Raw genomic sequence first — 144,179 nt, 5'->3', positions numbered from 1 at the left:
CCGATACCATGTCAAGAATCGCGTGGTGGGGAGAGTTGTTCAAGATGCTGTGCCGATCACACACAGAATGCACAAGGAATAGCTCACTCAAGAGACAAGAAGAGAGATGGATGCCAAAACGTTTTCTTGCTGATTTCTTCTTCTTCTTCCACACACTTTACAATGTACACAAAGTATAGATAAGATACAACATAAAGGAAAGTGGCCTACTAAGTCAAACAATGCATAACCGACTACACTAGTCGACTGGCGCTATAACTATGCCAGCTGTAAATAGGTGTAACAACCTGAATATAATAAGTAATGAGTCAGTGGCCATGTGTGAGTCATAATGACCACCGACGTGCTAAGTGTAGACGTGTGGACTCATCTAACCAGGCGGTCCATCATCAATGTCCGCATATGTTGAGCTTGTCATCTCAACACTAGCTAGTGTTTGTATAATCAAATATTGATGATTTGGACCCTTCTTATGGAATGCAGCATGAACAGTTACTTTTTCAATATCTTCTTCCATAGTAGGGTCTTCCTCCTTATTAATCTCTTTAAGGGTAATATTTGACATTCTTTCTCTTGCCATAGCTACCTGGCCATGGCCTTGGGCAGCTCTATCTTGACTTCAAAATTGGCCTTGGTGATGGTTTCCACCAAGCTTTGGACAATCTCTCCTGAAATGTCCTGGCTCATTACAATGAAAGAACCTAAGACCATCCTTGTTTCCTTGGGTAGGAACAAAATTTCCAACTACATTGGATTTTGCATTTTTCTTCTAACCTTGGTGAAATTGGCCTTGGGTTCTTTTTGCTTGACCTTTGAATCCACCTTTGTTTTGGTTATTGTAGCTCCAAAACTTTTTATTTTTAGGCTTTGATTGTACTTCCCACACAATAGGAGTAGCTCGAATCAAAGCATCTTGGAGGTCTTTTGGGCGCATTGATTCCAAACGAGTGTTCAGAGGAGAATTTAGCCAAATGTAGAACTTGGACACTTGTTGAGTAGTATCCATGGAGGGTGCATATTTAAGAAGTGAAACAAACTTGGAGTAATACACCTCTGGGTAGTCCCATTTGCTTCAAATTAAAGAACTCATTCATCTTTTGGGTGTGATAAGCTGGAGGTAAATATCTTCCTCTTACAACTTCTTTCAGCAAATCCCAAGTAATGATATTTTTAGGGACACGTGATCTCGATACCATTGCTTTCACCAAAGTCGAGCTTCGCTAATTAATTTTAGCTTAACTATCATGGCTTGGTTGGTTGGGATAGTTGTAGTAGCAGTAAAATAATCTTCCATGGATTTGATCCAAATTTTTGCATTAGCTTCCACATTCTTGCCTTTCCCGTCAAATTTTGGAGGTTTGAGTTGCTTTAAAAGATTCATTTTCTCTTGGAAATTATTGTAGGTGCAAAATTCTAAGAAATTTTCAACAATTTCCAAGTTAAACTTTACGAAATTTATGTAGCGTTAATATTAGAGTTTGATACTCAAATTATTTCTCCCTTAATTTATTGAAACAATTTCAACTAAAACTATTTTCCCATTGCTAAGTTAAACTGTAGTTTCAGAGGTTTCAAGGGAAAATAAGGTTCCATTATTTCTCTGATTGATAAAGTATCAATCAATCTTTATTAGAACGGATATACAAGGTAATCAAATGGGAAAAAAACATTATTCAAATAGCTCACAGGCTCATCTTATTTTTTTCCAGAAAAGGATTCCCTACTATAATCTAAGCATGACACTTTGATACATCATTTATGAAGTAACTTGGATTCTGAGAGTAGATATCTAGGAATCTATATTTTTGAGGAAGTTCAGGAAATCCATCCTTTTTGTAGTTGTGGCAGCTAGAGTGACCTACGACTTTTGCTTTGTCCCAACGGCAGCTGGAAGGATATTCATAACTTCCTTATAGATGTACTGGTTTAGTTTGATCTTCTTGCTCCTAGTTTATAGGGTGGAGTTTACATTGGCTTCACAAAATAGATAGATCTTGACAACTTTAAGATCTTCCATCCATTTTACTCCTTTCAGATTATTCTAAAGATAAGCTAGATGGCTTGCATCGATATAGTAGTATCCTCCACTAATCATCCACCGTCTTTCACGATATAGAGGCAAGGGGTTGTATAACTGATCTAGTATCTGCATCATTTGATTTCTCTAGGCAAGAATGAATGAATGCATAGCTGACACAAACATTACTTGGAAGATCAAGACTTGTTTCCAAGATTCGTTATTCTGCCATAATTAAAAAACATACATTAACAAAGAGAAGAAAACATGTCTTAGGCTATATTTACTATCCAAGAATTTTTTTTCTTAAGCTTATGTCATATTCTATTCTAATGAGCGCTCTAATAACGATTGTGAGGTGTCCGTTGGTCTCAATCCAAGGCATATCTTTTAGTAGTCCATTAGTAGGTTTTCCAAAATGATGCCGCCCAACGCTCCCTTGGAGTATCATCGGGTTTGTCATTTAGGCCCATGAGTCTACATCCAAGCAAAAGAGTTCCAGACAAACCCACTAGGATCGACTTGAATTTTCAGGTTTCTAAAAAGAGAATGGAAAATGGAGGGCAGTGCAGTACGTTAACCCTCCTGCCTCTATAAGGCAAAATCCCATTCCGGCCCCCTAAAACAATGCAAGTTAGTTCTACCTAACAACTAGTTGGTCAATTTATAATCTTCCTATTTCTATCACTGATTTAGAAAATCTCCCAAGCTAATCGGGACCACCCTACCATTGGATGGGGACCCGTCGCGGGTCATGCCCACTCACTTTCCCTTGATGATGGTATCATCTTTAGTTTTTTAATTACCTATAGCACATTTATTGAAACATATACAACTAACTTCCTTAATTAGTTCATTAAATCACAGATTCCTTCACGTAATTTATTTCACAGACACACATACGCTTCAAAAAACCCTTGAGTAAAAAAAATAAATTCCTAAATTATACTGAAAGTTTATTACAATTTCCATCTTTTCCATCCTGCGAAAGATATACAAAATTCTATGAGGATATTTTGTCCACAAAGATTTCTCCCTTGTAACTAGTATTAGGGTTCCATGATCCCATCCTGGATTGTGAAGGGGCTCGTTAGATTCTAGGAGTAATGTGGAATTTACAGCCAGAGCCCCTATGGCATCCACATTTCCTACTACTTTGAGACTATCTGTACGGACAGACCTTTCCGCTACGGAGCCGGTCTAAGCCTCTCGAAACGATAATCATGACCCCCTTAGAGTAGGGTCTCGCAGTAGCAAGCTTGGGGGTAGCCTAGCACGATCTTTCCTTTTATCTTGTTTGCCAAATTTTTTAATCAAAGATCTAGTTTCTGGCAAATACAAACAATCCTTTCAAATAATGAAAATCACACCATCATGCAATTCATAGCTTTACATAGCCAAGGTAGATCCTTAACCCAAGGTAACTTTACATTCTAACAAGGATTCTTCTTCCCATACATAACTGCTGAGTACAAATCTTTCAATGTTGTTAAGCAAAACAAAAATTTCCCATTTAGGGCTAGCTTACCCAACATAAATGTATTTCTTTTAGTTGGTACTTAGAAAAATATTGCAACAATAATTTAAGAAGATGATTTACAAGATTCTTCAAATAGACTTTCACTTTTTAATTGTTAATCAACTCCTAACCATTGTCGCATTTGGCAATAAATTTATCGAGTTATTTTACTAATCTCAAGTGCGCATAACATCCTTTACTCATTTTGTGTAATAATCTCCTGCAACTATTTCCATCATGATTCAACAAATTATAATCTCAATTAATCTATCTACAAATCATAGGTAGCACTTAACCGTTTGTGTGTGTATTAATACACTCTCTAGATGAAACTAACATCTTGTGTAAGTGTAAATGCAAAAGCTAACACTTTACGTACATAGTTTTGGAAAAAAACTTATTATTTTATGTGGTGATATGAAAATAATAGCCTATTTTTGAGTTGCGAACAACCTAGTTTGGAACAACGTCATTGGGAATTTTGTCTTTGCTTGCATTTTCATTCACCACCACACCCGATGTTCCGTTGTGGTAGGTTAATTCCGGCAACCTCAGGCATTCTCGTATCTCTGGCAATACCCATTCTTTGACTGATTGCGGTGAATTTCATGGTCTTTCTGTCTTGTTGCTTTGGAGTCATAGTTCGTGAGCGGGTTTGAGAGAGAGAGAAGGTGGAATGGATTCAGGATGGGAGAGCGTGAGAGAAGCTTGTGGAGTTGAAGACCGAGACAGAGAAGGTTGAGTTAATTCATTTCCTCTCTAACCCCCTCTCTAGTTTCCTCTCTCACAGCCTCTTGGGATTTTCTTCCCTCTCTCTCCCTTTCTAATTCTCCCCCTCTCTAGCTTCCTCTTGCAGCCTCTCGGGGTATCCTTCTATCTCCCTCTCTTTTCCTCCCTCTTGCTCTTTAATCCTGAGAAGGGCCTCTCCCCTCTTGCTTGGACCTCTCTCAACTGCTCCCCATGCCCCTTATTTATAGCTAAATTAGAGAAGAAGGGTTGTGGCTAAGAAGAAGAGCTCTTTATGGAGGGGATCTTGGGAAAATTAGCAATTTGAAGCTTCTAAGATGCAAGGTTCAGTTGGCTCCGAAAGGGGGGTAAAATCTCAGGACACCTCCTTGAAATATTCCAGATCACTCCTTCTTGTCCCCGTTTGGAGTGCTATTTGCTACTTGTAAACTGCAATGGCCGGGTCGACACATAAGAATTCACCAATCCTTCTTTTTGTATTAAATCTCCAAAATTGATTGAAAAATCCACTTACTTTTTTTTACATGACACTCTCTTTTAGAAGTTTCCATCACTTTGTAAGGATATTTACAATAATAAATAATATCCAAAATATAAAAAATATGTTAGTTTTATCAAAAAATCCAAAATTTTTGGACCATCCATACTATAGACACTGACACTAATGACTAATATTGCTCATAACTCTCGTTCACGTGGTAACTTCGTGACAGGTGGCTACAGTTTGCCAATTTGAAAAAAATGTCAGGTTATGATTCTCACGTTTTTTTGCTCGAGATCTTCTCTATTTAATGATTTTAGAGTTCTTCAAGTCCATTTTGAAAGAGGTCTAAATTAAAATCATGATATCACAATGGCTCAGCTCCCTTCTATGCTCTCTTAGCTTCTCTTCACTTTTGGTTAGCTCATGAGCTCAGTTTCCACCTCTATCTCCACTTGACCTTCCATGGTAGCCATAGCTAGTAGGACATAGCTCAGTTGGAGCTTCTAGATCTCTCTCTGTATGCTATATCTTTTGGTGCTTCCTTCTAGAAAAGTGTTTCCTAACTCCCAAAGCTTCTCTATGGCACATCAAACACCAACATTGTTCTAGTCAAAGCTCAGTATTTCAGAAATTTGTGGTCACTTTCCTGTTTTATGCTTGCATGCTATTTATGTCTCTATCCGCGTCTGCATGTTGTGATTCACTCTATGCCTATAGGGCATTTGAAGCCCATCACATGATGTTCTTTGTAGAGGTGACAAGCTCAAGCACCGCCAAGACCCATGTGGCACTGCTTATTCTTTCAAGCATTTCAAGCTGAGCACTAATGGTTAGCTCTCACATAGTCGACACTCTATCTCTCTCTATGAGTGGAGTGAGCTTACCTCCATGCACGATCAAGTTGTGTCCTCTACTGAGCACTCTGGTAGCTCCACGATCCAAGTGCAAGCTTCAAGTGAGCTTGATCCTCAAACTCCACGCTCCAAGCTCCGTTGCTGTGAGCAAGAGAAGAGAAGAGAAGAGAAGAGAAGAGAAGAGAAGAGAAGAGAAGAAAAAAAAAGAAAAAAAAAGAAAAGAAAAGAAGAGAGGAGAAGATGGAGAGCTTCTCCACCACGGTCCCTCACCCTCACATGCTCACTCCCTCACACTCTCACACTCCATCTCTCAAGAACAAGCTCAAGCAAGCAAGCAAGAAGAAGAAGAAGAAGAAGAAGAAGAAGAAGAAGAAGAAGAAGAAGAAGAAGAAGAGGAGAGTTACTTTTGGCAACACACAAGAATGAGCTTCTCATTCACTTTTCAACTTTATATACAAAACCCTAAATCCCTTTTTGGTGGTCATCTCCTTATCCCCTTTTTTACATGGCCGGCCCTTTTTCCCATTGTCCTCCTATCTTCTTAGCTTTCTTCCTATTGCCTATCTACCTTTACATATTGCACATGCGCTCTTAAAATAAATCATGGTGCACCTTGTGCTCTTTTACAAAAGTATTGACTTACACTTTTTGTTGTGCGTCTCTCTCCTTGATTTAGGACATTTTTACACTTCTTATGTTTCTAGGTTTTTCTTGGTGTGCCTTTGTCTTCCATTTCACTTTTGCCTTGGCTTTATCTTCTGCTTTAGATTTTCTGGAGGGTTAACATTTCCCCCCTTCTAGGCGAGTGCCAGTCCCATGGCACTCGCCATCATAGGTAGCAGACTTTGGCATGCACTGAAGACATGGGTGGAAGGGACTCTTCTGGTTTGCCTTGGAGGAGTTTTGGTGGTGGTGCGGATGAAGGTCATTGGGGGCATGTTGTTGGCCTGATTGGCTGGTGATAGGGTTGTTGGAGTTGGTGATAGGGCTGTTCTTTGTTGGGAATGGCACTCATGGCTGGCACGTGTTGGTTTTTGGGGATTCTGCACGTGAAAATTCTTTGGTGGGCTTGCATGATGATACATGACTTTATTTTCGTTGGAGTCTCCAATACCTGTAATTGAAAACCTCTCACATGGTCTCTCCCTAGGAGTTAGTGATGCTAGTCTTCTTATCATGCATAAGACGTAGTTTGATTAGTTTGGGAGATAGGTCGAGAGTATTGACCTGCACTTGAGGACACAAACTGTATATAGATTGTAGTGTAGATATTATGTGAGTGCACATGTATACTTAGATAGTAAATAGTTAGGAGGCTCCTAGTCTAGTTCCTCGTAGCAATCTGTGGATGAGCGAGGGTTCAATGGGGTGGAAAAAATTATCGATGTTGAGGAGAAGTACAATTGAAGGCTTCTTGAGACATTATTTGTGATTTTATCAACACGATGTAGGATAATTGACCTCATTGATGCTGTGATTAGATTGCAGAGGTCCAGATTAGATTTGATGCGGTGGTGGGGGCCTTCAATGTCAATGGTTGATCACCATTGTTGAGTATACCTGAAAAAAGAAAAAGAAAGTGCACTACCTGGGGGTGCAACTACCTCACTGTGGAGTGTTGCATGGTGTCCATGCTAGTGAAATTGGGAGTTGGGTCAAGGGGAAGCCTGCGGTGTCCATGCTAGTGAAATTGGGAGTTGGGTCAAACCTTAAGGAAACCTGTGTTGTTGTCCCACACTTGAGGACCTAGTTTGTGTATAGGGGAGGTGCTGTGGATGTCAGTTAGGGAGACATATCTAACCATTGTCAAGATTGTGGGAGAGAAGGAAGGAGTCTCACTTGTAGCTTTCTTGCTTGCACAATGGGGGAATACACACAAAGGTGGAGGCTGAAAACTATTTTCCTCTTCTTAGTTGTGTAAGCCAAAAAGAACTCTCATACAAAGAAATAGAAGAACCCTATATATGGGTCTCAAACCAAACTCAACTAACTAAGGTGGCATACTAACTGAGCCACGAACTAGAGTAGATAAGGATAGCTGTCATCTAGCTATTATTCATGGGCGGTGTACCAACCGCATCTGCAACTGAGACGTCGGTGACATAAATGCACAATGGTCACCCTGGCATATCACGAGTGGAGCTCGATATCTCAACACTCCCCCTCAAGCTCAATCCCAATTCCTGCACACCAAGCAGGTCTCTGAACTTGTGCAACTTCTCTGCGCCCAATGCCTTCGTAAATATGTCAGCAACTACTTGATCCTCTGTGCTGACATAAACTAGATCAATAAGACCTAGTAAAACCCTCTCCCGCACATAGTGATAATGCACCTCAATGTGCTTTGTTCTAGCATGATAGACTGGGTTATTTGCCAAGTGTATACTGCTCATGTTGTCACAATAAATGACAACTGGCCCATTTGTAGGCTGATGCATATCATAAAGTAGCTTATGCAACCAAGCTACCTCACATGTAGCCATTGCTGCACCCCTGTACTCGGCCTTTGTGCTCGACAAGGCAACTGTAGGCTGTTTCTTGCTACTCCAAGTGACTGCAGCACTCCCAAAAGAGAACACATATCCACTGGTAGATCGTCTATCAGAAATACTACCAGCCCAATCAGCATCAGTGTATCCATGCAGCTGTATCTGAACCCCAGTCTCATAAAATAGTCCATACTGCAATGTGGACTTCACATACCTGAGTATGCGTCTAGCCGCATCCAAATGCGGTTTCCTTGGAGCCTGCATAAACTGACTTACCAGTCCAACAGCATAGCTCAAATCTGGCCTGGTAATAGTCATATAAATCAAGCTTCCTACTATGCGTCTGTACATAGTAGGGTCTTCCAGAAGCTCACCTGCATCTGTGCTCAGCTTCACATTCTGCTCCAAAGGAACTGAAATAGGCTTACAGCCTGTCATCCCATATTTGGACAGCATGTCCAATCCATACTGCCTCTGCAAGAGCTGTATCCCACTTGGTGATTTAATCACCTCAATGCCCAAGAAATAACGCAGCTCTCCCAAATCCTTCATCTCAAACATCTACTTCAATAGCATTTTCACATGAAGGATATCTTCATCACTGTCACTTGTCATAATCAAATCATCAACATAAATGACAAGTAGCATAATACATTTCTCTGTTTTTCTCACATAAAGTGAGAAATCTGCCTTGGAAATCTGAAAGCCAATAGTGACAAGATACTGTCCTATCTTGTCAGACCATGCTCTAGGTGCTTGGTTCAAGCCATACAAGCTTTCTTCAACCTGCAAACAAACTCAGGATGAACAGCATGCACATAACCTGGTGGCTACTCCATATAGACCTCTTCTTGCAAATCACCATGCAAGAAGGCATTCTTTACATCCATCTGATGTAAAGACCATCCCTTTGATGCAGCCATAGCAATGATTGCTCTTACGGTTGCCATCCTTGTAACTGGACTGAATGTTTCTTCATAGTCAATGCCATATGTTTGTGCATACCCCTTGACTACTAATCTTGCCTTATATCTGTTCACAGAACCATCTGCATTGTGCTTCACCTTATAAACCCACTTACAGCCAATTGCATTCTTACCTTTATGCAAAGGTACCAATTCCCATGTAGCATTCCAAGGCATCCATTTCTTCATCCATGGCTTTCTCCCATTTTTCTTTTCCCATGGCTTGCTCAAAAGAAGTGGGTTCTGGTTCCTGTATCACCTTGACCATATATGCATAGTGAATGGCTGTAAATCCATCATATTTCAGCCTATCCATAGGATACCTAACTTTGGTAGACCTGCACAAAGTGGGTTCACTCCCAGGTGCTCTCAAAACATCCATGGTCTTCCTTACTCCAGGTGTAACAATAGAAGGAATACCCAACTCATTATCAATGCTCTGTTCTGAGCCAGTGGATTCACCATCCACATAAGAGTGACCTGCATTCACATCAAACATGGGCTGATCTACCTTCTCTTTTCCTTTTCGTGATACCTGCATACCACTATCTGCATTGCTTTGAGAAGATTCTGATGATCTCAATCTGCCTGTCCATGGAGAAGAATGTGAACCACTGCTAGAGGATGCTCCAGGTCCACTAATATCTTGTGACTGCTGCTGAGAATTCTGTGCAACATTACCATTTTGTGCATCTACATTATGAATCACATTTACTGGTTTATACCAGCTACTCATCTCATCAAAAACAACATCTCTGCTCACTGTGAACTTACGAGTAGAAGGGTTATAGCATCTATACCCTTTTTGCTGCAGAGAGTAATGAATAAAGATGCACTTCTCAGCTTTTGGATCCAACTTGGATCTCAACTCATCTGGCACATGTACATAGGCAATGCAACCAAACATTTTCAAATGAGAAATATCTGGTTTCCTACCAGTATATCTCTCCTCTGGAGTCATCCCATGTATTGCTGTAGTGGGAGTCCTGTTCATTATATAGACTGCTGTAGCAACTGCTTCAGCCCAGTAAAAATCTGGCAAGTCTTTTTCGTCGATCATGGCACGAGATACCTCTCCAATATGCCTATTTTTCCTTTCTGCAATTCCATTTTGTTGTGGGGTATGACTGCATGAATATTGCTGCTTTATGCCATGCTCGTGCAGGAACCTTGCAAACTCATTTGAGAGGTACTCTCCCCCTCCATCTGACCTTAGGCATTTTATTTGTAGGCATGTTTCTTTTTCAACCATAGCTTTAAGAGTTTTGAAATGCCCAAAAACTTCACTTTTCTTTTTCATAAAATACACCCAAACTTTTCTGCTATAGTCATCAATAAAAGTGACAAAATAATGACAGCCTCCAAGAGATGCAGCTTTAGTAGTCCACACATCAGAGTGGATTAATTCCAATGGCTTCTTACTTTCTTGAACATGTCTAGGAAATGGTTTCCTTGCCTGTTTTCCAAACTGACAGGCTTCACATACCTTATGCATTTTTGTAACCTTGAATTTTGGCAATCCTGCAACAATATTTTGGGCCTGCATTGATTTAAGTCACTGTACATTAACATGACCAATGCGTTTATGCCAGATATCAATATTTGCAACTACACCGGTCCCATATGCAAACATTGCTGCACTCAATTCAGACATGTCTGCATCCAACGTAAACATTCTGCCCTTCTTCTTTCCTTTTGCTATCAAGCGACCTTTATTTTTCATATCCTCAACAAAGCATCCATGAGGATTAAATCTGACCTGCAAGCCCTGCTCAACCATTTGACCAACAGAAACCAGATTCTTGGTGATATTCGAGACATGAAATACATCGGATAGGTATTTCTTTTTCCCATCCTGCATAGACAAAGAAAATTTTCCAATATGTGCAATAGGATGTGCAGTATCATCACCAGTCTCCACAAATCCTGGTTTTTCCATTTTTCTTGCATCCTCCATCCATTCTGCATGACCTGTCATGTGGTTTGATGCACCTGAGTCAACATACCATACATTGTTGCTTTCTTCTGCACTTGTCACAGAATTATTCATGTGCTGCACCATAAACAAATGCTCATTTCTATCATTACCCTGTCTACTAGAAGATGCATAATTCCCTTGTTGCAATTTTCCATTCATGATGTCATTCTGCTTTTTATAGCAGTCTTTAGCCATATGATCCATTTTACCACAGTAGTAGCATTCAACATTACTCTTTGCATTTTGGCCTCTTTGCCATCCACCACGACCTCTTTGGCTCCCCCTGCCTCTAGAGTTACCACGTCCTCCTCCATAGGACTGGTTTTCTTGAGTTTGCTGCATATTCTGATTTCTACCACGGCCTCCAAATCGGCCTCCTCTACCTCTGCCTCTACCTCTTCCAGCATTTGAGTAGAAGACAGTTTCTTTTGAAGTTCCTCCTGAAGAAGATGCACCACCATTTCTTTGATCCTCAGAAATTAGAAGAGCAATCAACTCCTCAAAATCAGGAAATCTTTCACGAACTGAAATGGATGTCCGAAACTGTGCATAATCCTTTCCTAGACCATTCAAGGTCACAGAAACTAAATCATCATCTTCCACTAGCGACCCAATGGAAGCAAGTGCATCTGCAATCTTCTTCACCTTCATGTGGTAGTCATTGATGGTCATATTTTCTCTTTGCACATTATGCAACTCTTGCTTGAGCTGCATTTTCCTGGCTTGCGTATTTGTGCTATACATTTTTGACAAAGTATCCCATGCCTCCTTTGGCGTACTTGCATCCTGAATATGCATAATCATAGAGTCTGAAATACTAATAGACAGCCAGTACATAACTTTCCTGGCTCTCTCATGCCATGCTTTGAATGCCTGCATTTGCTGTTGATTGGGAACATCGGGAAGAACTGGTTCTTCTTCATTTCCTGCAACAAATTCCCAATATCCTTTTCCCATAAGGAAATTCGTCATTCTAAACTTCCATGCTTGGAAGTTGTTCTTGTCAAGCTTTTCAGTGACAATCTGTGAAAGAGAATCAGACGCCATTACAGAACACTGCAAAAAATTCTGTCACTGCAAAGAACACAACTTCAGCCTCACAGGGGCTAATCTGCAAAACTGACGAAAATGGTATTTGACCACACAGTCACTTCCTAGTGACGATTTTGCATCAACAGGGAACGGGGATGATTCTGTAACTCCCAATGTCTCTGTGCACAGGTATATGATGCAATTTCTATAGTAACTTTTCACAGACCTGTAGAACAGTGGCTGCACAGCATAAAACTGGGCCTTTTCCTGAGTGCGTGCAGAAAACTTCCGCCTCCAAAACAGGCCCCGAAATGGCCTCAAATAAAAAAAACAGGGTCGCCGAGGGCTAAAGCCCCTTCCCGCAGCATATACTGCCCTCTTGCTTCACCGCGAAGGGTATCTCAACCTGAGAGAATGCACTCTTGCAATTTCCGGCTGTGCTACCTGCAGAGATCTGCTCCCAAAACAGAAAATGAAAGCAACACTGCTCCTCTTACCAGAACACCGCGAGCTTGGCTTGCTTTCTTGAGCTCCTTACTACCAATAAGGCTCTGATACCATGTCAAGATTTTGGGAGAGAAGGAAGGAGTCTCACTTGTAGCTTTCTTGCTTGCACAATGGGGGAATACACACAAAGGTGGAGGCTGAAAACTGTTTTCCTCTTCTTAGTTGTGTAAGCCAAAAATAACTCTCATACAAAGAAATAGAAGAACCTTGTATATGGGTCTCAAACCAAACTCAACTAACTAAGGTGGCATACTAAGTGAGCCACGAACTAGAGTAGATAAGGATAGCTGTCATCTAGCTATTATTTATGGGCGGTGTACCAACCGCATCTGCAACTGACACGTCGGTGACATAAATGCACAACGGTCACCCTGGCATATCACGAGTGGAGCTCGATATCTCAACAACCATAGGTGAGCACAAACTCCCTAGGTGTGTCCTACCCTTGATGTGCCCTAAGTGTGAAGTGGGGGGACAGGAAGGGCTAGGGGGTTAGGCATAGAGTCGGTTGACCAAGGCCACTAGACATGCCTAACCTAAGGACCCTTAGGTGCAGTGTTTGTAGCACTCTGATATACATGGAAAAGCTCATTTTTCCTTTCTTTTTTCTTTGTGTGGGTCTTTGTTTGTTTTGTCTTTTCCTTTTCTTTCTCCTTTTTTGTTTGTTTTGGAGATGCATTGGGAGGGGGCATGCTAGATATCATCCTGATGCTCTACAATAGTTACATTCCGAGGGGGTCTAAGAGATTTACCAGGAATGAATGGCTTGGCATGGAGCCCTTTTTTCTTCTGACTGTACTTGTTGTGGCCATGGAGGGGGACTTGGCTCCTGCACTCATTCTTTCTTTCGTTGATTTGATTTAGAGTCACGCCCTTCTTCGTGGACCAACTCTAGTGGCTCCTTTTGAGGCGGCTACATTTGTTGTTTTGGCTCCCTAAGCCCTTAACAAGGAGAGTTCATGTGAGGTTCAGTCAGTTGAGATTAGGGGAGCACATTGCTCCTCTACTCCTAAGCCAGTGCTAGGCTTAGATGTCATGACATGGAGTCCATGTTGCAACAATGTGCCAGCTTGTAGGCTAAATATTTGATTCCATCTTCATTAGAGTAATCTCCTCCTCCCTTTTGCCTTAGTTGTTCTTCCTCCTCTTCTGGCATTTGCTTGCACTCTTCTTCTAATCTCTTCGATTCCTTCTCCACCCTTTGCAGCTTTATGTTTTCTTTGGAGGTGGATCGAGTTGATCTTATGGGGATTTTGAGAGTGTGATCTTTCCTTTCTGCTTGACTTGACAAACTTTTAGCCTTGCTACTCACGGATTGTCCTCTCGGTCTCTTGCTATTGAGATGGTTGGTCATTCTCCTTTTTGTTGAGATGACAAGCTCAACACATGTGGACATTGATGATGGACCGCTTGGTTAGATGGGTCCACACGTCTACACTTAGCACGTTGATGGTCATTATGACTCTCACATGGCCATTGACTCATTACTTATTATATTCAGGTTGTTACACCTATTTACAGCTGGCATAGCTATAGCGCCAGTCGACCAGTGTAGTCGGTTATGCATTGTTTGACTTAGTAGGCCACTTTCCTTTATGTTGTATCTTATCTATACTTTGTGTACATTGTAAAGTATGTAGAAGAAGAAGAAAAAAACCAACAAGAAAACGTTTTGGCCTTCATCTCTCTTCTTGTCTCTTGAGTGAGCTTCTCCTTGTGCATTTTGTGTGTGTTTAGCGTAGCATCTTGAGCAAGTCCCCCCACCACACAATTCTTGACATGGTATCGGAGCCACGCCACTGAGAGAGGCTGATTTCAAATGCTGAAGTGAAGGAGAAGAAGCAAGGTTCGAGCAAGCAAGCCACGTGTAAGAAGCTCTCCCATCCTTCTACTCTCTTTCTTGGATAGTACCTGTGGAGGCACTGGAAGCAGGACAAAGCAAAAATCTCAAATTGCAGTGAGATTTGGTGTGCGCGAAGAGCGCTTTCTATTCTGCAAATAAGCCCTTAAGGCTTGCCCGCAGTTATTTTGGGCATCAGAGGCCGTTTCAGGCCCCGTTTTAGAGCCGCAAGGTTGCGGACAGTAGTTCGAGATACCCTGTAATTTCAGGTGTGTCTGCCGTATACAGGTGCACAGGTTATAGATTTTAGATCTGTAAGTTCAAAGGTGTTTACAGCGAATAAACATAAGGTTTATTAGCAAACTGGTTGCAGATTGCATGTATTGTTGAGCAGAGAGTGAAAAATGCTATCTAGTGTATTGCTGTGCACTACAGGTCAAGGGTTACAGAAGATTTGCTTGCTGTTTGGTATTAGTTTTGTGATAATGGAAGAGAACAGTGGAAACCCCATCATTGAGAAGCTCAACAAGAACAACTATCCTTTATGGAAGTTCCGTGTTATCAACTTTCTTATTGGAAAAGGCCTCTACGAGTTTGTGTCAGGTGAAGAAAAGGAGCCGGAGGTGAGTGATCCTCCAACTGTAGAAGAGACAAAGGCACGGAAGGAATGGAATGCAAAAGACAAAAAGGTCATGTATTGGCTGTCTGCAGTAATTGACAATAATATGTTGGGACATATCAGAAATGCAGAGAATTCATATGCAGCTTGGACCATACTTGAAAGTATATTTTTTGTAAATACAAAGGCACGAAAGATTCAACTCAAGCAAGAGTTGAATACATTGAAGAAAGGGAAGATGTCTATCAATGAGTATGCACTGAAGGTAAGGAGCATTGCAGATGCCTTGGCAGCGATTGATGTAATGCCCGATGATGATGATTTGGTGTCGTCTACCTTAGGTGGACTTAACAATGAAAAGGCTTGGAAGTCTTTTGTAACTTCTGTATATGTCAGAAAGCCATTTTCAGATTTCGATGAGTTGGTCTCCCTTATGATGACTGAAGAGATCAACATGCAGAATGAGACATCTAAAAGAAGTGGTAAACAGGTCCAAGCTTTCTACTCCAGTTCAGGAAGGGGACCTAGCAGGTTCTCTTCAAGAGGCCGTGGTACAGGATATGGTAGTGACAACCAGCAAAACAGATTGAATTAGCAATTTGGCGATATGCAGGTTTTAGGAGGTCGTGGTAACTTTAGAGGCAAGGGGAGCTTTAGAGGAAGAGGTGGATGGCAGAACAGAGGTTCTAACAACTCTAGTATTGTGTGTCACTACTGTGGCAAAATAGGTCATATTGCAGCCCAATGTTATGCTAAGAAAGATGATATTTGTAGTGATAAGTTGCAGCAAGGAAACTATGCATCGTCTTCATGACAGAATGAAGACAAAAATGAACGTCTGTTTGTTATGCATCATATGTTGAATGCTGTTACAGGAAAGGGAACACATGATGATGTTTGGTATGTTGATTCAGGTGCATCCAATCATATGACTAGCCATGTAGAATGGTTTGGAGAGATGCAGGATTTGCAAAATGCAGGTTATGTGCAGATGGGTGATGATTCATGCCACCCAATTTCACACATTGGAAAAGTTTCCTTGTTATTGCATGATGGTAAGACAAAGAGTCTTTTAGATGTATTACATGTGCCATCTATTACAAAGAACTTGGTGTCAGTCGGTCAAATGGTAGAGCAAGGGCTGCAAGTTAGATTTAATGTAAAGGGCTGCTTTGTAGAAGATGTAGGATGGTAGCAAAGGGAAGTAGAGTTGGATGTATGTTTACTCTGGATGGTGGAATTCCTACTATGAATGCTGCTATGTATGCTAAAGGAAAATATGTTGTTGCAGATATTGAAATTTGCCACAAACGCATTGGACATGCAAATGTACAAAGGCTGAAATTAATGCAATCCAAAGGGTTGGTTACAGGTTTGCCTACATTTAGAGTTGCAGAATTTCATAAGGTATGCAAAGCATGTCAGTTTGGTAAGCAGGCAAGACAACCCTTTTCACATGACAAAGATGTAAGCAGAAATATCCTTGATGTTATGCATACAGATATTTGGGGGCCTACACAAAATGTATCTCTTGGAGGTAGTTCATACTTTGTCACATTCATTGATGATTGTTCTAGAAAGTTGTGGGTATATTTTTTGAAAGAAAAGAGTGAAGCATTTGAGCACTTTAGAACTTTCAAGGCTGTAGTTGAAAGAGAAACATCCTTGAAAGTAAAGTGCTTGAGGTCATATGGAGGGGGAGAGTACCTCTCGAATGAGTTCAGTGATTTTCTGAGGTCTCATGGGATAAAGAGACAGTTCACATGCAAGTATACCCCACAAGAAAATGGGGTTGCAGAAAGGAAAAACAGGCATATTGTAGAAGTTGCACGCGCCTTGATGGCTGAAAAGAATATGCCTAAGCATTTTTGGTCTGAGGCTGTTCATACTGCTGTTTATATTATGAACAGAACTCCCACAGCTGCAGTTCATGGGATGACTCCTGAAGAATGCTTTACTGGCAAGAAGCCTGATGTATCGCACTTGAAGGTATTTGGCTGTGTTGCATATGTTCATGTGCCAGATGATCTACGGAAGAAGTTTGATCCAAAGGCAAAAAAATTTGTCTTTATTGGATACTCTTTAGAGCAGAAATGGTATCGCTGTTATAACCCTGTCACATGTAAGTTCAGAGTGAGCAGGGATGTTATCTTTGATGAAATGAGCAGTTGGTATGCATCTAGTGGTGATGCATTGGATAATGATGATGATCATGACACTCATGTGCAGGCTAAAAAGCAAGAATCACAGACTCTTAGTGGACTAGAGACATTATCTGGTAGTCCTTGGTTTGGGAGACTAAGGAGTAGCTCTACATCTTCAGGTGCATCTAGTAGCACTACAGGTAAAGACAAAGGAAAGAATAAAGTGTCAGATGGCATTGATGCAGTTCTTGATGGAAACTCCAGTGGCTTAGAGAATTTGGATGATGAGCTTGGTATTCCTTTTGTCAGGACACCAGGTGTACAGAGAGTTCATAATCATGTAAAGGCTCCATTGAGTGATCCGGTGGTACGCAGATCTAGTAGGGTCAGATACCTTGTTAAAAGATTTGGATTTGAAGGTTAATGCAGCTCACCATTATGCTTATATGGTGAAACTAGTTGAGGATATTGAGCCCACTTGTTTTGAGGATGTTGTTGGTCATACTCATTGGGATGCAACAATGGATGAGGAGATGGCTGCATTAGAGGCCAATAAGACTTGGGATCTAGGATCATTGCCCAAGGGCAAGAAATCTATTGGATGTAAGTGGGTTTAGAAGATTAAGCACAATGCAGATGGTTCTATTAGTAGGTACAAAGCTAGGCTGGTTGCAAAAGGCTATGCCCAGACATATGGCATAGATTATGATGAAACCTTCAGTCCAATTGCTAGGATGGCAACTGTCAGATGTGTGATTGCTTTGGCAGTAGCAGCCAAAGGTTGGAGGTTGCAGCAAATGGATGTGAAGAATACCTTCTTGCATGGTGATTTGCAGGAAGAAGTGTATATGGATCAGCCAGCAGGTTATGAAGATTTAGAGCATCCCACGTATGTGTGCAGGTTGAAGAAGGCGCTGTATGGGCTCAAGCAAGCACCTAGAGCATGGTCTGACAAGATCAAAGAGTATCTTGTCAATATTGGCTTTTATGTTTCTGATGCTGATCACTCACTTTATGTAAGAAAGGGAGATGCAGGTCTGGTCATCATAGTCATCTATGTGGATGACTTGATTATTACAGGTGATAGTGATAGTGGGATTGCTGAAGTCAAGGAATTTTTGAAGAAGAAGTTTGAGATGAAGGATTTAGGTGAGCTAAGGTACTTTCTTAGCATTGAGGTGATCAGATATGATGATGGTATATGACTGTCCCAAAGACAATATGGCTTGTATATGTTGTCCAAGTATGGTATGACAGCATACAAACCACTTTCAGTCCCATTGGAGCAGAATGTAAAGTTGAGTGCTGATGTTGGGGATGAGATAGAAGGCCCTACTATGTTCAGGAGGATAGTGGGGAGTTTGATTTACATGACCATTACAAGGCCAGACTTGAGCTACACTGTTGGTCTTGTGAGTCAGTTTATGCAAGTACCTAGAAAGCCACATTTGGATGCAGTCAGACGCATATTGAGATATGTGAAGTCCACATTACATTATGGACTTTTCTATGAGGCAGGTATAGATGTACAGGTGTTTGGATACACAGATGCAGATTGGGCTGGCAATATGTCTGATAGAAGATCTACCAACAGATACATGTTCTCTCTTGGTAGTGCAGCAGTTACTTGGAGAAGCAAAAAGCAACCTATAGTTGCTTTGTCGAGTATAGAGGTTGAGTATAGAGGTGCTGCTGTAGCAACATGTGAGGTAGTATGGCTACAAAAGTTATTGGCTGATTTAGATGTGTATGTGGAAGGTCTATTTGTCATTTATTGTGACAACATGAGCAGTATACAATTGGCTAGGAACCCTGTGTTCCATGCTAGGACAAAACATATTGAGGTACACTACCACTTTGTGAGAGAGAAGGTATTAGCAGGTGAGATTGACTTGGTATATGTCAGCACACAGAATCAGATAGCTGACATCTTCACGAAGGCATTGGGTACAGAGAAGCTTCAAAAGTTTCAAAGCTTACTTGGAGTTGCAGAGATGCAGTTGAGTTGGAGGGGGAGTGTTGAGATGACAAACTCAACAATGCGGACATTGATGATGGACCGCCTGGTTAGATGGGTCCACATGTCTACACTTAGAACGTCAGTGGTCATTATGACTCTCACATGGCCACTGACTCATTACTTATTATATTCAGGTTGTTACACCTATTTACAGTTGGCATAGTTATAGCGCCAGTCAACTAGTGTAGTCGGTTATGCATTGTTTGACTTAGTAGGCCACTTTCCTTTGTACATTGTAAAGTGTGTGGAAGAAGAAGAAAAAAACCAGCAAGAAAACATTTTCGCCTCCATCTCTCTTCTTGTCTCTTGAGTGAGCTTCTCCTTGTGCATTTTGAGTGTGTTTGGTGCAGCATCTTGAGCAAGTCCCCCCACCATGCGATTTTTGACACTTTTTATAGTAACTCTCTCCATGTTGTCTTGTTTTTCCTTGTGGACTTTGTCTCCCTCTTATTCCCGAATTGGTGACGGCTCAACCCTAGCATGTTATACACATCCCTCCTTAGGCGTTTCTCAGTCCTGCTACTGCTGGCTAAACCCAAGGCCTCCTCTACCATCGTAGGGCTCAACTCCACCTCTACTTGGAGAGCTTCTTCTCCTCTTCTTACCATTACCATACCATAGTTTCTTTTGGCATTGAAGCTTCTCAAAAATTTTGTGCACTTGCTATAATCGATAGCCTACCCACAACCTTCTCTACATAGTTCTGTAGACTACATTGGTCCAGGAGTTGTTTTACGGTTGGCTCCTCCATGATGGCGTCTTCTAGGTTTAGGGTAAGCTTAAATGTGAACTAGCTAAAATCCCTCATTTCTACCATCAAGCAGTACTTTGCTTGCTCTTTTGTAGCGTGAATAGGAGCTTGCCACCTTAATCTGGCCCCGGATCTAGAGTCTGGCCAAGAAAGAGAGTGTAGCCACTAATGACTATGATTTTGGCCATGCTCAAATGCAATGTGTGCTTTCTGCAGGGGTGATTTTCTCTTCCAGTAAGTGGAGTTTCCACCATGGCTCTTTGTTCTTGGTATTTTTGTTGCTTTCTCCGTAATGGCGCTCTTTGTGGGGTTGGTGGTCTTGTGGTGACTTGGACATTGAACACTTTTGTACAGAGACCTATGTCATCGTGTATTCACTTGGCAACTTGTGAGAGTAGATGCAAGTCATATGCTTCAATCATAATGGACAGGTGCAACTCAAAAAGACTGTATTGATGGGAAGCATAGAGATCTAGTATTGCAAGGTCTTGAGTGAGGTAGAAGACATATGCTCTAACATCAAGTACCATGCTCCCTACTCCTAGTCTGCTAGCCACATGTAGATCTTCTTCTAGAAATAATTTATCGTACAAGGGATGTTTTTGGACAGTGGTAGAAAGCTGGACCTCATGGACCATTGCCAACACTCTTAATGAGGTTGGGTCACGGTACGTGGGATCATGTATTGATGTCCAAAGGGCTTTCCTTTGCTTAGCAAGTGTCATTAGTTGGTGGCCAATTTTTGCTGCCAAACTTTGGTGTGAAGTACCATTTCTGCACAAAGTTACCTTGTCCTTTTTCTTTTTGTTTAATTTCTTTGAGCTTTTTCTTATTTGTCTGACATTGAGGAGTATAGAGTGAGGGTATCAAGCACAATTCTCTAGCTGTAGCCTTTGGGATGTCCTTTATGAATTTCTCAGCAGCAATAGCTACATAGCGGGAGCAAACATGTTGTTGCCCATCCCAAGTCAGGGGTTCGGCTATGAGCTTTGTGTGCTTTGGTGGTGGCCTTCCAATGTCCACATGGAGGTATGCACGTGTGATGAATGTCAACTTGTGATCAAGCCTCATCATGCACTTAATCTCTGGTTCATTGGTCAGATGTGCCATCTCCTTGGCCAAATCTTCTAGAGATTTCTCCTCAAGCCTAGGCTTTAGGTGCTTCAGAAGTGCTGGAGCTGTCAAGGATATTGGTTATGACATCTCTTCCACAGGTGAATTATTAAGGACGCATTCCACAAGGCGCATTGTCACGGCCAAAGGCTGTGATTGTTGATTGGAAGTAGTAGCAGCTAGTTCAGTGGACTGGCTACTATTGGCAGACTGCGGTGTCAAGTCCTTAGGCATATGTGGTTGTGTCTTTTATTGCCCTTTGCACATTCACTTGTACAGATGTTGAGCTAGTCACAATGGATTGCACATGCATTTCCTTAGGTTGAAAACTAAGGGTGGTGTCATGTCTCGCATCTTGGACATTTGAAAGCTCAGATGGAGATAGAGATTGTAATTGCGGAGTTGCACTTGATGACTGCTATTGTGTTTCCTGTGTCCATTTAGGAAAAGAGGGTGTAGGAGATTTGGGACTCCTAGGTTGTCTTGGCATGCAGAAAGATTTGCTCTTGGCTATTAGACGAATTTGCCATTTGCTCTGTTGAGCAATTAGCCTTATCATGAGCAACATTATGCTTGTGGTGCTCATTATCCTTTTGGGAAGTCAGAGGCTCCTTGGGCACTAGTGGTCTTTGTGCACACTCGATGATTACATGTGACATCCGCTTGTTAAGCATGCTAGGCTGAGGATGTTCCTTTTGAATAGTCATGTTTGTTTTCTTGATTTCAATCGTGAGGGGCTCAGTCACTCCAATGTTGTTGACTCGAGATTTAGATTTTTGTTTAGATTTCCTCCTACGCTTCTTTGCTTTTGATACGATCTGGCCTTCAACTGATAGAGGTGGTTTAGCAGGGGGCTTTGGTATCCAAATCCATCGGTTACCTACGTAATACCCTTGAGCACGTAGCAACACTTTGGATATCTTGTTGGGGTAAAAGGCCTTTGGGCCTACCCGTGTATATTGTGACTGCCCATTCTTTATTCATATATAATATGATAGTGCAATAAGGCTGTTAGTTCGGTTGGACAACACCTACATTGTGTGTGCTCTTCTCTCCTACATCTTCCTCTTCTCCTTCTCCACTGCCATTGCATCCCCTTCAACTGGTATCAAAGCGGGATCTTTGGAGCACTTCTTGACCATGCACGTGAGCTTTTGAGATCTTCCTTCACATGTATTCTTAGACATTCACAGGAACATCAGGGTTTCTTGAAGTGTGGCCACCATTGGAGCTTCACCTTGAAGCTTGGCTACTCCCCCCTACCTTTAGGTTGTTTGAGGCCTTCCTTGGCTTTAATCGGACCCCTCCGAAGCTTGGCCACCATTTTTTGCAGACCCAGGGACATCATTTATAGTTGGCGCAATCATGCAGCCCTCCCATATGTGTCTTCAGCATTGACAGTCACAACAGCAGCTCTCCCTCTCCTTTGGCACTTGATTTTGACTCATTTGGAGCCCTCGAGCACTTGGCATTGAGCATTGACACTTGCATTTGACTTGGGTGATATTTTGGGTCTGATTTGCATAGTCCCAGGACTGTTTACACTAGCTCAAAGACATTACACAACAGTGTAACATTGGCATTTGTTGCTTGGGCTTAGTGGCATTGGCATTTGATGCCTGAATGGTCCCGTTTGGTGCCCAGATACTCAGAGATGATGTGCCTATGGTTTGACTTGGGTTTGAGCTTCGATTGAGCACTGTTTTGATTGGTTTTAATAGGTTATATGCTACTGTTATGAACAGGGCTGAAGCACAATTGCTTATGGTTGATGGTCATTGGATGCCAATGTATGCCTGGTTGGTAACCCCCATGCTTGGGAATGTTGTGCCCATGTTATGACTTGGTTTTGGTGCTGAGTTTGGCCCTAGATTACCTCTGTTTAGCAGTCATTTTACTGCTGTTATGAGCAGGGATGAAGCTATTTAATGCTATACTTGGCTATGCCTATTGGTCTATGAGGGGTGCTCCCGGCTACTTGGGATGATGTATTCATGTATTTGGATGATGCCACATTGATGTTTTATGCTCCGAAATCACTTTCAGCTGAGATTTAGAGCTCGATTTATGGTTTCACTATCATTTTTTATTTGCAAATGGCAATCACTTGAAATAGTTCACTAGTACCTATCACTTGAGTGATGCTTCTACGACCCATTAGGGAATGATGTCTATAGTGGATGCTTTTGGGTTTGGTTGTAGGATGGTAGATGTTTCGACTTCGTGTAACTTGCCCGCCCCTCAAATTGCAGGACACGTCTTAGCAGCCCATCGAGAGATCAATCTAGAAGATGCCGCTCGGCATTCCCAAGGAATGACACAGGGTTTTCCAACTAGGGTCTCTCAAGTCTGCCTCGCAATGGAACTTATCCGGTCATACCCACTAGGATCGACTTGAAGTTCGGGTTCCTAGTAGTCAAGTCTTCCTAACAACCTTCTAGTGTCGATCGACAGCCGCTCCACTTGTGTAGATACAACTGGACCAAAGCAGGCTCATACCGCACCTTGTTCGAAGAGAATGGGAAATGGGAGGGATGCATCGCTCGACCTCTCTGCCCGTAGGGCATAGTCCCATTCCGGTCCCCTAAAACAGTATGAATCAGGGTTCTAACCAACATTGTCTAAGGTCATCGTCTGACTTTCCCTAACATTCTTTGTTAACATTTCTTTTGAGGAAAGCTCTCGGCTAACCGAGACCACCCTTCCATAGGATAGACCCATTGGTCACATCCACCACGCTTCCCTCGGGGGTTGTTTTAGTTATCTAATTACCTATCATGTTATGTTTGACACATAAAAGCAGTCTTCCTTAATTAACCCGTTAGTCACTGGTTCCTTTACGTAATTTAGGGCACCAACACGAAGACAAGATAAAATAAGATCAAAGAATTCCTTAACTTATCTTAAGATTAATGTTTGTCTCCTGCCCATACAGGAGAATTAAGTGTTCCTTTTTGCCTTCGCAGAAAAATCCTTCCATCTTTCGGCAATAAAACCTGAAGGTTTATCCTTCCAAGATTCTGCCTTGTAACTAGTATGAAGGCCTTGAGATCCCATCTCGAGTCACGTAGAACACTTGTGTAGGGCCCAGAGGCATTGGGATTTACGGCCAGAGCCCCCACTGGCACCCAAGCGTTCTCCTATGCCAAGTAATTTCCACGTAGAGACCTCTCGTGGCGGGTTCGGTCCACATTCCCAACACGGATTCACAACCCCCTGGTTAGGGTTTGGCGGTTCGCAGGGGGGTAGCTAGCACCATCCTTCCTTAATTATTCCTTTAGGAAATCAACCACAGCTGAAGCAACCAGCATAATAACAATTTCTAGAGAAAACGTCCCTTTCATTTCCAATCAAGAAAATATCATTTTCTACATCAAGCAATCACTTTGCTTATAAACCACTTGTCCTTAGTAGGATCTCCTCTTATCAAGGCAACCAGTCAATTCATTTAGCAATATCCTTTTCAAAACAACCAAGCATAAGCCTTGATTAACATTCCATTTAGAGTCAGCTTACTAGCCTAGCTTAAACTAGGAGGATATCCACTTCTAATAATTTAAGACAAGATTATTAAAACAACTCACAAGCTCGTGTGTTTAATCACTCAATTTCTTTTGAATCTCTCTTCCCCTTGGGTTTTATCCTAGGGTTCCAAATTGTGAATCCTCGATTCCTTGCATGTCTTTTAACATACTTGGTAATCTTTAAAACACATTAAATATATTGCAAGACTTTTCATACATTCTTTCCACCCTTTCTTAGCGCGATGCTATGCAGAATTTTGCCATCAAACTCATCTCCCGTGCACAAGGATCAATTAATAAACTGACACAATCTATGAACCTTAACTCCCTTCACATTTAGTCGATGACTTTTTAATCCTAATATGCATGTATTTGTGTGGCTTAAGTACATGAAAGCCTAAATTTCCATGCATTTGTGTATTTGCATGCTATGAACGGGAGCTATCATTTCATGTGTGTAAACCTGGGCTTGATTCGTGTGTGCTGCATTGGTCGTTCAGTTCATCCCTCCAGCATTACCGGTGGCTTGGACGCTTATGTTTCCCATGTCTTTCTTCTTGGGAGCCATTCGCCTTGTGGGGATTGGGCAGGCCAGGTTTCAGGCGGGTTTCGGGTTGACAGGTTTGGCCGCTGGATGGGGTCCTTTTCCGAGAGAGGGGTTTGGATGTGGCTTCCAACTCTCACTTCTTTCTTTCTCCCTCCCTCTCTTTTTCTTCTTTTCACTTAATCTCCTACTCTCTCACTCTCTCTCCTTCTCTTCTTTCTCCACTTATTCTCCTACTTTCTCTCTCTCTCTCTCCCCTACTCTCTCACTCTCTCTCCTTCTCTTCTTTCTCCACTTATTCTCCTACTTTCTCTCTCTCTATCTCTCTCCTTCTCTTCATCTCCTCTTACTAACTCTTCTCCTTCTTCTTCTTCTTCTCCTGATCCTCTTCTCTCCCTCTTCTCCCTCTTCCCTCTTCTTCCCCTTCCTCTTCTTCTCCTTCTCTCTTCTCTCCCTCTTCTCTCTTTCCTCCCTCTTCTCTTCCCCTTCTTTTATTCTCCTTCCCTTCTTCTCTCCCTCTTCTCTCTCTTTCCTCTTCTTCCCCTTCCTCTTCTTCTCCTTCCCTCTTCTCTCTCTTCTCTCTCTCCCTTCTTCTTTCCCTTCTCTCCTCCTTCTCTCCCTCTTCTTCCCTTCTCTTCCTTCTCTCTCTCTTCTATTTCTCCCTTCTTCTTCCCCTTCTCTCCTTCTCCTTCTCCTTCTCTCCCTCTCCTTCCCTTCTCTTCCTTCTCTTCTCCTCCTCTTCTCTCTCTTCTCTCTCTCTCCCTTCTTATTCCCCTTCTCTCCTTCTCCTTCTCTTCTCCTCTCTCTCTTCCTCCTTCTTCTCTCTCTTATCTCTCTCCTTCCTCTTCTCTCTCTTCCCTCTTCTCCACGGCCGGTCAAGGTGGCAAGAGAGGGCTTCCACATCAGCAGGGGGCTATTACGTTCATCGGAAGACCGTGAATGGAGGGGGGATTGTTGCCATTGGGGCCCAGGGCCGCTGCTATTGCTGCAAGGAGGAGGATGACGCAGAGGGGGGCGTTTTGACAGTTCTAGTGGAGGGGGACGCTGTCTCTGAAGGGGGGAGTATTATATAGTTGGGGGGGTTCCTCTCCCCATGCTCTCGACGTGTGGTGCAGGCATTCAGGCCTGTAGTCATGCCCTATTGCATGGTGGCCACATCGAGTTGATGATGAGGGCAGAATGAGAGCGAGACATTACACTTCGTCTTGACTTTCATCGAGTATTCCATTGAGCAGTTTGACATTTGATTGGCTTATTCCGTATGCAGTTTTGATGCTATTTCTGGCCTTGGTTCTTCAATGTATGTATCCTAATGTTTGGGTGATGCAGACTTATGTATGAGCAGTGATTGCTCTACTCTTTCGTAGTTAGATACTTGAGCTTTGATTACTCCCTGGTGTTTGGATTTTTTGCGAGTTCTTTGGTTGACTAGTGGACTTATTGACAGTGCTTGGGCTTCGCAATCATTATGGCTTTTATGCTTCTCTGTTGCCTAGCCTCTATGCTAGTTGGGTTGCTTTTGCCCATGCAGATCAGGGAGCAGATGCTATGTATGCTTGCCTATCTATGCACATGGTCTACTGTCATATACCTTACAGAGCCACTTATATGGATGTTGTTGTACATGTACTTGGGCTTCTCTTGGAGCTTGACCATTGCAGGATCTTATGCCACTTATCAGTCTTGCATTGACTTGGATACTACTATGTGGTTTGATCTACTGTAGAGTCATGCTTACAGATATGGTTATGGGCTAATTTCTTGGCTGAAATCGATATGCTCTTATGACAGATGTCTTAGCTTTTACACTGTTGTGGTTGGCTATGTCATGTAGTTACCTACGAGGCTTGTTCATGTGGAAAATTCTGCATCTTTTCTTGATGCCTCTATGTTTTCTTTTCCGTTATGGATGGATGAGTCCTTGCAGCAGCATGCTTCTACCACTGATGTACTTGCAGAGGGTTGTCTTGATGAGCAGGTTCCCTCTGTTGGGGCAGCTCTACACTCCTTGAGCTCTTCAGATGCTTCGGATAGTCCTATTGATGAGGCTTCAGTTGCTTCATCATCATCATCATCTTCTTCTATAGATGTATGCTTCCATTGTGGGAAGCTTGGGCATGTTAAAAGGAAATGTTTCAGATGGATTAGAGAGTAGCAGAGACAGAGACGGATTCGACATGAGTAGAGAGTCAGAAATACAATGGATGTAGCATGTGATACCACTGCTACTAGTAGTGAGGCACATGTTACCCATGATGATGTAGTTGAGCATGTACTCCTGTCATCTAGTTTCCCTACATCTTACTTGCTTAGTGATCAAGCCTACGCCTATGCTTGGCTTTTGGATTTTTTAGCATCTCGTCATGTTACCCCTCATAGAGCATGGTTCTCTTCTTACAGAGAGGTTGATGGATGTATTGATCTAGGCCTTGAGCATACTTATGCTATTGTTGGTACAGGGAACATACACCTAGCTTTGCCTAATGGGACTTCTCTTATGCTCAGGGATGTTCTACATGTTCCCATGCTCAGTAAGAGCCTGATTTCTGTCAGTCAGTTGCATGATGCAAGTTACTCTGTTTCTCTTCAGGATAGGTCATGGAAGATCTGTCATGGTTGCTTGGTTTTGGCCAGAGGTTCTCGAGTTGGTTCTCATTACCCAGTGCATGTCTCTCATGTGGGAGATTCTATGGTTGCAGTTATCCGGATACCACATGCATTGTTATGGCATTATCGCCTAGGCCATATGCACTACAGAGAGATGGAGATCTTGTCTCGTTCAGACTCATTGCTGCCTCCTATGTCACTTATGAATCTTGATGCTTGCCTTGATTGTACTCTTGGTCCTTGTAGAGCCCCCTTGGCTTATGGCGATCGTATGAGGCATGCTCCTCTAGATCTTGTCGATTGTGCAGTATATGGATCTATGCCTTCCCAGTCACTTGGTGGAGCATCATACTTTGTAACCTTTGTTGATCATGCTACCCATCGTGTTTGGGCTTTTCCCTTGGTGCAGATTGAGGATGTTGCAGTTATGCTTGACAGGTTTATGGATTCTGCTAGTAGCAGGCCTAGGTGCTTGTAGATGGATTATGAGAGTCATGCTCTCTCTCCCAGCTTTCGGACCTCTTGTCAGCAGTATGGCATTGATTTCTTGTGTCCATGGTATTATGGAATTGCTCATGGCACGTGTTTGGCCTTACAGGCAAAGGTTGCTTCTATGCTTACCACAGTTGGGTTGTCTTATGGCTTTTGGGCTGAGGCCCTTATGACAACAGTCTATTTGGTTAACAGGACGTCGTGCTTGACCTTGGGTGGTATTACACCCCATGAGGCATGGAGTGGCATGCAACCCTCCTATGATTACTTGAGGATGTTTGGCTGCCAAGCATCTGTACGTATGCCACATGAGCCTATGTCACGTAGATGTATCCTCCTTGGTTATGGAGATGGTGACTTTAAGGCCTACAGATTATGGGATTTGGATGCCCAGTAGGTCATACATAGCCGTCATGCTGTCTTCTATGAGATGCAGACACCTCTTAGCCCTCTTGATGAGTGTTCAGTACGCTTTATGGCTGATTTTACAGCAGCTACAATGCCATTACATCAAGCTCTTTATGCTGAAAATGAGGCACTTATTGGCCTAGATGACTTAGCTATGCATAGCAGTCAGGGTCAAGATGTTGGTGGTCAGTTGCTAGACCCCTTGCAGGCTCATGAGAGCCATTTTCTTGTAGTTTTGTAGGCTAGACAGCTAGCCATATGTCAGTCTTCCGCTTCGCTGAGGCCACATGTAGTCTTGAGACCCTGTTGGACGAGTGTCCGGGATGTTGGCCCTCTTTCAATGATTGACTCTGAGAGTTTGACTACTCTCTGCTGTCTTATATATGCCACGCTGATGCTATGCACGACTTGATGCTTTACAACCGTGCATTGATGAGTTTTGCTTGCTTCATGAGAAGCATTCTTGGATTGCTCCGTTGTATGGAGTTGCCAGATTGCTTATCTCTTGGATGTCATGGACTCGGGGATGCTTGACTCTTCTTTTGGAGAGGTTCGTGACACTACTTGCACAGCTCGCTTTTCGATTGGGCGTTGGGTAAGATGTTATGATTCCACACCTTGTCTTTTTTTCTCTTTTCTTTGTTTTCACTCCCTAGCCACATTGGCCTTTTAGTGGGAGGTTGTTGGGGTAAAAGGCCTCTGGGCCTACGTGTGTATACTATGACCGCCCATTCTTTATTCATATATAATATGATAGTGCAATAAGGCTGTCAGTTCAGTTGGACAGCACCTACATTGTGTGTGCTCTTCTCTCCTGCATCGTCCTCTTCTCTTTCTCCACTGCCATTGCATCCCCTTCATATCCATCGCGGCATTGTGCTAGCTCTCCATCGATACCTTTGTCTATAAGGCTTGGGCTTCTTTTGTGGTCTTCTATGATATTTGGAGGATATTTGTAAGTCCAAAGCCTATCCTTGGCATTGTCTCCTAACCTTCTTGTTTCAAGGATGGCCTCACTCATTAGTTCTCCCTGTTCAACATGTGCTTGTATCAACTCTTTCAACAAGTCCTTGCTCTCGTTACAAGGCTTGCTTGGTACGTCAGAATGTTCCTTGTCTTTCCCTTGAGGTTTGATGAGGTCATCCTTACTAAAGGTTGTGATTATCCTCATACCTGGTAGGTGTATCCTCCTGTGTGCTACATAATTAGCCTCACACTTTGTTGTCTTTTTGAAGGGTCTTCCTAGGAGGGTTTCCTTTCCACAATTAGCACTATTTGGAGGAACATGGAATAGGATAGGCAAGCTTTTCGTTTCAATAGTTACAAGGATTTTTTACTTTCCTATAAGTGCTTATGGGTGTCCCTCGTAAGGACTAAGAGTTGCATTAGTCAGTGTGAGCTTTGATTGGCCTAGTAGGGTCCATGCTTCATAGGTCAAGATATTAAAATTAGCTCCTTCATCGATGAGAGCGTTGACACATTGCTCTCTTTTTGCGGCGAGTTTGACCCTAAGATAAGTAGTTGGTACTATGTCTTCATCATCTAGGTCTTGGCTTATAAGTTCAAGCCTTTTGGTACATGCCTTTGAGTCCCCAATTGGCTATGAACGGTCCTTTAAATCTAGCGCCATGGTGTTTAGTGTAATGGCCCTATGGGTTGGGGGGACTACCTCCCCCCCCCCCTTAGACCCTTGCCACAAAAGGGGCTCTAGCCACTCCACACCTCCCCCAAGTAGGCTAGAGAGAAAAAGCATGCCGTGACAGGTCCTCTAAATTAGATCCTAGTGTAGTAATGGCTTTGCACAAGCATAGATTCTCACTTACAAAATAGCAACCAAAAGCACATACCTGAAAAAAGACAAATAGAGATCTTAGAACCTCAATGGGCCAATCTAGCCAACAAGGGCAAAAAGGCCACACCACAAAAACATGTATATGTTGCATTCGGATTGCATCTAGTCAAAGCGCAATGCAACAACATCAAGCTACAATTGCGAGGATGACTAGACACAAGAGTCCTAACGATAGATGCACCTTGAACATCACTGCATAGACAACCCAAGACATCAGTAGAGAATCCACATCTGGTTGTTGATTCTCAGAGGTTCGATTCTTAGGAGTCCAATTTATTGAGATGGCAAGCTTAACATGTGCGGACATTGATGATGGGCCGCCTGGCTAGATGGGTCCGCTTGTCTACACTTAGCACGTTGGTGATCATTATGATACTCACATGGCCACTGACTTATCACTTATTATATTTAGTTTGTTACACCTACCTATAGCTGGCAAAGACATAGTGCCAGTCGATTAATGTAGTTGGTTATGCACTATTTGGCTTAGTATGCCACTTTTCTTTATGTCGTATCTTATCTATACTTTGTGTACATGGTATAGTGTGTGGTAGAATAAGAAAAAACTAGCAAGAAAACGTTTTGGCCTCCATCTCTCTCCTTGTGTTCTTGAGTGAGCTTCCTCTTGTGTATACGGTGTGTGTTTGGCGCAACAGCTCAAGCACATCCCCCCATCACGCGATTCTTGACATGGTATTAGAGTCGTGCCACTAAGAGAAGCTGATTTTGAAGGCTGAAGCAAAGGAGAAGAAGCAAGGTTCAAGCAAGCAAGAAATGGGTAAGAAGCTCTCCCATTCTTCCACTCTCTCTCTTGGATAGTGCATGCGGAGGCACCGGAAGCAGGGTCGAGCAAAAACCTCAGTTTGCTATAAGATTTGGTGTGCGAGCAGATCACTATATATTCTGTAGATAATCCCTTTAGGGTTTTCCCGCAGTTATTTTGGGCGACTGAGGCCATTTCAGGCCCCGTTTTAGAGCCGCAAGGTTGCGGACATCAGTTTCAGGGTACACTGTGATTTCGGCTGTATTGACTGAAAGTGGATGCACAGGTTACAGACTGCAAATTTGTAATTTTCGAGGTGTTTGCAAGAAGAAAACATAAGGTTTATCTGCAAAAAGGTTGCAGATTACATGCACTATTGAGCAATCAGTGAAAAAGTTGCTTGGTGTATTGCTGTGCATGTGTTGTGAAAGATTGCAGAAGACTAGCTTGCTGTGTTGTATCCTTGTTTGTGATAATGGCAGAGAACAGTGGAAATCCCATTATTAAGAAGCTTGACAAGAACAACTACCCCTCTGACTGTAGATGGGTTAAAAGCATGGAAAGAGTGGAATGCGAAAGACAAAAAGGTGATGTACTGGCTATCAGCAGTCATTGATAATACTATACTGAGACATATCACGAATGAAGAAACTTCACATGCAACTTGGACAATTTTGTCAAGATTGTGGGAGAGAAGGAATGAGTCTCACTTGTAGCTTTCTTGCTTGCACAATGGGGGAATACACACAAGGGTGGAGGCTGAAAACAGTTTACCTCTTCTTAGTTGTGTAAGCCAAAAGAACTCAAGTACAAAGAAATAGAAGAACCCTCTATATGGGTCTCAAACCAAACTCAACTAACTAAGGTGGCATACTAACTGAGCCACGAACTAGAGTAGATAGGGATAGCTATCATGTAGCTATTATTCAGGGGCGGTGTACCAAACACATCTGCAACTGACAAGTCGGTGACATAAATACACAACGGTCACCTTGGCATATCACGAGTGGAGCTCGATATCTCAACACTCCCCCTCGAGCTCAATCCCAATTCCTGCACACCAAGCAGGTCTCTGAACTTGTGCAACTTCTCTGCGCCCAATGCCTTCGTGAATATGTCAGCTACCTGATCCTTTGTGCTGACATAAACTAGATCAATAAGACCTAGTAAAACCCTCTCTCGCACATAGTGATAATGCACCTCAATGTGCTTTGTTCTAGCATGATAGACTGGGTTATTTGCCAAGTGTATACTACTCATGTTGTCACAATAAATGACAACTGGCCCATCTGTAGACTGATGCATATCATAAAGTAGCTTATGCAACCAAGCTACCTCACATGCAGCCATTGCTGCACCCCTGTACTCAGCCTCTGTGCTTGACAAGGCAACTGTAGGCTGTTTCTTGCTGCTCCAAGTGACTGCAGCACTCCCAAAAGAGAACACATATCCACTGGTAGATCGTCTATCAGAAATACTACCAGCCCAATTAGCATCAGTGTATCCATGCAACTGTATCTGAACCCCAGTCTCATAAAATAGTCCATACTGCAATGTGGACTTCACATACTTAAGTATGCGTCTAGCCGCATCCGAATGCGGTTTCCTTGGAGCCTGCATAAACTGACTTACCAATCCAACAGCATAGCTCAAATCTGGCCTGGTAATAGTCATATAAATCAAGCTTCCTATTATGCGTCTGTACATAGTAGGGTCTTCCAGAAGCTCACCTGCATCTGTGCTCAGCTTCACATTCTGCTCCAAAGGAACTGAAATAGGCTTACAGCCTGTTATCCCATATTTGGACAGCATGTCCAATCCATACTGCCTCTGCAAGAGCTGTATCCCACTTGGTGATCTAATCACCTCAATGCCCAAGAAATAACGCAGCTCTCCCAAATCCTTCATCTCAAACTTCTGCTTCAATAGCATTTTCACATGAAGGATATCTTCATCACTGTCACTTGTCATAATCAAATCATCAACATAAATGACAAGTAGCATAATACCTTTCTCTGTTTTTCTCACATAAAGTGAGAAATCTGCCTTGGAAATCTGAAAGCCAATAGTGACAAGATACTGTCCTATCTTGTCAGACCATGCTCTAGGTGCTTGGTTCAAGCCATACAAGGCTTTCTTCAACCTGCAAACAAACTCAGGATGAACAGCATGCACATAACCTGGTGGCTGCTCCATATAGACCTCTTCTTGCAAATCACCATGCAAGAAGGCATTCTTTACATCCATTTGATGTAAAGACCATCCCTTTGATGCAGCCATAGCAATGACTGCTCTTACAGTTGCCATCCTTGCAACTGGACTGAATGTTTCTTCATAGTCAATGCCATATGTTTGTGCATACCCCTTGACTACTAATCTTGCCTTATATCTGTTCACAGAACCATCTGCATTGTGCTTCACCTTATAAACCCACTTACAGCCAATTGCATTCTTACCTTTAGGCAAAGGTACTAACTCCCATGTAGCATTTGCTTCCAAGGCATCCATTTCTTCATCCACGGCTTTCTCCCATTTTTCTTTTTCCATGGCTTGCTCAAAAGATATGGGTTCTGGTTCCTGTATCACTTTGACCATATATGCATAGTGAATGGCTATAAATCCATCATATTTCAGCCTATCCACAGGATACCTAGCTCTCGTAGACCTGCGCAAAGTAGGTTCACTCCCAGGTGCTCTCAAAACATCCCTGGTCTTCCTTACTCCAGGTGTAACAATAGAAGGAATACCCAACTCATCATCAATGCTCTGTTCTGAGCCACTGGATTCACCATCCACATAAGAGTGACCTGCATTCACATCAAACATGGGCTAATCCACCTTCTCTTTTCCTTTTCATGATACCTGCATACCACTATCTGCATTGCTTTGAGAAGATTCTCCTGATCTCAATCTGCCTGTCCATGGCGAAGAATGTGAACCACTGCTAGAGGACGCTCCAGGTCCACTAATATTTTGTGACGGCTGCTGTGAATTCTGTGTAGCATTACCATTTTGTGCATCTACATCATCAATCACATTTACTGGTTTATACCAGCTACTCATCTCATAAAAAACAACATCTCTGCTCACTGTAAACCTACGAGTAGAAGGGTTATAGCATTTATACCCTTTTTGCTACAGAGAGTAACCAATAAAGATGCACTTCTCAGCTTTTGGATCCAACTTGGATCTCAACTCATCTGGCACATGTACATAGGCAATGCAACCAAAAATTTTCAAATGAAAAATATCTGGTTTCCTACCAGTATATCTCTCCTCTGGAGTCATCCCATGTATTGCTGCAGTGGGAGTCCTATTCATTATATAGACTGCTGTAGCAACTGCTTCAGCCCAATAAAAATCTGGCAAGTCTTTTTCATTGAGCATGGCACGAGATACCTCTCCAATATGCCTGTTTTTCCTTTCTATAATTCCATTTTGTTGTGGGGTATAATTGCATTAATATTGCTGCTTTATGCCATGCTCCTGCAAGAACTTTGCAAACTCATTTGAGAGGTACTCTCCCCCTCCATCTGACCTTAGGCATTTTATTTGCAAACCTGTTTCTTTTTCAGCCATAGCTTTAAGGGTTTTGAAATGCCCAAAAACTTCACTTTTCTTTTTCATAAAATACACCCAAACTTTTCTGCTATAGTCATCAATAAAAGTGACAAAATAATGACAGCCTCCAAGAGATGCAGCTTTAGTAGTCCACACATCAGAGTGGATTAATTCCAATGGCTTCTCACTCTCTTGAACATGTCTAGGAAATGGTTTCCTTGCCTGTTTTCCAAACTGACAGGCTTCACATACCTTATGCATTTCTGCAACCTTGAATTTTGGCAATCCTGCAACAATATTTTGGGCCTGCATTGATTTAAGTCGCTGTACATTAACATGACCAATGCGTTTATGCCAGATATCAATATCTGCAACTACACCGGTCCCATGTGCAAACATTGCTGCACTCAATTCAGACATGTCTGCATCCAACGTAAACATTCTACCCTTCTTCTTTCCTTTTGCTATCAAGCGACCTTTATTTTTCATATCCTCAACAAAGCATCCATGAGGATTAAATCTGACCTGCAAGTCCTGCTCAACCATTTGACCGACAGAAACCAGATTCTTGGTGATGTTCGGGACATGAAATACATCGGACAGGTATTTCTTTTTCCCATCCTGCATAGACAAGGGAATTTTTCCAATCTGCACAATAGGATGTGCAGTATCATCACCAGTCTCCACAAATCCTAGTTTTTCCATTTTCCTTGCATCCTCCATCCATTCTGCATGACCTGTCATGTGGTTTGATGCACCTGAGTCAACATACCATACATCATTGCTTTCTTCTGCACTTGTCACAGAATTGTTCATGTGCTGCACCATGAACAAATGCTCATTTCTGTCATCACCCTGTCTCCTAGAAGATGCATAATTCCCTTGTTGCAGTTTTCCATTCATGATGTCATTCTATTTTTTATAGCAGTCTTTAGCCATATGACCCATCTTACCACAGTAGTAGCATTCAACATTACTGTTTGCATTTTGACCTCTTTGCCATCCACCACGACCTCTTTGGCTCCCCCTGCCTCTAGAGTTACCACGTCCTCCTCCATAGGACTGGTTTTCTTGAGTTTGCTGCATATTCTGATTTCTACCACGGCCTCCAAATCGGCCTCCTCTACCTCTGCCTCTACCTCTTCCAGCATTTGAGTAGAAGACAGCTTCTTTTGAAGTTCCTCCTGAAGAAGATGCACCACCATTTCTTTGCTCCTCAGAAATTAGAAGAGCAATCAGCTCCTCAAAATCAGGAAATCTTTTACGAACTGAAATGGATGTCCGAAACTGTGCATAATCCTTTCCTAGACCATTCAAGGTCACAGAAACTAAATCATCATCTTCCACTGGCGACCCGATGGAAGCAAGTGCATCTGCAATCTTCTTCACCTTCATGTGGTAGTCATTGATGCTCATATTTTCTCTTTGCACATTATGCAACTCTTGCTTGAGCTGCATTTTTCTGGCTTGCGTATTTGTGCTATACATTTTTGACAAAGTATCCCATGCCTCCTTTGGCGTACTTGCATCCTGAATATGCACAATCATAGAGTCTGAAATACTAATAGACAGCCAGTACATAACTTTCCTGGCTCTCTCATGCCATGCTTTGAATGCCTGCATTTGCTGTTGATTGGGAACATCAGGAAGAACTGGTTCTTCTTCATTTCCTGCAACAAATTCCCAATATCCTTTTCCCATAAGGAAATTCGTCATTCTAAACTTCCATGCTTGGAAGTTGTTCTTGTCAAGCTTTTCAGTGACAATCTGTGAAAGAGAATCAGATGCCATTACAGAACACTGCAAAAAATTCTATCATTGCAAAAAACACAGCTTCACCCTCACAAGGGAAAATCTGCAAAACTGGCGAAAGTGGTATTTGACCACACAGTCACTACCTAGTGACGATTTTGCATCAACAGGCAACAGGGATGATTCTGTAACTCCCAATGTCTCTGCGCACAAGCATACGATGCAATTTCTACAGTAACTTTTCATCGACCTGCAGAACAGTGGCTGCACAGCATGAAACTGGGCCTTTTTTTGAGTGCGTGCAAAAAACTTCCGCCTCCAAAACAGGCCCCGAAATGGCCTCAAATAAAAAAAACAAGGTCGCCGAAGGCTAAAGCCCTTGCCCGCAGCATATACTGCCCTCTTGCTTCACCGCGAAGGGCGTCTCAACCTGAGACAATGCACTCCTGCACTTTCCGGCTGTGCTACCTGCAGAGATCTGCTCCCAAAACAGAAAATGAAAGCAACACTGCTCCTCTTACCAGAACACCGCGAGCTTGGCTTGCTTTCTTGAGCTCCTTACCACGAACAAGGCTCTGATACCATGTCAAGATTGTGGGAGAGAAGGAAGGAGTCTCACTTGTAGCTTTCTTGCTTGCACAATGGGGGAATACACACAAGGGTGGAGGCTCAAAATAGTTTACCTCTTCTTAGTTGTGTAAGCCAAAAGAACTCAAGTACAAAGAAATAGAAGAACCCTCTATATGGGTCTCAAACCAAACTCAACTAACTAAGGTGGCATACTAAGTGAGCCACGAACTAGAGTAGATAAGGATAGCTATCATGTAGCTATTATTCAGGGGCGGTGTACCAACCGCATCTGCAACTGACAAGTCGGTGACATAAATACACAACGATCACCCTGGCGTATCACTAGTGGAGCTCGATATCTCAACAAATTTTTGAGAGCATGTTTTTAGTAAATACAAAGGCACGAAAGATTCAACTCAAGCAAGAGTTGAATGCCTCGAAGAAAGGGAAAATGTCTACCAATGAGTATGTATTGAAGGTGAGGAGCATTGCAGATGCTTTAATAGCGATTGATGCAATGCCGAATGATGATGATTTGGTTTTATCCATTCTGAGTGGCCTTAACAATGAGAAGGCATGTTACTTCAGTATATGTACGAAAGCCATTTTCAGATTTTGATGAACTGATCTCTCTCATGATCACTGAAGAGATCAATATGCATGGTGATTTGTCTAAAAGAAATGGTGAACAAGTCTAAGCATTTTACTCGAGTTCAAGAAGGGGACATGGTAGATCCTCTTCAAGAGGCCATGGAATGGGACGTGATGGCGATAACCAGCAAAACAGGTTCAATCAATAGTTTGGTGAAATGCAGGTTTCTGGAGGTAGAGGAAACTTTAGAGGCAGGGGGAGCTCTAGAGGAAGAGGTGGATGGCAGAACAGAGGCTATGGAAATTTTTCTATTGTTTGCCATTATTGTGGCAAAATAGGACATATTGTAGCCAATTGTTATGCTAAGAAGGATGATATTCGCAGTGGTAAATTGTAGCAAGAAAACTATGCATTCTCTTCATGACAGAATGAAGACAAAAATGAGAGTCTGTGTAATGTCTCCCCCCCGTGACCCTTGTGACTCCCCCCCTCCCCTAAGAAAAATTTTCAAAATTTTTTACTCCCTCTCTCTCCCTTGCCGACTGCATGGCAGGGAGGGAGAGAGAGAGAGAGTGAGAGTAATGTAGAGTTGGGGGGCATGCAGTCCCACAGCTAGCGGGGAGCACTGACTCCTCCCCCCTTACCTCCTCCCCTCCTATAAAACACAGCGCCCCCTCCTCCCTTAGATGGTACAACGCCCCCCCTCCGTTGAAGCTGCAACAGTGTCCTCTTCAGCATCTAAAAACCCCCTGCTCACGTTGCATCGGGCATCCTTTCAAGTTCTCTCGCAGGCTCCCAGGTCCAGGCATGGTGGAGGAGAACCTCCCCCCCTCCTCGTTGGCCAATGACTTAACCCCCCTGGCATCCTGATCGATAGCCCCCCCATGGATCATCGTGAAAGAGAGGAAGAGGGAACAGAGAGAAGGAGAAAAAGAGGGAGAGAGAGAAGGAGAAGAAGAAGGAGAAGAAGAGAGAGAGAGAGAAGAGGGAGAGAAGAGAGAGAAGGAGAAGAAGAAGAAGAAGAAGAAGAAGGAGAATAAGAGAGAGAGAGAGAAGAGGGAGAGTGAGAAGGAGAAGAGAGAAGAAGAAGAGAAAGAAGAAGAGGAGGGGTGAGAAAGAAGGAGAGAAGAGAGGGAGAGGGAGAGAAGAGAGAGAAGGAGTAGAAGAAGAAGAAGAAGAAGAGGAAGGGAGAGAAAGAAGGAGAGAAGGGAGGGAAGGAGAGGAGAGAGAGAAGGTTCTAGAACTTTTCCAACCTTCCCCACCTAAGCCCAATTCACGCACGAGCTCCCTTTTTGTGCCTTTGGAAGTACATCTTCATCATTAGGATATGCTCAGGTGGCATTGGAGTGCTAGAGTTATGCAATCCCTACACAAGAAGATGCATCCCATTAAAGCTCTCTACTGAAGTTTGTGTATGAGATACATGGCTCCCAATAGGTGCTCCCTATTCGTACATTGTCTCTTGGCCAAGGTTCTTATGGACTTTCTCTCCACGACTCAGAGAGTCTCATAATTGAGGATGGCCCCGAAGCAGAGATCTTCCCAAGTGAATGGGAATCTCACAACCATGGACAGAGATTCAGGTCAAGATGCCACCACCCATGCAAACACACTGCCAAGGGTAAACAGTAAAGTTTCTCCCCACAATCAGGTATTGCTTCGATGTCTTGCTTATCTCATGAGGATAGGGGATCATAATAAAATTCATATGGCATGGTTTGTTGGGTAAAGAACCTAGGCATGAATCTAGTTACGATAGTTGTAATAATCATTTCATGTTAATGGTCAATGAAATGATAGGTAAAATTGATTAAGGAAAACACATTATAAGATGCCAAAATTCCTGACACAAACACTTGCATGAAGAACATTCTATTGATTAATAATAGAAGATATTTTTGTATTATACACTGAATGGATTACCTTAGTTTGCATTTAGAAAGAGCTAGAATCTTGCATTATTTTCATGAAAAGGATTGGACCCTCGCATCGAAAGAGATACAAATACTCCCTTATCAAAAAAATGCAATAGCATCCTAAGATTGCAAACCAGTTTTTCATGCGCAAGGATGATAGAGTACATTAAAGTAACAGTTAGATCATGCATATGTCGATATATGTTCGGATTGCACGATAAACATTGTTAGAATAGTATTTCTAAAAGAAATTCCGTTTAGAGATCCTTGTTCAAACTCTAGCCGATAGATGAAGATTGGATAACCTTTGGCTAATCAGGTTGGAATTTCGTTAATGTACTCTTGGTGATGTACTAGCAATATGGGTTAGCACTTGGTGACCTGTGATATTAGATAGCTACTCTAGGAATTGGGTTGATCTTCTACCCTAAATAGGTAGCTAGGATTAATAAAGGTCAATATGAAATCACTTAGTTCATTTAAAAAATCTAGAAGGAACTTGTTAAATCGGCCTTGCGAAGCCCTAACCCAAGGGGGAGAACAAACTTTAGGGTAGTTGATTCATGCTAAGCATGTTGCTTGGAACTGTTGAAATGGTTTTAATGAAGGTTGATCTTGTTAAAGATGGATTGTTGACCCAAGTTATGCATGGTTGTTTGAAAAGTTTGTAAAAGTGTTTTGATACATCCAAGTTAAATTCTGGTTGTGCATGCAATGGGATTACGATGCCTTGAAGCAAGAGGTTGTGCATTCAACTGTTTGTTAATGTGGTTTTGGATGTTAACCCAAGTGGGGTGTGGTTGATGATTTCATGGCCGGGTCTGTGATGATTGATTGCCATGGGAACAAAAGGGATGTTTTCCCTAGTAAATGTTATTAGGCTAGTTGCTTCAGCTGTGGTTGATTTCCTAAAGAGTTAATTAAGGAAGGATGGTGCTAGCTACCCCCCGCGAACTGCCAAATCCTAACCAAGGGGGTTATGAATCTGCGCTGGGAATGTGGACCGAACCCACCACGAGAGGTCACTTCGTGGAAATTACTTGGCATAGGAGGACGCTTGGGTGCCAGTGGGGGCTCTGGCCGTAAATCCCAATGCCTACGGACCCTACACAAGTGTTCTACGTGACTTGAGATGGGATCTCGAGGCCTTGATACTAGTTACAAGGTGAAATCTTGGTAGGATAAACATTCGGGTTTTATTGCCGGGAGATGGAAGGATTTTTTTGTAGAGGCAAAAAGGAACACTTAGTTCTCCTGTATGGGTGGGAGACAAACATTAATCTGAAGATAAGTTAAGGAAGTGTTTGATCTTGTTTTATCTTGCTTTCATGTCAGTGCCCTAAATTAAGTAAAGGAACCTGTGATTAACGGGTTAATTAAGGAAGTTGCTTTTATGTGTGAACATAATGTGGTAGGTAATTAGATAACTAAAACAACCCCCGAGGGAAGCGTGGTGGATGTGACCAATGGGTCTATCCTACGGAAGGGTGGTCTCAGTTAGCCGAGAGCTTTCCTCAATGGAATTTATTTGATGCGAATGTTAGTTAGACAAGGACCTTAGAACTTGTAAGTTGAAACTGTGATTCATACCGTTTTAGGGGACCGGAATGGGATTATTCCCTACGGGTAGAGAGGTCAAGCGATGCCTCCCTCTCGCTTCCCATTCTCTTTGAACCAAGTGCGGTATGAGTATGCTTGGGTCCAATTGTATCTACACAAAGTGGAGTGGCTGCTGACCGACACTAGAAGGCTGTTAGAAAGACCCGACTGCTAGGAACCCGGACTTCAAGTCGATCCTAGTGGGAACGACTGTATAGGTTTCGTTGCAAGGTAGACTCGAGAGACCCTAGTTGGCAAACCCCGTGTCATTCCTTGGGAGTGCCGGGTGGCGTCTTCTAGATATATCTCTCAATGGACTGCTAAGACGTGTCTCGCAATTTGAGGAGCGGACACGTTACAGTCTATTTGTTATGCAACATATAATGAATGCAGTTACAGGAAAGGGGACAAATGATGATGTATGGTATGTCAATTCAAGTGCATCTAATCATCTGACCAGTCATGTTGAATGGTTTGGAGAGATGCAGGACTTACAAAACCTAGGTTATGTGCAAGCGGGTGATGATTCATGCCACCCAATTTCACACATTGAAAAGGTTCCCTTGTCCTTGTATGATGGCCAGACAAAGAATCTGACAGATGTATTACATGTGCCATCAATTACAAAGAATTTAGTATATGTTGGCCAAATGGTAGAGCAGGGGTTGGAGGTCCGATTCAATGAAAAATGTTGTTTTGTAGAAGACTTTAATGATAAGTTCAGGTTGGTTGCAAAAGGAAGTAGAGTTGGCCGAATGTTCACTTTAGATGCTGGAATTCTTGCAATGGATGTTGCTATGTATGCTAAAGGAAAAGGAGTAGTTGCAAATATTGAAATATGGCATAAACGTATTGGACATGCAAATGTGCAAAAGGCTGAAATTAATGCAGTCCAGAGAATTGGTTACAGGGTTGCCTTCTTTTAGAGTTGTAGAATTGCATAAAGTCCGTGAAGCATGCCAGTTTGGTAAGTAGGCAAGACAACCCTTCTCGCATGATAGATAAGTGAGTAGAAAAATACTTGATTTAGTGCATAGAGATGTTTGGGGGCCTACACAGAATGTATCTCTTTGATGGCAGTAAATACTTTGTCACATTTATTGATGACTATTCAAGGAAGTTATGGGTATACTTCATGAAATAAAAAAGTGATGTGTTTGAGCACTTCAAATCTTTTAAGGCAGCTGTTGAAACATAAACATGCTTAAAAGTAAAGTGCTTGAGATCAGATGGAGGGGGAGAGTACCCCTCGAATGAGTTCAGTGGCTTCTTGAGGACTCATGGGATAAAGAGGCAATTTACTTGCAGGTATACCCCACAGCAAAATAGTGTTGCAGAAAGAAAAAACAGGCATATTGCAGAAGTTGCACGTGCATTAATGGTTGAAAAGAATATGCCCAAACATTTTTGGTCTAAGGCTATCCATACTACTATTTACATTATGAACAGAACTCCCACAGCTGCTATTCATGGGATGACTCCTGAAGAATGCTTTACTGGCAAGAAGTCTGATGTATCGCACTTGAAGGTATTTGGCTGTGTTACATACATTCATGTGCCAGATGAGCTACGAAAGAAGCTTGATCCAAAGGCAGAAAAATGTGTTTTTATTGGATACTCTTTAGAGTAGAAAGGGTATCACTGTTATAACCCTGTCACACGTGAGTTCAGAGTGAGCAGGGATGTTATCTTTGATGAGATGGGAAGTTGATATACACCTACAAGTGATGTTTTGGATGATGATAATGATCAAGACAGCTATGTGCAGAAAGATAAAGAAGAATCACCGAGTCTTGGTGGACTAGAAACATCATCTGGTACTACACCTACAGTGAGCCCTTGGTCTGGGAGACTAAGGAGTAGCCCCACACCTTCAGGTGCATCTATAAGTGTTGCAGGGAAGGACAAAGGAAAGAAGATAGTGCTGGATGGTAATGATGCATCTACTAGTCATTTGGGATTTGATGGAGATTTTAGTGGTTCGGAGAGTTTGGATGATGAGCTTGGCATTCCTTCAGTCAGGATGCCAGGTGTACAGAGAGCTCATAGTAATGTAAAGGCTCCATTGAGTGATCCGGTGGTACGCAGATCTAGCATGGTCAGATACCCTGTTAAAAGATTTGGTTTTGAAGGTTATGTAGCTGTCCATTATGCTTATATGGTGAAACTAGTTGAGGATGTTGAGCCCAGTTGTTTTGAGGATGCTGTTGGTCATGCTCATTGGGATGTAGCAATGGATGAGGAGATGACTGCATTAGAAGCCAATAAGTCTTGGGATTTGGTACCCTTACCTAAGGGTAAGAAAGATATTGGCTGTAAGTGGGTTTACAAAGTCAAGCATAATGTAGATGGTTCAGTTAGCAGGTATAAGGCTAGGCTGGTTGCAAAAGGCTAAGCTCAAACATATGGCATAGATTATGAAGAGACATTTAGTCCAGTTGCTAGGATGGCAACTATTAGGTGTGTGATTGCCTTGGCAGTAGCCAAAGGTTGGAGTTTGTAGCAAATGGATGTTAAGAATGCCTTCTCGCATGGTGAATTGAAAGAAGAAGTATATATAGAGTAGCCAGCAGGTTATGAGGATTTAGAGTATCCCACATATGTGTGCAGGTTAAAGAAGGCACTCTATGGGCTGAAGCAAGCACCTAGAGCATGGTCTGACAAGATTGGAGAGTATCTTGTCAATATTGGATTTTGTATTTCTGATGCTGATCACTCACTTTATGTGAGAAAGGGAGATGCAATTTTGGTCATCATAGTCATATATGTGGATGACTTGATTATTACAGGTGACAGTGACAATGGGATTGCTGATGTTAAGGACTTCTTGAAGAAGAAGTTTGAGATGAAGGATTTGGGTGAGCTGAGATACTTTCTTGGTATTGAGGTGATCATATGTGATAATGGTATTTGGCTATCCCAAAGGCAGTATGGCTTGGATATGTTATCCAAGTATGGTATGATAGCATGCAAGCCTCTTTCAGTACCATTGGAGAAAAATGTGAAGTTGAGTGCTGACGCTGGGGATGAGATAGAAGACCCTACTATGTTTAGGAGGATAGTAGGGAGTTTGATTTACATGACTATCATAAGGCCAGACTTGAGCTATGCTGTTGGCCTTGTCAGTCAGTTTATGCAGATGCCTAGAAAGCCTCATTCAACACCATATTGGGAAATATGGGAATTTTCCATAAGTTTGGGACACATGGTCAAATCTTTGGATTTGTCATAACTTGAACACTATAACTCCAAATCGAGCGCACTATAGCTCAATAGATTCTATTTTTCAAGCGCTTTCTAATGATAGGTCACATCATATGGTTTTGAGAAACTTATGGGCATTCGGGTGCCACCTTTTTAGTATTCAAAAAATGGGAATTGGGAGATTCCCAAACTCACTAATATTGTGTTATTTGGATGCAGTTAGACGTATATTGAGGTATGTGATGTTCACTTTACATTATGAAATTTTTTATGAGGCAGGTAAGGATGTATAAGTCTTTGGATACACAAATGCAGATTGGGCTGGTAGCATGTCATACAGAAGATCTACGAGTGGATTCATGTTTTCCCTTGGTAGTGTAGCAGTTACATGGAGCAGCAAAAAGCAACCTACAGTTGCTTTATCGAGTACAGAGGCTGAGTATAGAGGTGCTGCTATGGTAGCATGTGAGGTGGTATGGCTGCAAAAGTTATCAGGTGATTTGGACGTGTAGGAAGATGGTCCAGTTGTCATTCATTTTGACAACATGAGTAGAATACACCTATCTAGGAATCCAGTGTTCCATGCTAGAACAAAACACATTGAGGTGCACTACCACTTTGTGAGAGAGAAGGTACTTGGAGGAGAGATTGACTTGGTATATGTCAGCACACATGATCAGATAGCTGACATTTTCACAAAGGCATTGGGTGCAAAGAAGCTTCAAAAGTTCTGAAGCTTACTTGGAGTTGCAGAGATAGAGTTGAGCTTGAGGGGGAGTGTTGAGATGGCAAGCTCAACACGTGCGGACATTGATGATGGACCGTCTGGCTAGATGGGTCCGCATGTCTACACTTAGCACGTTGGTGGTCATTATGATACTCACATGGCCACTGACTTATCACTTATTATATTTAGTTTGTTACACCTACCTTTAGCTAAGGCATAGCGCCAGTCGATTAGTGTAGCCGGTTATGCACTGTTTGACTTAGTAGGCCACTTTCCTTTATGTTGTATCTTATCTATACTTTGTGTACATTGTATAGTGTGTGGTAGAAGAAGAAGAAACCACCAAGAAAACGTTTTCGCCTCCATCTCTCTTCTTGTGTTCTTGAGTGAGCTTCCTCTTGTGTATACAGTGTGTGTTTGGCGCAGCAGCTCAAGCACATCCCCCCATCATGCGATTCTTGACATAATTATCAAAATCGGACGTCAGATTTTTTTGTTGATGTGATTGATTGATGGAATGGTTTGAGTCTGAGTGGTCCAATTATGGGTTGGTCTGATTATAGGTTGGTTATTTTTATGGTCTAATTCTGGGAGTCTGATTTGATAGGTTTCCAATTTTGGAGTGTCTGATTCTGGATCGTTTGATTTTTGTGTGTTCAATTTTCGTGTGTTTGATTCCTAGGTAGTCCGATTTTGAGGGTTCGATTTTTGTGTCCGATTATGGGATGTCTGATTTTGGAAATCGAATAGGGTGTGTCCAATCGAACATGATGGGTTGGTTCGAGTTCAAAAATCAGACCGTCCGATTTTGGGAATTGGACCACATCTGATGCGGATTCTGGGAACTGCACTTTGGTACAATAGTGTCCAATTCCTGTGAATGAGTTTCTAGGGATGATGAAAATCAACTCGATTCTAATGATTTTGGTTATGAGAGGTCACACAAACTTTCAGAATGTAAGAATAGACCCCAATGAAGGATTGTATATACCTGGAATAGTAAATAAACTCCAAAATACAAATCAGCAAACAAATCAAACCCTCTTGCCCTGTTATGCACAATAAAAACCCTAATGTATGTTTTCCTTTTTTTCTTCGTTTTTTCCTACCCTAATGCATCCAAATCACAAAGCAAACACCTGCACTACTCTAGCATCCAAAAAACCAAAAACTTACTTGCTAAGGAGATCAAATACCTCTTCAAACTCCCTTACTTCCTACCTATCTAGCTAAAGCACCGGTTTGGGAAAAACCCTACTTCAATGCTCGATTTGGAGTGTGCAAGTACTCAAGGCTTGAATCTGTTGTGGTTTCGGAAGTGGAACCAAAATGTAGAGGCAAAATCGCCAAGACCCATACACGATGAACATCAGAGACCTTTTGAAGGCAAATTGGTAGGTCCTACACTTGTCTGCTGCTATTTGGGGATTTTTATATGCATGCTATGGATCTGAAATGTCATTTTCATGTTGGAATATGTTCAATAACCGGAAAAAAAGGACTAAAAGTACACAACAAGTTAGTTTTTCGCACCCCTTCTTGGTCACTTGTTTGATGGATTAGGCTTGTTCTCCTGCCATTTTGAGCTGCAATCATGGCTAGCAGTAGTAGTGATAGCATCAACCTACTACACATCAAGAAGCTTGAAGGGGCACATAACTTCATGATTTGGTAAAAGTATTGATACAATGACTTAGTGTAGAAGAGACAGGTGAAGCCTATCAAGATGAAGGGAATACAACTAGTTGACATAGCACAAGATGATAGGGATGATCTTGATGAGCTTGCTTGCTTAACCATTGAACTTTTAGTTTTTAATGCTTTGTTGTTTAACATAGAGGGATTGGAATCTGCCTATGCTATGTGGAGGAGACTTGAAGAGTTGCATGCTCAGAAGAGTGCTACAAGTAAAGTTTATTGGCTAAAGAAGTTAATGGATATCAGCATGAAAGAGGGTACTGCTATGTTTGCACACCTTAATGAGTTTAATTACATTTTTGGCCAGTTGGCTGCCTTAAAGTTCAATATTGATGATGATTTCAAGGCTACTTTCTTGTTATGTACTCTACTTGAAAGCTGGGATACTTTCAAGATAGCCATAATTCAGATGCTATGCTAATGTAGTATGATGTAGAAAGTTATCTGCTTATGGAAGAGATGAATTGGCAGAACAATGCATCCAGTAATTTTTCCAGTGCTTTGAATACTCGAGGCAGGTCTCAATAGAAGGGGAAATTTAACAGTAAAGGATGCAATAAATCTCGTGGGAAAATGTAGAGTACCATCATTATGGCAAGAAGGGTCACTTCAAGCATGATTGACGATAGGAAGGATCAGAAGAAGAACATACAGCCAGCAAAGAAGAGCAGTGTCAAGATAGAAGAAGTAAGTGTAGTCAGCCATGAGTGTGAAAATGGTAATGATGTACTCTTTGTCTCTTCTTGCTTTAGTGCACATGCCTTGGTAGTAGATACATATCATTACATGCATATTTTGATCTTGGACTCAGGTGCCTCATTTCATGTCACTCCTCAGCATGAGTGGTTTTCTGATTACACTGGGAGTAGACATGGTGTTATCCACTTGGGGGACAACTATGCATGTGATATTGCAAGCATTGATAGTGTGCAATTGTACTTTCAACATGGTTTAGTATTTACTCTTCAGAATGTCAGGCATGTATCCCAGATCAAGAAGATCTTGATTAGCATAGGGAAGCTAGATGATGATGGTTTTCATACCACCTTTGGTGATGGAAAATGGAAGATTTGTAAGGGATCTAGGGTTGCTAGAGGGTCAAAGAGTGATACTTTGTATCCGTTATATATATATCTAGTTTGCATGACCATGTTATTGCCGTAACTGAGTAGACAAGTGTTTCTTTGTGGCATGGTCAGTTGGGACACATGATTCAAATTGGAATGAAAGCGCTTTCTCGTTGGGTTGTTTGCCTTGTTTGCGGCATACTGATTTTGACCACTGTGATAATTGTGTCTATGGTAAGCATGGTCAAATTTCACATAAGAAGTCTGTTTCATTAAAATATTCTCATTTAGAGTTGGTACATTTAGATGTATGCCAGATGCCAAGGTTGTCTCTAGGGGGAAAGAAGTACTTTATCACCTTTGTGGATGATGCAACAAGCAAAGTTTGGGTGTATCCTATCCGTCGTAATAAGGATGAGGATTTGGATAAGTTTAAGAAATTCCTGGCATTGGTTGAGAATATGACTAGTAAGACATTGAAATGTCTTTTCTCTGACAATGGTGGGGAATACATGTCCAAAGCCTTTCAGGACTTTTTTGATAGTAAAGGGATAAAGTGGGAGCTCACTGCCCCTCATAATCCACCCCAAAATGGAGTTGCAGAGCATATGAATCAGACCATTTAGGATAAGGTTTGTATTATGCTGTCTCATACTGCATTACCCCATGGCTTCTAGGCAGAGGTTGTTATGACAATGATTCACTTAATTAATCGATCACCAAGTAGGTATTTGGGGGGAAGGGGAGAGTCTCTCAGGAATTTTAGTTGGGCAAGCCACCTTCATATGATCACTTGAGAGTGTTTCTATGAGGCTTTTGTACATGTCCATAAGGAGGAATGCAACAAAGTTGAGCCAAAGTCTTGTAAATGCATTTTTCTAGGATATGGTGATGAGGGTGAAATGGGGTATAGGTTATGGGATCCTGAGAAAATGAAAATAGTATGCAGTAATGATGTAATCTTTTGTGATGAAGTTCACATGCATAAGCAACTTGAAAAAGATAGTGGAGGTCAAAAGGGTTGTTTTCAGGGAAGATATATCAGTTGGATAGTAGAGTGTGCCCAATAGATAACAGGGAATGCCTACTATAAATGAACCTAAAAATGCAAGGAATGATGCTGAAAATGGTCACCAAGGTATTACCATGGTGCCCCACAATCTCATCATAAAAATATGTAGTTTAGACATCTAGATGTGGTAGGACAGACAACATGCTGATATTTCTAGATAGAAAGCTATAAATGCACATTTTTAGGCCCCATAGCTTGCAAATACTGAACCTTCACTTCATAGATTGACTCAACCTTCGAGGCCATAGGTATCTGCATTCCAAGAATATGATTTGCATCACCAAGAATATGATCTCTTGAAAAGAATGGTACTTGGGTTTTGGTGCATCTACCTAAAGGGCACAAGATTCTTCCATGCAAGTGATGCCAGGAGGCATATTCCACAGTGGATTCTGTGCCATAGTGGATTCCGTGAGGTTTTACGATGGATTCCGTAAACTTTGATGACCGGGGTTCATACATAAAGTGGATTCTTTGTGCGAGAAGTTGATGGGACGCCTGTCCTTTTCGAGCGTTTCATTAATTTAGTGTGTACATGGGTGATTCCATAGCGGGTGATTCCACAAAATGCATATTAAATTAATAAACGTTTATGAGTTTAGAGTGCGCACTCGTAATAAATTAAGGTTAGGATTTATTTCTAACCAGTTGATTTATTTATGTAGCTAAAGACTGCTAGGTATTCACTTTTGTCGGTTTAATTGTATTATTTTACTAACGATTCTGAATGCTTCAGTTGATGTGTAGAGATAGCAGCAGTGGCGGAGGAAAGCATTGGTGGATAGCGAGTATTCGATCTATGGATTATATTTTGATAGGCGCCACGCCTATATTTTGTCATGTCTATTGAGGCATCGATTATTTATTATTATTTTGTATGCGCCCTTGCGCACGGTTATGTTATTTCTATTTGGACATTGTATTCGGCGTGCCAGACTCTATGGGCACCATCCATTAGCTTTATTCCTATTTTTGTAAAAGCAAACTCAAAAGCTAAAAGCTTGATATATTTTTGTAAATTGGGCTATTATTGAGCATGAAGATGAAATATACATAAAATATATGCTTTGTGAAGCGCTCACACAAGGCATGGGGGGAGATTGCACCCAATTAGTCTCTTGCTCTTGTCGTTCATGCTTTTTACCTTGTAATTTGTGCAAAAAGTAGAGTTCATTGTTCTTGGGGACCTTCTGGCATTCACTACGCGAGCATACAACGTCCAATCTGCGCACTAGTGGTATCAGAGCGGAGCTGAGATCAAGAGCTTCCAATCGCTATCCATCTCGTGCGAAGGCGGAGCTCCTAGAACGATCGGTCTCTACGGTCAATCTCGTCGTGAACCGTCGATACAGGCAGACTTCTGGCAATCAAGAACCCCTGTTTCTGTCATTAGATCGTGAAGGACCGGGATATACAGGGGGAGGACCACTCCTACATCTCCTTCAACAAGTCGTGGACAACCAGAGATAAGCTTTACAATCTCCATAGCTAATTCTTTTCAAAATCTTAGTAGTGAAGCTTAAAAGCTTTAGGAAGCTTTAAAAGCTTCAAAATTCGTTAGTGAGGTATCAGAAGACCTTCGAGATTTGCGCGACGGCTGAAAAATGCCCCCCCCCACGATCTGCGCCGTTTTCATTCTTATTAAGCCTTAAGCTTAATCCATTAAGCTTATCTACCTAAGTTATCAACCTTCCAAGTCATAAATGTTGAGATATCGAGCTCCACTCGTGATACGCCAGGGTGACCGTTGTGTATTTATGTCACCGACTTGTCAGTTGCAGATGCGGTTGGTACACCGCCCCTGAATAATAGCTACATGATAGCTATCCTTATCTACTCTAGTTCGTGGCTCAGTTAGTATGCCACCTTAGTTAGTTGAGTTTGGTTTGAGACCCATATCTAGGGTTCTTCTATTTCTTTGTACTAGAGTTCTTTTGGCTTACACAACTAAGAAGAGAAAAACTGTTTTCAGCCTCCACCCTTGTGTGTCTTCCCCCATTGTGCAAGCAAGAAAGCTTCAAGCGAGACTCCTTCCTTCTCTCCCACAATCTTGACATGGTATCAGAGCCTTGTTCGTGGTAAGGAGCTCAAGAAAGCAAGCCAAGCTCGCGGTGTTCTGGTAAGAGGAGCAGTGTTGCTTTCATTTTCTGTGTTGGGAGCAGATCTCTGCAGGTAGCACAGCCGGAAATTGCAAGAGTGCATTGTCTCAGGTTGAGACGCCCTTCGTGGTGAAGCAAGAGGGCAGTATATGCTGCGAGGGAGCTTTAGCTCTCGGCGACCTTGTTTTTTTGATTTGAGGCCATTTCGGGGCCTGTTTTGGAGGCGGAAGTTTTCTGCACGCACTCAGGAAAAGGCCCAGTTTTATGCTGTGCGACCACTGTTCTACAGTTTTGCAGATTTGCCCTTGTGAGGCTGAAGCTGTGTTCTTTGCAGTGACAGAATTTTTTGCAGTGTTTTGTAATGGCGTCTGATTCCCTTTCACAGATTGTCACTGAAAAGCTTGACAAGAACAACTTCCAGGCATGGAAGTTTAGAATGACGAATTTCCTTATGGGAAAAGGATATTGGGAATTTGTTGCAGGAAATGAAGAAGAACCAGTTCTTCCTGATGTTCCCAATCAGCAGCAAATGCAGGCATTCAAAGCATGGCATGAGAGAGCCAGGAAAGTTATGTACTGGCTGTCTATCAGTATTTCAGACTCTATGATTGTGCATATTCAGGATGCAAGTACGCCAAAGGAGGCATGGGATACTTTGTCAAAAATGTATAGCACAAATACGCAAGCCAGGAAAATGCAGCTCAAGCAAGAGTTGCATAATGTGCAAAGAGAAAGTATGAGCATCAACGATTACCACATGAAGGTGAAGAAGATTGCAGATGCACTTGCTTCCATTGGGTCGCCAGTGGAAGATGATGATTTAGTTTCCGTGACCTTGAATGGTCTAGGAAAGGATTATGCACAGTTCCGAACATCCATTTCCGTCCGTGAAAGATTTCCTGATTTTGAGGAGTTGATTGCTCTTCTAATTTCTGAGGAGCAGAGAAATGGTGGTGCATCTTCTTCAGGAGGAACTTCAAAAGAAGCTGTCTTCTACTCAAATGCTGGAAGAGGTAGAGGCAGAGGTAGAGGAGGCCGATTTGGAGGCCGTGGCAGAAATCAGAATATGCAGCAAACTCAAGAAAACCAGTCCTATGGAGGAGGACATGGTAACTCTAGAGGCAGGGGGAGCCAAAGAGGTCGTGGTGGATGGCAAAGAGGCCAAAATGCAAACAGTAATGTTGAATGCTACTACTGTGGTAAAATGGGTCATATGGCTAAAGACTGCTATAAAAAGCAGAATGACATCATGAATGGAAAACTGCAACAAGGAAATTATGCATCTTCTAGTAGACAGGGTGATGACAGAAATGAGCATTTGTTTATGGTGCAGCACATGAACAATTCTGTGACAAATGCAGAAGAAAGCAACGATGTGTGGTATGTTGACTCAGGTGCATCAAACCACATGACAGGTCATGCAGAATGGATGGAGGATGCAAGGAAAATGGAAAAACCAGGATTTGTGGAGACTGGTGATGATACTGCACATCCGAATGTGCAGATTGGAAAAATTCCTTTGTCTATGCAGGATGGGAAAAAGAAATACCTGTCCGATGTATTTCATGTCCCCAATATCACCAAGAATCTGGTTTCTGTTGGTCAAATGGTTGAACAGGGCTTGCAGGTCAGATTTAATCCTCATGGATGCTTTGTTGAGGATATGAAAAATAAAGGTCGCTTGATAGCAAAAGGAAAGAAGAAGGGTAGAATGTTTACGTTGGATGCAGACATGTCTGAATTGAGTGCAGCAATGTTTGCACATGGGACCGGTGTAGTTGCAGATATTGATATCTGGCATAAACGCATTGGTCATGTTAATGTACAGCGACTTAAATCAATGCAGGCCCAAAATATTGTTGCAGGTTTGCCGAAATTCAAGGTTGCAGAAATGCATAAGGTATGTGAAGCCTGTCAATTTGGAAAACAGGCAAGGAAACCATTTCCTAGACATGTTCAAGAGAGTAAGAAGCCATTGGAATTAATCCACTCTGATGTGTGGACAACTAAAGCTGCATCTCTTGGAGGCTGTCATTATTTTGTCAGTTTTATTGATGACTATAGCAGAAAAGTTTGGGTGTATTTTATGAAAAAGAAAAGTGAAGTTTTTGGGCATTTCAAAACTCTTAAAGCGATGGTTGAAAAAGAAACAAGCCTGCAGATAAAATGCCTAAGGTCAGATGGAGGGGGAGAGTACCTCTCAAATGAGTTTGCAAGGTTCCTGCAGGAGCATGGCATAAAGCAGCAATATTCATGCAGTCATACCCCACAACAAAATGGAATTGCAGAAAGGAAAAACAGGCATATTGGAGAGGTATCTCGTGCCATGCTCAATGAAAAAGACTTGCCAGATTTTTATTGGGCTGAAGCAGTTGCTACAGCAGTCTACATAATGAACAGGACTCCCACTGCAGCAATACATGGGATGACTCCAGAGGAGAGGTATACTGGTAGGAAACCAGATATTTCTCATTTGAAGATTTTTGGTTGCATTGCCTATGTACATGTGCCAGATGAGTTGAGATCCAAGTTGGATCCAAAAGCTGAGAAGTGCATCTTTATTGGTTACTCTCTGCAGCAAAAAGGGTATAGATGCTATAACCCTTCTACTCGTAAGTTTACAGTGAGCAGAGATGTTGTTTTTGATGAGATGAGTAGCTGGTATAAACTAGTAAATGTGATTGATGATGTAGATGCACAAAATGGTAATGCTGCACAGAATTCACAGCAGCAGTCTCAAAATATTAGTGGACCTGGAGCGTCCTCTAGCAGTGGTTCACATTCTTCGCCATGGACAGGCAGATTGAGATCAGGAGAATCTTCTCAAAGCAATGCAGATAGTGGTATGCATGTATCACAAAAAGGAAAAGAGAAGGTTGATCAGCCCATGGTTGATGTGAATGCAGGTCACTCTTATGTGGATGGTGAATCCAGTGGCTCAGAACAGAGCATTGATGATGAGTTGGGTATTCCTTCTATTGTTACACCTGGAGTAAGGAAGACCAGGGATGTTTTGAGAGCACCTGGGAGTGAACCTACTTTGCGCAGGTCTACGAGAGCTAGGTATCCTGTGGATAGGCTGAAATATGATGGATTTACAGCCATTCACTATGCATATATGGTCAAAGTGATACAGGAACCAGAACCCACTTCTTTTGAGCAAGCCATGGGAAAAGAAAAATGGGAGAAAGCCATGGATGAAGAAATGGATGCCTTGGAAGCAAATGCTACATGGGAGTTAGTACCTTTGCCTAAAGGTAAGAATGCAATTGGCTGTAAGTGGGTTTATAAGGTGAAGCACAATGCAGATGGTTCTGTGAACAGATACAAGGCAAGATTAGTAGTCAAGGGATATGCACAAACATATGGCATTGACTATGAAGAAACATTCAGTCCGGTTGCAAGGATGGCAACCGTAAGAGCAGTCATTGCTATGGCTGCATCAAAGGGATGGTCTTTACATCAGATGGATGTAAAGAATGCCTTCTTGCATGGTGATTTGCAAGAAGAGGTCTATATGGAGCAGCCACCAGGTTATGTGCATGATGTTCATCCTGAGTTTGTTTGCAGGTTGAAGAAAGCCTTGTATGGCTTGAAGCAAGCACCTAGAGCATGGTCTGACAAGATAGGACAGTATCTTGTCACTATTGGCTTTCAGATTTCCAAGGCAGATTTCTCACTTTATGTGAGAAAAACAGAGAAAGGTATTATGCTACTTGTCATTTATGTTGATGATTTGATTATGACAGGTGACAGTGATGAAGATATCCTTCATGTGAAAATGCTATTGAAGCAGAAGTTTGAGATGAAGGATTTGGGAGAGCTGCGTTATTTCTTGGGCATTGAGGTGATTAGATCACCAAGTGGGATACAGCTCTTGCAAAGGCAGTATGGATTGGACATGCTGTCCAAATATGGGATAACAGGCTGTAAGCCTATTTCAGTTCCTTTGGAGCAGAATGTGAAGCTGAGTACAGATGTAGGTGAGCTTCTAGAAGACCCTACTATGTACAGACGCATAGTAGGAAGTTTGATTTATATGACTATTACCAGGCCAGATTTGAGCTATGCTGTTGGATTGGTAAGTCAGTTTATGCAGGCTCCAAGGAAACCACATTTGGATGCGGCTAGACGCATACTCAGGTATGTGAAGTCCACATTGCAGTACGGACTATTTTATGAGACTGGGGTTCAGATACAGTTGCATGGATACACTGATGCTGATTGGGCTGGTAGTATTTCTGATAGACGATCTACCAGTGGATATGTGTTCTCTTTTGGGAGTGCTGCAGTCACTTGGAGCAGCAAGAAACAGCCTACAGTTGCCTTGTCGAGCACAGAGGCTGAGTACAGGGGTGCAGCAATGGCTGCATGTGAGGTAGCTTGGTTGCATAAGCTACTTTATGATATGCATCAGTCTACAGATGGACTAGTTGTCATTTATTGTGACAACATGAGTAGTATACACTTGGCAAATAACCCAGTCTATCATGCTAGAACAAAGCACATTGAGGTGCATTATCACTATGTGCGAGAGAGGGTTTTACTAGGTCTTGTTGATCTAGTTTATGTCAGCACAGAAGATCAGGTAGCTGACATATTCACGAAGGCATTGGGCGCAGAGAAGCTGCGCAAGTTCAGAGACCTGCTTGGTGTGCAGGAATTGGGATTGAGCTCGAGGGGGAGTGTTGAGATATCGAGCTCCACTCGTGACACGCCAGGGTGACCGTTGTGTATTTATGTCACCGACTTGTCAGTTGCAGATGCGGTTTGTACACCGCCCCTAAATAATAGCTACATGATAGCTATCCTTATCTACTCTAGTTCGTGGCTCAGTTAGTATGCCACCTTAGTTAGTTGAGTTTGGTTTGAGACCCATATCTAGGGTTCTTCTATTTCTTTGTACTAGAGTTCTTTTGGCTTACACAACTAAGAAGAGAAAAACTGTTTTCAGCCTCCACCCTTGTGTGTCTTCCCCCATTGTGCAAGCAAGAAAGCTTCAAGCGAGACTCCTTCCTTCTCTCCCACAATCTTGACAATAAACTCCAGGTCACACCAACAAATTCAAGTTCTGCAAGTATTTTCTGATCAAGTTCTGCAAGTTCCGTAAATCGAATAAGTTCTGCAAGTCTGCAACTCTACAAGTCACATAAGTCTGCAACTCTGCAAGTCAGACTAGTCAACTGGAGTCAGAACTGACTTGTGCTCAAAACTCCTAGAAGGACTGTTCTTGCGCAGAAACTCCGAACTGCAAAGTTGTTCGTTGGAAGGTACTCTATCCATACGCAGGTTTGCTGAAGCATTTTCAGCATACGAAGAAGGATAAATCGCAGATTTTCTGAAGATTGAGAAAGCTATACCCAAAAACACATAAGCCTTGTAACCCCGAACTTGAGCTACGCTCATCCCGCTAACCTGATTTTGAGTGAGAAAGGTCTTTTTAGTTTTGCAGGATGACGGAACCACATATGGATGATCTTATGGCTGAAGGCGACCTACCTGAGCCTACGATGGAGCAAAAGCTGGACTTAATCATGATGCAATTGGAAGAAGAACGAAGGGCTAGGCAAGTATTGCAAGCGCAACTGGCAAAATTTACAAAGAGCGTCTACCGACAAAGAAGAACCAGCTAAAGATCTTATTCGACGTACCATCGACGCAACTCTTGAAGCTCAAACCATTCGCAAGGAATCAAAGATAAGTAAAAGAAGTTTCAAATTTCGTACTTTCAATGGCATACGAGAAGGAAAGACTGTTCTAGCATTCATTAGTCAGTTTGATGACTATTTCCATGAGGAAACCTATGCAGAAAAAGATAAAATCAAGTGTGTTACTAATCATTTAGTAGACAGAGCATCTCTTTGGTGGACTGTAGTACGCAAGAGCATAGATTGTCCTGCTAATTGGGAAGATTTCAAGAAGAAGTTCATGCAGAATTTCCTTCCTCCTCAATTTCATGAGAAAGCTATTAAGCAATGGGATCTTCTCCAGCAACGGGATCGTGAGCCTATTCCTCAAAATACAGAGCGCTTTTGGAATGCACTCCTCCAGCTACGCATGCTTGAAGACGTACCAGAAGTGACACATAAGCGCAAGTATATGTCTGGACTCCTTGGACATTACTACGCCGAAGTTAACATGTTCAAGCTTGCTACCCTTGAAGACACTATTTCACTAGCTCACGACATTGAAGATAAGCTACGAGGTAGAGACAGACGACCACATCAATTCCAAGCCAATGGTAACTATGGATCTAAAAAATTCAATTCCAATTTTAGAAGATTTAATCCAGGTCGTTTCTCTTCATCATCTTTCCGCAAAAATTGGGCAAAACCACCTGCATTACCATCCGATGTCAATAAAAACCCTAAGCCTATTCCACAGCCAAATCCTAATGTACCTAGACTTCCTGCCATTGCAAACAATGTAACCAAAGCCAAACCAATAGTATGCTATAAATGCCACCAGCCTAGACATCTAGCAGCAAATTGTCATTCAAAGAAGCCACCAGCTCATATCAACTACCTTGGTGCAATGGACGAAGACGAACATGAAGATATGCCTGATTTCACTGAAGATGAGGACGACACTACTACTACTTCCGATACTTTACCAGGTATGCCTACTCCACATTCATTATTGACAATGAAATGTTTGGTGCATGGAAAGGAAAAGACTATTTTGTATGATGACGGTAGTACTCATGATTTTATTTCAGCAAAATTGTTAAAAGAATTGAAATTACAGACTGTACCTACGCATTATCGCATAAAAGCTGCATTCTTAGGCACTAGGTATAATGGTACACAGGAAGTGCAAGACTTAGAGATTCAAATTGGTCCATACACTGAAAGAAGAAATTTCTTAGTTTTTCCATTACAGTCGAGTGACATTATTTTAGGTATGCCTTGGCGTCACCAGCATAACCCAGATATAGATTATTCCACACACACAATGAATATTAATTTTCAAGGAAAATCTATTACATTATATGGTATGCATGCATCTAATGTTTTTCCACTGCTTTCGCATACTCAAGCTAAACGTGCATTACGCAAGAGTAGTAAATTCTATCTCATTTGGGTGAATGAATTGCAAGTAAAAGAAAATCATATGCATCCTAGGCATAAATAATTTCTTGCATATTTTAAGGACTGTTTTGCAGAAGACCTACCACCTGGTTTACCTCCTTCACATCCAGAAGACCATAAAATAGATTTGATCTCTGGCACACAACCACCTTGCAAAGCACCATATAGGCACAACCAGATAGAACAAAAAGAAATCCAGAGTCAAGTTGAGGAATTACTAAATAGAGGATTGATTCGACCTAGCAGTTCTCCATTCGGTGCACTTGTTCTGTTAGTCAAGAAAAAGAATAATACCTACCGTATGTGCATTGACTATCGAGCTTTAAATAAGATCACTGTAAAGAATAGGTATCCTATTCCTAGAGTTGATGACCTTATGGATAAACTACAAGGATCTGCTATATTTAGTAAAATTAACCTTAAGTTTGGTTATCATCAGGTGAGACTAGATAAGTCTGACATATTCAAGACTGCATTTAGAACACAGTTTGGTCATTACGAATTTTTAGTCATGCCATTTGGATTGACTAATGCACCTGCTACGTTTAGTAGAATGATGAACCGTATATTTCTAAAATATCAGTATTTTGTAATTGTCTTCTTTGATGATATTTTGGTGTTTAGTCAAAATGAGAAAGAACATTATGAGCATTTGTCATTAGTTTTTCAGTTATTGAAAGAAAATCAACTGTATGCAAATCCTGAAAAGAGTGAATTCTTTAAAACAGAAATTGAGTACAGGATGTGGTAGTGACAACTAGCAAAACAAATTGAATCAGCAATTTGGCGATATGCAAGTTTCAGGAGGTCGTGGTAACTTTAGAGGTAGGGGGAGCTTTAGAGGAAGAGGTGGATGGCAGAACAGAGGTTCTAACAACTCTGGTATTGTGTGTCACTACTGTGGCAAAACAGGTCATATTGCAGCCCAATGTTAAACTGAGAAAGATGATATTCACAATGGTAAGTTGCAGCAAGGAAACTATGCATCGTCATCACGACAGAATGAAGACAAAAATGAATGTCTATTTATTATGCAACATATGCTGAATGCTGTTACAGAAAAGGGAACATATGATGATGTTTGGTATATTGATTCGGGTGCATCCAATCATATGACCAGCCATGTAGAATGGTTTGGAGAGATGCAGGATTTGCAAAATACAGGTTATGTGTAGATGGGTGATGATTCTTGTCACCCAATTTCACACATTGGAAAAGTTCCTTTGTCCTTGCATGATGGTAAGACAAAGAGTCTTTGAGATGTATTACATGTGCCATCTATTACAAAGAACTTGGTGTCAGTCGGTCAAATGGTAGAGCAAGGGCTGCAAGTCAGATTTAATGCAAAGGGATGCTTTGTAAAAGACTTCAATGACAAGTGCAGGTTGGTTGCAAAGGGAAGTAGAGTTGGACATATGTTTACTCTGGATGGTGGAATTTCTACTATGAATGCTGCTATGTATGCTAAAGGAAAAGGTATTGTTGCAGATATTAAAATTTGGCACAAACGCATTGGAAATGCAAATGTACAAAGACTGAAATTAATGCAATCCAAAGGGTTGGTTACAGGTTTTCCTACATTTAGAATTGTAGAATTTCATAAGGTATGCGAAGCATGTCAATTTGGTAAGTAGGCAAGACAACCCTTTTCACATGATAGAGATGTAAGCAGAAATATCCTTGATGTTGTGCATATAGATATTTGGGGGCCTACACAAAATCTATCTCTTGGAGGCAGTTCATACTTTGTCACATTCATTGATGATTGCTTTAGAAAGTTGTGGGTATATTTTATGAAGGACAAGAGTGAAGCGTTTAAGAACTTTAGAACTTTCAAGGCTGCAGTTGAAAGAGAAATAGGCTTGAAAGTAAAGTGCTTGAGGTCAGATGGAGGGGCAGAGTACCTCTCGAATGAGTTTAGTGATTTTCTGAGGTCTCATGGGATAAAGAGACAGTTCACATGCAGGTATACCCCATAGCAAAATGGGGTTGCAAAAAGGAAAAACATGCATATTGCAGAAGTTGCATGTGCCTTGATGGCTGAAAAGAATATGCCTAAGCATTTTTGGTCTGAGGCTATTCATAATGCTATTTATATTATGAACAGAACTCCCACAGCTGCAGTTCATGGTATGACCCCCGAAGAATGTTTTATAGGTAAGAAGCCTGATGTCTCACACTTGAAAGTGTTTGGCTGTATTGCATATGTTCATGTGCTTGATGAGTTGCGGAAGAAACTGGATCCAAAGGTTGAAAATTGTGTCTTTGTTGGATACTCTTTAGAGCAAAAAGGGTATCGTTGTTAAAACCCTGTCACATGTAAGTTCGGAGTGAGCAGGGATGTCATCTTTGATGAAATGAGTAGTTGGTATGCATCTAGTGGTGATGCATTGGATAATGATGATGATCATGACACTCATGTGTAGGCTGAAAAGCAAGAATCACGGACTCTTAGTGGACCAGAGACATCATCTGGTAGTCCTTGGTCTGGGAGACTAAGGAGTAGCTCTACATCTTCAGGTGCATCTAGTAGCACTACAGGTAAAGACAAAGGAAAGAATAAAGTGTTAGATGGCATTGATGCAGTTCTTGATGGAGACTCAAGTGGCTCAAAGAGCTTGGATGATGAGCTTGGCATTCCTTCAGTGAGGACTCCAGGTGTGCAGAGAGCATGCGTCAATGCAAAGACTCCATTTACGCAGGTCTTGTAATATTTCCATACGAAATATTAATGACCCTGCACACGATGCGCAAAAAGAGGTCTAAAATAATCTTCCGCATCCATAAATTTTGGTGGCTAAGTATTTCCTCTGCATGCATTGATAAATTCCGGCTCTGTGACGTGCATAAGAGGCCGTGGCTTGAAGACCGCAAACCCACATAGGAACACCTCTTCAAGGGGGAAAAAAGGGGGTAATGGTTAAAATTTTGACAAATTTTTTAAATAATCCCCTCCCCCCCTCAGCAGATGCATGGCAGGGGGAGAAGGAGTGTGAGAAGAGCTTGGGTTAAGTGGAGTAGGCATGGGGAAGCATGAGGGAGGGGAGCATGCAATAGCCATGTGTATGGCTATCCCCTTCCCCTCTACCTAAATGAACCTCCCCCTTAGGCTTGAGGGGAGGGAAGAGGAGGGAGCCATGCTATGCTGAAGGGAGGAGAGAAGATCGTGATTGTGCTACTCGTCTATGAAACCAGGCCGCCGCCATCCACCTCCACACTGCCTGTTGCCGCCATGCTCGCCCGCTGCTGCCTCATCACCATCGCCATCATAATCATCATCCTCATCCTTTTCCCAAATTTTCCCCCCCTCCTCCACATCATTCAAACTGTTTAGAAGCTTAGAAGCTTCTTTGGAAGCTTCCACTAAAGGCTTCCATAAGCCTGGTTCCCCCGTGTTTCCTCGGGAATTTTAAAACCAAGTCCTTAAAGCTTGTGTCCTGCACGAAAGGAGGAGATATCAGACAAAAGTAGATTCGATATGCGAAGTGACCTAGAGGAGAGTTGCTGGAACAAAATCACTGCATCAAATGGCCCCCAAACCAAAGACTCGAGGCGCACACATGGGAGCCTCCAACCCAAGTTCACGAGTGGACAACTCTACGAGTCCTCATGCCCAGGTTCCAATTGTATTCTCGCATCAAAGGGATACGTTAAGCATGATGGTTCTTAGGAAAATTTAAATGCATTTATTCATTCGTTTACGAAGTTAGTGCATGTTGTGCATTTGAAATTACTTACACTTCCAAGTTGTGATCCTGAACGCGTATTGCATAGGTTAAAAAGATGGATTTGTCTAAATGCATCCTAGATTGCCTCGTGGAAAAGAACAGCGCATAATGCATTTAGATAACAACTTCCTAGCTATGATTCATAAGAGATAATCGTTGCCGTCCATTTAAATGTTGTCCAAGTAAGTTGCATTGCATGAAAGGGATTAATTAAATGTCAGACTTATGGTATTTCGTTCATTCATGGACTTCATTTTATCGAAGTTGTATTTAGAAAAGGATGCCTGTTTCATATTAAAGCTTGAATTCAATGCATTAGACGAAGGGTTTATGGGCATAGTTCTTGATGTAAATCAATGTAGGGTTTATATGAGTAGCCCTAGATTGTTGATCATTATAGTTTAGGCAAGGAAAAGAAATGATCATTGTAAATCTTATAGTTGCATAGAAGGAAAAGGTCCATGAATCACTTATTTGCATGGAATGTTGTACCTTGAATTTATTTACATCTCTTAGGAAGAGTATTTGCATCTCTTCTAAGGGAAGATTACATCCTGTTGCAAGAGAAGTCGATCAACTAGGCAAATCCCTTGTAATGGGGTAACTCAAATGATGATCACCTCAATGCACTAGGTAGAGCTAAGCCGCGATAAAATTCTGCCTAGTATCGCACTTGAAAAACTGACTCAGTATTTCCGACCTCAAAGATCCTACCCACATTCACGGAATGTTAGGGTTAGTTAAATGCCCATGCAAAAAACGATCTAGGGTTCTTATCCTAGGGTCAAATTGGCCTAATAATAGACTTCCGCAGGGAAATTAGAAACCCTAGGGCTAAGCGTTATCGGCCTAGCAGGATTAGGGTTAGGTTGGGTCAAGAGGACATCCCAAACCCTACATCTTGATCAAAGTATTCTTGACCCAGGAATACCGTCTGACGGGTGAAATAATCCCGCTAGTTAGGTGCGACACTTGTCTCGTGCAACAAGTTGTAACATGTCCACCTGTCGACTTGTAGGACACGTTACAGTTGGTATCATAGCGAACCAACGAGGATCTAATATTTATAAGGAAACTTAGTGAGGTGAGGTAGAGAAAATGTTTATGTTAAGAACACTTTCTTGCTTACTTATCGATGCTGGTCTGCAGAGTCGCGAAGCATGGAACAAATTCTTGGTGTTCCAGGTTATGCTTATTCATGCGATGCGTGCCACGGATTATCGACGGAGGTTAGATATGATGAATATCCTAGACCGCATCTACAATCCTTCACCCCTATACATGGAATGGAGATGGACGGGTGATTCAGGAATTTATTACATAGCTACCCACCAACTCGCATACCTTTGAACCAACTTGAAGAGAATCAAGATGATGGAGGACTTAAAGATCGTGAAGCTGTTCATCTTTGCTGAGGCTCACACAAACGCAACCCTACATGTTGGCGGTCAAAAGGTCAAGTAGAATACGTATGTGTACAAGGAAGTGACTCGAATAATCCCTGCCCGACAGAATCAAGGTGTTGGGACGTTATGAGAAGAATGGATATCAATGGAAAGCATATCCTAATCTTCCTAATCTTCCTAAGAACGGATATCAAAGGATAGCATACCCTAATCTTCCTATGACCTATCAATTCCTGAAAATCCATGATCCCAAGCCATACTATTACTCAGTTCCCGTAGAGCTGGATGTAACACAATCTTATTCTCCCCAAATAAATGTATCAGCTTATTCCATCTTTTCCAAAAATATAATTGTACTCGAAAGGGCTATGCCCATATGACTGAAATATATATTTTTAAATCAACGACTGTCTTGGCTGTAAGTGTTGGTAACAGAGTTGTGATTAGGTCACTTGGTTAAAAGCTGAACTGGGCATGTAAAGTAATGTGAGTTAACGTAAAGAATTTCAATGCCCAGGCACAACCTCAAGTGCAGATTCCTAGTCCGCCGACCCCTACACCAAGTACGGCCATGATTCAGGAAAAGAAGTTTCTTCTCAAGAAAATCAAGCCACCAGAATTTGATGGCAAGGGAAGGACCGTCCAAACTAATGCCGAGATCTGGATCGAATCCATGGAGGATTGTTTCGAAGCAGCAGGTACTGCACCCGCCAACCAAGCAATGCTCGCCATGCTGAAGCTTATCGGCGAAGCAAGACTTTGGTGGAAGCAATGGGGCAGAGACCAAGGGATCTCGGAAGGGTCAGTTACTCGGGAGAAGCTTAAGAAAGCTGTGCAAGGGAGATATCTACCTCCTACCTACCGCATGCAAAAGATGAACGAGTTCTATGAGCTAAAGCAGCTTGGTCTATCCCTTGATGCATACTATTCAAAGTTCGTCTCTCTTTTGAAGTACGCACCTCAAATGGATATGACACAATAGGTGTCAAAGTTTTGTGCTAGATTAAACCCACCCTTAAACACCCGCCTCGAATCAATGCGCCCAATAGACCTTCAGGATGTGCTCATTCGAGCTGCACCCATAATACAGGAAGTGCAGACCAGTCCAAGAAATAACAAGACTTGGTCTTACAAGGATCAAAACAAGGGAGTGTATAGATCCCATGCTAAGAGAGCACAGGGCCAAAATTCGGGACAACGGAAGAAAACGAGGGCTAACACTATCAACAATTTTGTGTCGACCCAAGGTAATGGCCGCAATCTCTGTTGCTTCCATTGCAACGAGCCCGGTCATTTTAAAAGGCAGTGTCCCAAGCTTAACGGAGGACAACATCAAGGACCATTCCAAGGAACCGTCCGTGGCCAAGGAGCCGCTGTCATGGCCAGAGGAAGAACCTCTAATGTCACCAACAAGGAGCTGTGTGATGAAGAAGACCCATCCATGGAAGCAGACATTGATAGGGCAACGGTTCATGCCACCCTTCACAAGAAAGGCCCGAATCGCCAATTTTCGGTGATTCAAACTCCATCGGATTATCAAGGTAAAAGCTTCAAAACCATGATTGATTGTGGCAGTACACATTCCTTTATTTCACCAATCTGTGTAAGGAGAGTAGGAATAGCCACAATAGATGCACCTACCTTACTTGTGGAATTAGCAAATGGTCGTGAGGTCACTTGTACTAGGCAAACTGCTAAGGTGAGATTCTTACTAGGTGGAAAGTCGACTTCGGTCAGATTCAGGGTTATGAACCTAGGTATCCACGAGTGTTTACTCGGAATGGATTGACTTAAACCTAATGATGCCCACATTCACTATGGAAAGTGCCAAGTTTCCTTTTGAAATTATGAAGGGGAGTTGGTCACAACTCAAGGAGAGGCTGGGAAGCTAAAAATTCAATTGGCCAAAGCATCTCGGATAATAAAAGGAGTTAGAAAGGGGCTACCTGTCTATTTGATTAAGCTAAATAAGCTAGATCAGAATAAGGAGTCTAGGGAAGAACCTTCATGGTTAAAGGAATATGCAGACGTATTTCCCGAAGAGTATTTCCTCCTCAAAGGGAAGTCGATCACGAAATCAAGTTAAATGCTAGGGAAGTTGCAACCACTTGACATCCCCAAATGAAATGGGAATTCATTAGTATGGACTTTGTTGTTGACCTACCCCAAGTTCAAGGAGGATACAACTCCATTATGGTTGTGGTGGATATGCTCACCAAGGTTGCACATCTTATTCTTGTTAAGACAAACTATAAAGCCTCAGACATTGCAAGGTTATTCATCAAGGAGATATTCAAGCTGCATGGGTTACCCAGAAGACTCATTAGTGATCGTGACTGTTACAGTGTTTCCCACAGCACAGAGAAGCGAAAAACAGAAAAAAGGAAATAGCAAAAAGGCGCGGGATAAAAGCAGAAAAAAACGCCTTGACCGGTAACCAGATCTTGAAAAATTTAAAAGTTTGGGCACGACCCTCAGAAAGTCTCAGTGTCGCCCCGAGGCAACAAAAGGGTAAAAGGCGCACCATTAAATATGGAAGCGCTCCCGAATCCTTGTAAAAGAGCGCCAGGCTCGCTCCTGTGCAAAGTGTATGCATTAGTTGGGAATGGGATAAATTAGAATGGTGGGAAATGGGAAAAAGGGCCTAGGCTACGGCCGGCCATGTAAAAAAGGGAAAAGGGGATGACCGCCCAAAAAGGATTTAGGGCTTTGTATATAAAGTTGAAAAGTGAATGAGAAGGCATATAAGAGCCAGGAGGCCAAGGGAGAGCTCATTTGTGCCATTCCAGTGAGAGAGAGAGAGAGAGAGAGAGAGATAGAGAGCTCCAGCCTGTATCAATTCGATCGCATCACTGATGCACTTACCGGCCTGTTCAGGTATACGAATCTATCCCTCTACTTCCCTAGATGCGATCTGGAAGTGCATGACCATGGCACCAGCCTACATTTGGTGAAACGATCGAAATCGGGTTCGCACGGGTTACGCACGCCGCATTCGGCCCGTCCGAGTGGCCTCTCCTAGGCCGAGTCCCAGAATCGGCCCTCGGCCCTTGTCACTCGGCCCACTCCCTAGTCGGCCCTCGGACCGACCCCCGGAGGTCTGAGGCAACTGTCCGAGTCAACCTACTCGGCCATCCGAGTCAAAGCTTTTTGCCATGTGGCACATCCGGCCTCGGCCCGTTCGAGCGACCCATCCGAGTCCCATATTTTAACCCTCGTCCAGGTGCCGTTCGGCCCGTCCGAATCAAAATCGTCCGAGTCAAACCCAAAAATTCGACCCTCAACCTTGTGCCTCGGCCCGTCTGAGTGGCCTACTTGGACCTGCAATTCGGACCAGTTGGTCCGAGTGCAACTTTTTGTCAAATCTGTCAGAAATTTGACCTGACCCGGTAAATACGCAGCAACGTAAACTGTCGAAACCCTTCGGGCGCTCAGAACCTGATTCTAGCACACGTGATAAGAGAAATTGTAGTGCGCTGTCGCTTAGCGGCTAGAAGTGGACAGTTGCGAGACCCAAGGACTTAGACGCGAGCTGATGAACCGTAAAACCTTATCGATCGAAAGCGAACAAGGCAACATACGAGGAAACCCTAAACCCTGACAAAACGGCCAGAAAATGGACCTACAAGCCTATCAGGTCCAAACAAGCGTGAGTCTGTAAGATGCTGAGGAATTGCTTGCTGCACTCACATTGAATTTCTGCACTTGAAGTATACTTAAGAAAGCTGAAAGCCTGATTGGGCACAAGTGCATGAGAAATGACACACTCACCGAGTGACCATAAATTGAGGTCTGAATCCAATAACCAAAGGAACTCACTCAGATAAAACACTCAAGGAGCCCACCAATAGGAGAGGACCCAAGATATAGACAAACCATCAAAGCATAGAGTAGGACCAAGCAAGGAACGCCAACGACGCGGATTTGCCAAGTCTATTCAACCTAATCGACAGCGTAGTGGAGCGCAAGAATTCAACCATGACGAAAGAAAGCTCAGACCATCGGTCTAATGAGGAGCTCGATTTGAGTGTATTCCCAGATGCTATCCAGCAGCTGGTGAGCAGTTATGACGAGCACGCCCGGTACGAGCACCGTGGCAGAACAGTAGACGCAATCATTGTAGATCTAGAGGAGGAGAGAAGGCTAGCCCGCAAGGCATTGCAGGGTATAGCCGAGTACAATAGGGATCAGCAGGCTAGGAGCCAAAGGCAAAGCATGGAGCTGCATGAGCTGCAGCGAGTGTTGAACTTGGCTGGCCAAAACCGAACGGACTATGAGAGAGCACTGGAGGAAGACTTGACATTGAGCGAGCTCCTCATGAAACGGCTGCTCGATAATATCGCAGTAGAGTAGAGTGCCACCGCACTAGTGACGTCGCTGCTCGCAGGATTAGGGGCAAACCAAAGCTCAAAGAGCCAGGCCAAAATACCCATTGTTGCCAAGCAACTTGATAAGTACCAACCTCAGGACGACCCATACAACTTTGTTGAGCAGTTTCAGTAAGTCTGCAAAGCCAATGGCCTCAATGACCAAACTCAATGTTCGCAACAAGCATTCGGGCTTTGCCTAGGCGACAAGGGTAGGACGTGGTATACAAGCCTGGATGCCGTAGAGCGAGCCAACTTCAATAATCTCAAGGATATCTTTGTTAAGAGATTCGCCGAGCCCGGATACTCCGATAACCTGCTGGTGCGCTTGATGAACGTCAAGCAGAAAGAGAAGGAGGACATCCGTGACTACGTGACCCATGTGAGGAGTCTCTTCAAGAGAATCCTCTAGGTGAGCGACCGACTGACATAGCAATTTCAATTGTATTCAGCAGAATTTGAGACGAGGAGTTGTATAAGGCTTTGGCAGGCAACTCAAGCTTGCAGCGGGACACGGTAGCTAGAGTGTTTGAGGAAGCCATCAGAGTTGATGATCAGCTGAAAGAGCGGGGCTCCAGGAGCTCAAATCTCGAGGAGACCAACTCGCGAAGCTCAGAGAGAGCATCAGCCTCTAGTGAGTGGTCAATCCCATCATCCCAAGATAAGGGGAAGGCCACCGAGATAGACCAAGGCTTGGCTGAGGTCAAGATGGAATTGGCCAAGTTACAAGACATGTTGAGACGACCAACGCGCCCGCATGTCCAATGAGTGTACTGTGGCGGAAACCACTTGCCGGCCGAGTGTCAAGACCCTAGGTCAAGACCTTGTGCTAACTGCGGTAGGTTCGGCCATGATGTCGCGCATTGTAGATTACCAAGAAGACTTCCATACTCGCAACCCTACGGCCAACCTTACCTAGCGAATAGGCCACAACCATTCTTCGGAAGGGGAGCCCCATTGGCTCTCCCTGCGCTTAACGATATGAAACCAGCCGTCCCTAGAATGGACATAAATCCTAGAGGCATTCCTAGACCGCCTGGTCCTTACTTGACCCACCCACTGTGTGACGCTCCAGTACACTACGTGGAGGAGCCGAACGATGAAGAGACCTGCATATACCCTTACGTCTCACATGAAGACGAGGGCAACATGGTCCTCATGGATTATCGACCCGTGTCGGTGATGGCATTAGGACGAGGACGAGGTAGAGGCCTAGGAGGGCAACCGCAGGATCCAGTCACTTGTTGGACTTGCGGACACCCTGGTCATGTCTCATCACGCTGTCTTGAAAGAGAGCAGCAAAACAGGGACAAGGCCGACCAAAGGTGCGCAGAGTCCGGAATCACCCATCTTTTCATAGATTGCCCAAAGCGAAAGCCATCCTCTAGCTCAGCCAACGTGCCATCTGTCCCATTGGGGCTGTTTGGTGTTGAAAACCTCGATGGGGAGGCCATGCCTATCCCATTGCGGGTCATGACCCGAGCCCAAACGAAGCAGACCGGCATCTCTCTGCCAGGACCTAGCAACCTCGACGCAACCTCCATAGGGAAGAAAAGCCGCAGGTGGAAGAAGAAGAGATCGGAAGCTAAAGTAGCACTAAAAACCGAGAGTGCTACGACTCTGCCTGCGGCAGGAAAGAAGGTTTTAGACCAGAGGTAGAGACTTCAGTCCCTAAGACAGCGGAAAAGGGAAGCGCTAAGGTAGGGGAATACCAGCATCCGAAGCGACAGTTAGAGGCCATAGAAAAGGTGAAGGAATGGGTGAGGGAGGCTCAAGAGCATCTCAAAGATGCTGAGCCCATCATAGAGGACGAGATTGATGACCTCTCCAATGTAAGCACACCGACATCACCACCTCAACCTAAGTTGGCAGAATAAACCGCGCCACGAGCTGTGCCACTGAGACCAAGCCTAGATGCGACAGAGCCGCAGATCAGCCACGGCCATTGGCCCGGACAGTCTAGGTTAGGGGAAGGAAGAGTATCTAATGATCTGCTGACCACACTAGTGACCACCCTTGTAACACTTAGCGTGGGAGATCTGCTTAAGCAGCATCCTACCCTATGGCAAGATCTTAAGCAGTGGGTCGAAGGATCACAAGAGCAGGTCACGGCAGACCCTCAGGACTAGGATGCAGAAATGCAATTGCCATGTTTGATGCTGCACTCCGTGCCTAAATCCTTGCACGCCAATGCCTTTTGGGAAGGCTCTGAGATGCATGCGGTCCTGTCGGTCCTGGCCCTGGGTGACACAACAAGAAAGGGAATCGTAGACACGGGAGCTGGGGTTAGTGTGCTTAGCCAAGCAGTGCTTCAGACTTGGGGAAACCCGCCTGTTGAAGATGCTAAGTTTAATGTCACGCTAGCAAACGGCATGAGAGTGAAGCCATTCGGGGTACTGAAGAATTGGCCAGTGAAGATCGTAGGTGTCCAGTTCTCTGTCAACTTTATAGTCATGAAGGGAGTGGACTACGATATCCTATTAGGCCGACCCTGGATGCGCAATGCTAGAGTCATCGAAGATTGGGGTAACAGCTTGATCTTTCTTGAACAATAGAACGGACACTGTAAGAATAGAGATGGACACTTGGAAGACCTCACCAGTCGACCTAGATGCCATCTCTGCTATGCTCAAAGGACACACTTAGGTCAAGAAGCCCTATGGGCCCTTGACCAAGTATATCCCATGCCTAGAGGATGAGCGGGATTGGATGCACATTCTCGCTACAATCGACCTACCATTCTCAGACCATGAGGTGTACGAGCAAGCCATTAAAATGATCGGCAAGACCAACGAAGCACTCTCTACACCAGTCTGCATGATGGCAGCAAGCCTCCATGGAAAGCCTAAGCCTGTCACCTCCACGTACCTTCCAACAAAAGGGAACTCCAGGGGATACTCGAATACCTAACGAACCAACTAGCTGGCAATCTAGCTGCAAATTTCAAACCACTCCAGCATCTCTTAGAGGAATCCAAGTGGCAATGGACCAGGGTGCACGATTTGAACCTCATGTATAATTGGGCCCTAGTTCTTGACCAATGACATGAGGCATACCAAGCCCTAGAGACGATGAGAAGTCAGATGACAAAGATTCCAGCAACGAATACAAAGACTGCCAATCCTTCAGTGATGAGAGCGAGGGTGAAGTAGATATCATAATTGAGACATTGAACGACGAGAAATTAAGCAGATACGAGAAGATGCCAAGCTGCAGGGAAGGCATGCCCTTAGAGTAGAGCGAGGAGTCATGCACATGGAATGTGACTGCGATTGGTTGGAATGCATAGGAGCCATAGACCTTGAGCAAGCTGGCCTAGCCTAGCCCAGAACGACATCAATACTTAGGACCAAATCGCCATCTGAACTGCGGCCACCAGGGGAGACCACCTCTTCTAGCGAAGATGGAGGGTTTGACTTTGAATCGAAAGTTACTTCAGACAGTGATCCAGAGATCCCTAGGCCGCCCATGACCAGACGCACCAAGGGGGACCTACCCGTCCACCTGAGGCACAGACGGTTAAGGCAGGAAAAGGCAAAGCACCCCAGGGATACATGATCAGAAGAGCAACGAAAGCCACAGGACCTCCCTAAACGCTTCACGAAATTCAAAAAAGGGGATAGGGTAGTAGTTCTGTTAGATGCCAAATGTCAAGGGCAGGCGAGTGAACCAATCGAAGGACCAGCCAAGGTCAAGGAGGTAGACCTAGCCTAGGAAGGGAAAACACCCCGACCAGTATTCATTGCCGACGACTTGACTGGTGAAGAAGAAATAAGTCTTGTCACTCTCTTGCGAGAGTATATAGACGTGTTTGCCTAGTCCTTAGAAGAGCTACAAGGGGTAGATCCGAGTGTTGTGACTCACAACATACCCATGACGTCGGACGCAACGCCGGTCAAGCAATGAACGTACCCTATGAATCCAAAACACGCTCATGCTATCAAAGAGGAAATTGACAAGCTGATGAGAGCTGGATTCATTTACGAAATTGAGCACATAGATTGGGTATCACCCATAGTCATTGTGATGAAGAAGAACGAAAAAATCCGAGTGTGCGTCAATTACAAGAAGGTGAACGCTGCTACGAACAGAGACAACTATCCATTGCCTTACACCGAGCACATGCTTGAGAGGGTGGCAGGCAAGGAAGCCTATAGTTTTCTGGATGGCCTCTCAGGGTACAACCAGGTGCAAGTGCATTCTGCAGACAGGCACAAGACCGCCTTTGCCACTGAGTGGGGCATCTTTGCATACATAGTCATGCCCTTTGGGTTGACCAATGCCCTTGCCACTTTCCAACGCCTCATGTGCACCATCTTTAAGGACATGCTTCGCAAGGAGTTAGAGGTCTTTGTCGACAACCTGTGTGTCCATTCGACCTAGATCGAACACTTAGACAAACTCCATGCAGTCTTTGAATGGTGCCACTTATATTGTCTCTCCTTGAACCCCTTGAAGTGTCAGTTTTGGGTAAAGCACGGATGCATCTTAGGACACGTGGTGTCGAAGAACGGCATTGCCATTGACTTCTTGAAGGTCAGGGTTATTGTTGACCTTCCACCCCCAATTAATTACAAGGGAGTTCAATGCTTCTTAGGCCATACAGGATACTATCAGCGGTTTGTATTGAACTATGCATTGATCGCCAGGCCATTGTACAAGCTGTTGATTGTCTTCGAATGGACCAAGGCATGCCAATGAGCATACGAAGAATTGAAAAAGGCTTTAACAACAGCACCAATTCTACGAGCCCCAGATTGGACCATTACCTTCCACGTGCACATCGATGCTTCTAAGTTTGCCGTGGGGGCAGTGTTGTGCCAACCTGGTGAGCACAACTTAGATTATCTAGTGAGCTTTGCTAGCCGACAACTCACTGAGATGGAGATGAACTACTCAACAACAGAAAGAAAGGGATTAGCCATGGTGTTCGCTGTGAAGAAACTCCGGAATTATCTATTGGCCACACCCTTCATCTTTTTTGTGGACTATCAAGCCCTACTCTATTTAGTGAACAAACCTTGTGCTACAGGGCGCATAGCTCGATGGCTCCTCCTGCTCCTAGAGTTCAATTTCTCTGTGGTCGTACGAAAGGGAAAATAGCATTACATGGCTGATCACATGTCACGCATATCCACAGGAGAAGCCGCTGGACAAGGCATCGTTGAGGAGTTACCTGACGCCCACTTATTGCACCTGTCTAGCGAGAGAGATTTATTTAAGGCTGACCTAACGCCATATTGGGCGGACGACATAGTCCAAGTGCTCAAGCACGGACTACCTGAGCGACCAATAGAAAAAGCCCGACTTGGGCGCTTGATCCTGAAAATCTAGCCCTACCAGCTGATTGAGGCCAGCCCTATAGGCTGGGGCAAGACCGATTGCTGCGAAGGTGCGTGTGTGAGCATGAGATGCACGATGTGCTCTTGGAGGCGCATAGTGGCATTGCGGGAGGACACTTTAGTGGAGACACGACAGCAAGGAAGGTGCTACAGTCTCAACTATGGTGGCCCATACTTTTCCGCGACGCCAAGCGATTCGTCAAGCATTGTGACGAGTGCCAATGGACAAAAGTCCCGATTCGCAAAGATCAAATGAAGTTGACCCCAATTATTGCTTGCCAACCCTTCGAAAAATGGGGAATTGACTTCATAGGACCCATCAGTCCTGCGGCGCAGTACTCACAAGCCAAGTACATCGTGGTGGCCACAGATTACCTCACGAAATGGGCAGAGGCAAGAGCCACACGAAAAAATGACGCTAGGACGACTGCCAAGTTCTTATGGGAGCAAGTGATCTCGTGCTTCGGTTGCCCCATCAAACTGGTTAGCGACCAAGGCACACACTTCATCAACGAAGTGATAGCACATCTCCTATCCAGCTTTCTCATCATCCATTGCAAATCCTCACCATACTACCCTCAGGCTAATGGCCAGGCAGAATCAACTAACAAGATTCTTATCAATGTCCTGACTAAAGTAGTCTCTGCCTCACGTAGCGACTGGGACAACAAGCTGATGGCAACCTTATGGGCCTACCGCACAGCTTATAAAACGGCTGTCGGAGGCCAAACCCCCTTTAGGCTGACCTATGGAAGTGAGGCAATTCTACCGTTAGAATTCTTCGTTCCTAGCATGAGAATAGCACTTCAAGAACGATGGGAAGGGAAGGAGCCATGGACGCAACGCCTGGTCGAGCTGGAACGCCTATTAGAAACTTGTCTTCTACCCACCCACGCGCTGATTTGTGAGAAAGCACGACGCAAGAGCTAGTTTGACAAGCATGTCGACCAGCGCGAGTTTGAATAGGGTGACTTAGTGCTCCTTTACTCAGTTAAAGGGCATAAGCAAAAAATGAAATTCAGAGGTCTTGGACCCTTCAAGGTTCGTGCGATCAGCCGAACCGGCAATGTCGAGCTCGAGACACTAGACGGTGAGAAAATAGGATTCTTCAATGGCAGTCGTGTTAAGAAGTACTACCCTCCCATGCATCCTTTGCATGAGCCACCATTGTTAGAACCGCTGGTCAAAGTATGAGTAGCTACAATCGCTGAAATCAACGAAGATAATGAGGAAGCCATAGAACCCGGTTACCTCCGTGTCACGGTCACTGCCAAGCAAACATGCGCTTTCAATGCCTTGATCGACGAGGGAGCAAACTTCAATGTCTTAACCCACAATCATTGGATCCAACTTGGCAAACCCCTACTTCAACCCACAACTGCCAAATTAAACCCATATGGGGCTCAATCATATGCACTTCTCGGCAAGTGCAGAGTCCCTGTTTCAATTGAGTCTGAGACTGTTCCAATGCTTTTTTACGTGTTGCCAAGTGCTATAGATGCATACACAGAGTCACTGCTGGGGCGAACCTTCAAAAAGCAGACTCACTGCAATGTTGATTATGAGTCGTAGCGCATCCACCTAGCAATAGGCAACGTGTGCATTGTCACAGCTTTCAGCAAGGGCTGCGCGACACTATCACTATCCGCAAGGCCAGCGGTAGAAACATCCGTAGGCAAGACTAAGGAGGGGGTAGTGCGCGGCTGCCGCTCCCCGACTTCCATAAACCATAGCCCGTAGCGACCAAAGCAAGGGCCCAACAACCTCGCTGCCAATGGGTGCCTAAACAGTCATAACAACCGCCTAGGACTCGACGCGCCTATCCTCATAAGACCCAGAACTCTAAACCTAGGAGGCCAAGATGCACTCACAGGAAGAGAAGTGTGATCAAGCAAAGATGGGTCCCTAAAGCCCTCTTGCATGCGCAATGCTACTATGAGGGAAATACTTGGCTGTGGATCCCTAAGCTCCCCACGGCCAAACGTCCTATTCATACGCCACCCTCAAACTTGACCAGCCCACATCCCCCAACACATCAAATCCATGGGCCACAGTGCTCTCTAGAGCCCCAACCATTCGACTCATCTACGCTTCGGCCCAAGAGAGTCGCACAAACCTATCGGCCCAAGCAACAGCCATCGTCACAGGAGGCATCACCCAACCAAGTCAATCCGACTCCCCAAAGCAAAGCTGAATATAGCAGTCCATCTGTTAGGACTGACCCTAATCCACCCATATTCCAAGCAGACCAACCGCAAGCTCAAGGAAACTCCCAACCGCCCATCTTTGTTGTCAAAAATGCTTGTTCTACCAAACCTCAACCATCAGTCGGCCTTATGCCCTTCTACGAACGAAAATCCTTTCTAGCGCTAGCCGCTGACCTTGCAGAGGACACCGGGATGACGTAGTGGAATGCATTAAATGACTTGATGCCACCTTCATATCGCTAGCCCTCAGCTTTACGACTGCTTGGACTTGGGTCTATTAGAAGAACCCTTTGCAACGGAAGTGTACAATATGCCTTGCTCTTGGGAGACTTTTGAATTCGCATTTGCAAAAGCTTCTCGCTCTGCTACTGAGTTGCTCAGCAGCGAGATCTCCAAAGAGCAAGCCATTAAACAATGTCTCATCACATCATATGATCCACGGACCACTTTTGCTATCACTGACCAAGAGATCGCAAGGTTATCACACCTTGTTGACACTAGATCACCTTTCTTGAGGCAGTGGTACACTCTTAGGTTGCAATGGGAAGTTGACGGATGTCGTATAATAACCAATGCCGAGCAACACCGAGCCATCAAAACGGCAGAGTATGATCCCACTTACGTCGCGCCTACCTCGTATAGAGTGTTAACCACTCTTCAGGGCCGACCCATGGACGAGCATATCAAGGGGCATCCCTACCTTGACCGCCTCTTAACAGAGGAAGAGCTCCACATCACGAGTCGGGTCGACTCTGGTGAGTTCCTCACAGATGCCCTCACATATGTCACACACGTAGGAATTTGACCCTTTGATCTGGACCGCGTAGCTCAACTGGAATACAATCCAAATTTCTATACTTGGCTCCTTCACAAGTAACTCCTACCCCAACATGCCGAGAGTCCCTAACCTTTTGACCTCCAATCCTAAGAAGGATTCTTTTCAAGATGGAAGGGGAGGGGGTAAGGGTAAGGTGAAATGAATTAGATGGGAAATGAATCAAAAGGGATATAGTAAAGTAAAGGTAGTGAAAGGCATAAGCATGTAGTATGAAAGAAACGGACAGGGTAGGAAAATGGGCAGGAAAAACTTTGAAGTAAAGGGCGAAAGTCTAAGTCTAAAAAGGAAAATCTACATGGCTTCCTAAGAAATTCATTCCAAAAAAAAAAAACATAGAGTTTTTATTTTCACGCAACCAGCGAATTGATATGTGGAAAATACTAATGAAAGTTATGATTTATGGCAAGAGCATAAAATGTCGCAGCAAGACCGCGCCCATCGACTCCTGTTCACAGATGAGGAAAGGGAGCAATACCGCATCCATTTAGAGAACCGCGCCTTTAGCCAACTCAAATTCTGAACCATCCACAACATAGAGGTCGTGGTGGTGGCCAAGGAGGAAGCAGCCAGGAGGGTGGTGGAACAATGCAACCTCACAAAGTATCTTGAAAAATTCTCGCAGGAGCCAGACCACCTAAAGTGCATGGAGTTCCTCAGAACATACAACCCAAACCAAGAATGTGGTATTGTAACAGTGGGCAGAGGAGAAGGTCCAAAGCAAGTACAAGTCCGGTTGGATCCAACCTTGATCCAACCTTGGTGGAGAAGGCTTTGGGATTGGTACCAAAGACGGAAAGGAAACAAAAAAGGGATGTTTATGCCATGCTAAAAATGAAGAAGGAAGAGGTGCTCACAAATGATGGCATGAGCATCCATGACATCCCTGACACAGAAGCCAGGTTGTAGGCCAAGCTGATACATGTGCTCTTCTCCAGCCAACGTTACAATTCCTTGATGCATCGAATTAGCATACCAGTGCTGGAGAATGTAGCAGCCCATACCCTAGATGAAGTAGATTGGAATGGGTACGTGCAAAAAACAATTGATCAAGTGGTCAAAGCACTGGCCCTAGGAAGTGTACCAGCAGGAGGAGAATCTCCAGCTTCTAAAGTTACGGAAAGAAAGAAATCCTCCTCCAAAGCCTCCTTCATCGAATATGGAGGAGTCTTGACTGCATTCATCCAGGAGGCAGTGAAGGAAGCATAGGAGGCGGAAGAAGGAGAAGGAGAAACGCCAGAGAGGTTGCCTCCTTACCAGGACAAAGATAGGTCCACCGACAGAACTGAAACAGAAGAAGAAGGGGAGGGACAGACTAGCAAAAAGACAACCAGGAAACCCAAGAAGAAGACGACGCAGAGGAAGAAGAAGGATGACGAAGGTAGAAAGAAGGAGAGAGAAGACTTGGAAAGGGCAAAGAAAGAGTCCCTAAAAGAAGCAAAGGAGAGAGAGAGGACAAGGAGACAGGAGGAGGAGAAGGAAAAAGAAGAATTACAGAAAGCAAAGAAGGCGTCGAAACAAGAAGCAGAAGAGAAGAAAAGGAGGGAAAAAGAAGAAAAAGGAAAAAAGAAGGAAGAGTAGAGAAAAGCGGAGGAGGAAATGAAGAGAAATGCGGATGATAAAGAGGAAGAGCTACGAAGGAAGGAGGAAGAGGATCTGGTAGAAGCCACCCACCGGTCCATCGAGCAACAGAGCCGAGCAGATGAACTGAGGAGCCTGAGCCCACGTAGAGAAGAGGGGCCAGGGTCTAGCACGCAGGTGCCAGAGTTTGTGCCACCTCCACCCCCTGAGGGCAAGGGCAAGGCCCCGATTCATCCGATTCCTACCCTCTTGGTGCCTTCTGCTGAACCCACCACCATCACCCCTACCATCCCGACCAGTGCAGATGTGTCAAAATTCGTGGCGTGGATGCAATATTTCATCAATAAAGAGATAGGCCAGGGACAGAGCACAGAAACCACGGCCACAGAATAGAAGAGGCCAGCTACGGATGCGAAATCCAAGCAAGAGCCCAAAAGACAGAAAGTCGAAGCCTCAACCTCGCCCATCCACACAACGATGACGCCATCGGCTAATTACGATGAATACGTCACTGAGCCGCTCTCCCAATTGGAGAAAGCTAAGGAGGAACGAAGGATAGCCATGGCTGAGATGGCAGCCGAGAAGGAATCAGTGGCCGCCTTCCAGCTGGATAAAATGCAAATGATAGCCATGCAGCAGAGGGAGATCGTAGATCTCAGACAAGAAATGAAGGCTAAGGATGAGAGGGAGGGGCACTGGAGACAACAGCTTGAAAACGAGACACAGGAGTTAGTAAAAATGCAAAGAGAACACAAGCTCGTGATAGTGCAATACCAGGAGCTTGCTGCGAAATCTACTCAGATTGATGCACTTATGGCCGAACTGAATGCGAGGGACGAAGAGAGAAAACAAGGCATGAAGGAACAACATGAGGAAATCAAGCGCCTGACAGACCAGCTAACCTCTGAAAAAGAAGAGCAAGAGAGGCTAGTCAGGGAATTGAAAGACTATGAGCAGAAACTCATGATGCTAACCCTAAAGCAAGGAGAAAGCTGGGAAGTGATAAACAAAAGAGCAGAGGAGTGGGCTGCGCACAATGAAAAGAGGGTGAAGACATTGTCGTGGCGCCTTGCTCTGGCAAAGAAGGAGAAAATCATCGCAGAGAGTAGGGCAGAAGCAGCCCAAGTGGCCTTTAGCACTCAAAAGAAAGCCTTCCTCGACACCATCCTAGACGCCACCCACGCAGTGCAAGGAGAGCCATTGGAGGTGATGCAGAGAAAGCTCGGCATGGCACAAAGGGCCTTACATGACGCTAGACTACAGATGCCACCCTTACCTGAGGAGGTTAGGTTGAGCTTGGATGAGCAACGAAAATACCTATTGCTGGCCGGCCTAACCCCCCAGGAAATCGACGCCCTCGGATTTGAGGAAGAAGCAGCACACACAGAATGCCAGGGGGAGGAAGCAGAACTAGAAATTGATATGAATCTATTCAGGGAGGATGTAGTCCCACAACCCCCCTCGCCGCAGTATCAAGAGCCACCACAAGAGGACCCATCTACGGAAAGAAAAGCCGCCTCTAGGGAAAGAGGCAAAAAGCTGGTGGAGAAAGCTAGGAGAAAGCTGAGAGCCAAACCAGCCGTGCTACCGTCCGCACCTCTCCCACCATGCCCTGATGATCTTCCCGCAGGATTCCACGTAGAACTGGTGTTGTGGGAGATACAGGAACAAGGAAAGGATACATTCACCTTTAGTTTCCTCCTACCCAACAGTCTGCGGAGGGTCCTACCGCTCAAGGTAATGGATGAGGTAATCGCAGTCGGTGGTCGGTTGGGGCAAAGATGGCTAAAAGAGCGAGAATAGACCCTGACCTCTTGGGGCACAGAAGCGGCCGACTACTGGCAAAATAAAGTTTTTGAAGTCCCACACACTGTACAGGGCTACAAAAGCCAACCCCTGTGGAGGAGGCGAGTATGCGACATTAGCATGCTCGCCTGGATGGTGTTTTGTAATACCTTGCCATTCGAGCGGAACAACCCTACCTACATGGCGTACCCTCGAAGGGTAGGAGTGGATTTTGATGCCACCCTCCACGGGCGGTACGACTTCCCTATTATTTATAACTCCACTGTAGTATCCTTCAAGCATGCCCTTCTCTTTACCACCGAAAGCCTAGATGAGTCAATGATGCGCTTTCTTGCAGATTTCTCCTCATGTCCTGACCCCGCTTTTGTAACAACTTGTAATTATCTTAGGTTACTTAGGCTCCTCCTTAAGCAGGAACTGACTCCATAAGAGTGCGGCCTACCTCCCCTATTCTTTGACCCTAACGCTATAGATAACTGCGCCATGGCTCGTCTTATGATGAGGGCTAGTCTCCTTCCCTCTTTTTGCCTAGCCCTCCTAGAAGATATGAACGACAGCCAATTCACTAGGTGCAATCACCCTTTCCTCTTCACCACTTCTCTTCATGTCCACATGAATCTGAAAGATTACATGCAGAGTCGCCAATTTTTGAGCAAATCCATCTGACCCCCTTCCCCTCCTCATTCCGATGAAGACAATTAGGCCCATTTATCATTTCCAAAAAAAAAGAAAAGAAAAAGAAAAAGAAAAGAAGAAGAGAAGAAGAAGAAGAAGAAACAAGAAGAAGAAGAGAAAAAGAAAAAAAGAGAAATGCACCACAGTCACTGCACCTAGGGTTTTCCCTAGCCCCCTCCCCACTTCACACTTAGGGCACATCAAGGGCGGGAATTTCAGACCTGTCACCCTAAGACTTGCACCGCACCTCCAACAACGCACGAAGTGGGTCCTCAAGTGTGGGACTTTACCAAGGGTTTGCCCAAGGTTAGACCCATCTCCCAGTTCCACTGCTACGGCCACCACACACTACATGGAGAGGCAGACACACCCCTTACAGAGTGCACAACTTTTCTTGCAGGTTATGTTTGAGTTTCGATGAATGGCTACTCCGCTGAAGAGGATCACCCGCGGCATCCTTTAATGACCAAATTTTTTTTCCATGTGCCGGTGTCCAGCCATCTGCTTGCTGATGGCTACCATGATTGAACCAAGTCAAGATAGATCTGCCATTGGCATAGATCTTGGAACCTCATCTTCCAAAGATGCATGCCCAATGCCTCAAGATCTACGGATCGCTTATTGATTCCACAAGCCTGAAGAATTTCAATGCAGAGTTGAAGACCTTCAACTCAAAGACAAAGACCTTCAAATCAAACACACAGATTTTCAATGCGGAGCAAATAATATCTTTGTCAAGATAGAGTTCATGGGGGCTTCTCCAGAATAAATCCCTCCAATACCATCCTCCTAGGGGATTGTTTATTGCTTCAAGCATTTTTGATGCTCAAGGGACGATCGGCTACATAATGGACCCCACAACTGTGCAAAAAATGCCGAGCATCTTCATGGAGACTAAAGCACGCCGTGGTCATCATCACTAAACTCCATCAACTCTGATTCACATAATCACCTTGGAAACGGTGTCATCCACCCACCAGTTCCGCCTCGCAGCACACCTAACTAGCCACTACTTCCCATCGCAGTGCCATGGGACTGGCACTTGGCTAGGAGGGGGGTAATGCTACCGTGTTTCCCGCAGCACAGAGGAGCGAAAAATGAAAAAAAGGAAATAGCAAAAAGGCGCGGGATAAAAGCAGAAAAAGACGCCTTGACCGGTAACCAGATCTTGAAAAATTTAAATGTTCGGGCATGACCCTCAGAAAGTCTCAGTGTTGCCCCGAGGCAACAAAAGGGTAAAAGGCACACCATTAAATATGGAAGCGCTCCCAAATCCTTGTAAAAGAGCGCCAGGTTCGCTCCTGTGCAAAGTGTACGCATTAGTTGGGAATGGGATAATTAGAATGGTGGGAAATGGGAAAAAGGGCCTAGGCTACGGTCGGCCATGTAAAAAAGGGAAAAGGGGATGGCCGCCCAAAAAGGATTCAGGGCTTTGTATATAAAGTTGAAAAGTGAATGAGAAGCACATGCTTTGGTGTGTGGCAAAAAGAGTCTTCTTCTTCCTCTCTTCTTCTGTCCTTCTTGCTTTTGTGTGCTCTTGAGAGAGGGAGTGTGAGAGTGTGAGGGAGTGAGTGTGTGTGGGAGTGAGAGATCAAGGGGGTGAAGCTCTTCACCATCTCCTCTTCTCCTCTTCTCTTCTCTTCTCTTCTCTTCTCTTGCGTGCGCGGCTATGGAGGATGGAGCTTGGAGATGGAGGAGGCTTGAGGATGCTTGAGCTAGCATCAAGAATCGTGGAGCTACCGGAGTGCGAGAGAGAGGAGGGTACTCGATCAAGTATCAAGGTAAGCTCACTACACTCGTAGGATCGACGGCGCGTCGGCTAGGTGAGAGATAGCCATTAGAGCTCGCTTGGAATGCTTGAAACAATAAGCGGTCCGTGGGTCTTGGCGGTTGAGCGAAAGCTCCCACAGTGACTCTCTCTTCACATCACATTTCTGGAGGGCTATCTTCGAGGCCATTGGGACTCAACTCTGTTTCAGTACAGCTTACCATCCCCAAACTGATGGTCAAATGGAACGAGTCAACCAAGTCATTGAGGATATGCTAAGGGCACATTGCTGCCGTGAACCCAAAAAGTGGATTCAATCTTTGCTACTGGTTGAGTTTGCCTACAATGCTTCTTACCAACAAAGCATTCAGATGACCCCTTTTCAAGCATTGTACGGGCACGATTGCCATAGTCCTTTAAACTTTTCAGATCCAACCTTGAGGGTTGAAGCTTCAAAGCAGATGCTGGAAGATATGGATGACCAAATCAAGTCAATAAGATAGGACATCCAAGCCGCCAAGGATAGACAAAAGGCTTACACGGACCCAAAATGTCAAGACAGATCCTTCATTGAAGGTGACATGGTCTTCATTCACGTACGTCCCAAGAAGAGTTCCCTATCCTTAGGGGAATGAAAAAAGCTAAGTCCAAGGTATTGTGGACCTTACAAGATTCTCAAGTGCCTAGGGCCTAATGCTTACAGACTTCAACTCCATGAGAACCTAAAAGTTCATAATGTATTCCATATCAGTCTACCGAAAAAGTATGTACCTAACCCTAGTCACGTGCTTGATGATCAACAAGTTGTAATGCCTAGCCAAGGAGTCCTTGAGCTATGGCTTGACAGGATCTTAGATGTTAGGGAGAGGCATTTGAGATCCAGAACCTTGATAGAATACCTCGTCTAGTGGAAAGATTATCCCACAGAGGATGCCACTTGGATGGATGAAAGTAATCTCAACCAACAATACCCCCAGTTCTTCTCGAGATGAGGACATCTCGATTCCTCTAAGGGGGAGAGAATGTAATATTTCCATACAAAATATTAATGACCCCGCACATGACGCACAAAAAGCGGTTCAAAATAATCTTCTGCGTCGATAAATGTTGGTGGCTAAGTGTTCCCTCCACGTGCATTGATAAATTTTGGCTCCATGACGTGCATAAGAGGCCGTGGCTTGAAGACCACAAACCCGCATGGAAACACCTCTTTAAGGGGGGAAAAAGGGGATAATGGTTAAAACTTTGACAAATTTTTTAAATAATCCCCTCCCCCCTCAATCGATGCATGGCTGTTCAGAGATGAGAGAGAGAGACAGGGAAAAACTCCATATCCATGAACCTTTAGGCTCTCATTGTCTTTTCTTCATTATGCAGAATAACACTAAACCACACAATACAATGTAAAGTAAACTAGACTAGCTAACTCTACTCAAGTCACTGACTAACTACTAACCCGACTTATTTAATGTAGTCACATGGAGACAGCTATACACAGTAGCTGTCACAGATGTCGGTTACACACCAAGACAAACTGACGGGTGGAGCTTGATTTCTAACACTCCTCCTCAAGCTCAAACCATAAACTCAAACCATTTGCATCACTCCAAGTAGCTGTCTAAAGTGAATGAACTTATCTTTACCAAGTGATTTGTTAAAGATGTCTGCTACCTGGTCTTCAGTCTTCACATGCTCCAGGTCAATCTGATCTCCTAAAACCATTTCCCTGATGAAATGGTAGTGAACCTCAATGTGTTTCAATCTTGCATGATAAACAGGATTACTTGCTAACATGACGCTGCTTAAATTATCACAGTACAGCCTTACTTTGTTGTCCAAGTGTATTCCCAAGTCATTCAGCAACTTCTGTAACCACATAGCTTCACAGGCCGCTAAGGCCGCACCATGATACTCTGCTTCCATACTGGACAGTGGAACTATAGGCTGTTTCTTACTCTACCAACTGATCATGCTACTACCCAATCCAAATGCATAGCCGTTGGTTGACCTCCTGTCATAAGTGCAACCAGCCTAGTCAGCATTAGTATACCCCATCAAGTCAAGGGGTTTCCTATATGCATAAAACAGCCCATGATCTGTGGTACTCTTTACATATTTCAAAATTCTCCTAACTGCATCCAAGTATGGTTTGTGAGGCTTCTGCATGAACTGACTGATCAGCCCCACAGCATAACTCAAGTCAGGTCTAGTAATCGTGAGATAGATCAAGCTGCCTACCATCTGTCTATACATGATAACATTCTCAATCTCTATCCCAACATCAATCTGTAGCTTGACATTCTGCTCTAAAGGCGTATCCATAGGCTTGTAATCAGCCATACCATATTTCTGTAACATGTCCTGAGCATACTGCTTCTGTAGCAGCCATATGCCTTGAGGTGTAGAGACAACCTCAATCCCCAAAAAATATTTTAGCTCTCCTAGATCCTTGACCTTAAACTCAGCCTGTAAACATATCTTTACTTCAGCAATCCTGCTTTCATCATCTCCTATAATGATTAAGTCATCAACATAGACAACTAGGAATACATAACCACGGTCTGTCTTCTTCACAAACAAACTATGATCAACATCACCCAATCGGAAACCATGTTGCTGCAAATAACTACTGATGCAAGCATTCCATGCTCTGGGTGCCTGTTTCAGCCCATATAATGCCTTTTTCAGCCGGCATACATGTGCTAGAAATTCTAGATGCACATAGCCTTCAGGCTATTCCATGTAAACTTCTTCTTGTAACTCTCCATTCAGAAAGGCATTCTTTACGTCCATCTGCCATAGTTTCCAGTCTCTAGCTCCTGCCAAAGCAATCACAGTTCTAATTGTAGCCATCTTTGCTACATGGCTGAAAGTCTCCTCATAATCAAGACCTTACTGCTGTGCATACCCTTTTGCAACCAGCTTGGCCTTGTATCTTTCCAATGATCCATCTGATTTCCATTTTACCTTATACACCCACTTGCAGCTAATAGGTGTTTTGCCCTTAGGCAACTGTACCAAATCCCATGTGCCATTTTTAGCCAAAGCTGAATATTCCTCATCCATAGCAGCACGCCAATCCTCATCTGCAACTGCCTCATTGTTAAATGATGTGGATCTAGGACATGACACAAGCTATGGTGGATCAAAGATGTAAACTAAGTTCATAATGACATGGACAAGTAGAGACAAACTATTACACAAGTGAATTAGGTTCCAAGACAGATTAGCTTGGACTCATAAACACAATCTTGTGTAGAATTGACAATGACAAGACACTTAACTGAAAGTACCAAGCATCATGATATTGTGTTCATTTCATAGTCAAGTACAATGCTTTATAGACTTTGAGTTGTTCCACTCTCCTCACTGTGCATATGGGATTCAGGACAGATCCTCTTGGAGCATACATCATTTGTCTATTTCTCAACACCCCCCCTCAAATGATGAGTCCCTACACTTGCTGGCTTTTGTCCCCCCTTCATGATAACATGGCCCGGAAGACTAGCTCATAGGCAGCCTAGTCAAGTTAAAGCTTGAGACTTTACATCTTGGCAAGGGTTGTACAAATCAAATTCACTAAGGAAAAGAAAGATCCACTGTGGGAAAAACATATGAAAGATACAATGAAAGTTCTTCAAAACAATCTGTCAGAGTTGTTGATGGTAGTGAAAGCATATTCTTCTTCTTCTCTTTCTTCCATGTATTTGTTCTGGTGATGATCACTTTGCAATTTTTGGGCTCTCTTCTTGTGGAAACATTCACTGGCTACATGGCCAGTCTTACCACAATAGTGACATGTAATCCGATCCTTGTTATTGTTGTTGATGAATCCTTGACCTCTCCCTTTAGGTCCAGCAGCTCCTTTGGTGCACAAAAGATTTTCCCTAGATGATGAGACATTTTCTTTTGCATTCTTGGTTTTTACTTTGCCTTCTTCATCGAGTAGTGAGTGCTCAATATCTTTAAGTGTGAGGCTTGGAACATTACTCAAAGTGGACACAAGATTTTCATATGGATCCTTGTTTACACTTGCAAGTAGTATGGCTATTGCTTCATCTTCCTCAATATTTTTTTAACAGAAGCAAGTTGAGTTTTTAAACTCTTAAACTTATTAATGTGTATGGTCATAGAAGCACTGTCTTTGATATCCAGTTTATAAAAGTGCATGAGAAGTTTTACCTTTGAATTCTTTGCTTGAGTACGAAACATTTTATCAAGTTCCTCCCAGGCAGTTCTAGCATTTCTAATGCCAGATATATGATGTAACACGTCATCACTTAGTCCCCAGGCAATGATGCCTAGTGCCTTATTATTCATCTTCTTCCATTCTTTGGATTTGAACTGTTCTTCTTCAACGAACCCGTTTTCATCATCTTCCTTCTTGTTATCTGCATCATCTTCAAACAGGTCCCACAAGTCTTTCCGCATTAGGTGATACATGGTCTTTTCCTTCCAGGCATGGAAGCCTTCTCCATTGAATTTTGCTATTTGCTCAAGTTCTGCCATGTTGAGCAGCTCCAATTAACTGAGAAAAGACCAGCAAGGGGGATTTGTGAAGTGTCATAAGGAGGTTAGTGTCATCTGACACTAGTTGAGTATCAATAGATACTATTCTTGAGCTTAGTATTGAATGTCGGTGCTTGATCTTCTTCTTGCTTGTTGATTTGAAGTGTTAATCTTGCTGGGAACTGAGTTCAAACTCAGATAAGAGTGGCAGTGTGTGCCCTCAGTTGAAAGGAATGAGAAATTGAAGGAAAAATGAGCTTGCACCTTGATGGCTATGGCTTCCTGGATTAGGGTTTTGACCCAGACCTGGTTTTTTCCAGATATCTAGAGCTAGAGTTGATCATTTTGGAAACTTTTTTTATGGAAATGTAGCTTACTCCATGCTCTACAAGAGCCCCATGATAATCGTCAAGATCGTGTACTGCAGTCCGCGCGCAGATTAGCGAAACATAACCAGGTGTAGATATGGCAGCGACGTCGAATTTCAGCAATGCCAGGCTTGTAGGTATCCAATGTCAGGCTTAGATGTGATAGGAAGAAGCTCCTTGAGTAGAAGAACAATCCTCCTGAAGAAAGCACACTGAAATATTGCCTGATTTGAGAGATATGAGAGCTCAAAGTGAGGTATGTCCTGCAGGCCACAAACTGGGGCTATGGCAGCAACTGACAATAGTGACAATGCTGAGGTCTAGATAGACAAATCTCATGGATTGATGTGATACAAGGAAGTTTTGTGAGGTGGAGAACAACTTTCCAGAAGGAAGCTCAGAGAGATTTGGTATGTGGAGTGAGATACAGGAGCTTCAAGATGACACAGTGCTACTGGCTATGGCTGCCACAAGGTCCAACTGAGATTTGAAGTTGAAACTGAAGATATGAGCTGAATGTGGGCTGGTTAGAGATAATCAGAGATGAAGGGATACTAGAGATTTAGAGTGTGAGCTGTGCCATGCCCAACTGGGCTCTGATACCATGTTAAATGATGTGGATCTAGGACATGACACAAGCTATGGTGGATCAAAGATGTAAACCAAGTTCATAATGACATGGACAAGTAGAGACAAACTATTACACAAGTGAATTCGGTTCCAAGATAGATTATCTTGGACTCATAAACATAATCTTGTGTAGAATTGACAATGACAAGACACTTAACTAAAAGTACCAAGCATCATGATATTGTGTTCATTTCATAGTCAAGTACAATGCTTTATAGACTTTGAGTTGTTCCACTCTCCTCACTGTGCATATGGGATTCAGGACAGCTCCTCTTGGAGCATACATCATTTGTCTATTTCTCAACACTCATCAAACTTACTTGGTTCTCTAAAACCTGTTACTTTCGTCATATAAGCATAATGACGGGCTGAATATCCAGTGTAAGTGTATCTATCAATAGGTCATCTGACCCTCTCTGATCTCCTGAGCTGTGGCTCACTATGAGCTTGCCTCTCATGAGGCGGCACATAACGACTCTGCCTAGCACCTGGCGTCATAATAGATGGAATCCTCAATTCAGTGTCTAAGCTCTCACTGCTAGATGACTCATAACCTGCAGTGAGTGGACTTGTTACATCTTCAAAAGCCTTTTCTTTTCCCTTATCTGTTCTCCCCCTCACTGACATATGTGTGTCAGTGGATGCAGTAGTGTGACTACGCAATTGTCCTGTCCGACTCATTGTAGATGATACATGACTTGTTGGACCACTCATGGAAGTACTCTCTGTAGGAGTATTTTCAGCATGACTCATACTGGGTGAGCCATCAATAGGCACTGCAATAGGATTCCCATACCAGGATGCTAACTCATCAAATACCACATCTCTACTTATGAGTGTCTCATGTGTAGAAGGTACATAACACTTATAAGCTTTTTGTTCCTGTGCATATCCCACAAACATACTCTTCACTGCCTTAGGATCCAATTTCTTCCTCTTTTCATCTGGTATATGCACATATGCAATGCTGCCAAATACCTTGAAGTGCGAAATATCAGGTTTATGACCATACAACCTCTCATATGGAGTGACATCATGAATCCTTGCTGTAGGGGTTCGATTTAGTACATATACAACAGTCATCACTGCTTCAGCCCAATAACCATTTGGCAGACATTTCTCATTCAGCATAGCTCTAGTTGATTCCATTAGGATCCTGTTTTTCCTCTCTGCAATACCGTTTTGCTGTGGTGTATAGGTACAAGTAAGCTGTCTTTTGATCCCATATTTAGCAAGATACTATCAAAGTAATTAGAGACATATTCACCTCCTCCATCTGATCTCAAACATGATATGTAGCAGCCCAACTCATTTTCTGCATGCTTCTTGAAATCTTTGAATGCATCAAACACATCATCTTTATGCTTCAAAACATAAAGCCAAGTGTACCTACTGAAATCGTCAATAAATGAGACAAAATACCGTGCACCTCCAAAGAAGCATTATGTGAAGGACCCCAGACATCAGAGTGCACTAACTGTAAGGGCCTAGTGCTATTTTTTACATGTCTCATGAAAGGAAACCGTGCGTGCTTTCCAAACTGACATGCAGGGCATACATGACCAAAGTCATTATACTTGAATTTAGGTAATCCAAGTACTACTTCCTTCTGCTACATAGATTTCATCTTTTGTACATTGACATGTCCAATCTGCTTGTGCCAAATCTCTACATCCCAAATGGCACTCTCATCATGAGCAAACATGGCTTCCTTAAGTCCCGGAATGTTCGCATCCAAAGTAAACATCCTGCCATCCCTTCTTCCCTTGGCAATTAACTTGCAGCCATTTCCATACTCCTCAATGAAACATCCATCTTTGTTAAATCTCACTTGCAGATTCTGTTCTGCCATTTGACCCACAAACAAAAGATTCTTTGTTATGGTCGGTACATGTAATACATCATGCATGCCTTTCTTCTTGCCATCAGGCATCATGAGAGGAACAATCACTTAATGCTTTATGTCATGTTGGGTGTCATCCCTAGTACATACATGACCATGTGTACCTGCAACCATCTCATCAAACCACTCTCCATGCAGTGTCATGTGGTTTGACACTCCAGAGTCAATGTACCATCTATCATCTCTATTATGTCTCAATGCATTTTTAGATACATGCTGCATGGAAAATAGTCTATCAACTTGCTCATCATGAGCACCACTGGAAGATGCATAGTGCCCATGCTGTCTGCCCTTTGCCTTCATATCTCCCTGCTTCTTGTAGCAATCCTTTGCAATGTGCCCATACCTGCCACAATAATGGCAATCCTTGTCCCTGTTGGACTGATCAGATGACTGCCATGAACCAGATCCACCACCTCTACCTCGGGGTGATCTCCCCCTGCCTCTAAACCCGCTAGATCCACGCTGGCCTTGTGTATTTGCACCATGCCAATTACCCTGTTGCTGCTACTGTCCATAAGCATTATGAGTGTCACCACGACCTCGAAATGAACCACAACCTCTAAATCCTTTGCCTCACTGGCTAGAGTATAACATATTGTCTCTACTCTGAGATACACTGGAACCTATATTCAAACCAAGTTTGACCTCCTCATGCAGCAACAAAGCAACTAGCTCTTCCTAGGTAGGGGAACTCTTCTCTAACAGAAATGGATGTGTCAAAAGCTTTGTACTCTTTCCCTAATCCATTCAAGGCAACAACAATCATATCATCTTCTAATACATTTGAGCCAACGGTAGCAATTGATCAGCTATGGTCTTAATCTCCGTGGCATACACTTGGATGCTCCTACCATTCCTAGACATGTTGTTGAACTGCTGTTTCAACTGGATCTTTCGTGCATGTGTCATGGTTCCATAATTTTTCATTAGTATGTCCCAAGCATCCTTCGGAGTCTCACATCCAGTGATTTGAATTACCATAGCATCAGATATACATAGAGAAAAACAATGCAGCACCTTGCATGCTCTCTCATTCCATAGCCTATGAGCTCTTTTCTGTTCATTAGTTGGATTCGTTGCAGGCAACTCAGGAGCAGCCTCATCTCCTATACATAGATCCCAATAACCCCTACCAACTAGAAAGTTCTTCATTGTGAATTTCCATAATGCAAAGTTCTTGTTGTCTAACTTCTCTCCAACTATCTGTGTGATATTATCAGTCCCATGTGGATTAGTCATGATGCAATAGACTGTCTATCAGATGTTTAACTACTTGCAAACCAATCAGTTTATGACAGTTTTTTGCAACTAATTGCAGTAAAAAAACAGGGTATTTCAGACCATTGATAACCCAAAAAAGTCCCAAAACAAATGGTCTAACCCGTAGGTAAAACAATCAATATATATGTTATGTATTTGCTTCAGTTTAAACTCCTGCAACCTCACTGCCAGGGACCAAAGACGCAGTTTGAAAACTGTAGACTGTGTATAACCAGCAACAATTTCAAGTCCAAAAACAACATGCATACATGTCATACATGTCCCAGAACTTCCCAGATAGCTACTAGTACATGTGTCAAGCCATACATAGGCATATAAGCACAAAATAGTGCATAAGCAGCAAGTACAAGTGTCAACTAATTTGGCTACAGGTTGTAGTCAACCAAAAATCAGCATAACAAGCTTTAAGCAGCTCCAAAAAGTCTTCAAATCATGTCATACATTTGCTCTAGTGTGATAGAGTCAATACATGACTATGCGGGTAACTCTAGGCTTCCTGCCTTCAATGAGCCAAGTCATACATTACATTTATAGTCTATATTTAGCCAAGAAGATGAACTTGCATTTGCTTCAGCTCCAAAACTTCAGCATTCAGTAATATCCAAAGCTCTCTTTGATCCTCTAAGAACTCAGCATACATATGACACCTCATGTAGATGACGGGTGCCCAAGGTAGCATGTAATGCTTCAGTGGAAAGTGATGCTTGTTGTCCACTATTTAATGACAATTTCTGGCCTGTCAATGGCTTTCAGATCTGAGTGTTCTGAGTAAGAAATTTGAGCTCCAAGACATTAGATCCAATGTATACATGATTTGACACATTCTTGTGCTTTAATGATGCCTTCTGAGTGTAACACAAAGGTCCTGTATGTCAATAATGACTGAATGCATGCTGTCCATTCATTTTCACAGCAGTTCAGAACTGATTATAGGTCTATGTCTAATTACTCCAGCTCATAATAGAGCTCCCACATAAGCATTTGCTTCTTGTACTCTTCAAGTACCTTCAAGAGTGAGCATTCATGCTTTATGGGTCTTGTTCATGTGCCCCATTTGATGTTTCATAGGTTGTAGTCCATTCTGCCCCATAGTTGCAGTTCACGCAGAGTGAGCAGGGGTTGCTGCTGTACATGATGACTAATATGAGCCTATATAAGGCTTGCATAGGCTCAATAGGGCCTTTCAAATGCTCCAGCAGGGTCACCAACAACCTCTTGATCAATGGCTAGTCTCCTTCAACAATGCATACCTCTGTGTGACCAAATGGTAAAAATGATAGTCAGTCCTCTTCTTTTTCCAGCCCTTCAGGTCAGTCTTGAAGTCATCTTCTGCAATGCTCTACTCCACAGAGCCCAGTCTTATGGGAGCTCTGATACCATGTTCATAGATGAGAGAGAGAGACAGGGAAAAACTCCATGTCCATGAGCCTTTAGGCTCTCATTGTCTTTTCTTCATTATGCAAAATAACACTAAACCACACAATACAATGTAAAATAAACTAGACTAACTAGACTGGCTAACTCTAGTCAAGTCACTGACTAACTATTAACCCGACTTATTTAATGTAGTCACATGGAGACAGCTGTACACAGTAGCTGTCATAGATGTCGATTACACACCAAGACAAACTGACGGGTGGAGCTTGATTTCTAACAATGGCATGGGGAGAAGGAGTGTGAAAAGAGCTTGGGTTAAGTGGAGTAAGCTTGGGGAGGGAAGAGGAGGGAGCTGTGCTGTTGTTGAAGGGAGGAGAGAAGATCGTGATCGTGCTGCCCGCTTGTGAAACCAGGCCAACGCCATCCACCTCCATGCCGCCTGCCCGCCGCCACGTTGGCCCACTACCACCTCATCACCATCACCATCACAATCATCATCCTCACCTCCTTCATCGTCATCCTCAACCTTTTCCCAATCTTTCCCCCCTCCTCCACGTCATTCAAACTGTTTAGAAGCTTAGAAGCTTCTTTGGAAGCTTCCACTAAAGGCTTCCATAAGCCTTGTTCCCTCGTGTTTCCTCGGGAAGTTTAAAACCAAGTCCTGAAAGCTTGTGTCCTACGTGAAAGGAGGAGATATGGGATAGAAGTAGATTCGATATGCGAAGTGACCTAGAGGAGAGTTGCTGGAACAAAATCACTGTGTCAAATGGCCCCCAAACCAAAGACGCGAGGCGCACACGCGGGAGCCTCCAACCCAAGTTCATGTGTGGACAATGCTACAAGTCCTCATGCCCAGGTTCCAATTATATTCTTGCATCAAAGGGATACGTTAAGCATGATGGTTATTAGGAAAATTTAAATGCATTTATTCATTCGTTTACGAAGTTAGTGCATATTGTGCGTTTGAAATTGCTTACACTTCCAAGTTGCGATCCTAAACGCATATTGTATAGGTTAAAAAGTTGGATTTGTCTAAATGCATCCTAGATTGCCTCGCGGAAAAGAACAGCGCATAATGCATTTAGGTAACAACTTCCTAGTTGTGATTCATAAGAGATAATCGTTGACGTCCATTTAAATGTTATCCAAGTAAATTGCATTGCATGAAAGAGGGATTAATTAAATGTCAGACTTATGGTATTTCGCTCATGCATGGACTTCATTTATCGAAGTTGTATTTAGAAAAGGATGCCTATTTCATATTAAAGCTTGAATTCAATGCATTAGACGAAGGGTTTATGGGCATAGTTCTTGATGTAAATCAACGTAGGGTTTATATGAGTAGCCCTAAATTGTTGATCATTATAGTTTAGGCAAGGAAAAGAAATGGTCATTGTAAATCTTATAGTCACATAGAAGGAAAAGGTCCATGAAACACTTATTTGCATGGAATGTTGCACCCTGAATTTATTTACATCTCTTAGGAAGAGTATTTGCATCTCTTCTAAGGGAAGATCACATCCTGTTGCAAGACAAGTCGATCAACTAGGTAAATCCATTGTAATGGGGTAACTCAAATGATGATCACCTCAATGCGCTAGGTAGAGCTAAGCCGCGATAAAATTCTGCCTAGTATCGCACTCAGAAAACCGACTCAATATTTTCGACCTCAAAGATCCTACCCACATTCACAGAATGTTAGGTTTAGTTAAACAACCATGCAAGAAATGATCTAGGGTTCTTACCCTAGGGTCAAATTTGCCTAATAATAGACTCCCACAGGGAAATTAGAAACCCTAGGGCTAAGCCTTATCGACCTAGCAGGATTAGGGTTGGGTTGGGTCAAGAGGACATCCCAAACCCTACATCTTGACCAAAGTATTCTTGACCTAGGAATACTGTCTGACGGGTGAAATAATCCCGCTAGTTAGGTGCAACACTTGTCTTGTGCAACAAGTTGCAACGTCGCATGATTTTGTGTTAAATCACAAAATAAGTATTGCCACTCCTTAGAACAAGGTTGGCGAGATCTACGTACAATTCTAATTTGCAAGAGGATGTATAGACATCCTGCTACATCACCCTTCTTTGAGGCTGATTTGCCAAGTTAGGGAAATTATGGATTGCCTAGCAAGCAATTGAACAATCAAGTTAGGGTGACAAGGTTGCCCAAGAATTGTTGACCTTAATACAAGGAAACCTAAGGTGTTTGTTAATTGGGTTTAGAGAGTATAAACCTTAGCCCAAGAAAAAAGGGTAAAATAACAATCACAGCTTACGAAACCCTTGGGGATCTTGCCAAGTTGCATCTGATCCTGGATCGAATGCTGGATGCATTCGGAGAGAAGGATTCACACCTTAAAAGTGGCCAAAAAAACGATCATTGGATTGATTGTGTTTGTACAGTTAGGAGCACTGTTTGTACTTCTTTGCTCAAGGAATCTAATGCTGGAAAAATAATTAATGCTTCAGGTTGAAGGCCTGGAGGGAGAGGCAGCATCAGTTACCCCCGATTGTTTGCCTAACCCTAACCAAGGGGGTTGTTAGCTGTGCCGGGTACGTGGACTGAACCCGCCGTGAGAGGTCTCTCCGTGGGTGCTACTTGGAGTAGGAGGACGCTTGGCTGCCAGGAGGGGGGGCTCTGGCCGTAAATCCCTTGCCTCTGGGTCTTGCACAAGAGGTCGACGTGACTCGAGATTGGATCTCAAGGTCCACATACTAGTCTATGGGCGGAAACTTGGAATAGCGATCCTTGAGGATTGCTGGAATTGCCTTCGGGCGGATTATGGAATAGCCTTTGGGCTAGATTATATGATGTATTCCAAATACTGATAAATAAGATCAATTGTTGAAAAGGAACTTGCTTGACATTGTTTTTCTATGTCAGTGCTTAAGTTACATGAAGGAATCGGTGATTAATTGGCTAATTAAGGAAGCTGTTTTTGCTCATCAAACTAAATGTGGTAGGTAATTAGACAACTAAAGCAACCTGAGGAAAGTGCGGTGGATGCGACCATGGATCCGGCCTATGGAAGGGTTGGTCTCGGTTGACTGGAAACTTTTCTCAACGGAAACGATAGCAAGGTAACAGTGACCTAGAATTTAGGAAGTTAGAAACCCGATTTACACTATTTTAGGGGAATGGAATGGGCTATGCCTTATGGGCAGAGAGGTCGAGCTTCACATCCCTCTCGTTTCCCATTCTCCTTGAGCCAAGTGTATTATAAATCCACTTCGGCCCTGATGTTTCTGCATAAAGTAGTTTATTTGGGATTCGACGCTAGTTACCTCCGAGGAACTTGACCATTAGGGAAACCCTGATTCATGTTGATCCTAAGTGGGAACGGCCGGAAGGCTTCTGCTTCGTGATAGACTCGGGAAGACCTAGATTGCAAACCCCGTGACGTTTCATGGGAGTGCCAGGCAGCGCTTTCTGGACTCTCTTCCCAATGGGCTGCTAAGACGTGTCCTACGAGTGAACAAGTGGACACGTTACAAGTCTAGCAGGGTGAGATACCCTGTTAATAGATTTGGTTTTGAAGGTTATGTAGCTCACCATTATACTTATATGGTGAAAGTGATTGAGGATATTGAGCCCACATGTTTTGAGGAGGCTGTTGGTCATGCTCATTGGGATGCAACAATGGATGAGAAAATGGATGCATTAGAGGCCAATAAGACTTGGGATCTAGTATCATTGCCGAAGGGCAAGAAAGATATTGGATGTAAGTGGGCTTATAAGATTAAGCACAATGCAGATGGTTCTATTAGTAGGTACAAAGCTAGGCTGGTTGCAAAAGGCTATGCCCAGACATATGGCATAGATTATGAAGAAACCTTTAGTCCAGTTGCTAGGATGGCAACTGTCAGATGTGTGATTGCTTTGGTAGCAGCCAAAGGTTGGAGGTTGTAGCAAATGGATGTGAAGAATGCCTTCTTGCATGGTGATTTACAGGAAGAAGTGTATATGGATTAGCCAGCAGGTTATGAAGATTTAGAGCATCCCACCTATGTGTGTAGGTTGAAGAAGGCGCTCTATGGGCTCAAGCAAGCACCTAGAGCATGGTCTGACAAGATCAAAGAGTATCTTGTCAATATTGGATTTTATGTTTCTGATGCTATTGATCACTCACTTTATGTGAGAAAGGGAGATGTAGGTTTGGTCATCATAGTCATCTATGTGGATGACTTGATTATCACAGGTGATAGTGATAGTGGGATTGCTGGAGTCAAGGACTTTTTGAAGAAGAAGTTTGAGATGAAGGATTTAGGTGAGCGAAGGTACTTCCTTGGCATTGGGATGATTAGATCTTATGATGGTATATGGCTGTCCCAAAGACAGTATGGCTTGGATATGTTGTCCAAGTATGGTATAACAGCATGAAATCCACTTTCAGTCCCGTTGGAGCAGAATGTAAAGTTGAGTGCTGATGTTGGGGATGAGATAGAAGACCCTACTATGTTCAGGAGGATAGTGGGGAGTTTGATCTACATGACCATTACAAGGCCACACTTGAGCTACGCTGTTGGTCTTGTGAGTTAGTTTATGCAAGTACCTAGAAAGCCACATTTGGATGCAGTCAGACGCATATTGAGATATGTGAAGTCCACATTACATTATGGACTTTTCTATGAGGCAGGTACAGATGTACAGGTGTTTGGATACACAGATGCAGATTAGGCTAGTAGTATGTTTGATAGAAGATCTACCAGCGGATACATGTTCTCTCTTGGTAGTGCAGCAGTTACTTGGAGCAGCAAAAAGCAATCTACAGTTGCTTTGTCGAGTACAGAGGCTGAATATAGAGGTGTTGCTATTGCAGCATGTGAGGTAGTATGGCTACAAAAGTTATTGGCTAATTTAGATGTGCAGGTGGAAGGTCCAATTGTCATTTATTGTGGCAACATGAGCAGTATACAGTTGGCTAGGAACCCTGTGTTCCATGCCAGGACAAAACATATTGAGGTACACTACCACTTTGTGAGAGAGAAGGTACTAGCAGGTGAGATTGACTTGGTGTATGTTAGCACACAGGATCAGATAGCTGACATCTTCACGAAGGCATTGGGTACAGAGAAGCTTCAAAATTTTTGAAGCTTACTTGGAGTTGTAGAGATGCAGTTGAGCTTGAGGGGGAGTGTTGAGATGACAAGTTCAACACATGCGTACATTAATGATGGACTGCCTGGTTAGATGGGTCCACACATCTAGACTTAGCACGTCGGTGGTCATTATGACTTTCACATGGCCACTGACTCATTACTTATTATATTCAGGTTGTTACACCTATTTACAGCTGGCATAGTTATAGCGCCAGTTGACTAGTGTAGTTGGTTATGCATTTTTTGACTTAGTAGGCCACTTTCCTTTATGTTGTATCTTATCTATAATTTGTGTACATTGTAAAGTGTGTGGAAGAAGAAGAAGAAACCAGCAAGAAAACATTTTGGCCTCCATCTCTCTTCTTGTCTCTTGAGTGAGCTTCTCCTTGTGCATTCTGTGTGTGTTCCATGCAGCATCTTGAGCAAGTCCCCCCACCACGCGATTTGTGACATACCTTGGCTATGGAAGCTATGAACTGCATGATGGTGTGATTGTCATTGTTTGAAAGGATTGTTTGTGTTTGCTAGAATCTAGATCTCTGATTAAAAACATTGAAAAATATGATAAAAGGAAATGTCACGCTAGGCTAACCCCAAGCTAGCTGTGAGACCCTACAGCAAGGGGGTCCTAGTTATTGCTTCGAGAGGTTTAGACTGGCTTTGTAGTAGCGAAAGGTCTATTTGTAGGGATAGCCTCAGGTAGTAGGAGATGTGGGTGCTAGGGGGGCTTTGGCCGTAAATTTTGCATCATCCCTAGAATCTGACGAGCCCCTTTGTGACCCAAGATGGGATCTTGGAACCCTAAATACTAGTTACGAGGGTGGAATCTTGGTGGGTGGAATACCCTCGTGGAATTTTGTATATCTTCTGCAGGGTCAAAAAGATGGAAATTGTAATAAACTTCCAATATAATAAAGAAATTTGTTTTATTCAAGGGTTGTTTGGATTGTATGCGTGTCCTGAGATAAATTATGTGAAGGAACTTGTGATTTAACAGACTAATTAAGGAAGCTGGTTGTATATGTTCCAATAATGTGCTATAGGTAATTAAAACATTAAAGATAATTCCATCATCAAAGGAAAGTGGGTGGATGTAACCCTCGACGGGTCTGTCCAATGATAGGGTGGTCCCAGTTAGCTAGGAGCTTTTCTAAATTGGTGATAGAAATAGGAACACGATAAATTGTCCAACTAGTCGTTAAGTAGAACTGACTTGCATTGTTTTAGAGGGATGGAATGGGATTTTGCCTTATGGGTAGGAGGGTTGATGTACCGCAGTCCCCTCTGTCTCCCATTTTCTTTGAACCAAGTGCAATGGCAAGTTCACTTCAGATTGAGTAATCCTATAGAAGTGAAAACTCAAAATTATTGACGCGTAGCTGGCTGTTAGGAGACCCTTTGATTTTAGAAACTCAAAAATCCAAGTCGATCCGAGTGGTTTTGGCCAGAAAACTTGTGTTGCGAATGTAGACTCAGTGGGGTCTAAGTGACAATCCCCATGATGTTCCAAGGGAGTGCTGGGCGGCTCATTTGGAAAACCTGCTGATGGACTACAAAAAGGTGTGCCTTGGAATAAGCCTGGTGGACACCTCACACAGGTGGCCTTCAATTCCCAACAACCTTCCACTTAAAGATAAATGTGCCTTAGTAAGGAGCAAAAGAAAACAAAGAAAAGTACATATACATAGAGTACAACAGAATTAGAAAAGACATCATCTCATCTTATACCCATCAACCTCTTGAGAAAGGCATCTCATTCCATTGGGAGACTTTTAGTGAGTAGATCTGTAGGATTTGTATTTATAGGTCTCTTGACAAGATCAATGGACTTGTCCTCTACTACCCCTATGCTAAAGTGATAGCACACCTCAATGTGCTTCATGAAAGACCAAGTATGAGTCAACTGAATGACACACATCTAATCTGAATGCTATGTAGGAGTCATAGTCATACCAAGATTTTCAATTGGACAACCTAACCATAGGGCCTCCTTGCAAGCCTCAGTGGGTGGCTGCAATGTACTTAGCCTCAATAGTGGACAAGGCTGTGCATTTTTGCACCCTAGACATCCAAGAGATAACACCTCCAATGTAGTAAATACATACCTAGAGGTAGAATTCCTATTGTCTACATGTCCTGCATAATGGGAGTTAGTATAGTCTATGAATCCTATATGTTGTCTACCATATCAAATGCATATATATGCTATGCCTTTCAGGTATCTCATGATACCCTTCACCACATCCCCATGTCACCTTCCAAGTGTAGCATATAGGATGCCACAATTCCTACTACAAATGCTATGTCATGATGAGTGGCTATAATAGCATACATCAAATTGCCCATTGTAGATGCATATAGAACTTTGGCCATCTTGGCTCTCTCATCATATGAGTGCAAACAATTAGCATGACTAACCTTTACATGAGAAAGAAAGGGATAGCCCATAGGCTTACTATCGTGCATATGGAATCACACAAGTACTTTGTCGATATATGCCTTATGGGCCAAGTAAAGAAGTCCCTTAGAGAGATTGCGTATAGTGTAGATACCAAGTATGTGTGAAGCCTATCCCATGTCCTTCATCATAAAGCTCTTCTTGAGCTAAGTCATTAGAGCATCAAGCTTTGTATGAGCGCTTATAGCTATAAGCATATTGTTAACCCTCAAACGAACAAAGGTGGAAAATCCAAAAAAGCTGAAGCAGAAGACAAGGCCAAGGAAAAAGTGAAACAGAAGACGAAGGCACGCCAAGAAAAATATGGAAATGCAAGAAGTGCAGAAAAGTCTTAAATAAAGGAAAAAGGCACAGAAGGAAAGGCACAAGTCAATACTTTCGTAAAAAAGCACAAGGGCACCATGATTTAATTTAAGGAGTGCCAGGCTCTCACTCGTGCAATTTGTAAAAGTAGATGGGCGATAGGAAGGAAGCTAAGGAAATAGGAGGACAATGGGAAAAAGGGCCTAGGCCACGGCTGGCCATGTAAAAAAGGGGATAAGGGGATGACTGCCCAAAAGGGATTTAGGGTTCTGTATATAAAGTTAAAAAGTGAATGAGAAGCTCATTCTTGTGGGTGGCCAAAGCTTCTTCTTCTCTTCTCTTGTTTCTTGCCTTCTTGCTTGTGCTTGAGTGAGGGATTGAGGGAGTGTGAGGGAGTGAGGGAGAGAGTGTGTGAGAGTGAGGGATCATGGAGAAGAAGCTCCCCATCTTCTCTCTTCATCTTCTCTTCTTCTCTTCTCTTCTCTTCTCTTCTCTCATGCGGCTATGGAGGATAGACTTGATGGAGAGGGCTTGAGGTTGCTTGAGCTTTCCACAATGATCATGGAGCTACCGGAGTGCAAGAGAGAGGAGGGAACTCGATCGAGCATCAAGGTAAGTCACTACACCCGTAAGGTAGGCATTGCATGTCGGCTATGTGAGAGGTAGCCATGGCTGCTCAACTTGAAATGGTTGATCAATAAGCGGTCCGTAGGTCTCGGGGTAGGGCTCCGTAGCTTCCCTTAATTTTGGTTTCATTGTCGGGACTAACGAAATCGAGCCTTGAGCGCCGCGTGCATCGAATCGAGCATAGAAGTAGGGTTTGCAACTCGAATCGGTGCTTGAGATAGTTAGGAGATTTAGGAGGTTTTAATCCTTAGAGCAAGTATGTATTTTGATTTGTTGTTGAATATTAGAGTAGGACCATCCATCTCCATCTTTGTTTTTGATTTTTGTTGCATTAGGTTAAGATTAGGATAGGAAAAAGAAAGAAAACAGAAAGGGTTCTGTTGCTGCTGGAAACAGGGAAATAGGGGCACAAATTCAAATCTCTGGTAGTGTGAGGGATTAGCTTCTGAGGTTACAGCAAGTTGGGATGGGGCAATAAGAGGCCCAAGGAACCAGGAAAGTCCTTATTTGACATTCTGCTTTATGAGAGAGAGTGAGCTTGAGAGCCAGGGAGAGAGAGAGAGAGAGAGAGAGAGAGAGCTGCAGGGAGATCCTTGGAAGTGCTATTCGATTCGAGCACCACAGTGATTCCAAGTATGTCTAGCATTTCCTTGTAGTGTTTTGCACCTATCTGGAAGGCACTGGATGATTCCATGGAGTAGGCGCTGAGCTTGAGTCATCGTGCGCAACTTGCGGGCTGTCGTCTGCGTAGTCGGACCATTCGTCCGATTCCCAGAATCGGACCACCCAATTTTTAGAATCGGACCGTTCGACTGTGAGAATCGGACCACCCCATCCAATTCGATTCCAGCAGTTAGACCCAGTGTGTCAAAATCGGACCATGTGTCCCAGTGCCAAAATTGGACCAACTACAAGGATTGGACCACTTTTCCTAGTGTGAGAATCGGACCATTGGTCCTAGCGCCACAATTGGACCACTTGTCCTATCGCAGGAGTCAGACCCCCCTGTCTGACTAGGGAAATTTGGCCAAAGTAGAAATCGGACTGTCTGATTTTCACAATCGGACCACCTTGTCCGAGTCCCAGAATTCGGACAAGCCTGTCTGATTCCCAGAATCGGACCACTTCACCAGAACTTAAAATAGAGGGTTTTTGAACCTGCCTGATAGTCCTGGCCACCCTGTTCACATCTCTGACTCCCCCTGGAAGCCCAATTTAGCCCTTAGAAGCCAAAGATCAGGCACGATAATGGAGGATTCATCCCAAATAGTTAGACACTGAGCGGACTGAACTTAGAATTTGACTTGACTTTCGGTAACCAACCGACCAACCCTGAAGTAGAATAGAGAATGCAGCATGGACTTTCAGTAAGACCTTAGATCAGCCAAAACCTACGCTTAGAGCCATATCAGGCTACGAACGTGAGGGGAAGAGTGGAGTTTGCATTGAGCATTTCCTACATCCGCACCTCACTTTTGATTTTATCACCAAAGGTGCACTACAAGAAAAGAAAAAGCCTGTTTTCACACTAAGCACTAGAAAGCACGAAGCACAACTTGTGAATAAGATTGACAACTACTTTCAATAACAAGGAACTCATCAGGAGATATAATAACATCAAGGAACCCACTATTAGGAGAAGATCCCAAAACATAGTTGGGTGCCTAAGAGCCCCATCAATAGGACCTTAAGAGGAAAAGAAGGTCCAGAAGGCGACAACATAGGGGATCGGACAATGCCGGAGCTACTCAAATTGATAGACGACCTTGTGGAGCTAGAAGTAGGACCTTAAGAGGAAACGAAGATCCAGAAGGCAACAACATAGGGGATTGGACGTTGTCGGAGCTACTCAAATTGATAGATGACCTTGTAAAGCCCCATCAGTATGACCTTAAGAGGAAACGAAGATCCAGAAGGCAACAACATAGGGGATCGGACGCTGCCAGAGCTACTCAAATTGATAGATGACCTTGTGGAGCTGGAAGTGGGAGCAATGTCAGGATCACGAGGCGGAAAAGGAGAGGACCGACTGGACTTGGGAGAATTCCTAGTCTTAGTGCAGGAGTTAGTCAATGAGTATGACTTGTTGACTAGGATGGTAGTTCAGGGCAGACTAGTAGAGGAAGTAGTAGCAAGCCTAGAAGAGGAAAGAAAGGCGATTAGAAAGGCGCTAGAGAGCATAATTGCCTATAGCCACGAGCAAAAGGCTAGGAAACTCCAACAAGATGTAGACATGTACGAGGCCTGGCGTGTGCTAGCCTTGGCTGGTGCAGCCAAAGCAAGGCCAAATGCAGAGAGAGAACAAGCAGCAGAGGTTGACTTATCATTGAGTGAACTCGTAGCCAAGCGGGTCATGGACAATACGTCTGCTGAGTAGAGTGCAACAGCCTTAGCCACCACATTACTCTCGGGATTAGGGGTCATGCAAGGGGCAAAGGGGCAATCTAGAATCCCTCTTGTAGCAAAGAAGCTAGACAAGTATGAACCTAGCAATGACCCATATAGCTTTGTGGAGCAATTTGAATAAGTTTGTGAAGCAAATACTCTCACGGACCTTGCACAATGCTCTCAAGCTTTCGGTCTGTGCTTAGGTGATAAGGGGAGAATTTGGTACACTAGTCTAGATGTAGCTGAGCGCACGAATTTTGCCCGTCTTAAGGACCTCTTTATCAAGAGATTCTCTGAGGCAGGGTACTCTGACAATCTCATCATCCGGTTGATGAATGTCAGTCAGAGGGAAAAGGAAGACATAGGGGACTATGTCACTCATGTGCGTAGCCTCTTCAAGAGGATCTCTGCAAATGAGCGACCTAATGAGAAGGATATGTCTATTGTATTTATAAATGGAATTTGAAGCGAGGAGCTCTACAAGGCTTTGGCTAGTAACTCGACTCTACACCGAGATGTGTTAGCTAGAGTCTTTGAAGAGGCAATAAGGGTGGACGATCAGCTTAGGGAGCAAAGCATGAGGAACACCAGTCGGGACAGTACAAGTCAGAGAGCTCCAGAGCGGTCAACAGTTCCCAGGAGAGAGAGAGAACTCTAGCATACATGATAAGGGAAAGAGTGTTGACCAAGGCCAGGAGCTGGCTGAGGTGAGAATGGAGCTTACATGACTGCAAGACCAAATGAGGAAACCTGTGCGGTCGCATGTGCAATATATAACCACCTCCCAGCCGAATGCCAAGATCCTAGATCTAGGCCGTACTCGAATTGTGGTAGGTTCGGTCATGACGCATTACATTGCAGACTGCCAAGGAGATTCCCATATGTGCAGTAATACAACCCTCCATACTTAGGCAACATGCCACCTAACCTCTTTGGCAGGGGAGCCTAGTTGGCACTTCCAGCACCAAATGATGCAAGACTGGCCATTCCTAGGCTAGAGATGAACCCAATAGGCATACCCAGACCACTAGGGCCCTATGTAACCCATCCACCGAGTGACGCTCCTGTTCACTATGTGGAAGAACCTAGTGAAGAGGAGACCTACATGAACCCATACATATCCTATGATGAGGAAGGAAATCCATTCCTGATGGACTATCGACTAGTACCGGTGATGGCGCTAGGTAGAGGAAGAGACAAAGGCTTTGGAGGACCAAGCCAATATCCAATCTCATGTTGGACTTGTGGTCATCCATGCCATATTTCATCACGCTGCCTGGAAAGGGAACATGCAAATAAGGACAAAGCTAACCTTTGATGCACGGAGTGTGGAATCACACACCTATTTCTTGACTATCATAGATGAAAGCCATCGACTAGTTCTGCCAATGTGCCCTCAGTACCCTTGGGGTTGTTCGGTATGGAGACCTTTGACAGTGAGGATACACCCATCCCACTACATGTCATGATGCGAGCACAGACAAAATAAGCAGGCATCTCATTGCCTGGGCCAAGTAACTTGGATACAGCCTCATTGGGAAAGAAAAGCCGGAGGAGAAGGAGAAAGAGAATAGACACAAAGATTACCCTTAAGATTGAGGAAGCTATAACGCTAATGACAAGAAAGAGGGTCACTAATGTAGAGGCAGAGACCTCAGCTCCTAAGATATCAGAACTAGGGAGTGCCAAGGTAGGGGAATACCCCCACCCCAAACGGCAACTCGAGGCTATAGCCAAAGTCAAGGAGTGGGTCAAGGACACCCAGGAACACCTTAAGGATGTAAAGCCAATATTGGAAGACCAAATTGAAGACCTCTCTAGTGTGAGTATACCCGTTTCACCATCGCAACCTCAATGGGGGAATGCACCCACACCACATCAGATGCCATAGAGGCAAGACCAGGAAGAAGCATGCCAGCAAGCTAACCAAGACATATAGCCAAAGAGTGCTGACCAAGGAGGAAGGCAATCACCCAGCAACCTCCTCACCACTTTAGTAACCACTCCAGTAACCTTGAGCCTAGGAGATCTGCTTCGGCATCACCCTTCCTTATGGCAAGAATTAAAGCACTGGGTGGAGGGAAAAGAGGAGCACACTGCCGCTGACTTGCAAGAGCAGGACGCAGTCACACAGATTCCAAGCCTAACACTATACTCAATTCCAAGATCACTGCATGTCAACGCTTTCTTGGAAGGCATTGAGATGCATGCAGTCTTACCTATCTTAGCCTTGGGGATGCAACACGAAAAGGAATTGTAGACATAGGTGCCGGTGTCAGTATCTTGAGCCACGCAGTTCTATAGGCCCGGGGAAACCCACCCGTGGAAACAGCTAGGTTCAATGTCACATTGGCCAACGGAATGAAGGTCAAACCATTTGGGGTCCTAAAGAACTGGCCAGTGAAGGTTGTAGGGGTGTAGTTTTTTGTGAACTTCATTGTCATGAAGGGAGTGGACTATGACATATTGCTAGGCCGACCTTGGATGAGGAACACTCAAGTTATTGAAGATTGGGGTAACAATCTCATCTTCTTGGGGAATAGAACAGAAGCGGTAAGGGTTGAGATGGATACCTCGAAGACTACCCCAACCGACCTTGATGCTATCTCCACCATGCTAAAAGGTGATGCACATGCAAGCAAACCCTATGGGTCATTGACCAAGTACATCCCTTGCCCTAAGGACGAGCGAGATTGGATTCATGTCTTGGCAACCATTGACCTACCATTCTCAGATGAGGAAGAGCTATATAGGCAAGTTGCTAAATCCCCAAGCATGCCAGCAAGGGAGCCCATCGTGCCACTTTGCATTATGGTAGGAAGCTCACGTAACCCAGGGAAACCAGTCTCTTTTTCATATCCCCACCAACAAGCTCAAGCTTCAGGAAATCATAGAGTACCTAACCGATAAACTGAAGGGCAACATGGCTGCCAATCTAAAACCCCTAAGTGATCTTTTGGCTAAGCGTGAGTGGAAATGGACCAAAATTCACGATCTGAACCTATTATACAATTGGGCTTTAGTCACTGACAAAAAGGAGATTGGAGAGGAAAGCCTGGGGGATGATGAGCAGTCAGAGGGGCAAGACTCTAATGATGAGGAGTATGAGGACTACTGCTCTATTAGAGACGAGAGTGAAGAAGAGTTAGACACGATAGAATATGACACTAAAGGGATAACGATCGAACAGATCAAGGAAGACTCTAGGCCTCAAAGGGAAAGGGCAGGCTGGAATGAAAGAGGAGTCACGTGGATGGAGTGTGATAGATCCTGGTTGGAGCACATAGGAGCCATGGATTAAGAGCAGGTAGGAGTGGCACAACCATTGGTAGTTCCAGTGCTTAAGATGATACACCTACTGAATTACAACCCCTTGGCGAAACTCCTTCCTCAAGCGAGGGATGTGAGTTTAACTCGGAGTCAGAAGTCAGTACGGAGAGTGATCCCGAAATACCCCAACCCTCTATGGTCAGACGCACCAAAGGGGACTTGCTAGTCCACCTAAGGCATAGACGTCTAAAGGAGGAGGCTAGGAAGGGAACTAAGGACTCAAAAGCAGAGAGGCAAAAGAAGCTACAGGATCTCCCCAAATGCTTCACAAAGTTTAAGAAGGGTGATAGAGTGGTGATTCTGCTAGGAGCAAAGAGACAAGGGCAAACCAGTGAGCCAATTGAGAGACTTGCCAAGGTCAAGGAAGTCAACTTGGTAGGGGAAGGTGAGAAGCCTCGATCTGTGTTCATTGCTGATGACTTGACCAAGGATGAGGAGGCTAAACTTGTTGCTCTCCTACGAGAGTATGTTGACGTGTTTGCCTAGTCCTTGGAGGAACTTAAAGGAGTCGATCCTAGGGTTGTGACCCATAATATCCCAATGGTTCTAGATGCGGTGCCAACAAAGCAACGACCTTACCCTATGAATCCCAAACACGCCTATGCAGTGAAGGAGGAAATCGATAAGCTCATGAAGGCAGGATTTATATATGAGATTGAGCACACGGATTGGGTATCACCTATAGTGATCGTTATGAAAAAGAATGGTAAAATTTGAGTGTGCATGAATTACAAGAAAGTTAATGCCACTACGAAGAGGGACAACTACCCCTTATCGTATACCAAGCACATGCTAGAGAGGTAGCAGGCAAAGAAGCCTACAGCTTCCTCGATGGCTTCTCTGGCTATAATCAAGTGCAAGTGCACCTTGACGATAGGCACAAGACTGCTTTCACCATGGAGTGGGGTGTATTCGCCTACATCATTATGCCCTTTGGGCTAATGAATGCACCTGCAACCTTTCAACGATTAATGTACACCATCTTCAAGGATATGCTTAGACGCGAGCTAGAGGTGTTGTAGACGACTTATGCGTACACTCTCGTTGGGTCGAACACTTAGAAAAGTTGAGAGTTATCTTTGAACTGTGCCGGTTATACAACCTCTTGTTGAATCCCTTAAAGTGCCAGTTCTGGGTGAAGCACAGATGTATCCTAGGGCACGTAGTGTCAAGGAATGGCATTGCCACTGACTTCTCAAAAGTCAGGGTCATTGTCAACCTACCACCACCTATTAACTGTAAGGGCGTTTAGTGTTTCTTAGGACATATGGGATACTATCGACACTTTGTACTGAATTACGCACTGATTGCTGGACCATTGTACAAGATGCTGATTGTATTCGAATGGACTGAGGAATGCCAACATGCATATGAAGAGTTGAAGAAGGCTCTCACCACTGCACCAATCTTAGGAGCCCCAGACTGGAGCATAATGTTTCATGTACACATAGATGCCTCTAAGTTTGCTATTGGAGCTGTTCTATGCCAGCTTGGTGAGCATAACCTAGATTACCCCGTGAGTTTTGCCAGGCAGCTCATTGAAATGGAGATGAACTATTCCACTATAGAAAGGGAAGGGTTAGCCATGGTGTTTGTTGTAAAGAAATTAAGGCATTATCTGTTGGCCACCCCCTTCGTCTTTTTTGTTGACCATCAAGCCTTGCTTTATCTCGTGAACAAGCCGTGCACTACAGGTCACATAGCTAGATGGTTACTTCTCTTGTTGGAATTCGATTTCTTTGTGGTTGTACGTAAGGGAAAGTAGCACTACATGGCTGATCACATGTCTTGCATACCCACAGGAGAAGCTGCTGGACAAGGCATACATGACGACCTATCGGACACTCATCTCTTTCACATGTCTAGTGAAAGAGACTTGTTTAGAGCCGATCTGAGGCCGTATTGGGCCGATGATATAGTTCAAGTGCTAGAGAATGGTTTACTTGAGAGACCTATTGAGAAAGCCAGGCTAAGGAGACTTATCTTAAAGATCCAGCCATACCAACTGATCGCCAGCCAACTCTATAGGCTAGGACAAGATAGTTTGTTGCGTAGATGTGTGTGTGAGCACGAGATGCATGATGTATTAAGAGACGTGCATGGTGGAATAGCTAGAGGACACTTTAGTGGGGATAAAATAGCCCGTAAGGTGCTACAATCCCAACTATAGTGGCCCACCCTATTTCTGTTGTTGCTAAATTTGTAAAACACTGCGATGAGTGCCAAAGGACTAAGGTGCCTATGCGCAAGGATAAGATGGAGTTGACCCCAGTAATAGCATGACAACCCTTCGAAAAATGGGGCATTGACTTCATTGGACCTATCAGTCCTACAGCACAGTACTCCCAGGCAAGCTACATCATTGTGGCAACTGATTACCTGACGAAGTGGGCAGAGGCAAGAGCCACTAGGAGGAACAACGCTAGAACCACTGTGAAGTTCTTGTGGGAGTAGGTCCTTTCATGTTTTGGTTGTCCAATTGAACTAGTAAGTGATCAGGGCACACACTTCATTAATGAAGTGATATCCCACCTACTCTCGACCTTCCTAATCATTCATAGAAGGTCATCGCCCTACTACCCTCAAGCAAATGGCCAAGAAGAATCCATGAATAAAATCCTAGTCAACGTGCTTACGAAGGTGGTATCCACATCATGAAGCGACTGGGATAACAAATTAATGGCGGCCTTGTGGGCCTATCGTACAGCTTATAAGACGACTGTAGGATAGATGCCCTTTAGGCTGACTTATGGAACAGAGGCCATTCTACCCTTAGAGTTCTTTGTCCCTAGCTTAAGGATAGCAGCCCAGGAGTATTGGGAGGGAAGAGAGGCTTGGACCAACCGCTTAGTGGAGTTAGAGCGTCTCACGGAGACTCGACTCTTAGCCACCCACGCTCTGATTTGTGAGAAGGCATAAAGAAATATGTGGTTTGACAAGCATGTCAAACAGTGCAACTTTGATCAGGGGGACCTCATTCTACTATACTCTGTGAAGGGTCACAAAGAAAAAATGAAATTTCGAGGACTAGGACCTTGCCGAATACGTACAATTAGTAGAACAGGAAATGTTGAATTGGAGATGCTTGAAGGTGAAGGAATAGGATTTTTCAATGGCAGTCGCATGAAAAAGTACTATCCTCCTTCCCATCCGTTGCACGAGCCACCTATGCTTGAAGCCCTTGACAACGTCTGCATGGCCACTATTACCGAACTGATAGATCAAGATGAAGAAGCAGTGGCACCCGCCTACCTATGAATCACGGTCACTGTAGAATGGATGTATTCTTTTGATGCCTTGATCGACAAAGGTGCCGACTATAATATCTTGACGCATGACCATTGGACACACATTGGTCAACCTAAATTACAGCCAACAATCGCTAAACTCAGCCCATTTGGGGGCAACACTTACTCACTCTTAGGAAAATGCAAAGTGGCTGTCTCTATCAAGTCTAAAAGTATACCAGTCTTCTTTTATGTGTTTCCAAACACTAAAGGGGACGGTAATAAGTCACTACTAGGTCGCACTTTTAAAAAGTAGATGAACTGCAATGTGGACTATAACCTAGATCGCATCCATCTTGCTATAGGCAATGTGCGCATAGTGACTACTTTCAACAAGGGTTATCTTGATCCTTCTACAATTGCAGAGCTACTGATAGAGACCCCTATGACCACGCCTATGACCAAGCCTAGGGAGAAGGGCTGTGATATCTCACCCCATGCTCAAACTACTAGAACCAAGCCCACCAAGGCCATTCACAAGCCCAAGGAGTCCACGATCATATGGGTGCCAAAACGACAAGGGCCACCTCCTTGTAAACTGTAGAAACGTGCTTCTAAACGCAAAAACTATCAGTCATCATAGCCTAAGAGGCAGCTTAGACGCTATCAACGTAGGCACACGACCATGCCGCAATGGATCCCCAAAGATCTCTTGCAAGCACAATGATACTATGAGGGCAACCCCTGAATATGGGTGCCTAAGAGTGGACATTCAAGAGGCTCAACTCTAAGCAACCTCACTCCAGCTAGAGAGGCTTGCACATACGGAGCCTAGGCTACAAAGCAAGCTGGACCAGCATCGGTTGTGATTAATGAATCCCAACTCATTTATCATCCAAAGCTAGATGTCCCAGAATTATCCAAGTCAGAAAATTTTAGCACCCCCGTGCTGGCTCAGATAGAATGCAGCACACCTCCTATGCCACTGGAGCCCCCTGCAGTGTCTCAAAGTGCTTATGAGTGCAAAGTCCCATTTGTGACGCCATCAATGGAGTCATCACTGTCCATCCCAATTGCACCATCACCACCAGTAGGTCTTAGGCCTTCGTATGAAAGACGATCTTTCCTTCCAGTGGCCAAGGATCTTGCTGAGACCTCGGGAGATGACGTAGTGACATGCATCAAGGAGTTAGATAACACCTTCACCACATTCGTTAGGAGCTATGAGAGGCTTGACCTAGGACTTCTCGATGAACCCCTTGCTTCTGATGTTCGTGCATTGCCATGCACTTGGGAAGACTATGAATTTATGATCATCAAATTCTCCAAAATTACCGTCGAATTAATCGCTAATGGAGAGATCTCAAAAGAGCAAGCCATTCTCAGAAGACTAATTACCTCATACCGCAAGCTTGCTCACTCTACACCTGAACAAGAACTTGAGGAGATTATGCAGCTTGCAGCTCTAATTCTTTGTTCTTACAACTGTGGTATGCCTTGCAACTCCAATGGGAGAAAAAAGGCTGCTGCATCATGACCAATGCCGAGCAAAGAAGGGTAATCAAAACAATTGAACACGACCCTACTTATGTGGCACCTTTTTCGTTTAGGGTTTTGGCCATTACACGCAACATACACTTAGATGACCATGTGTTAGCCCACCCTTATATTGACCAATTCCTTACGGAAGAGGAATTGCACGTTGCTAGCCACCTCAACTCCGGGGACATCTTTCATGATGTCTTGACCTATATCACCCAAGCTTCCATATGACCATGTGAACTTGATCGTCATGCCCATCTTGAATATAACCCTAACCTCTATACTTGGCTATTGGCCAAGTAACTCGCCCCACAAAGTCCATGTGAGTCCTCCTTCCCTTGCTAATCCTAGGAAGAATTCTTTTAAAACTTAAGGAAGGGGGGGGGGGGGGGGGAGTAAAGTGAGAGCCAAGTGATGTAGCAAGTTGTAGTGATGGATGAAAATGATCGATTGAATTTGAATAGGAAAGAATGTGAGGAGGAAATAGATGTTGCTTTTCAATTATTTCCAAGGTTTATACCTCTGAAGCAGCACGTCAAATTGTCACACGCATTCTTTCTTGGGTTTTTGTTAGTGATGAGTCAATTCATAACGCTAATATTGTCATGGTGTAATGACAGGCACCTACCATGGCAGGATAAGAAAAGGGGGTAAACTTCCATTCACTGAAGAGGAGCTGACAAAGTATGGGATCAGTGTTGAGACACATCGATTTAGCCAGTTCACATTCAAACATACCCTGAATTTAGACGATGCCATCCTAGAAGAGCCGACAGTGAAGGAGTTGGTGGATAAATACAACCTCTGAAAGTATGTGGAAAAGGTCGGACAGGCTATAGATTACAGCATGTGCACTAACTTTTTAAGGAGCTTTGATGAAGGTAGGGACTATGGCATGGTCACAGTAAGGACTGGTGACTAGGCACGAAGGGTGCAAGTGCCCCTTAATGCAATTATCATCGAGAAAGCCCTAGGACTTGTGTCCAAGAAGGAGAGGCGCCCAGGAAGAGATGCATATACCATGTTGGGAGTCAAAAAAGATGATGTGCACATAGTGGATGGAATCAATTTGGCTGATATTCCAAACCCCACAACAAATATCCAAGCTAAAATGGTCCACCCCCTTTTCTTAGGATAGAGATACAACACTTTAATGAACAAAATCGGGGTGCCATTACTAGAGAGCATCGCTGCAGGAGTTCTAGAGGAGGTGGATTGGAATGGTTTTTTGCAGAAAACTATCAAGAGTTCAGCCGCGCTCCTGGCTCCAGCCGTAGCACCAGCTGGTGGGGAGTCTCCTGCTTCTATTGCATGATCCGCAAGGAAAAAGCCTGCCTTGAAAGCCTCCACAATCAGATTTGGTGGTGTCCTGATGGCAATCATCCATGAGGCTATCAAGGATGATGGTGTAGATGAAGAGCAAGCTGTGTATCAAAGCTCACCTCACCATGAGGAAGAAGGCTCGAGTGAAAAGACAATAAGCGACAAAGAAAAGCCAGAGGTACCACCTACTCAAGTGGCTAAACCACGAGAGCAAAAGAAGAGTGACAAGAGCCAGAAGGAGAAGAAAGAAAGACTGAGCAAAGAAGAGCGAGCTAAGATGAAGAGGGCTCAAAGGGAGTCAAGAAGGGTGGAGGAGGAATGAAGGAAAAAAGAAGAGGAAGAACTCGAAAAAATTAGAGAAGAATCAAAGAGGGCAGAAGAAGAGAGGCAAAGAAGGGCAGAGGAGGAAGCCGAAGAACTAAGAATGAAAGAACTTGCTGAGTTGGCAAAGGCCACTCGTAGATTTGTCGAAGAAACCCATGGGGGAGGAGAGATCGATCCTTTGAGTCCCTGCCATGAAGCTGAAGCAAGTGGCAGTGTGGAAACGGCCCCAGTAGTTGTAGGCAAGGGCAAGTCCTTGCTACACCCCCTGCCTTCCTCCTTTGTGCCAGTACCAACCGGCACCACAACCACAACCACCCCGCAATCCACGCCCTCTCTAGACACGGCCCAATTGATGAACATGATGCAGCTAATTGTCAGTAAAGTGGCTGAAATTGTACCAGAAGCCAGAGCAAAAAGGCCCCTGCCGCAGATGCCGAGTCTAGGCAAGATGCAAAACAACAGAAGCTAGAGGCATCAACCACTACAGCCCCTATTCCCATGCCATCTGGTGTCGACTATGACGCTTATGTGGCTGAGCTTCTGGCACAATTGGACAAGGCAAAAGAAGAAAAGATGATAGCTCTGGTGGAGTCAGAGAAAGAAAAGGAAACTTCGGCAGCCTTAAGGCTAGAAGTTTCAAAGCAAGGAGCCGATCGAAGAAGGGAAGTGAAAGCGCTACAAGATCAGCTAGAAGCAAAGACCAAGGAAGCCCAGGACAATGAGAGCCACCTAAGACAAAGGCTGGAAGATGAAGAGAAAAACCTGGTGGCAGAACAGTGAAGCTTGAAGTTACTAGTGCAGCAGTATGCTAACTTGGAACAGAGAACTGCCAAATTGGAAAGGTATGGACATATAGAAGCTTAGGAGGGCAAGCCAAGTGAGCGACAAGAAGATGCCATAACTTTCCGGCTATGGTATGAACTTGAATAACAAGACAAATTGGAGAGGGAAATAGAGTTCCTAGAGAAGGAAAGGCCGGGAGTTCCCACAGCAGAAGCACAAAGGCTGCAGAATGAGGCACAACGACTGCAAGATGCATTGGAGATTACCAAGGGAGACATGGAGGCCCTCATGGCCATGGCCTTCACTCAAAGAAAATTGCACTTTGCAGAGATCCAAAGTCACGAGCAACTTGTACAAGAAAAGTCAGAGCTATTTTTTGAGGTAGAAAAAAGATTCAACATTGCAAATCAGGCAAAAGAAATTGCTGAAGAACAGCTGGCTCAAAAATCTAGGAAAAGGAACCAACTCTAGTTCTTAATGAATGAGCAGCAGTAGGTTGTGACAACCTTGGCAAAGTGAGCTGGAGAAGTGAAGAAAGAAGATGGATGAGAGAGCCAGTGAGTGGGAAAGAAACAATTTTGAAAGAGTTAAGGATTTAACAAAACGCTTGGCGGTGGCTGAGTGCAAGAGAGTGCTTGCAGAGTCCAGGGTAGAAGCTACTACTATATGTGCCAACACACAAAGGCAAGCCTTCCTCAGCACTGTACTACACGTCACCCAGGTGGAGGGAAATGATTCAGTGGACAAGGTAAGAAGGAAGCTAGAATTGACTACCTGAGCACTAAAGTATGGCCTTCAAGAATGTGGGAGCTTTCGCTCAACCGCCAAGACCCACGGACCGCTTATTGATTCAAGCGTTCCAAGCGAGCTCTAATGGCTATCTCTCACCTAGCCGATGCGCCACCGATCCTACGAATGCAGTGAGCTTACCTTGATGCTCGATCGAGTACCCTCCTCTCTCTTGCACTCCGGTAGCTCCACGATCCTAGATGCTAGCTCAAGCATCCTCAAGCCTCCTCCATCTCCAAGCTCCATCCTCCATAGCCGCGCGCGCAAGAGAAGAGAAGGGAAGAAAGAGAAGAAGAGGAGAGGAGATGGTGAAGAGCTTCACCCTCTTGATCCCTCACTCTCACACACACTCACTCCCTCACACTCTCACACTCCCTCTCTCAAGAGCACACACAAGCAAGAAGGGGAGAAGAAGAGAGGAAGAAGAAGACTAGTTTTGCCACACACCAAAGAATGAGCTCCTCATTCACTTTTCAACTTTATATACAAAACCCTAAATCCCTTTTGGGTGGTCATCCTCTTTTCCCCTTTTTACATGGCCGGTCATAGCCTAGGCCCTGTTTTCCATTGTCCTTTTATCTTCCTAGCTTCCTTTTCACTGCCCCTCTACATCTACATTTACAAATTGCACGGGTGAGAGCCCAGCGCTCTTTTACAAGATTTTAGGGTGCGCCTTTTTATTTAAAAATGCGCCTTTCCCCTTTTGTATTTGCCTTGGACTTTTAAGGTTGCCCTTGCGCTTTTGGCATTTTCTCATTTTCTTTCTTCAGTCGGGCTACCTTTTTTCTGCCTTTGCCGTGCGTCTTTTCCACTTTCTTTTGCGTCTTTTCCACTTTCTTTGATTTCCTCATGTTGGGGTTAACATTACCCCCCTCCTAGACGAGTGCCATTCCCATGGCACTCAGTGTCATAGGTAGCAGGTGGTAGCATGCACCGAAGACGTGGGTGACAAGGACGCCGGGGGTGTGCATTGGTGGCCGGCACACGTGTTGGTTTGTTGGGGATTCTGCATAGGATGATTCTTTCTGGGCTTGTCGGATGATGAGGGGTGAGCAGTCAGAGTTGGGCATTGATGAAGAATGAATGACACTTTCGTTGTGGTCAGGTGGTCTCTCCCTAAGGGTAGTGCTAGTCTTCCCTATTGTGCACAAGACATATTTGATTAGTTTAGGAGACAGGTCAAACTCTAAGCAAGCTGAGAGTATTGTCCTGCACTTGAGGACCCAAACTGTGAATATATTTCAGTGTAGGCATTATGTGAGTGCTTGTGCGTACTTAGATATTACTTAGTTAGAAGATTGTCGGCGTGGTTCCTTGGAGAGCAGGGGGCTAAGTTGATGGAAAAATGTGTTAATGAAGAGGTGGAGCACACTTTTGAAGAGGGGTTTAAAAAAAAAATTTATAACAATAGCATGAGGAGGCGTATACATGGAGGCAACGGTTCAAGAGCATGACAAGAGTTTTACTCCTTGTCATCCGAATAGTGGGTAAGGGTTGGCGGGGGGCCTTGTTAAGGAATTTTCAACTTAACAAGTAGGCTTTGATGTGGAGGCGGGTTTTGAGGGTGGTGGTAGAAAGAAAGGGGTGGTTGCACTGGGTAAATTTACTGTCCTTCATGTCTTCGGGTAATGCACCACAGAAGGATGGCAAAAAACAAGCACGCATCATGAAGCGAGTCATGGTGTTGCTGTCTATGGCGTTGGGGTAAAAATAGAGGGGTGGGAGATGGCGTTCTTGGGGTACGGGTTCTTGGTGGACTAGGATCCTAATTAACCTAAGATAATTACAGGTGGTGATGAATGCGGGGTCGGGGCAAGAGGTGAATTCACTAAGAAATTTATCTATAGAGCTATACAAGTCGGGGAGGGTGAAAAGGAGGGCGTTTCTATGGGAGGTGGTATTGGCGTTATAGATGATGGGGAAATCGAACCTGCTGTGGATGGACGGGTTGAAGTCCACTCCTACCCTTCGAGGATACGGCATAAAAGTGAGGTCGTTTCTCTCTGAAGGGAGGGTGTTGCAAAATGCCATCCACGCTTCCAGGTTGACGTCAAAAATGCGCCTCCTCCAGGTGGGTTGGCAATTATAGCCTTCCACTATTCGAGGCACCTGGAGGACTTTATCTTGCCAAAACTCACGGTCCTCGGCTCCCCAAGCAGTTGGGTGAGCCTCACGCTCTACTAACCATTTGGCTTTGAGCCTGGCCCCCATGGCAATGACATCATCCACCAGCTGAATGGGCAGCACCCTATTCAAGGCCGTGGGAAACTCAAAGCGCATGTCGAAGGGGTCACGGTTATACTCCTGCTATTCCCAGATAATCATTTCGGTGCAGAATTCAGCAGGGGAGTCTTGGGTGCGCAGTAAGAGAGGGGCAGGCTGTCTCTGGACAGGTTTGGCATTCAGCTTTCTTCTTGCCTTCTCCACCATCTCCTTCCTACGGTTGGTTTGGGCCGCTCTTTGCTCGGCAGATGTGTCAGGGGGCTGTACTTTGGCTTGCTATGGTTGAGGGGGTGGTGGGACATATTCCTCCTCTTGAGGTCCCAGATCGAGCTCCGGTTTACCCCCTTTTGCTTGCTTGTCTTCTTGTGTTTTCTCCTCTGTGAAACCGAGGTCGTCTATCTCCTGTGCCGTCAAGCCTACTTGTGCCATATATCTTCTCTGCTCTTCTAGGCTCTGCGGTGGGCCTCCTAGCTGCAGCGGCACGTGTAGGCCTACTGTGAGAGCTCTGCGCTCAATGGTTAGTTTCCTTTGCAGCTGATCATTGGCTTCATCTCCTCCTGGTCGGGTGGTGTGGAGCAGCGTGTTGAGAAAGGTGTGCTGCTGAGCTATCATGGAGAGCTGGGCTGCTTCTGCCTGATTCTCAGCCAGCACCCTGTCTCCTTCGGCCTTGGCTAGCTGGCGTGCTAAGTCCCGTACTCTCTGCTCGTTATGATCGGACCATTATTTTGCCCTTCTCTCCATATCTTCCAGGCTCTCCCCCTGATGGAGGGTCATTGCCATGAGTTGTTGTTGCTGGGCCTCAAGCTCACGGTGCAGGCGGGACTGCTCCTGGTGTTCCTCTGCGATTTGCGCATTGAGCTGGTCCAGCTTCACCTGCATCCTGCGCACCTGTTCTGCCCTTAATTGATCCAGCTTTGCAGTCTCCTGTTTGATTTTGTCAAGCTGGCTTTGCGCTTCCAGGTTGGCTGTAGATAACTGATCATTCTTGTGCCGAAGGTGGGCATTTGTTTCCCTCTCCCCGTTGAGACGCTCCATCAGGATTTTCCTTCTTCCCTCCTAGGCATTGTCGCGTTCTTTCAGGGCTCTTAGTTCTTCTACCTCCTTAGTGCTGGCCTCCTCCCTAAGCATAGCGATCTCTTTTTGATATTCTGTTATTTGCTTCACTCAGTCCAGCTGGAGGGCGACTTGTGATTCGCGTTCCGCTGCCAGCTTCTCCACGACTATCCTCCTTTCCTGCCTGGCTTTTTGTAACTGTGCGAGCAGCTCCTTCACGTACTCGTCGTAGTGGCCTGCTGGAGGTGGGGGGTGGGCCATGGTTGTAGTGGTGGCAACCTCTTCCAATTTTTGTCTTTTCACTTCCGACCTTGGCTCCAGTTTGGCCGTGCTGCCCTTTTGGCACCTGAAGCTGGAGTGGCCCCGGCTACTTCCCTTGCCAGCTCCCTTTCCACCAGGAACTGCAGCCAGGTGACCACGTTGCTCTCATCAATTTTTGGGGTGTGACCCTGGGTGGCGGTGGCAGGGGGTGTCACCATGATGGGGGTGGCTTGCACGGGTGGCATGAGGAGAGGGGAGGCTGGCCTGATTGGGTCTTTTCCTTTACCTTCTGCAGGAGGCAGGTGCACAGTTTCCGACACACCAGTGCTAGGACCGGGTGCCTCAGGTTGGTATGGACCCCCTACTCCGTCCTCATCTCTTCTTCACTGTTCCTCGATGGAGCGACGGGTCGCCAGCTCCAAATCTTCTTCTTCCCTCCTTCTCAACTCATCCTCAGCCCTCTTTTGTCTTTCCTCCTCTTCCCTTACCGACTCCCTTTGGGCCTTAGTCTGTTGTTCCGCCTTTCTTTTTGGTGTAGCCTGGGGTTCTCCCTCCTCGTCGGTGTCCGTTTCCGTTTCATCAGACTGCTCTTCCACATGAGGTTGGGACTGCGACAACGATTTGCCACTTTTCTCGTCACCTCCCCGTTTGTCTTCTCCTGCTTGTCCCTGCCCTATTGCTTCGTGGATGATCGCGGTAAGGGCACCTCCAAACCCTATGGTGGAGGCCTTGGAGGATGAGGCTTTGCGGGTCGATCGGGGTGAAGGGGATTCTCCTGCCATGGCCCTTCCTCCTGTCGCTAGGGCCTTTGCCGACGCCTCAATTGTCTTTCTTACGAACCCATTGAGGTTCACCTCGTCTAGCAATTGAGCAGCGATGCTTTCGAGCAGGGGTACATTGATTCTGGACATGATGCTGTTGTACCCCTGGCTCGAGAACAGGGTATGCATCATCTTTACCTGCAGCTGAATCTCTTGATTGGGGATGTCTGCCAGGCTAATTCCGTCGTTGGTGTGGACCTTCACTTTGTCCATCCCCAACATGGCATAGACGTCCCTTTTTGGTTTCTTCTCCACCTTGTTTGGAAGCCCTAGTGCCCTTTCTATTAGTTCGGGGGTCAGTTTGACCTGCACTTGTCTGGTGGCTTCCCTGTCCCGCACCGTGACGATGCCCCTGTTTCTGTTGAAGGTGCGCAAGAACTCGGCGCACAGGGTGTAGTTTATCCTCTGGCCCACTGCGTCCAGGTACCTTTGTAAGTGGCATTGCTCTATAATTTGTCGTACCGCCGGTTCCTCGATGACCACATCTTCCAGGTCGAATATGTGGCGGAACTTCAGCTGGTTGAACACCCTCGTTTCCACCGTGAGGCCGTACTTCACTTGTTCTTCCTCCGAGAAGGGGAGCTTGCCTGCTTTGTCTTGACTTGCCATGGTCGCCACCTGCATATTTAGCCAATTCCCTTTTTAGTATTTTTTTGCAACCAATTTGCTGGACGACCACAAACATAGCAGATTTTATTGTCCATAGCCCTAACTTTTCCTTTCAGACTTCTATCACCCCTTTTTATATGGCATTTCAATTTTGAGCTTTTCACGCTTGGTTTACTTTTTAGTTTTAACTCCGTTTATCCGCTTACTAGTTTTAACTCCGTTTATCCCCTTACTTACTGCCCCTTCCCCTTTGTGGAAAAGAAGAATCCGTCCCAGGATTGGAGGTTGTGGGGCCAAGGCGTTCATGTCTGTTTGTGTATGAGCCAATCGTAGAAGTTGGGGTTATATTCTAGGTGTGCAGCGCAGTCCAGGTCACAGGGTTGAATGCCTACATGTGTGATGTACGTGAGGACATCTGTGAGCAAATCACTGGAGTCGACCCGACTTGCGATGTGGAGCTCCTCCTCTGTCAAGAGGTGGTCGAGATAGGGGTGCCCTGAGATATGATCATCCATGGTTCGACCCCGAAGAGTGGTTAACACTCTATACGAGGTAGGCGCGACGTAGGTGGGATCATACTTAGCTGTTTTGATGGCTCAGCATTGTTCGGCGTTGGTCATTATGTGGCATCCATCGACTTCCCATTTCAACCTAAGAGCGTACCACCGCTTCAAGAAGGGTGATCCCGTGTCGGCCAGGTGGGACAACCTTGCTCTCTCTTGGCCAGTGATGGCCGACATTGTTCGTGGGTCAAATGATGTGATGAGGCGTTGCTTAATGGCTTTTTCTTTGGAGATCTCGCTAGCGAGCAGCTCGACGGCAGAGCGAGAAGCTTGTGCAAAGGCGAATTCAAAAGTCTCCCAAGAGCAAGGCATATTGCGCACGTCTGTTGCAAAGGGTTTTGCTAATAGTCCCAAGTCCAGGCGATCATAGCTGAGGGCCAGTGCAACAAAGGTGGCATCGAGCTATTTGATGCAATCCACCACATCATCTCCAGTGTCCTTTGCGAGGTCAGTGGCCAGCATTAGAAATGCCTTTCGTTCATAGGAGGGCTTAAGGCCGGCGGGTGGTTGAGGTTTGCTGGAGCTGGAGGCTCTGACAGTACAGAGCTGCGCGGTTGGGGGTCCGTTTGAGTTGGCAACCTGGGCGTTGGCCGGATGGATGGGTCGGGTTTGATCTTAGGGGCTATGCTGCTGCAGTTAGCTAGGCTGCTGAGCGGTGGGTGGGGTTGGTTGGATGATGCCACTTGTGGTGATGGCCATTGTTTGGGCTAATGGGCGTGTGCAACACTCGTGGGTTGACACGCAGAGGAGTTGGGTGAGTGGGTTGAGCCCTGCAATTCGTGGTCTTGAGGCATCGGGGAACAAGGACTGATTAGACTTGAGGTCGACGCAGAACTAGTGCGTTTGACAGTTGGGATTTCAGGGATCCACAGCGAGGCATTCCCCTCATAGTAGCCTTGTGCACCCAGGAGGAGTTTAGGGACCCATATTTGTTTAATCATGCGGCACTTGCGATGATGGCGTCTTGGTTTCCTAGGTTTAGATTTGTAGGTCTTCCGCGGACATGCGCGTCTAGTTCTAGGCAGTTCTTGAGGCTTCTTAGGTACCCATTGCAAGTGAGTCTGTTGAGGTTTTGCTTTGGGTGAGGTGGGCCGCGGTTTATGGGGATCTGGGTGTGGTAGATATGCATGGCCCCCTCCTTAGTCCTAGCTCCGGCTGTTTCTATTGGTGGCCCTGTGAGCGGTGATAGGGTTACGAGGCCCTTGCTGAAAGACGTGACAATAGGCACGTTCCCAACCGCTAAGTGGATGCATTGCGACTCATAATCAACATTGCAGCGGGTCTGCTTTTTAAAAGTTCACCCGAGCAATGACTCTATGCTTGCATCCATGGTACTTAGCAATACGTAAAACAGCATGGGGATAGTTTCAGACTCGATAGAAATGGCGAGGATCGGGTAGGATTGAGCCTCGTATGGACTTAATTTGGCTATTGTGGGATGAAGTATTGGCGTGCCAAGCTGGGTCCAATGCTCGTGCGTTAAAACGTTAAAATCCGCTCCCTCATCGATCAGGGCGTCGAAGGAACACGTCTGCTTGGCCATGACCGTGACATGGAGGTAGGCGGGTTCTACAGGCTCCTTCTCATTTTCGCAGATTTCTGTAATTGTGGCTACTAGTATTTTGACGGTGTGGTTCTACCATTGGTGGCTCGTGCAACGGATGAGTGGGTGGGTAGTACTTCTTGACCTAACTGCCATTGAAGAAGCCCATTCCCTCACCATCCAGTGTTTCCAGCTCGACATTACCAGTTCGGCTGATTGCCCGGACCTTAAAGGGTCCGAGACCTCTAAATTTCATCTTTTGCTTATGTCCTTTAACTGATTAGAGGAGCACTAGGTCACCCTGCTCAAACTCCCATTGCTTGAATGTTTGTCAAACCAGCTTTTGTGTCGGGCTTTCTCGCAGATAAGTGCGTGGGTTGCTAGGAGACGAACTTCTGACATGCGTTCCAGCTCAACCAAGCGTTGCGCCCATGCCTCCTTCCCTTCCCATCGTTCTTGGAGTGCTATCCTCAGGCTAGGGACGAAGAATTCTAATGGGAGAATGGCTTCGGTCCCATAGGTTAGCTGAAAAGGTGTTTGACCGACGGCCGTTTTATAAGCTGTTCGGTAGGCCCACAAGGCTGCCATCAACTTGTTATCCCAGTCACTTCGTGAGGCTGAGACCACTTTAGTCAGGACATTGATGAGAATTTTGTTGGTTGATTCAGCCTGGCCATTAGCCTGAGGGTAGTATGGTGAGGATTTGTGATGGATGATGAGAAAGGTGGATAGGAGATGGGCTATCACTTCGTTGATAAAGTGCGTTCCCTGGTCGCTGACCAATTCTATGGAGTAACCAAAACGCGAGATTACTTGCTCCCATAAGAACTTGGCAGTCGTCCTAGCATCGTTTCTCCATGTGGCTCTCGCCTCCGCCCATTTAGTGAGGTAATCCGTGGCCACCACGATGTACCTGGCTTGTGAGTATTGTGCCGCGGGGCTAATGGGTCCTATGAAGTCAATCCCCCATTTTTCGAAGGGTTGGCGAGCAATAACAAGGGTTAACTCCATATGATCTTTACTAACCGGGACTTTTGTCCGTTGGCACTCGTCACAATGCTTGACGAATTGTGTGGCATCGCGGAAGAGTGTGGGCCACCATAGCTGGGACTGCAGCACCTTCCGTGCTGTAGTGTCCCCGCTAAAGTGTCCTCCTACAATACCGTTGTGCGCCTCTGAGAGCATATCGTGCATCTCATGCTCACATACGCATCTACGTAACAATCTGTCTTGCCCCAACCTATAGAGTTGGCCTGCAATCAGCTGTAGGGCTGGATTTTCAGGATTAAGTGCCTAAGCCGTGCCCGTTCTATTGGTCGTTCGGGCAGCCCATGCTCGAGCACTTGGACTATGTCATCTGCCAAGTATGGTGTCAGATCGGCCCTGAATAGGTCTCCCTCCCTGGACATATGGAATAAGTGGCTGTCTGGTAACTCGTCCATGATGCCTTGTCCAGCGGCTTCTCCTGTGGGTATACGGGACAGATGATCAGCCATGTAATGTTGTTTTCCCCTCCACACCACCACTGAGAAGTCGAACTCTAGGAGCAGGAGAAGCCATCGAGCTATACGTCCTGTAGCACGTGGTTTGTTCACTAAATAGAGCAGGGCTTGATGGTCCACGAAGAAGGTGAAGGGGGTGGCCAATAGGTAATGCCGGAACTTCTTCATGGCGAACACCATGGCTAATCCCTCCCTTTCCGTTGTCGAATAATTCATCTCCATCTCAGTGAGTTGCCTGCTAGCAAAACTCACTGGGTAATCTAGGTTATGCTCACCCGGTTGGCACAACACTACCCCCACGGCAAATTTAGAGGCGTCAATGTGTACGTGGAAAGTAATGGTCCAGTCTGGGGCTTGTAGAATAGGTGCCGTTGTTAGGGCTTTTTTCAATTCTTCGTACGCTCGTTGGCATGATTCAGTCCACTCGAAGACAATTAGCAGTTTGTACAATGGCCTAGCGATCAGTGCGTAGTTCAGTACAAACCGCCGATAGTACCCTGTGTGACCTAAGAAGCATTGAACTCCCCTGTAATTACCTGGGGATGGAAGGTCCATGATAACTTTGACCTTTGAGAAGTCTGTGGCAATGCCATTCTTGGACACCACGTGTCCCAAGATGCATCTGTGCTTCACCCAAAACTGACATTTCAAGGGGTTCAGGGAGAGACGGTACAAGCGACACCGTTCAAAGACCGTGCGGAGTTTGTCTAGATGTTTGATCTAGGTTGAATGGATGCACAGGTCATCGACAAAGACCTCTAACTCCTTGCGAAGCATGTCCTTGAATATGGTGCACATGAGGCGTTGAAAGGTGGCGGGGGCGTTGATCAGCCCGAAGGGCATGACTACGTATGCAAAGATGCCCCACTCAGTGGCGAAGGCGGTCTTGTGCCTGTCTGCAGGATGCACTTGCACCTGATTGTACCACGAGAAGCCATCCAAGAAATTGTAGGCTTCCTTACCTGCCACTCTCTCAAGCATGTGCTCGGTGTACGGTAAAGGGTAGTTGTCTCTCTTTCTAGCGGCGTTCACCTTCTTGTAATTGACGCACACTCGAATCTTGCCGTTTTTCTTCATCACGATGACTATGGGTGATACCCAGTCTGTGTGCTCAATTTGGTAAATGAATCCAGCTCTCATCAGCTTGTCGATTTCCTCCTTGATAGCATGAGCATGCTTTGGATTCATGGGGTATGGTCGCTGCTTGACCGGCGTTGCATTCGTCGTCATGGGTATGTTGTGAGTCACAACACTTGGATCTACCCCTCGTAGCTCTTCTAAGGACCAAGCAAATACATCCCAGTACTCCCGCAAAAGAGTGACAAGACTGGACTCTTCTTCCGTGGTCAAGTCCTCGGCAATGAACACTGGTTGGGGTACTTCCCCTTCCAGGGCTAGGTTTACCTCCTTGACCTTGGCTGGCCCTTCGATTGGTTCGCTGGTTTGCCCTTGTCGTTTGGCACTTAGCAGAACCACTACCCTGTCCCCTCGTTTGAATTTAGAGAAACGTTTAGGGAGGTCTTGCAGCTTTTTTTGTTCCTCTGTTCATGCATCCTTGGGACACTCTGCCTCATCCTGCCGCAACCTTCTGCACCTCATGTGGACAGGTAAGTCCCCCTTGGTGCATCTGGTCATGGGTGGCCCAGGGATTTCTGGGTCACTTTCCGAAGTAACTTCCGATTCAGAGTTAAACCCCCTGTTTTCACTAGAGGAGGTGGTCTCCCCCGGTGGCTGCAGTTCAGATGGCGATTCGGTTCTAAGCAGTGCTGCCGTTCCTGGTTGGGCTAGGCCGGCTTGCTCAAGGTCCACTGCTCCCATCCGTTCCAACCAAGCACGATCACATTTTGTACACATAACTCCTTGGTCAACTCTAAGGGCCTGTCTCTTCTGCGGCTTAGCGTCTGCCCAGATTTTCTCAATTTCTCGCCCTTCGGTGTCGTATTCTATGGTATCCACCTCACCTTCACTTTCGTCATCAAAGGATTGGAAATCTTTGTATTCATCACAGGAATCTTTATCGCTCAACTGTTCATCGTCTCCCAAGGCTTGTTCTGCCTCGTCTTGTTGGTCGGGAACCAAAGCCCAGTTATACCTGAGGTTTAGTTCATATACCCTGGTCCACTTCCACTCGGACTCTTCCAAGAGGTCTTGGAGAGGCTTGAGATTGGCGGCTGCGTTGCCTACCAGTCGGTCCGTTAAGTGCTCTAGTATTCCCTGGAGTTCCCTCTTGTTGGTAGGCACTTGGAAGATGACAGGCTTAGGCCCTTCATGGAGGCTTGCTACCATCATGTAGACAGGTGTAGGGAGTGTTTCTTTTGGCTTGCCAATTTTTTTGACGGCCTGCTTGTACGCCTCATGGTCTGAGAACGGCAGGTCAAGTGTAGCGAGAACGTGCATCCAATCCTGCTCGTCCTCTGGGCATGGGATGTACTTAGTTAAGGACCCATAGGGTTCCTTGTCCTGAGTTTCTCCCTTGAGCAGAGTAGAGATGGCGTCTAGGTCGACTGGCGAGGTCTTCCAAGTGTCCATCTCTATTCTCACAGCATTAGTGCGGTTGCCAAGGAAGATCAGGTTGTTACCCCAGTCTTCGATAACTCTAGCATTGCGCATCCAGGGTCGACCCAATAAGATATCATAGTCCACTCCCTTCATGACTATAAAGTCAACAAAGAACTAGACTCCTGCAATCTTCACTGGCCAATTCTTCAAGACCCCGAATGGCTTCACTCGCATACCGTTTGCTAGCGTGACATTAAACCGAGCAGCTTCGATAGGCGGGTTTCCCCACGCCTGTAGCACTGTGTGGCTAAGCACACTAACCCCAGCTCCTGTGTCTACAATCCCCTTCCTCGTTGCGTCTCCCAGGGCCGGCAGGACTGCGTGCATCTCCGAGCCCTCCCAGAAAGCATTGACGTGCAAGGATTTAGGCACGGAGTGTAGCGTCAAACTTGGCAAGTGTGTTTTCGCATCCTGGTCTTGAGGATCTATCGGGGCCTGCTCTCGCGGTCTCTCGACCCACTGCTTGAGGTCCTGCCATACGGCAGGGTGCTGCTTAAGCAGATCTCCCAGGCCAAACATTACAGGGGTGGTTACTAGTGTGGTCAGGAGATTGCTAAACACTCGTCCTTCCCTTAGCCCAGACTGTCCGGGCCAATGGCCGCGGCTGATTTGCGGGTCTGTTGCGTCTAGGCTTGGCCTTGATGGCACCGTTTGTGGCATAGTAGCCTCGGTAGACTTAGGTTGGGGCGGTGATATTGGCGTACTTATGCTGGAGAGATCATCAATCTCGTCCTCCGTAATGGGTTCAACATCCTTGAGGTGCTGTTGAGCCTCCATCACCCATTCCTTCACCTTTTCTATGGCTTCTAATTGCCGCTTGGGGTGTGGGTATTCCCCTACCTTAGCACTTCCCTTTTAGGCTGTTTTAGGGGCTGAAGTCTCTGCCTCCGCGTCTGAGAATTTCTTCCCTTGGGGTAAGGTCGTAACACTGTCGGTTTTTAGTGTGACCTTAGCCTCTGATCTCTTCTTTTTCCGCCTACGGCTTTTCTTTCCTACTGAGGTCGCGTTAAGATTGCTATGTCCTGACAGAGAGATGCCGGCCTGCTTCGTTTGTGCTCGGGTCATAACTCGCAAGGGAATAGGTGTGGCCTCCCCATCGGGGTTTTCAACACCAAACAGCCCCGGTGGGACGGACGGCAAATTAGCTGAACCAGAAGGCGACTTCCGTTTTGGGCAGTCTATGAAAAGATGGGTGATTCCGCACTCTGCGCACCTTTGGTCAGCTTTGTCCCTGTTTTGCTGCTCTCTTTCGGGGCAGCGCGATGAGACGTGACCGGGATGTCCACAAGTCCAACAAGTGACCGGATCCTGTGGCTGCCCTCCTAGGCCTCTATCCCATCCTCGTCCTAATGCCATCACTGGCACGGGTCAGTAAACCATGAGGACCGCATTGCCCTCGTCGTCATGAGAGACGTAAGGGTATATGTAGGTCTCTTCGTCACTGGGCTCCTCTACATAGTGTACGGGAGCATCGCTAGGTGGGTGGGTCACATAGGGACCAGGCGGTCTAGGAATGCCGGTAGGATTTATGTCCAGCCTAGGGACCGCTGGTTTCATATAGTTAGGCACCGGTAGGGCTAGCGTGGCTCCCCTTCCGAAGAATGGCTGTGGCCTGTTAGCCGGATAAAGCTGGCCGTAGGGTTGCGCGTATGGCAGTCTTCGTGGTAGTCTACAGTGTGCGGCATTGTGGCCGAACCTACCGCAGTTAGCGCAGGGTCTTGACCTAGGGTCCTGACACTCTGCTAGCAGGTGGTTTCCTCCACAGTACATGCACTGGACGTGCTGACGCGTTGGTCGCCTCAACATGTCTTGTATTTTGGCCAATTCCGTCTTGACCTCGGCCAAGCCGTGGTCCGTCTCGGTGGCCTTTCCCTTATCTTGGGATGATGGGTTTGATCGCTTGCTAGAGGTTGACGTTCGCTCTAAACTCCGTGGGTTGGTTTCTTCTAGGTTTGAGCTCCTGGAGCTCCACTCTTTCAGCTGGTCATTGACCCTAATGGCTTCCTCAAAAACCCTAGCCACCACGTCTCGTTGCAAGCTTGAGTTGCCTGCCAGTGCCTTGTACAATTTCTCATCTCGAATCCCGCTGATGAATACGGTCGACACTGCCCTGTCAGTCGGTCTCTCGCCTAAGGGAATTCTTTTAAGGAGGCTTCTCACATGGGTCACATAGTCGCGGATACCCTCCTTCTCCTTTTGCTTGACGTTCATCAGGCATACTAGCAGGTTGTTAGAGTATCCGGGTTCGGCAAACCTCTTGACAAAAAGGTCCTTGAGGTTATTGAAGTTGGCTCGTTCTATGGCATCTAGGCTTGTATACCACGTCCTACCCTTATCGCTTAAGCAAAGTCCGAATGCTTGCGAATGTTGAGCCTGGTTGTTGAGGCCATTGGCTTCGCAGACTTGCTCAAACTGCTCGACAAAGCTGTATGGGTCGTCTGGTGGGCTGGTACTTGTCGAGTTGCTTGGCGACAATAGGTATTTTGGCTTGGCTCTTTGAGCCCTGGTTTGCCCCCAGCCCTGCAAGTAGCGAGGTTGCTAGCGCAGTGGCATTCTTTTCTACCGCGGTGTTATCGAGCAGCCGTTTCATGAGGAGCTCGCCCAGCGTTAGGTCTTCCTATAGTGCTCTTTCCTGGTCTCCTATCCGGTTTCGGCCAGGCAAGTTCAGCACTCGCTGCACCTCATGCAGCTCCATGCTTTGCCTTAGGCTCCTAGCTTGTTGGTCCCTATTATACTCGGCTATGCCCTGCAATGCCTTGCGGGCTAGCCTTCTCTCCTCCTCTAGGTCCGCGATGATTGCATCTGCCATCCTGCCACGGTGCTCGTACCGGGCATGCGCATCGTAACTGCTCACCATCTGTTGTATGGCGTCTAGGAATGCACTCACATCGAGCTCCCCTGTAAACCGATGGTCTGAGCCTCCCTTTGTCATGGTTGAATTCTTGCGCCTGGTCGTGAGTCAGATCCTTGTCGTTGACGCTCCTTGCTTGATCCTACCGTGCGCTCCGTGCGTTTGCCTATACCTTGGGTCTTCTCCTATTGGTGGATTTTTTGGGCGATTTATCTAAGTGAGTTCCTTTAATTTTTGAATGCAGTGCTCAACTTATGGTCACTCATGAGTGTGTTGTTCCTCGTGCACTTGTGCTCAATCAGGCTTTCAGATTTCCTAAGTGTACTTCAAGTGTGGAAATTCAACCTGAGTGCTGTGAGCAATTCCCCAGCGTCTCACTCCCTCTCACTCGTTTCGGGCTTGATAGGCTTTGCTACTCCAGTTCTCGCCATTCTACAGGTTCTAGGGTCCTGTGCTGCTTCCTCTTATTCACGCGGGGGTGGGTCGCTGGGGGAGTGCCCCAGTGTGTCCCTGGAGGGGTCAGGTTTTATTTTGGTTTGACTCTGAGAATTGGACGTTCGATTTACCAATGGTCTGATTTACCAGTGGTTCGATTTTGGGAATCGGACCAGGTGTATCAGGGCTGAGTGGCAGTCTTAAGGTCCGTGTGTCCGATTCTCAAAAATCGGACGGGCAAGTGTTCGAAGAATTGAACAAGGGGGTCCGATTCTGGGCTGGTCTGATTTTGGGTGGTTTGATTCGTCCGAATGGTCCAATCGGACAGGGTAGTCCGATTTCTAGAATCGGGCAGACTGGTCCGAGTGTCCAATCCTAGTGGTCCAATTATGGGTGGGTCCGATTCTGGGAATCGGACCGGGCAGGTGGTCCGATCGGTGACGTATATTAATTCGTCCGATCGGACAGGGTGGGTCCGAGTCAAAGCATCCGAGTCGGATGGGTTGGTCCGAGTCCAAGTGTCCGAGTGGTTCGAGCGTCCAATTCTCAGAATCGAACAGGTTGGTCCGATCCTGGTAGTCGGATAGGTTGTTCCGATCGGACGATTGTCCGAGTGTCCGATTCTGGGAATTGGACACTGGGTCGGACGTCCGAGTCCACCGGTCCGATGAGCTTGCACACGCGGATTTGCCCAACTATCTCCAGATGTTTATTCCTATTGACCACAAGATTCACCAGCGATGGAGTTGGAGTGGTGAGGGGGAGATCGGTTACCTGGGAATCGCCGAACGCAATGTCCTCCATGCCCTGGTCGATGGGACGGTTGCCAAGCTCGCTCTCTCTCTCACTCTCTCTCTCTCTCACTCTCCGTTGGTTGGAAATGGGGGTTCTCCTGCCCTCCCAGAGTTTATACCCTGCTGGTTCTTCCCTGAACACTACAGATCCCTTTCTTGGCGTTTCCTACGCAGTTACCTTCGCATTTACTCCCTTTTCCCCCTTGTTTCCTGCGATTTTCCCCTTGTTTCACAGCAGCAGCCCTTTGCCTCTTCGTGTGTGATTTCCTACTGTTACTCTACCCTAAACACAACATAAATCAAAAGCAAAATACTGAACTAGTTTTTCCATGTTTTCCAATCATCAACAACCAAAATATCCCAAAATACTTACCTGTTCTAAAGATCAAAAACACCCAACTTCCTACCTATCTCAAGCTCCGGTTCAAGCGTTCCAAGCGAGCTCTAATGGCTATCTCTCAGCTAGCCAATGCGCCGTCGATCCTACGAATGCAGTGAGCTTACCTTGATGCTTGATCGAGTACCCTCCTCTCTCTTGCACTCCGGTAGCTCCATGATCCTAGATGCTAGCTCAAGCATCCTCAAGCATCCTCCACCTCCAAGCTCCATCCTCCATAGCCGCGCGCGCAAGAGAAGAGAAGGGAAGAGAAGAGAAGAAGAGGAGAGGAGATGGTGAAGAGCTTCACCCTCTTGATCCCTCACTCTCACACACACTCTCCCTCACACTCTCACACTCCCTCTCTCAAGAGCACACACAAGCAAGAAGGGGAGAAGAAGAGAGGAAGAAGAAGACTAGTTTTTCCACACACCAAAGAATGAGCTCCTCATTCACTTTTCAACTTTATATACAAAACCCTAAATCCCTTTTGGGCGGTCATCCCCTTTTCCCCTTTTTACATGGCCGGTCATAGCCTAGGCCTTGTTTTCCATTGTCCTTTTATCTTCCTAGCTTCCTTTTCACCGCCCCTCTACATTTACAAATTGCATGGGTGAGAGCCCGTCGCTCTTTTACAAGATTTTAGGGTGCGCCTTTTTATTTAAAAATGCGCCTTTCCCCTTTTGTATTTGCCTTGGACTTTTAAGGTTGCCCTTGTGCTTTTGGCCTTTTCTCCTTTTCTTTCTTCAGTCGGGCTACCTTTTTTCCGCCTTTGCCCTGCGTCTTTTCCACTTTCTTTTGCGTCTTTTCCACTTTCTTTGCTTTCCTCGTGTTGGGGTTAACAAAGAACGGGAGCTTCCAACAGGCACAGGAATCACAAGAGAACAACAATTTCACTACCTACGCCGTGCCGGCCTCTCCAGTATTGAGCTTAAGGAACTTGGGTTTGAAGAGCATGAGCAATCACCATCACCACCACAAGCGGTTCTATCAGTTGTCGAGCAGAATGTCGAAGAGGGCCTGGACTTTGAGCAGGATGCTGAAGAAGAGCAACAAAGAATGCCCAGTCCGCCTCTACCAGACCTCCCGCCTAAAGAGCCCAAAGATGCACATATGCCCGAGTGCATTGTGGTAGCCAGAAGAAGAAGACAAGAACTAACAAAGGAAGCCCAATGCAGAGTACGATCACTGCCAAGACAATTCCATGAAGAGTCTGTGCCACTACGGGGGGATCCCCATCCTATCGATTGGCTTCAGGAATTGGACATATGGCGCCAAAGAGAGTTCCAGACGAGGCCGTTTGAACTTTCATTTGCTTATCCACGCTCTCTGGACTGTGCTTTGCCTCTAGGTATTCTAGCCAAGATCAAGGATCTGGCTAATGATCTTACAAACGGGTGGATAGAGGAAAGAAGCCTCATAATAACCAGATGGAGGCAAGAGCCTGAAGACTACTGGCAAGACAAGGTGAATAGGGTTCCCAAAACCGTCCAAGGCTAGGAGGCACAGCTGAAGTGGCAGAGGAGGATCTGGGATAGCAATTTTGACACCTGGACCGCCTTTTGTAGCTCGCTCCCTGAAGAACGCAACAAACCCATCTACATGCCCTACCCCATAGGCATGGAGCTGACTATGATTGAAATATTCATGGGGATTTTGACTTTCCTAAGATATATAATGTTAATTCCCAGAGCCCCGATGAATGCCTAGTCTTTAAGTTAGAGGATCTCCTCCCATCTATCAATTGCTTCCTGGCAGATTTTTCTTCTTGCCCAGATCCAACCTTCTTAACTACCTGTAATTATCTTAGGCTTATCAAGTTCCTACTAATGCAGAGACCCGCAGCCAAGGAAGCCCACCTCCCTCCACTCTTTTTTGACATCAACCTAGGGATAGATAGTAGAGCCATGACTAGAGTAATGATGAGGGCAGCCCTGCTTCCCTCCTTTTGCCTAGAAATATTAGAGGATATGAGTGATACCCGCTTCACGAGGTGCAATCATCCTTTCTTGTCATCCACATCTCTGAAGGCCTGGGCCGGTATTAAAGAATATCTACAAAGTCGCACATTCCTATCCCAATGCTTGCAACCCCCTCGTAATGCAGCTGAAGGTGATAGGCATTAGGCAGGACATCTTCCTTGTATGCAATTCTTCAAAAAAAAAAGAAAAATAAAAATAAAAATAAAAAAAGCACGAGGGCTCACTTCACTCACTACACCTAGGGTTTACACCTAGCCCCTTTCCCACTTCACGCTTAGGGCACATCAAGGGCAGGACTTCTAGACCTGTCACCCTAAGTTTTGCACTGCACCTCCAACAACACACGAACTGGGTCCTCAAGTGTGGGACATTACCAAGGGCTTACCCAAGGTTAGACCCATCTCCCAGTTCCATTACACATGCACTTACACCATACCGTGAGACAGACACACCCCTTAGGGAGTGCACAACTTTCTCTTGTAGGCTATGATCGTGACTCAGTGAATGGATACCGAGCTAAAGAAGATCATCCATGACATGCGCTAATGACCAAGAATTTTTCCCTGAGTTAGACAGGACACCACTACAGCAGCTTCAGGAGCTTTCATATACTCCGATGGTTGGATGGACCAACATGCTTGATGTAGCCAACCATCTACCTGTTGATGGCTACTATGACTGAACCAAATCAAGCAGAAGAAAAACTCAGTGATGGACCCACAATTGGCATAGATTTTGGAACCTCATATTCTCCAAATGATTAGAGATGCCCATGCAAAACCTTTATCAACCGTCGCAGAATGGGAGCTACAACTGTGTGAGAAATGCCAAGCATCTTCATGAAGTCTAAAGTGTCAAGATTGTGGGAGAGAAGGAAGGAGTCTTACTTGTAGCTTTTTTGCTTGCACAATGGGGGAATACACACAAGGGTGGAGGCTGAAAACAGTTTTCCTCTTCTTAGTTGTGTAAGCCAAAAGAACTCTCTTACAAAGAAATAGAAGAACCCTATATATGGGTCTCAAACCAAACTCAAATAACTAAGGTGGCATACTAACTGAGCCACGAACTAGAGTAGATAAGGATAGCTGTCATCTAGCTATTATTCATGGGCGGTGTACCAACCGCATCTGCAACTGACAAGTTGGTGACATAAATACACAACGGTCACCTTGGCGTATCACGAGTGGAGCTCGATATCTCAACACTCCCCCTCGAGCTCAATCCCAATTCTTGCACACCAAGCAGGTCTCTGAACTTGCGCAGCTTCTCTGCGCCCAATGCCTTCGTGAATATGTCAGCTACCTGATCCTCTGTGCTGACATAAACTAGATCAATAAGACCTAGTAAAACCCTCTCTCGCACATAGTGATAATGCACCTCAATGTGCTTTGTTCTAGCATGATAGACTGGGTTATTTGCCAAGTGTATACTACTCATGTTGTCACAATAAATGACAACTGGCCCATCTGTAGACTGATGCATATCATAAAGTAGCTTATGCAACCAAGCTACCTCACATGCAGCCATTGCTGCACCCCTGTACTCAGCCTCTGTGCTCGACAAGGCAACTGTAGGCTGTTTCTTGCTGCTCCAAGTGACTGCAGCACTCCCAAAAGAGAACACATATCCACTGGAAGATCGTCTATCAGAAATACTACCAGCCCAATCAGCATCAGTGTATCCATGCAACTGTATCTGAACCCCAGTCTCATAAAATAGTCCATACTGCAATGTGGACTTCACATACCTGAGTATGCGTCTAGCCGCATCCAAATGTGGTTTCCTTGGAGCCTGCATAAACTGACTTACCAATCCAACAACATAGCTCAAATCTGGCCTGGTAATAGTCATATAAATCAAACTTCCTACTATGCGTCTGTACATAGTAGGGTCTTCTAGAAGCTCACCTGCATCTGTGCTCAGCTTCACATTCTGCTCCAAAGGAACTGAAATAGGCTTACAGCCTGTTATCCCATATTTGGACAGCATGTCCAATCCATACTGCCTCTGCAAGAGTTGTATCCCACTTGGTGATCTAATCACCTCAATGCCCAAGAAATAACACAGCTCTCCCAAATCCTTCATCTCAAACTTCTGCTTCAATAGCATTTTCACATGAAGGATATCTTCATCACTGTCACCTGTCATAATCAAATCATCAACATAAATGACAAGTAGCATAATACCTTTCTCTGTTTTTCTCACATAAAGTGAGAAATCTGCCTTGGAAATCTGAAAGCCAATAGTGACAAGATACTGTCCTATCTTGTCAGACCATGCTCTAGGTGCTTGCTTCAAGCCATACAAGGCTTTCTTCAACCTGCAAACAAACTCAGGATGAACAGCATGCACATAACCTGGTGGCTGCTCCGTATAGACCTCTTCCTGTAAATCACCATGCAAGAAGGCATTCTTTACATCCATCTGATGTAAAGACCATCCCTTTGATGCAGCCATAGCAATGACTGCTCTTACAGTTGCCATCCTTGCAACCGGACTGAATGTTTCTTCATAGTCAATGCCATATGTTTGTGCATACCCCTTGACTACTAATCTTGCCTCGTATCTGTTTACAGAACCATCTGCATTGTGCTTCACCTTATAAACCCACTTACAACCAATTGCATTTTTACCTTTAGGCAAAGGTACCAATTCCCATGTAGCATTTGCTTCCAAGGCATCCATTTCTTCATCCATGGCTTTCTCCCATTTTTCTTTTCCCATGGCTTCCTCAAAAGAAGTGGGTTCTGGTTCCTGTATCACTTTAACCATATATGCATAGTGAATGGCTGTAAATCCATCATATTTCAGCCTATCCACAGGATACCTAGCTCTCGTAGACCTGCGCAAAGTAGGTTCACTCCCAGGTCTCTCAAAACATCCCTGGTATTCCTTACTCCAGGTGTAACAATAGAAGGAATACCCAACTCATCATCAATGCTCTGTTCTGAGCCATGGATTCACCATCCACATAAGAGTGACTTGCATTCACATCAAACATGGGCTGATCAACCTTCTCTTTTCCTTTTCGTGATACCTGCATACCACTATCTGCATTGCTTTGAGAAGATTCTCATGATCTCAATCTGCCTGTCCATGGCGAAGAATGTGAACCACTGCTAGAGGACGCTCCAGGTCCACTAATATTTTGTGACTGCTGCTGTGAATTCTGTGCAGCATTACCATTTTGTGCATCTACATCATCAATCACATTTACTGGTTTATACCAGCTACTCATCTCATCAAAAACAACATCTCTGCTCACTGTAAACTTACGAGTAGAAGGGCTATAGCATCTATACCCTTTTTGCTGCAGAGAGTAACCAATAAAGATGCACTTCTCAGCTTTTGGATCCAACTTGGATCTCAACTCGTCTGGCACATGTACATAGGCAATGCAACCAAAAATTTTCAAATGAGAAATATCTGGTTTCCTACCAGTATACCTCTCCTCTGGAGTCATTCCATGTATTGCTGCAGTGGGAGTCCTGTTCATTATGTAGGCTGCTGTAGCAACTGCTTCAGCCCAATAAAAATCTAGCAAGTCTTTTTCATTGAGCATGGCACGAGATACCTCTCCAATATGCCTGTTTTTCCTTTCTGCAATTCCATTTTGTTGTGGGGTATAACTGCATGAATATTGCTGCTTTATGCCATGCTCCTGCAATAACTTTGCAAACTCATTTGAGAGGTACTCTCCCCCTCCGTCTGACCTTAGGCATTTTATCTGCAGGCCTGTTTCTTTTTCAACCATAGCTTTAAGAGTTTTGAAATGCCCAAAAACTTCACTTTTCTTTTTCATAAAATACACCCAAACTTTTCTGCTATAGTCATCAATAAAAGTGACAAAATAATGACAGCCTCCAAGAGATGCAGCTTTAATAGTCCACACATCAGAGTGGATTAATTCGAATGGCTTCTCACTCTCTTGAACATGTCTAGGAAATGGTTTCCTTGCCTGTTTTCCAAACTGACAGGCTTCACATACCTTATGCATTTCTGCAACCTTGAATTTGGGCAATCCTACAACAATATTTTGGGCCTGCATTGATTTAAGTCGCTGTACATTAACATGACCAATGCGTTTATGCCAGATATCAATATCTGCAACTACACCGGTCCCATGTGCAAACATTGCTGCACTCAATTCAGACATGTCTGCATCCAACGTAAACATTCTGCCCTTCTTCTTTCCTTTTGCTATCAAGCGACCTTTATTTTTCATATCCTCAACAAAGCATCCATGAGGATTAAATCTGACCTGCAAGCCCTGTTCAACCATTTGACCAACAGAAACCAGATTCTTGGTGATATTCGGGACATGAAATACATCGGACATGTATTTTTTTTTCCCATCCTGTATAGACAAGGGAATTTTTCCAATCTGCACAATAGGATGTGCAGTATCATCACCAGTCTCCACAAATCCTGGTTTTTCCATTTTCCTTGCATCCTCCATCCATTCTGCATGACCTCTCATGTGGTTTGATGCACCTGAGTCAACATACCATACATCATTGCTTTCTTCAGTCCTTGTCACAGAATTGTTCATGTGCTGCACCATAAACAAATGCTCATTTCTGTCATCACCCTATCTACTAGAAGATGCATAATTCCCTTATTGCAGTTTTCCATTCATCATGTCATTCTACTTTTTATAGCAGTCTTTAGCCATATGACCCATTTTACCACAGTAGTAGCATTCAACATTACTGTTTGCATTTTGGCCTCTTTGCCATCCACCACGACCTCTTTGGCTCCCCCTGCCTCTAGAGTTACCACGTCCTCCTCCATAGGACTGGTTTTCTTGAGTTTGCTGCATATTCTGATTTCTACCACGGCCTCTAAATCGGCCTCCTCTACCTCTGCCTCTACCTCTTCCAGCATTTGAGTAGAAGACAGCTTCCTTTGAAGTTCTTCCTGAAGAAGATGGACCACCATTTCTCTGCTCCTCAGAAATTAGAAGAGCAATCAACTCCTCAAAATCAGAAAATCTTTCACGAACTGAAATGGATGTCCGAAACTGTGCATAATCCTTTCCTAGACCATTCAAGGTCACGGAAACTAAATCATCATCTTCCACTGGCGACCCGATGGAAGCAAGTGCATCTGAAATCTTCTTCACCTTCATGTGGTAGTCATTGATGCTCATATTTTCTCTCTGCACATTATGCAACTCTTGCTTGAGTTGCATTTTCTTGGCTTGCGTATTTGTGCTATACATTTTTGACAAAGTATCCCATGCCTCCTTTGGCGTACTTGCATCCTGAATATGCATAATCATAGAGTCTGAAATGCTGATAGACAGCCAGTACATAACTTTCCTGGCTCTCTCATGCCATGCTTTAAATGCCTGCATTTGCTGTTGATTGGGAACATCAGGAAGAACTGGTTCTTCTTCATTTCCTGCAACAAATTCCCAATATCCTTTTCCCATAAGGAAATTCGTCATTCTAAACTTCCATGCTTGGAAGTTGTTCTTGTCAAGCTTTTCAGTGACAATCTGTGAAAGAGAATCATATGCCATTACAGAACATTGTAAAAAATTCTGTCACTGCAAAGAACACAGCTTCAGCCTCACAAAGGCAAATCTGCAAAACTGACGAAAGTGGTATTTGACCACACAGTCACTTCCTAGTGACGATTTTGCATAAACAGGAACCAAGGATGATTCTGTAACTCCCAATGTCTCTGTGCACAAGCATACGATGCAATTTCTACAGTAGCATTTCACCGACCTGTAGAACAGTGGCTGCACAGCATAAAACTGGGCCTTTTCCTGAGTGCGTGCAGAAAACTTCCGCCTCCAAAACAGGCCTCGAAATGGCCTCAAATAAAAAAAACAAGGTCGCCGAGGGCTAAAGCCCATGCCCGCAGCATATACTGCCCTCTTGCTTCACCGCGAAGGGCGTCTTAACCTGAGACAATGCACTCCTGCACTTTCCGGCTGTGCTACCTGCAGAGATCTGCTCCCAAAACAGAAAATGAAAGCAACACTGCTCCTCTTACCAGAACACCGCGAGCTTGGCTTGCTTTCTTGAGCTCCTTACCACGAACAAGGCTCTGATACCATGTCAAGATTGTGGGAGAGAAGGAAGGAGTCTTACTTGTAGCTTTCTTGCTTGCACAATGGGGGAATACACACAAGGGTGGAGGCTGAAAACAGTTTTCCTCTTCTTAGTTGTGTAAGCCAAAAGAACTCTCTTACAAAGAAATAGAAGAACCCTATATATGGGTCTCAAACCAAACTCAAATAACTAAGGTGACATACTAACTGAGCCACGAACTAGAGTAGATAAGGATAGCTGTCATCTAGCTATTATTCATGGGCGGTGTACCAACCGCGTCTGCAACTGACAAGTTGGTGACATAAATACACAACGGTCACCTTGGCGTATCACGAGTGGAGCTTGATATCTCAACATAAAGCACATCGGAATCTCTCCCGGTCATCGTTAATCAAACTCCATCACCTCTCATTCACAACAGCACCTTTTGATTGTGGTCATCTACCCACCAGTTCCACTTAGCAACAACCCCAACTACCCCACTACTCCCCACCACAGCACCATGGGACAGGCACTCGTCTAGGAGGGGGTAATGCTAACCCTCAGATGAACAAAGGTGGAAAATCCGGAAAAGCTGAAGCAGAAGACAAGGCTGAGGCAAAAGTGAAACAGAATATGAAGGCGCGCTAAGAAAAATATGGAAACACAAGAAGTGTAGAAAAGTCCTAAATAAAGGAAAAAGGAGCACAAGGAAAGGCGCAAGTCAATACTTTCATAAAAATGCGCAAGGGCACCATGATTTAATTTAAGGAGTGTCGAGCTTTGACCCGTGCAATTTGTAAAGATAGATGGCCGGTAGGAAGGAAGCTAGGAAGATAGGAGGACAATGGGAATAGGGGATGACCGTCCAAAAGGGATTTAGGGTTTTGTATATAAAGTTGAAAAGTGAATGAGAAGCTCATTCTTGTGGGTGGCCAAAGCTTCTTCTTCTTCTTCTCTTATTGCTTGCCTTCTTGCTTGTGCTTGAGTGAGGGATTGAGGGAGTGTGAGGGAGTGAGGGAGTGAGTGTGTGAGAGTGAGGGATCGTGGAGAAGAAGCTCCCCATCTTCTCTCTTCATCTTCTCTTCTTCTCTTCTCTTCTCTTCTCTCGTGCGGCTATGGAGGATGGAGCTTGACGGAGAGGGCTTGAGGTTTCTTGAGCTTGCCGCAAGGATCATGGAGCTACTGGAGTGCAAGAGAGAGGAGGGAACTCAATCGAGCATCAAGGTAAGCTCACTACACCCGTAAGGTAGGCATTGCGTGTTGGCTATGTGAGAGGTAGCCATGGCCGCTCGACTTGAAACGCTTGATCAATAAGCGGTCCATAGATCTCGGGGTAGAGCTCCATAGCTCCCCTTCACATATCATCAACATAAATCACCAAAATAATAAGATACTACAATGGGCCTTCTTCATGTATTAACATGGATCCATATCATTGCGAAAATATCCCTATGAATGCATAAAACCATCAAACATATGGTACCACTCCCTATGTACCTACTTAAGCTTATAAAGGTTCTTCTTTAATTCACATACTAGGTGTTCCTTGCCTTTCTCCACAAAGCCCTTAGGCTATTGCATATAAATCTCATCATGCAAGTTTCCATGTAAGAAAGCCATCTTAATATCCATCCGATAAAGATCAAGTCCAATTAAGAAACCAAGACCAAGACCAACTATATTCATCTTGACTATAGTAGACAAGACTTTATCAAAGTTAATACCATGCTCTTTCTTAAAACACTTCACAATCAATCTAGCCTTATACGATGGCTTAGGGCAACTAGGGATACTCTTCAACTTGTACACCCACTTGCATAGCAATATACATTTCCCATCAGACAAGGAAACCAAGTCCCACATGTAAGCTCTTTTGCAACAATGAATCAAACTTAGAATGCATAGCCCTTTTCCAAGAATGAGAATCACCTCTGCACATAGAATTTTCATAGTTAAGTAGCATAGTAAAGTCAGTCACCACGACATAATCCATAGTGGGCTCCTAGAAAGCAAGAGGATGTGAAGCTCTAGTGGAGTGCCTCAAAGTTGGCTATGAGGCTTGTACGGATGACATATACCCACTTGCATGGCAATGCACGTTTCCCATCAAACAAGCAAATTAAGTCCACGTGTAGCTCTTCTGTTGAGATATTTGCTTCATCCTGGAATGAGCAGCCTTCTTTTTTAGACCTCTTCCTAACGTGAAGTTGCTTCATCCTGGCATGAGCAGCCCCAACATTATGCACTCTATGACTTAGCATTTCAGGTTGGACTTCGTTGCTTGTTTTCTGCCCGTACAGCTCGTGTTGATTCTGTTGGCTATAATTGATCTTGGAACCATAGGGATTTGAAATCCCACCATCTAAGCCACCTTCCCTTCCAATATCTCATTAAATGATTGCTTCTACAGCCTATGCAGACTTAAAAAACAGTCATCTGGTAGAACCCTAAATAGAAACTCCATAGCCTTTGAGATTCAAGCTCATAAACCACTTCATTTCTCACTCCTCTTGACTCGACAAAGTTGTTGCCACTCTGATTTGAGTTCCTACTCAGTTCCCAGAAAAGCATCACTCCAAATCAGCAAAGAGCCAACTCAACAAGAGGATCAGCATCAACACGAAGCTCATCTAGATAGTATCTCTTGATACTAAGTTAGTGCTTGTTGGCACTTGTGCTCTTTAGCACATTAAAGATTAACACTTTGCTAGTCATTTGGAGCCGATATCCTATCATGGGAATGCCAAATAAGAAAATTTTTATATGGCTACTTCCAATGAAGAGTATGTCTCATTTTAATCACATAGAAGATGTGCTTGTCTTACTTGCAGGGAATGATGGATTTGTGAGCATTCAAGTGCTATCACTATTTGAAGAAATGCCTCCTACCTTGACGAAAGTGCAAGAGTTTGAAGTCAATTTCGTTGCCTCAAAGATGATACCTTTGCTTGAGGGGGACATGGACATGAAGACTAATGCAACTAATGCAAGCAAAGTCAATGAAGAAGAAGGCCAGGAGGATCTAGAAGAAGAGGACCAAAAGATCAAAGTGGTGGACATTGAAGCTGCAAGCAAAGAGAAGAACAAGTACAAGATAAAAAGACCAAGTTGGACTACATCGACAAGAAGACCTATAATGAATTGAATATCTATGTCAAAAGAAACACTGAAAACTATAAGGGCTTGACCATCCTTGAACCAAATTTTTACTAGAATTTTTTTGCCTTGTAATGCCTAGCCCAAATGTCTTTATCGTAAGCTTTTAGACTCCTCATGTAGCCATGTACTATATCCTCTAGATGTCCACCAAGTTTGTGGTACCCACAATTAGCCTTTTTTGCGACAAGATCTGGTGTTTTGCCATGTTTATGGTGTGCCCACACTTTGCAGGTGTTACTCTCACTAAAGACTCTACATACTTTGTACTTTTTGGTTGTGATTGAGGAGGGGTGTCGAGATATTTGCAATCACACCCACTATGGCCTCTTTGTATGAGGCAGTTTTGGGCTTAGGACATGCAGGTAGATTGAATCCCATATGCACAGAAAGGGAAACTGCTACCCATTCAACAACTATAAAGCATTGTACTTGACTACCACTTATTGATATATGATGAATGCAATATCATGATGCTTTCCCATTTCAATTAGTATCTTGGTCATTGTCAGTCTCATACTCAAGTTTGTGTTTATGAGTCCAAGCTTCCATCTTGGAACCTAATTCACTTGAGTAACAATTGGTCTCTTTAGTCTATGCCATCATGAACAGTCTCTTTGTGTTCCATCCGCCATAGCCATACTCTAGATCCTGCATCTTTTCACATCAGCTGCATTAGTGAATCAAACCTAGAATGCATAGCCCTCTCCCAAGAATGAGAATCACCTTTGCACATAGCCTCCTCATAGATAAGTTGCTCAGTAGACTCTATCACCATGACATAATCCATAGAGGGCTCATAGCATGCAAGAGGGTGTGAACCTCTAGTAGAGTACTTGAAAGTTGGTATATACAACATGTCCTCTGTGTCCAACAACATGATCCTTCATAATGGATGGATCGTGGGTAACTATATCATCAACAACTATAGTAGAACGTCTCATTGGGACTAGTTGTACAATAAAAGGAGGCTCCTCCTAAAAGATCACCCCACATACTTCAGTCACTTACTCTAGGCTCATATGCATCTTATCCTCATGGAAGATAGTATGGTGTCTACAAATAACCTTCTAAGCCTATGGATCCCAAAGAGATGATAGACCAATTCATTTGCATCCCCATATCTAAGAAATATACATTTGATAGATTTTAGATTCAACTTGTCTTCAATTTATTCTTATTCTCTTGGTTGTACAATTATAGTACTTCCTCATGTGTAATATTCCCACCATAACACTTCATATCAAGAGATGAATTTGAGCTTGACACATTTTAAAAATTACTTATCGAGCTATCACATAAGTGACCGCACGTAATTTTCTTAATATCGAGTCTTGCATTAAATCAATTCCGCAATTTGACACGAGAAGACGCCTCAATGTTCCCAGCCAACAAAAAGCAAAGACATCTCGTAAATAATATTACGATATCTTGATCATAATTTTTTATGCATTATATTTGATTTAGCATTCTCAATTCCATTTAACGCATCAAAGATCATATTGATTTCGTAATCACAAGACAAATAGCAAAAGCCTTAATCGGTAGACAAAGAATGTACAAGAACAAGCATGATATTGAGTAAGTTAAGTGTCAAAGAATATGACATGACTTTATAAACTAGATAAGTCATGAGGTAACTTGGCCAAAAACCACAAGATGAAGTCGTTTTGAAAAAAAAAGATGCTTTTAAAAAAAGGAAAAAAATAATGACTTTTTGATGCCTGGAGGGAGAGAAAGCATTTTAAAATCATCCCCATGTCACCAACCAACAGGTAGGCAATCAAAATGCATTTTTAATAAAGCTCACTTGGCTCTTGACAAGTAGCCAAAAGAATGAGTCGATTGCATGCTCCCCCTCATGCCTATAAATACACCCCCTCTCCTTCACAAAGAAAGCAATAAGGAAGACCTCTTGATGATATAAAAATTTCTCTACTTCACTTTTCCATTGTAGCTTGAGCCTTAAAGGAGGAAAATACCACTCTTCTACCTCATTTCCATTTTCTCTATCTCCTATTACGTCTTCCTCCGATATAGCTAGATCGCTAAGCAAAACCTGGCAAAATTTTTCTGGATAACCTCCAACTCTCCCTGAACTAGAACGTTAATTTCACTTGATATACATGGCTCCACGAGGTCATAGAAATTCAAAAAGCCCATTTGAAGCAAGGGAAGCAAAGAATACGACCGATGGAGAAAATGACGCGGTAGGAATTGGTGAAACCCCCGTTATAACAAACCTAAGAGAGGTAACATCTCGTCGGTTTGGAAAAAAATAACATTTTATAAGCTTATTGCTATATTTGACTTTAAACGATTACAAATGCATTCTAAAGAAAATGCATATGAACTACCGCTTAGGAAAATAGCAAAAGCAATATAATAGTTAACTATTTAGTGAGAAGACTCTTTCACTTGGAAAAGGATTATATGCTTGTCATTAAGAAAATATTGTAATTATGGTTTATTTCATGTTATTTATTATTATTTTATTAATGATACGTGTGATCATAATAACATAAAAAAGGTAGACGATGTTAGGGAAGAGAATATTTTATGAATTTTTCCTCAAAGTGGCTATCTTTATTTCATTTTGCTAATGATAAACAGATGCATATGATTTTTATAATAATTTATAGAAAATAATTTAGATAATATCATGAAATAATCAATGCATTAAGTCAACAAAAAATTGCATAGGATAATATATACTAGATGCGCATAAATTAGGTACAGAATAATATAATTCATATCTGAAAGATAAAATAAAAATTACACTTATGATTTTTGCATTGCCTAGAATAAAGTTTTTAGAAAAACAATTAGCATTGCACTTAGGACATAAATATAGGGGAGTTTTGAGGTCTCAAAAATGCCTTTTAGGATGTGGAGAGAGAGTGCTCTAGACCAATAGGAGCAAAGCCTCTGTAACGGAACTTCTATTTTAAAAAAATTAAAAATTTATTTTACAAAAATATATAAATATAATAATATTACGAATTTGTATTTTTATTATCTATTTTAATCTCTTATATTCGTGTTTTCCTACTATCATTAGCAAAGGTAGTTGGATCACCATGCAACAAGCAAAATGTGGAAAAATGCAAAGACATGAGAGCTCATTTATCTCTGTTTGGAAGGGCAGAATCCGAGATTTTAAGCTTGGAGCAAATAAGAATAGCATCAAAGAGGTACTAG

Source organism: Lygodium microphyllum, chromosome 4 (assembly GCF_053477565.2).
Source record: "Lygodium microphyllum isolate KBCC chromosome 4, Lygodium_microphyllum_v1.1.10, whole genome shotgun sequence".
Lineage (NCBI taxonomy): Eukaryota > Viridiplantae > Streptophyta > Polypodiopsida > Schizaeales > Lygodiaceae > Lygodium > Lygodium microphyllum.
The sequence above is the reverse complement of the archived record's forward strand: the minus strand, read 5'-3'. Positions refer to the sequence as shown.